The sequence below is a fragment of the Cyprinodon tularosa genome, unplaced genomic scaffold, assembly GCF_016077235.1.
Source record: "Cyprinodon tularosa strain WSP-4 unplaced genomic scaffold, ASM1607723v1 ctg109, whole genome shotgun sequence".
Classification (NCBI taxonomy): Eukaryota; Metazoa; Chordata; class Actinopteri; order Cyprinodontiformes; family Cyprinodontidae; genus Cyprinodon; species Cyprinodon tularosa.
This window is the reverse complement of record NW_024037882.1, coordinates 626,439-748,334: the sequence shown is the minus strand read 5'-3', so window position 1 is coordinate 748,334 and position 121,896 is coordinate 626,439. Positions and strand designations below refer to the sequence as shown.

Sequence of the window (121,896 nt, the reverse complement as noted above, 5' to 3'; positions counted from 1 at the left end):
TACTCACACTACATCATTAATGTCTTAATTGCAGGAAACCATTGAAGAAGGGAACATCGTCATCAACATTCAATTTGTGTTCAATTACTCTAGTTTGGTGTATAGTGGGATAATGGTGGGTTATGGGAAAAGTTCAGACCAAGTGACCCCTATGTATTGGGTGTGTCTGTCAAGATCTTGACACAGATAACTGGATCATTACCGTAGTTTAATTCCTTCCACCTGCTTAGCTATGGCCAATTTTCATCTACCCTCATCTGATCCACCTGTCCCAGCTCCTATTTCCAGTCATCAGTTCCAGATTATTCGCGCCAAGTGTTAGAAGTATCTAGCATACCCTGTTGTGTTTTTTTGACTGCCTGATCCTGACCAGTTTCTGCCTCTGGATTCCTGAGTTTTGGCTTGCCCCTCTACCGGTCTGTTTCTGTCTGTTTCCAGTGTTCGGACTGCTGTTTGGACTCTGCCCGTTAACAACCTTGGATCTGTCCCCTGACCCGGGCTTGGATTATCTCTTTGGTAATGCTTCTCTATGATCTTCTGGTTTGTGCCCCTGCTTCATTACCTGCTCTAGATTTTGCCTCTGGACTCTTCTGCTCTTCAGTGTCTGATGGCTTCCGCTCTACAGGCGGCTCTTTCTCGCTCCTGGAACTCTCTGGGCAGCTCCCGCCACATGTTGTGGAAAAGTCATCCTTGTGGTTCACGCTCCTTCCTCTTCCCAAGTCAGTCCAGACATGGACGGAACTGGGAACCAGAGAATACAGCACGCTGGTCCCAGCTGACAAGCCACGTTATCCAGAGCCATCAAGTGTTTTATCTTTACACAAACCTGTTCTGTCTGCCTGAATTCTGGGTCCATTTATCTGACCCTTGACATTGTCAGCATTCTACCAACTTGAATTTTACTTTAGAGGAGCTGCTTTCTTTGGTGCCTTCTTGTGCTATGCATGATTTTGTGTGATCTGATCTAAGCACTAAGGTTTTACAGCTTTATTTTAAAGTGGAGGAAAAAACAAGATGCGTGAGGTCTGGCTGTGGAGAAAAAGGGGAGGAGAAAGACTGGAACAATTAAAAGAAAGAGACAATAATGTGTGCACATGTAAGATGAGAGGTAAACTAATTAAAGAATTAAGAGAGAGAAGAATAATACACACACACACCTCCGCCCCCCGAACACCCTCCCCATACAAACACTCTCGGAGGAGTCCCTCTTCTATGAGCCCAGCCCCCAGTTTTGACGTCACCAATGCAGAGATACAAAACAAGCTTTTTCACAGTTGAGCTCCTCACTCAGCTCTCATTCACACACTCGCTAAGACACTCTTCTACTCACATCCACACCGTTTGTCAGGGTTGCTTGCTCTAAACTTGCTCAACTCCTCTGGGTGGATATACAATCAAAACTCTGTTTTTTAAGAAGAAATCTCCTCTAACCTTTTGACTGAATCATGCTTCTTGCTCTGTAGGTAAGGGACGCTTTATAGTGTTTAAAGGTTCCCACAGGGATAAAACAAAAGAGCTCCCGTTCTACTCGACCCAGACCCCATCTTCAACAGGGGAGCAGATGTGACTGAGGAGGAGAGGGGGTGAAAGAAACCCAATCTCCCCCACCCCGACCCACACTCAAGAACAATACCCTGCCTTCAGCTGGAAAGGGTCAGCTTTTGTCCTTCTCCCCGGGATACAGCTCAGTTGAAGAGCAGACAGACGCGCTGACAGGTTGACCGGTTGCAGCGAAGAGGAGACGACAAGGCAAAACAGCCTGCTGCACTGTAGTTGCTTCGATTCAGTACTTGGACAGTTCCTGATCAACAACTAGAGAGAGTGTGTGCATGACTTTAGAAGCTTGTGGAGTGAAGGATCTGTTTTGTGAGGGACAAAATATTACATCTCATTTTCAGATTTAAACAACAACAACAAAAAATACTGAGATGCAGCCACCTTTTTCATTCAAGCTTGACCTTAATGGTTCTTCTCGAGCCCTGGGAACAGAAGAAAACACCTCCACCACCAGCAGCAGTTTGCTGCATCTGGGAGAGAAGCAGCTATTTGAGAAGTTTTGGAAGGGGACTTTCAAGGCTGTGGCCACCCCAAGACCAGAGAGTGTTATCGTGGCGAGCATTACCTCCAGTCGGAGGGTGATGAGGTAAGTTCTCCAAAATATTTTCATATGTTAAGCTTTTGGCTAGAAGGATACTCAGTGGGTGCCTAGCCATAAACAGAAGAGAAAAATCTTTAAAAACTTAAACTAAAACTTTGAAAAAAGTGGCTAAAACTTCTGATGTAGAATAGAATAAAATAAAACCTTCTTGTCATTGTTGCAGATATTATAAAATACTATTTTAGCAGCTATATGTATTTGTGAAATTGCCAGGCAAATAATAGAATTAAATCGGGGAAACTAAACAATGATACAAAATAAGCTTTAACTAAACAAAGAAAAATCAGTTATACTTTTTGTTATTCTGTTTTTTTCACAGTTACATATATTTATTTTTTAAGAATTCAATACAGCATTATATGCGCTCATGCAAATGGGAATTTTGTGGCTGTACAAAGGATTTCAAAAATATTTTAGCTTTATGAATGTGCACAAGTATAATACCCGATAGAACACACTCTTTTTGCTTGATCTATTACATGTGTTATTAATATATTTTGCCAGTTGCATGAAGTCTTTCTACAGTAAATGCTTGCCACCGATACAGATTATAGTGCCAAACATAGGAAGGTTTGCACAGAACATTAGAGAATGGCGAGAAATAGAAACCGGATTTATTTCAGCTGATTTTGCTGTCAAAAGTATAAATAAACCCCTGCATATGATTTTGTAGCATTGTGCAACCCATTTATTTGTACAAATCAGCTAAATATCCTTAATAGGATAGCTTAGATGCCATTTTGTGCATTTCAGAAAACCATAAATCTAAATAATTTATAGTTTGAATGAGAATAGAAAATGTCTTAGTAAAAAAAACGTCTTTTGTAATGTTAAAAAGTTCAACAACTCTAGCTTTTTATAGTACGTAGCCACAGCGGGCATCTTTTTTTCTTCTGTATTCTGAACACAGATATATGTCAATATTAAAGGTCAAGTGACAACATCTTCCTGCCTCTAATGTCAGGTCTGTCCCTTCTCTTCAATGTGTCTTTGCCGGAGTCTCTGTTGAAAGAACCAACCCTCATGTGTTGCTGTGACACGTCCATCCATCTGTACGAAGGCTGTAGTACAGCAACCCTTTAGGCTGGGATGAGGGCAAACATTTCAAATCCTATTTCTGCCCATCCTCCAACTCCTAACCCCTTTTTCATGTCAGCATGACCAACCGTCATCTGATGCTTTGACAGCGTCACCTGTTTAGTCAGAAACTGAAAGGTTACCTCTGTTTTGCCTCATGTATCGTATCTGGCAGCTTTTACTCTATGCTTGAGTGATCTGTTACTTAAAGATTTTATTAAACGGATGTTGAAATATTTGAACAGTCTCTCTTATAGATATGCATATAAATACTGATACAGTAAATGCCTGCTTGGCTGACCTTTGAATGGTTTTGACATCCTCTATCAACTTTCCCTTATGTGAAATTAGCTATGTTAATGAGGATTAGAATGGCCCATTTCATCTGGCATCAGCAAAGGCAGTGGAAAGGCACAGTGAACCAAATAATGGGTCTTTAATAGCTTCTGTTACTGCAGGACCATATGACTTCACATGACTTGATTAGAAAAGATGTATTAGTTACTTGGATTTGAGTTAAAACAGAATTTTTATTCTGAGAATATGACTAAATGTGCATTTATGCGTCAGCCCTGCGATCAGCCCTAACAGTTCCAGATCATTAACTGAACAGATTTAATTCTATTTTAGGAAATCTCCACAAAAAAATAAAATAAATTAAAATAAAGCGCATGAGACCACAAAGAAAAGAAATAAAGCAAAGTAATGTGGCTTACTAGTGTGAACTGAGCAGCATTTTTTTAAATAGCCCGAGGATCTGGAGCTGGGCCACACTGTCTCTTCAACTTCTCTGTCTCTTGAAAGAAATCTCTCCTCTAGTAGGTTTGCCCTTCTGCCGTTTCTGTCTGAGTGACAGTGACGATGATGGCAGTGTTGCAGGCAAGAGCAAACATCCCCAGAAAACATATAAAATGCTGCTAACTTGCCTGGACAGGTTGTAAAAGACAAGAGGAGTGTCCCTGTGGTCCAACATTTGTTTGAGTGTGCACAGGGAATAAGAGACAGACGGACCTCTGGGTGATGCAGATCGTAAATAATGAGTAAAAAAAACATGCATAGGGAGTATGAAGGAAGGAATGGGTAGGCTGGGTCATCCTGCCTACCTCACTGTTGATTTTTGCCCAGGCAGAGAGGATGACTGGGGAATGCTCAGACAACCAGAATGCATGGCCGTAGGCTTGCTTCTCTGCCTCTGTCTCTCCTAGAGGAAACATTATTATTCACTGTGGATAACTGAGGGGTGACGAGCAAATGCACTGAAAGCGAGAGGGCATTACAGGTGCTGGTCATAAAATTAGAATATCATGAAAAAGTAGATTGATTTCAGTAATTCCATTTAAAAAGTGAAACTTGTATATTATATTCATACATTACATACAAACTCATATATTTCAGATGTTTATTTTGTTTAATTTTGATGATTACAAATGACAACAAATGAAAATCTCAAATTCATCATATCAGAAAATTAGAATATTGTGAAAAGGTTCAAAATTGATGGCCGCTGGTGCCACACTCTAATCAGCTAATTAACTCAAACCACCTGCAAAAGCCTTTAAATGGTCTTTCAGTCTAGTTCTATAGGCTACACAATCATGGGGAAGACTGCTGACTTGACAGTTGTCCAAAAGACGACCATCGACACCTTGCACAAGGAGGGCAAGACACAAAAGGTCATCGCTAAAGAGGCTGGCTGTTCACAGAGCTCAGTGTCCAAGCACATTAATAGAGAGGCGAAGGGAAGGAAAAGATGTGGTCGAAAAAAGTGTACAAGCAAGAGAGATAACCGCACCCTGGAGAGGATTGTGAAACAAAACCCATTCAAAAATGTGGGGGAGATTCACAAAGAGTGGACTGCAGCTGGAGTGAGTGCTTCAAGAACCACCACACACAGACGTATGAAAGACATGGGTTTCTGCTGTCGCATTCCTTGTGTCAAGCCACTCTTGAACCACAGACAGCGTCAGAAGCGTCTTGCCTGGGCTAAAGAGAAACAGGACTGGACTGCTGGTGAGTGGTCCAAAGTCATGTTCTCTGATGAAAGTAAATTTTGCATTTCCTTTGGAAATCAAGGTCCCAGAGTCTGGAGGAAAAGAAGAGAGGCACTTCATCCACGTTGCTTGAAGTCCAGTGTAAAGTTTCCACAGTCAGTGATGGTTTGGGGTGCCATGTCATCTGCTGGTGTTGGTCCATTGTGTTTTCTGAGGTCCAGGGTCAACGCAGCCACATACCAGGAAGTTTTAGAGCACTTCATGCTTCCTGCAGCTGACCAACTTTTTGGAGATGCAGATTTCATTTTCCAACAGGACTTGGCACCTGCACACAGTGCCAAAGCTACCAGTACCTGGTTGAAGGACCATGGTATCCCTGTTCTTAATTGGCCAGCAAACTCTCCTGACCTTAACCCCATAGAAAATCTATGGGGTATTGTGAAGAAGAAGATGCAATACACCAGACCCAACAATTCAGAAGAGCTAAAAGCCACTATTAGAGCAACCTGGGCTATCATAACACCTGAGCAGTGCCACAGACTGATGGACTCCATGCCACGCCGCATTGCTGCAGTAATACAGGCCAAAGGAGGCCCAACTAAATACTGAGTGCTGTACATGCTCATACTTTTCATGTTCATACTTTTCAGTTGGCCAACATTTCTATAAATCCTTTGTTTTTATTGGTCTTCAGTAATATTCTAATTTTCTGATATGATGAATTTGAGATTTTCATTTGTTGTCATTTGTAATCATCAAAATTAAACAAAATAAACATCTGAAATATATGAGTTTGTATGTAATGTATGAATATAATATACAAGTTTCACTTTTTAAATGGAATTACTGAAATCAATCTACTTTTTCATGATATTCTAATTTTATGACCAGCACCTGTATGTACAACAAGCAGAGATGGAAAGAAAAGAGAAGGAGGCTGAAAAGAAGCCACAGGGAGGAGCTCCATGTTCAATCAGTACGGGTCCCTTTCTCTCAGCGCTGTCCTCATCTTTCCTTTCTGCTCTCTCTCTCTTTCCTCCTGAAATGAAACGCTGGAGGGACCCCATGGCCACAGTGGACTAATTAAAGTCTACTGTTGCCCCTTGTCTTCCCTACCTCTTCCTTTGACTCCCACAGAGATGCTGTGAAGTTTTTTTGGATTTGTACGGCAGGTTGAGATTGTTCTCCTTCATGAGGACTTCTTGTTCAGATTGCACTACAAAACTGGAGCTCAAGTGCAAATGTCAATGTGTGCATCTGTGTGCGATCAAGCAGCTCTGCGTAGGAGACGCTTTCCAGCAATTGAGTGTGTTTTAAATGAGGGCTTTCAGCCTGCATGCATGGTGAAAGCGTGTGGCTGCTTCAGTGGCGGGGTTTCGTCCAACTCTGTGGCAGATGGCAGGCATGAGTGTTTGCAAAAGGAAGCGGTGGGGTGTATGTGAGCATGGTTAGGGGCTGGATTCAGGCCTCTTCCCTTCAGCAGATGCTACTTTAATGAGGAAGAGGGGGAGAAGTGGTTGGAGGGGGCTTGTTGAACGACGGCACCAGAGGGAGGGTGCAGCAGGGCGGACGGAGTAGCAGGGATACTTTTGATTGGACTGTAAAGCAATCCAGCTGCAGCTCCAGCACTGACTACAAGTCCTTATTACCCCTGAGACAATGAATCACTTAGTTGGATATGTAATGCATGGTTAATTTTTTCCAAAATAATACAATTAGAAAAAGAAGAAGAAGAAAAAAAAAAAACGAGTTGCATCTTTAGCTATGAAGAGTTAATGCAATTATTCCAGAGATCAGGTCACCTTAAAATCTTGTGAAAATTTGAGAGTTTTCAACTTTAGTTCTCCATATTATTTTCACTTATGTTTTTTGTTAGAATTTATAAAAAGTTTGAATATCCGAATGTCTGTAGTCAATTTAGGCTTTTTGTACATAAGCCTCATGTGCAAAAATGTAATGACAGGTTATGTTTTTATCCTACTTTAGTTTCCAATTTTGATTTCATAAACATCTGATGATTAAAGATGAGATAATATGTTAAAAAAAAATTGGTTATGATTGGATATGAATTGCAGGCTTTGTGTTTGGTCTTTTACGGTGAACATTTTGTCTTTCCTGCACAGCTTTAGGTTTTATTTCACTCGTGAAGCTTTTTATGTTTTGTTTGGAAAGCCTGGTTACTTTGTTTCTTATCCTTGCTATTTAAACAACCCGTCAAAAGTCTGTAAACATCTTTTGGAGTTATCTCCTTATTTTTAATGTTACCTCTAGAAACTCCATACGGATCGCCAGAGAACTATTTGTTATGACTTTCTCCTGAAGGTCACTGGGAATTTTGTCATGATGGGTTCTCTTAGTGTTAAGCCCAAGATGCAGAACACACACAGAGGAGGCAGGGGAAAAGTTCAAAATGTTTAATAAAGTCCAAATACACACAGAAAAACACTGGGACTAGAATGGGTCTGGGGCTGGTTCACTGGAGTCTGTGCAAGGAGCGGGGGATGGCTGGATGACTGAGAAAAACAGGAGATAATCCACATGGGAACCTCTAGGGAACTCCACGAAGAAGTCTTCAGGTTAAACCACGTAGGGGTCTTCGGGTGGCTCACCAGGGCTGATTAGCTGGCTAGCTCTCCTAGAGCTTTAGGCTTGAAACTGGTTCCCTGTGATGCAACTCTCCCAGAGCTGCAGGCCAGAGACAGGTTGCCAGAGAGACAGTTCTTCCAAAGCTTCACGAGGAGACAGGAGGTTAAGCTCATCCAGAGCTTTCACGAGGAGACAGGAGGTTAAGCTCGTCCAGAGCTTTCACGAAGAGACAGGATTCCAACTAAGATCAACACTGCGGCGTGGAATCAAGGTCTGAAGTCAGCTTATATACTGTGGTCCTCCTGATTAGTAGATCAGCCACAGGTGTGTGGGAGGTTCAGCTCAGGTGGACCCACGGCGCACTCTGCTGGAGGCAGAGGGTAATCTCCAGAACCTTGACAGTGACTCCAGCCCTAAGGGAAAGACAAAGAGAGCAGAAGAGGATCCTCGGCGCCCTCTGGTGGGCAAGCCTGAGGATCCCAACAAATTTGAAAATAAGTAATGTGAAACAAAGACAGGCTGTTTTTGAAAAATCTGAATCATAAAAGTTAATTTATTTAATATTTAGTTCTTTTCCCCATAATTCGATGTGATTTTATACCAGAATTCAACATATATCTACAATGTAGGAAGTCATAAAAACAAAGATAAGCCAAAAACTTGTGTCTAAACTTTGGACTGGAACTGTAAACTAGTTATTCTCAATAGGGGGGTACTCATATTCCTGGTGTTTAGAGAGTGAATTGCAATGGGTATAAGAAAATGTTTTATTTATTAGTTATTAAAATAAAAATAGGGCTGGGATCTGTTTTACTTTGTGAAGACCCAATAGACACATTAAACAAGCCTTCATCCAAAAAGAGAATTTTGAGTTTACCTTCAGCTTTGATAAACATCAAAACCAAGCAGAGGAACAGACTGGATGTAAAGAACAGCCTGGGATCAGCTGTTTTTTTACACTAAGCTATAGGAGCTCTTTAAAACAGCTCATGTGTCTTGATGAAAACAGAGTTAAATGAATTAAGTCAGTCTGTCTATTTTTTTTTTTCTGTATTTTGTTCCAAATTCCTTCAGTTGAATGTTATTATAAGGGCGTTACTCAGAGGAGCTCCGATTTCATAAAAAAAGGTTTATGATATGAATCTATTTTATATATATTTATATACAAATATAAAATGTTTCAATGATCATCACAACATTTATTTTTCACTAATAACCAGTGAACTAACCAGTAACTAATAACCTTTAAAGTAGATGAATGTCAGAGTAAACATGTGTTTCCCTCAATTATGGTAGCCAAATAACATGATGCAAAGAGTTGAAAGTTATATTTTCTTCTAGTCTAAACATTTAGCTGTAAGCTGCAAGATGATGATTCAGGAATTCTAACAGGTAAACTGTTTCAAAGACGTCTGTCTACTCCATTATTTCATGCTATGGACCTGTCTAGCAAACACTTTATAAGTCTCAGCATGAATTATGTCTTGACCAGATTTAAAATCTTTAATTATGTGGCTTCACATAAAATACCCAACAAGTTAACTGACTTGAAAGGGGTGATTATTTGGCAACATGGATTTGATCCATGACAGCATCTATAAAATATTGACCAATATCCTACAAAAGCGGTGCTGCTAGCTAATACAAATGTGATTAAGTTGTCAATCAAAATTACTTTTCAACCTCAGCCATTTAAATCCGTAGTCCAGTAAAAAAACAGCCACAATTTTCTTTATTAAATTATTTTGCCTGTGAAGGTTTGCTTAAAATCCCATGCTTCTGTCAAATTCATATTTTCTCCCCACAGCTTCATTTGTTGAAGTTGTATCTCCTTTCTCAACAAGAGTACATTGTCCTCTGAATAAATTCAAAGTATCTTGACTTTTGCAGCTCAAATACTGAAACTAATACAAGCAAATGCATGCAAACTGTTCTGAGAATAGGGAAAAATGAGTACACTATAGAGAGTCTGAAAATATTAAGCAGCAGCAGCCAGAGCTCCTCCAGAGATGAGGCATATCTGCCTTTCTAAATCGCCCTGTGAGAATGACAAACATGATTTAGTGGCAGATGAGGGGGTCGGTCTACTGTTGCTCTTCTCTCTCCTTGTTCTTCTCCTCTCTTCATCACTTAGTACCTCTACCCAACATGTCTCCCTCTATACTTCTCTGCTTTGTTTCGCTGCACGCTAACAGGCCCTTCCTGTGTATGTGTCATATAACTCTGCATAACATAAACCATGATTGAATGCTGAAGCATTCTCACCAGAAGAGTAAGAGATGACACAACTCCTCAAAAACGGCTTGTACTTATCAACAAAGAGGGTTCATGTGTTGTATTTATTTCCCAATCAATTAGAATCCAACAACTGCTGCTGGCTTAACGCTCCTGTTTATTTTACAGGTTATTTTATAATATATATAATGAAAAATAATTATGTGATGTGTCAAGCTGTCAAGGTCAAGGGTCAGTTTAAATGGAAAAAATTATCCTAATCTTGCTGGTGTTATATAGAAGGACACAGAAAAAAATTATTCATGGGAAAATGTACAAACAGAAATTGAAGAAACACACCCAAGACTCTAAGCAATGGAGACATCTCTGCTTTCTGCCATACAACTATGACAGCATTTTAGATACGGTAAGATGAATGAAAAATCCATTTTAAAGATTTTTATTTTTTTTTTCTTTGTTTGTATTCTCTATTTTCTTTTTTTCTTTTCGGAAATGCTGGAACTGAAGAAGCTGTGTGAGCTGAAAGCAAGAATATATTTTATGAAAACCGAGAAACAAACTTAAACATCCAGAATATTATTATATGAAGGTTAACTCTCTAACAAGGGCTGTACTATATGTACTCACAGGAGAGTTCAAGTGAGTGGTTGCAGGTATGGAATTTAACTTAAAAAGAAGTTAAATTCAGAAGCAAACTAGAACTAGATCTACAACAAACAAAAAAAAAAAATTAAAAAATTAAAAAGACGTATGTACACAAGGCATATGTCTCCCCAAATGGCCAAGTAATTGTTACAGGAGGTGACTTAATAGGTCCGACCCCCTATGGTCTGCTACTCTAGGTGTCCACAGCAAATTCTCATTAGTGCATTATTGGGTTAAAGAGCATCAAATTATGGTTAGAGCATTTAAGTAGCATTTACAAATATTGCATAGCAGAGAAGGCCCTATAGTGTTTATTGTCACTGAGTAATAAACTCCACCAATTTCATATACTTATTTAACATGTCTAAGCAACTTGTGGAAGCCTGTCTCAGCTGGATATCTAAATATATGTCGCACTGTAGTATTCAGACATGAGAGGCAGAAGGAGAAGGCTTCTATTTCGGTATAGCGTTGAAAATGCAAGGCAAATCTGCATTGTTGACAAAGGAAAAAATGTGGAAACAGTTCTTGATAATTTCTTCTTTTTGTATGTTTGTGATAAAATAAGATCCTGCAGGAAGCCTGTGCAGATTTTCTCTCATCCAGGTCATGGTAGCCAGAAAACGGGCTTAAATCGGAGGCAACCAGACTTTCGGTTGCCTTTTGTTACCTATTGAGAAGTTATTGTCAAGTGTTTCAGTTGGCAGTAGACCAACCTGTAATTTGAGTACTGATGTTTTAAGCACCTGAAGTCCCATCTTCCTAAACACATTCCAAGTCAGATCCAAGTCAAACCATGAAAAACATGTGGGTCAATTCAAAGTAATGTTTACTTCACTGAGGTTTTATTTCAGTGAATGTGTCTGAATGATGCCAAATCTTATCAGACAGTTATATAAATCGTGTGCTTTAAGATCTTTTAGAAACAATTTGTTTGGATTAAAAATAAAGTTTCATTAATGTCATATGTTAATTTTTTGATGATTAAAAGAAAGAAAACCGTGACTGCCCGTCATTTTAAGACATCCATTAAGCATTGTTTTACACAGGCAGTAGTAACCTGCAAGAGAAAATTAAAAAATTTAAATTTAGCAACCCAACTGCCTAGGAGAGTAGTCCCTTCAGAAAAGTAGGACAAAACCATACTATAGACTGATCTAACTCTAATTGTATGAGATCTATAGTAGGAGAATGTGTTCTCTTTATCATTAACTGAGCCAGAAACTGACTGGCAGAGCTGCAGCACATTGAAAGTAGAATGACAAAGACACTACCTCTCTGAGAATGGTGCATCAAGGGGAGTTTGGATGAGGCATTGATGAATGTCAACAACACAATGATTACTTGGAAAAAAGTTATCATTCTGGCTGTAGGAGATCACATTGACATTCCTAAATTTCACTCTTATCACAGTCTCTGAAATTTGGTGGCTGGGAGAAATGAGTTCTCCTCTGATGATTCGTAATTTGATTCTAGGAGGTGTTATACTGCTTTAGTGTTAACTTTGTAGAGAATGATGAGTTTAATGCTTGTGACTAATAGCAGTCAAATATAGTCACTAAAGCATTTGTATGGAGAGCTTAAAAAAATATTATTTTTTGTTTTTCATCAGCAAAATCCTTGGAAGGCTCTAGTTCTATTGGTTAAATATATGTTACATCTTTAACTTGCATTTTTATCTTTTATTTTTTTGCCTTTCTTTCTAGCACCTTTAGATAATTATGTGACTATTATTCATTGTTATTATTGTCATTTTTTAATACAATCATTATTATACCGATCTCCATTGCTCTTATCTTTCGTTTATGGCCGTTCTCATACTGCTAGTAGCATGCAGAATGAAAATAGAATCAGATGTGTTTGCAAAGTCTGCAAGCACAGCCATGTGTCCATCCATACATGCAAATAAAAAGCACAAGTTCACCAGAAGAAAATAAATGTTTTAAAATGGCACACCAAGAGGGTATTCATTGGTCGTCAGTAGATGTGTGAATACTAGAATGCAATTAATGTGAATTTATCTTTAATTTTTTTCCCTCTGCACAGTTTTTTGAATATTGTTTTTAGGTTGAATTGTACATGGGAGTGATTACATTTGCAAAAAGGATTAAATTAATTTAATGGCATTGTAGCAAGAGTTTGTCCAGCAAACATTCTTAATGTTATAAACCCTACCTGCATATCTTCAGATGTACAGTGGACCCTATAATCATTCATACCCATAGCACATTTTTAATGTAATGTTTTAAGTATTTTTTGATAAAACTTACATTTTTAACTATCAATTCATTTCAACCAGCAATATTTTACATTTTCCCACTATTGGGGTTGCTGAGCAATGTCTGTAGACCAGCACAAGATGAGTAACAAGCGACAACTCTCTCCATGTCCACTTTAGCCTATATGCACATATTTGCAGTAAAACAGCATTGCCTTTTAAAGTATGTCTAGTGAAAAAGTAACTCAGGACTTTATAATGCTTTTAGCAAAAGAACCTTATTGTGGTAAATTGTCTTTAGGCGAGTGTTTCAGTCCACTAGACACACATGCTGCCATTTTGCTCCTATGTAGTGCTGCTCTGCGGGTATTTTAGGCAAGAACAGGCTAAGCTGTTAGTAGATGCTGTTCTCATGGACGTACATTCACATTCTATAAGACAGGTGATTTATGGAGTCACATTATATTGCATCAAAACGGATACTTTTGTTTTTCACATCACTACTTTTCCTTTTGTTTTATTTAGAATAATTAAATATAAGTTATTACTATGTTAATAAATGTATGACAGACTATTAAGGCCACAGTGAGGAAAAAAGAAATTTGGATGAAGATTTTTTCCTCTCTTCCTCATGAAGTCGGTAAACTCCTTCCTATAAATGATATATCATAAACTGATGCTTATGAATCTTATGAGCCAGCATAACACCTAATCCAAAAAATATATATATATGTAACTTTTTATATATACCTTTTGTTTTGTAAGAGGTGTGACAAACTGTGTTACAAAAGGACTTCACTTGTTTGTAATAACAGATTTATTTATCGGTGTAATATTGAAGTTTTATGGATCTGCACCTGCTGCACTCACTTTGAGTTAAAATGCAGCTCGCTGACATTTGAAAAGGCTCTTGGCATTTACCTCCATTAACATAGTAAATTGGGTTGATGGATCACAATATGTGAATGCGTGTGTGTTGCATGCTTACATTATCTGGGTAATTTGTTGAGTGTAGACTCTGCAAAATAATTAGAACAAATTGAAGTAGAAGGAAGAAGGATCATCAACAAGCTGTGAACTTTTCTGAAATGCATAGGACATTTTTTATCAGCGATAACTGAAATATTTTAAGTTCTTTGACTGATATAGTATTAATATTTAAGGTTGTTTTTAGCTTTTACAGAAAATATCAAAAGTGTCTAGCAACATTCTTTCAATCTCATTAGTAATATAGACAAATCTTTACTTAAAATTCATTTTATTTGAATTATTTTACTGCATTTAAACTAACAAAATCAATTTAAAAGGACATATTTAGTGATTGCCCCTAAAAGCTCATGGGTTGCAATGAGAACAAAGCTTATTTAATGCCACAAATAAAAATGGTGATAAGTATTTTTCTATTTCTTGAAATACCTTCCTATGTTTAAAAATAAATGAAACTTTACTGAGGATAGAGTCAGGTATACTGGCATTATGTCTAACTGACATCCAGACTTGATGAAGGTGTTACTGTAGGTAAAATCAACACAGATCTATTTATTTATTTATTTAATAAAAACTGGTTGCAATATTGCGACATAAATTAGAGGAGGCAAGAAAGGAAGCAAATATAGGAAAAAAGGAATATATTGTGAGGCCAAGATTATTTCATTTTGATGATTATCATAAACCTGTCCAAAAATATAAATCATTTGTTGAGAATTTTCTCTATGCAAATAAATTATACTGTCTGTAGGCTCAAAGATATAACAGTTGCTTTGTACCCATTCTACAGCACAGCATAAAACCTGCTGACTTGTACAAAATGGGCAGAATTATGTCTCACAGACAGGCAGACATCGCTAATTCTTGATCTTTAATTTATGGTTGGTATAAAGGAAGAAGGCTCATTGATTACAACCTAGTTGATCACAAAGCACAGATTAAAGAGATAAAAATAAACAACATGGCTTAATAACTTGTTATTTCTTCTAGCAGCACTGACAAGACCAGGACTGACAAAATGTAAACAGGGTACTTGTGAAAGATTAGCACTCTCACTGGAATAACAAATACTTCTAAAATGGAATATACTTTATAGGTTTCTATCCAGACAACATTATTTGTTCTTTTTATAAGTAAGTAAATATGTTTCAGTATAATACAGAATAGAATAAAATATATAGAAAACACTTACCAACAAAAAAGCAAAAGGCAAATAATGTCATGATGGGTTAACAGAGAGGCTCAAGATGCAGAAAACTGACGACTCAAAGGGAAAGTTTTAACAAGTTTATTGTTGCACAAGCATGAATAAAATGAACAGTTGAACTGGTTCTGGTCTGGGACTGGTTCACTGGAGTCTGTGAGAGAGACAGTTCTGTTAGCGAAGGCTTGGTTGGGATTGATCTTGGTTGAGTTCAGGTTTGTACCTTGAAGTGCGTAGAAGAGGCTTTGGGAGCGGAACTGTTGGGTCCGGAGAAGATTTGGATCTGCAGAGTCCGTAAGCTGTTTCAGCGTCTTACTTCTAGAGACGAGTTTGACCTTGGCTTGAGTTTCCAGCTCAGTATCCAGAGCTGTTTGGAAATCCAGAGAGTAAGTCTTCAGGTTTGGCTCGGAGGGCAGGCTCGGCTGGTTAAGCTCTTCCAGAGCTTCACAGGAGAAAAGCAGATAACCTGGAAGCAGAGACAAAAAGGGTTAGAACCCAAACAGGACTCAGGAGTAACAAGGTTCTCAGAGGATCTATGGCTTAGGTGCTAACCAACTGATTAAGACACTGCGGGGTCAAGGCAAGGTCTGAAGACAGCTTAAGTGGTCTGGTCCTCTAGATGAGATGATCAGAAGCAGCTGCGTCGACAGCTCAGCTGAGAGGAACCAGGGCGGACTCTGCTGGAGAAAGTACTGTAGGCATTTCTCCAGCTCCCAACAGTACCCCCCCTTCAACGACCGCCTCTTGGCGGTGCGGAGGAAGTTGAAGGGAGGGAGCGCTCATACTCCTCGATAAGAGAAGGATCGAGGATGTAGGAACCAGGAACCCATTGTCGATCCTCCGGACCGTAGCCCTCCCAGTCGACGAGGTACTGCCAGCCGCGACCTCGCCGACGGGAGTCCACGATCCGGCGGACGGTGAAGGCCGGATGTCCATCAACTTCCAGGGCGGGTGGAGGGGAGTCAGACGGAAGGCAAAGGGGACTTGAAATGATGGGTTTTACCTGGGAGACGTGGAACGTGGGATGGATTTGGAGTGTCGGGGGAAGTTGAAGACGGATGGCGGAGGTGATCTGCTGGGCCTTGTGTCTGGCCGCAGTGTTGTGTCATGATGGGTTAACAGAGAGGCCCAAGATGCAGAACACTGACGACTCAGAGGGAAAGTTTTAACAAGTTTATTGTTGCACAAGCATGAATAAAATGAACAGTTGAACTGGTTCTGGTCTGGGACTGGTTCACTGGAGTCTGTGAGAGAGACAGTTCTGTTAGCAAAGGCTTGGTTGGGATTGATCTTGGTTGAGTTCATGTTTGTACCTTGAAGTGCGTAGAAGAGGCTTTGGGAGCGGAACTGTTGGGTCCGGAGAAGATTTGGATCTGCAGAGTCCGTAAGCTGTTTCAGCGTCTTACTTCTAGAGACGAGTTTGACCTTGGCTTGAGTTTCCAGCTCAGTATCCAGAGCTGTTTGGAAATCCAGAGAGTAAGTCTTCAGGTTTGGCTCGGAGGGCAGGCTCGGCTGGTTAAGCTCTTCCAGAGCTTCACAGGAGAAAAGCAGATAACCTGGAAGCAGAGACAAAAAGGGTTAGAACCCAAACAGGACTCAGGAGTAACAAGGTTCTCAGAGGATCTATGGCTTAGGTGCTAACCAACTGATTAAGACACTGCGGCGTCGAGGCAAGGTCTGAAGACAGCTTAAGTAGTCTGGTCCTCCAGATGAGATGATCAGAAGCAGGTGCGTCGACAGCTCAGCTGAGAGGAACCAGGGCGGACTCTGCTGGAGAAAGTAGGCATTTCTCCAGCTCCCAACAGTAACCCCCCTCAACGACCGCCTCTTGGCGGTGCGGAGGAAGTTGAAGGGAGGGAGCGCTCATACTCCCCGATAAGAGAAGGATCGAGGATGTAGGAACCAGGAACCCATTGTTGATCCTCCGGACCGTAGCCCTCCCAGTCGACGAGGTACTGCCAGCCGCGACCTCGCCGACGGGAGTCCACGATCCGGCGGACGGTGAAGGCCGGATGTCCATCAACTTCCAGGGCGGGTGGAGGGGAGTCGGACGGAGGGCAAAGGGGACTTGAAATGACGGGTTTTACCTGGGAGACGTGGAACGTGGGATGGATTCGGAGTGTCGGGGGAAGTTGAAGACGGATGGCGGAGGTGATCTGCTGGGCCTTGTGTCTGGCCGCAGTGTTCTGTCATGATGGGTTAACAGAGAGGCCCAAGATGCAGAACACTGACGACTCAGAGGGAAAGTTTTAACAAGTTTATTGTTGCACAAGCATGAATAAAATGAACAGTTGAACTGGTTCTGGTCTGGGACTGGTTCACTGGAGTCTGTGAGAGAGACAGTTCTGTTAACAAAGGCTTGGTTGGGATTGATCTTGGTTGAGTTCAGGTTTGTACCTTGAAGTGTGTAGAAGAGGCTTTGGGAGCGGAACTGTTGGGTCCGGAGAAGATTTGGATCTGCAGAGTCCGTAAGCTGTTTCAGCGTCTTACTTCTAGAGACGAGTTTGACCTTGGCTTGAGTTTCCAGCTCAGTATCCAGAGCTGTTTGGAAATCCAGAGAGTAAGTCTTCAGGTTTGGCTCGGAGGGCAGGCTTGGCTGGTTAAGCTCTTCCAGAGCTTCACAGGAGAAAAGCAGATAACCTGGAAGCAGAGACAAAAAGGGTTAGAACCCAAACAGGACTCTGGAGTAACAAGGTTCTCAGAGGATCTATGGCTTAGGTGCTAACCAACTGATTAAGACACTGCGGCGTCGAGGCAAGGTCTGAAGACAGCTTAAGTAGTCTGGTCCTCCAGATGAGATGATCAGAAGCAGGTGCGTCGACAGCTCAGCTGAGAGGAACCAGGGCGGACTCTGCTGGAGAAAGTAGGCATTTCTCCAGCTCCCAACAAATAAAAGCTTACAGTTTCACACAATGGAAAAATTTAAAATATATAACAGAATGAGCAGCAATACTGTGACAGAAGTATTTACAACAAAAGAAAATACTGTTCTGTTGTCAAAATTAGCATATTTTAGCTCAGTGCAACATAGCATGAGACTCTTGCTGCTCTCACAATGTAAATCATCAAAATTACAAAGGTCTATTTACATGTTTTAAAGCCATGTGATTTGACCACTTGCTGATCTACTGAATTAAGGCTATTGTAGTATTTTGACTAGCTGATGTGTGGATTAGTTATTTCTTGTTTTGTTGTTTTATCACAGTGATTATAATGTTTCTCCATGCTGCTGTTTTAATCATTTCATATGCCAAATGTGTTTGACAAAACAATGTGATTAAATTGGCTTTTAGCTATAGCTATTTTATTATTATTTCTATTTCTAGAACAAAACAATAAGTAGATTAATACATTGTTAAGTCCTTTTTTTAATGTAGTATGGGAATAAAGCTTACTGTTCAAAAAGACTGTTTATTTTCAATTTATGTGATTGCACATCGTAAATAAAAGTGCCAGAACTAAGCAGCAGAGTTTAGTTTGTGGTTTATTCCTATAGAAGATGTGCAGAGTCCTCTCTTTTAATGCATTTTTAAACAATACAATACATTTAAAATTGTTAATTGAAAAGAAACTAATTAAAAGGGATATAATACAAAAAACACCTGAGTGCTTTTTGACCTAAGTGCTTCCAAATTGTAGAATAGTCCTAAAAGAAGGGTAAAGAAAATTATTTGCTATGTTATTTATACAAGCCCATCCCAATAAAGAACAAATATATAGGTATATCTCCCCCAATGCAGTAAAAATCATATACTGTAGGAAATATATGAAAACAAGTTTTCTTCTTCTTGTAAGGAATTTCAGCTGTGTTTTTTGCTGTTTTTGCCAAGTTTGCCTCTTCTTTCTAACTGGACCCCCGGAGCAGTCATCGCATTCATTATTATTAAAATTGAAACTTATCAAAGTCAACTCCTCATCACTTAAATTAAATCATTTCAAGGCTGAGTGACTCTCGCGTCTCAGCGTCCTCCTCCATTTTTCATTTTCGCTTCTTGGCCATCCTCATTTCAGGAAGACGATCTGCCATTCATTTAAAATTGCCACCATTTGCATAACTGATGCCAGAGCAAGGGGACGCACTGTAGATTTCCCAAATTCAATCGACGGTGGTAGAACATGAATTTATTGGCCCAAAGGTTTCATTTTTTCTTTGATTCATTCTCACCTTTCCTGTCATCACTTCTTGACACAAAATGTCAAACAGTAAAAAAAATATATATTAAAAAATAATCTGACAACCTTCAGGTAACCTGTCTGGTGAAAAACAACTTGCCACCAATTTAAATGTTTCAAGTATTATCAGAAGATATTGTTTGATTACAATTCCAGATATTTCTGACATTACATAGATGGTTTAATACAGTGTAGATACGTAGCTCTAAGAATGTAAATACAAATTTCTCATCTACATCTTTTGCAATTTAAACCACATTAGTTGCAACTCTGAAAATGCATAGTAACATATTTAGTTGCAATTCTATTGGTGCTGACAATAAAACTGAAGGTAAGCTTTTTCAAAACAATTTTTGATGCTGTTAAAATTTCCAAGAGCACATTAATATTGTAGCATTAATGGGTTGCTATAGCAATAACTATCCAGAGATGACTTCACTTTAGCGGTAGCTTCCGTGCCCCGTACACCGCACGACTCCGGAAGGCTTCCTCTTTTATTGAACACACCCACTTTCTGTACAACCAGGAAAGGTCATTAATGGACATATCTTCCAGACTCATGGTGGGACAAAGAATACTTCAAATTATAACAGCAACTAATGATACAACAGACACAAGAACAGTAACAAATAAACATGTAACTTAATAACCTGGAAAGAGTGAAATAACATTAACTGGCAGCTTCTAAAACTGAACATGCTGCCCAGTGCATGCTGGGAAAACTAGCCTCTGCTGCCCCAACACACTACATAGCCCCCACCTAGGTGGTTAGCTGTCCCCAGCAACCCACGTGTCCACAACAAAGTCTCTGAGGTGTTGGGGAAGTCGGCGTTGCCGACCTGGCCTAACAGTTTCTTTGCTAGTTCCAGGTGGTGGAGTAAGGACATGGGACTGGTCCTGAGCCCCTGACCCTCCCATCGGCTTTGACAAAGGCTGATAAGGTGCTAGTCGGTCCCTTTGGAGCACCACCACCCGACTTCGCTTGATCAGTCGTACTCGGTAGACAACGTCCGACAGTCTCTCAAGCACAGTGCAGGGGCCAATCCATTGACTCATCAGCTTGGGGGACAATCCCTTTTTGCGTTCTGGGCTGTAAACCCAGACCTGTGCACCAGGTGCAAAGTCCTCCCCTTTACAGCGAGAATCGTAAGCCCGCTTCTGTCGAGACCCAGCAGCTGACAGGGCCTCCCTTGTCAGTTCATGCACCAAGCGAAGCCGTTCCTTCAAGTTGATGAGGTAATCCAAGCCTGGCCCTCCCCCAACCTCTGGTTCTGGGGGCTCGCCAAACACCAAATCCACAGGAGTGCGGAGCTGATGTCCAAACATAAGAGCCGCGGGGGTGCACTTAGTGGACTCCTGGACCGCCGTTCGATACGCCCACAACACCAAGGGCAAGTGCAGGTCCCAGTCTCGCTGCTGGCAACTGGTCAGGATAGCAAGCTGGGTGGCCAAGGTGCGGTTGAAGCGTTCCACAAACCCGTCACTTTGTGGGTGTAATGGTGTAGTGCGAGTCTTCTTGATGCCCAACCGTTGGCAAACTGCTTTGAACACTTCAGCCTCAAAGTTCCGTCCTTGGTCACTGTGTAACTCCTCTGGCACCCCGAACCGGCAGAACATCTCATTGACCAGGCACTCAGCAGTGGTGGCAGCACTCTGGTCCGGAACAGCATATGCCTCAGGCCACTTTGTGAAGTAGTCCATGACCACAATTACGTAGCGGTTCCCTTTGTCGGTGGTGGGAAAGGGACCAAGGATGTCGACCCCCACACGCTCCATTGGAGCTCCCACTTGGTACTGCTGCATGGGGGCATGTGAGCACCGAGTTGGACCCTTCCGGGCAGTGCAGGAGTCACACTGATGAACATACAGTTCTACATCCTGCCGACACCCTGGCCAGTAAAAGCGGGCCCGGAGCCGGTGCAAGGTCTTAGCAACCCCAAAGTGGCCTGCCCCCACCGAGCCATGGACCAGTTGGAGGACCTTGGGGCGAAGCTGCCATGGCACCAGGAGCTGGAAGATGTCACGGGCACCCCTGGGGGCTTGCCAATGGCGGTAGAGAAGACTATCCTTAATGGTAAGGCTATGCCACTGGCCGTAGAGAGACTTCGTCTCAGGATCTAATGCAGAGACTGCTGCCCATGTAGGTCGTTGACCAGCCCCTACCCAGTCCAGGACTCGGGAGAGTACTGGGTCTCGGCTCTGGTCATCTTGGAGCTGCTGCGGGTCTATTGTTGCCAAGCAGTCGTCTGTTATAGTTTGCAAGGAGACTGGAGGACTAGCATTGTTGTTACTCACAGAGGTGGTCTGCAAAGCTGCCACCCTCGGGGTCGCTGTTTCTCGGTTCTCGATGCGTTGACAATGCTGACATTCACCCTCCGCACAGGGACGCCGTGACAAAGCATCTGCGTTGGCATGAAGGCGACCCGCCCGATGACAGATCTCAAAGTTGTAGTCCTGTAATGCCTCCAACCACCTGGCCATCTGCCCTTCAGGTTCTTTGAAGTTAAGGAGCCAGGTGAGGGAAGCATGGTCAGTGCGCAGGAGAAACTTCTGCCCATACAGGTAGGTCCGAAAGTGGTGAAGGCCTTGGACGACAGCCAGCAGCTCTCGACGGGTGACACAATAGTTCCTCTCCGGTCGGCTGAGAGAGCGGCTGTAGTAGGCAATGACTTGTTCTCCATGCTCTCCTTCCTGGGACAGCACTGCGCCAAGTCCAACCCTGCTGGCATCAGTGTCCACGATGAATGGCCGTTCAGGATCTGGGTAAGCCAGCACAGGGGCGGTAACAAGTGCTGACCGGAGCAGCACGAAAGCAATTGCACAGTCCTTGTCCCACTGGAATGCCTGACCCTTCTGAGTCAGCCTATGCAGAGGGCTAGCGATGGTGGCAAAGTTCTTGACAAACCGCCGATAATAGGAGGCCAGGCCCAAGAAGCTACGCAGCTCACCAATGTTATGAGGCACAGGCCAGTCCCTCACTGCAGTCACCTTCGCTGGGTCTGTGGACACCCCTGCTTTGCTGACAATGTGACCCAAGAAAGATGTCTCTTGCCGAAACAGGCGACACTTTCTGGGGTGAAGACGCAGACCTGCCTGGCGGATGGCTTGGAAGACGTCCCTCAGGTTGGACAAGGCACCCTCAAAGTCTGGAGCATGGGCGAGGAGGTCATCCAGATAAACAACACAGCGGCTTGGGGGAATATTGGACAGGACCCTCTCCATCAGGCGCTCAAAAGTGGCCGGACCATTGCAGAGGCCAAAAGGCATGACCTTGAACTGCCACAGGCCTTGACCAATTGAGAAGGCAGTCTTGGGGCGTGCCTCAGGTGCCAATTACACCTGCCAGTAGCCACTGCGGAGGTCGAGAGAGCTGAACCAGCAGGACCCTCCTATGTGGTCAAGCGCGTCGTCAATCCGTGGCAGAGGGTATGAGTCTTTGCGAGTGACTCGGTTAAGGAGGCGATAATCAACACAGAACCGCCAGGTGCCATCCTTTTTCTTCACTAAAACAACTGGGGCCGCCCAGGGACTATTGGATGGTTCGATGATGCCTGCCTCCAGCATCTCTTTGATTTTCAGTCCTGCTGCAGCCCGCTTGGCAAAGGGCATACGACGTGGTCGGAGGCGGATTGGGTGCGCCTCACCTGTGTCGATGTCGTGCTGTACCAGGCTGGTGTGGGTACAGTCCTCATCTCTGGCTGCGAAGATGTCAACAAACAGTTCCAGCAGTTCCTGCAGCTGGAGCCGTTGCTCTTCATCCAACCCCTCGCAGCTCCTTTGGTACAAGTCTTCTAGAGCCTGTTTAGTTTCAATTGATGTACTTTTATGTGGCTGCAATGGTGTGGCGCCTCCTTCAGTTGGTAGCAGGGTACAGGACCCTCCACCTGGTGGTGGCGATGGTGCAGCTCGGGTTGATGATGATGATGCGGACTCATTGGATGATGCAGATGTTGGTGGAGTCCTGGCTGGGGGTTGTGTTGAAGAACCTCTGACTTGTGACGATGTAGAAGAGGCAAGTCTGAGTCCTTCTTTACCAGTGGTGTGAAGTCCTACTGCGTTGGTACCCAGATAGAGTGTGGCCCTGGGTATGTCAACAGTGGCTTCCCACTTACTTAGGAGGTCAAGTCCAATGATGCAGGGATCTTGTATGTTGGCTAGCCAGAACTGGTGATTGGCGCTTTGGCTTGCAACACTCACATGAAGGGATCTTTTACCCCGCATCTTGGCACGTTCGCCGGTGACTGTGGTGATGTGCAGCTTTGTGTGTCTCCACCCTTTTGGTCTTTGGCCCCCAGTGTCCGGTAAGGTTCCTGGGCGAACCAATGAAATGGTTGACCCCGTGTCCATCAGAGCACTGACTGGTGTGCCATTAAGGCGGCAGTTCAGATAGAGTCCATGTGTCTTTCCCAGGCGGCCAAGTCGCAGTGGTGAATCAATGGTAGGGGAGGTGCTGGTGATGGGTAGCAGTTTCCCCGCTGTGCTACCCCACTCTAGTTTGACAATGGCTGGGGCGCTGGAGTTCGAGGAGTCGGTGCTGGACAGTAGCGTGCAATGTGGCCAGGTTCTCCACAACGGTAACATCCCTCCACTCGGTCAGCTGTTCCCCTGGATTCCCGTCGCTGTCGTGGTAGAGGTGCTTTGTTGACCTGGCATATTACCTCCTCATCATCACTCCCCTCCAGATCAGTCTGGCGTGCCTGATGCCTTATTGTAGATTGGCGGCTGTCCGTTTTTCAGTACATGCTCAACCCTCTCTGCTTCAGTTAGAGCCACTGTCAGAGTCTTTGGTGCACACAGGCGTAGGTACTCACGTAGTCGTTCAGGTCGGAGTCCTCGAAGAAATGCTTGGAGAGCAAGCTCTTCCTGGGTTGCAGCATCAAAGGTTGGATATCCACGTCATGTGTAGAGACTGAGATCTGCAGCAAAGGCACCCAAACTTTCTCCCTCCCTGCGCTGACGACTGAACAGCTTGTCTCTAGCATCGTCTGCATAGATGTGCTGACCAAAACGATGTTTCAGGGCTCTTTCGATGGCCGGCCAGTTGAATCGCTCCTCGGGCTGCAGGTCTGTGAGGATCTGAAGTGCTTTACCTTCAAGGGCCAGGGCAACGTGGACAGCTGTTTCCTCTGCTGACCATGCATTCAGCTGGGCAGCTAGCTGTACCTGGATGAGGTAAGTCTCTGGTGGGTCTTCCCCATTGTAGCGTGGTAGCTTCATCGCTCCACGTCGTGGACCTTCTGTTGACACCGACACCGCAGGGTTCCCCAGTGTGGTAGGTAGTTGAGTGTCATGTCCAGCTGCAGTTGCTGGTGGTGCCATTCCGGGTTGAAACCGTGCAGCAGTCATGCTTTGTTGGGTCCTTTGATGATTACGCACAATCGGCCGGGTAACACTGGCCCCATCTGGAACGTCAGCTGTATACACTCCACAATGCCTTTTCACTGCTGGTGAAACAGAACTCCTCTTTGGCCGTGTTCCTTCCATGTCTTTTATCTGCTGAATGAGCTCATCAATCTCTCTCACAGTGGCAGCCATCTTGAATCCCACTTCTGACACCAATGTAGCATTAATGGGTTGCTATAGCAATAACTCTCCAAAGATGACTTCAGTTTAGCGGTAGCTTCCGTGCCCCGTACACCGCACGACTCCGGAAGGCTTCCTCTTTTATTGAACACACCCACTTTCTGTACAACCAGGAAAGGTCATTAATGGACATATCTTCCAGACTCATGGTGGGACAAAGAATACTTCAAATTATAACAGCAACTAATGATACAACAGACACAAGAACAGTAACAAATAAACATGTAACTTAATAACCTGGAAAGAGTGAAATAACATTAACTGGCAGCTTCTAAAACTGAACATGCTGCCCAGTGCATGCTGGGAAAACTAGCCTCTGCTGCCCCAACACACTACAATATTGTGAAGGCTGAAAGTTGAGAGTAAGCGGAGTGATAGAAAGACTAGTATTTCAAGCATCAGTGCATTATTACATATCTTAAATCATAACCACATTATTAATTACTGGCTAAGCACAAAAATGTACAGTATCTGCTTCTGCTGTGCTGTGTTACTATTTCAGGAACCAAAACTTCTTCTGTTTGTCTTGGTTGAAGCCCAAACAAAGAGTAATATCTATTATATATGCTTATTGTCCAATCTAAAACTTTATTTATTTTACCAAATGGCCAGGTAATCATAGAAATTAAAAAGGTTGGAAGCGGCGATTGAAGGAGAATCAGTAATGGGTTTTTGGAGAAACGTGAAATAGTTGTCTTTTATTGATGCTATGACACTAGAATAACAGTAAGAGAAAATTACGTTCCTAATATAGTATATTTATTTATTCTCTTCTGTAATGAACCAAGGTCAATTTATTAAAGAGTTTGGGCAGTTATTGGTATGACCCCCACAGATCACATATAAAACATAACGCACATATAAAGGCATCTTTAAGAGGAAACTATACTTTTGTTTTTTTTGTTTTTTTACAGTGTCCTGTCTGGCAATGTGGCAATAAGAATAATTGTCTTGATGCCAAAAAGAGCCCAACATATTTTACTTTCACAAGTGGAGCAGTACGGCTATCGCCATAGTGTTCCGCTTGATTTATGCATTTAAATTGCTTTATTATAATTATGCAGGGAGTTTTACAGATTATATGGATGCTGCAATGTAAGTAGAACAGGAAAGGAAAAACAGAAAAAAAGAGAAAAGATGAAAGAAAGAGAGAAAACGATAAAACTGTACATGTCTATGGAGCTTATTGTTTCTGAGTCACTTAATAGATCATTTTGGGCAGGGGTATCACAGAAGAAAAAATTGGCAGACATTGAAGCTACTATCAACTTCTTTTACCAGCAGGAACATCAGATAACCGTTACCTCCTGTGCATAACGTTCTACATGACATTTATTTTGAAAATGACAACATCAAAAAATAAACAATTTCACTTTCCCTCTAAATGATATAAATGTATCCCAGATTTTGAGATGTTTCTAAAGAACCCCAACAAGCCTAAAGTTGAGGGCTTTATCTTGCAAGACCTAATGTAACCTGAGTTCAAATTGATAATCAGCGTAAAAAAAAATGTCACTATTAGACAAAAACTGGCTGAGATCAATTTCATCCTAGCAGCATAAACACATTTGAAGATGATTTCAGCTTTGAGGAATTTCAAACTTCCAATGATTTGTTTTGACAAACGTGATCTATTGAACAAGAGAACCCGTAATTAGAAACCCATCCAAGCTTATTATAGTGGTGTAATGTTCATTATTTTCAAACCAGTTTTTCAGGCTTCAAATTGGTTCACAGAAGAGAGCTAGCTGTAAGACAGTAATGAGTCAGTAGAACTAAAGATCTTGCTAAATGAAAGTTAACTTAAAGTGAGTAAGTCAGACTAGATTGGGCAAGAGGCTATCTTCCTCCTCGCTCACTGATATGGATTACATTGCCCCAATGAGAAAATAATGCAGTTTTATTATGACAAAATAAGCCAAACAATATGTCCATTTGGAATTCACAGTCACAATATTTCCTCCCCTAGCATAGTAGCCATAACACCTGGAAAAAAGGGGTTTTGCTTTGTAACCGTACCAAGATATTTTTTATGTTTAAAAGTAGCCAAAACTCAGAAATTAGATGAATATTAATAAGTAACAGGGATTTTACTTTGCATTTAAAATTATAATAAAATAAATCTTACAAATGTCTGAAGGATATTTAACAAAGATTAAATAGCACTTGAAAAGACAATGGGGCACCAGGAAAAGCTTCCTTAGAAATTGATAGCTCCTTTATCAGCTACGTCCTTTCCTCAGATTATGTAAAATCCCCATGGTAACCAACTGCAAAACTGGCCAGTAAATATATATGATCAAAATTACTCATTACTGCAACAAGTCTTAGATCAGACTTCCAACATAGCACCAAGTTATAGGTGCTACAGGACATCCACCACTTTAACAATTAGCTTTGCTGCAACCTGCTGGATTTTTCATAAAAAATTAAAAACAAAAATACTTCTGTTTCTCACTCTGGGTGTATGCTACATGCTGCTTTTTTTCGTGCAGTTATTAAAGAATCATGCTGTTTTGCATTGGATGACAATTTACCGTAGTAGGAAGAAGTAGTTTTTTAGCTTTTTCATTTTTCACTTAGCTATCTTTGGGCTGTCAGCTCTGTTGCCCAGCCTTAATCTCCAAGCACACCACGTTCTGTGCATCCTCTATTTTACTCAGATTGCTCAGCAGCTTTTGCCATTTAGCACCTTCTCCATAACAAGTTGTCTATTATGTTCTGTATATCCTCCTTCTTCAGTTGAAAACTGAAAAAAATCCATTAACCTTTTTCCTAGAACAAGAAGAGGCATATAATTCTAGGCAATGTCTATCTTACAGCAGACTTTTTGAGGTGTTTCTATGTACTTATATTGTATAAATCTGTTTTCACTCTAGGTGAAATTTAAGCTTAGAAAGAAGTATGGCCTATTTTTTTTCTGATTATTTGCTATAAAAATGAAGTTTGGATTTGGCTCGGACAAAAGAATAAGGTATCTTTTATTGTTTTTCAGCACTACAGAAATACATTTATTGACAATAAATCCAGAACTGAATTTCCATAGTTTTGAATGAAGCTTTCTACCACATACCTGCTCTTTTATCAACTAAATCTAAATAAGCATATAAATTTAAACGTGGTAATATGTTGAATGAAAGATACTGTAATCTTAGGTAAAATACCATAGTCAAAGAGGTGAAGAGTTACTTGGATAGATAAAGGGTACAGAGTTCTTCCTAAACCCTCTTTCTCATGTGCTGCTTTCCAGTATGACTTTAATTCCAACTGACATTCCTGTAGCAGGCACATCCCACAGAAAATAGATAAGGACAAAAAGAGCTGACAGGTTTCTCGCTTTTTCTCAACTCAGAAGGGGGACGTGCAAGGGTGTAAAGTCAAAATCTGGTTCTCTGTCACATCAAATGACACATAAGAGATGAGATGGAACGAATGATACATTTAGATTGAGCAAATTAAATGCCATAGCATTTAGTACATACAGTATATATATATATATATATATATATATATATATATATATATATATATATATATATATATATATATATATATAGCTTGAAATGCTTTAAAGTTGCTGCTGTAATAATGTTTAGAGGAAAAGAAACTACTTCTGCATTTAATTTTGTATTATAAATTATGAAACTATTGAGATCAGTGGTTGTCAGTCCTGTTCCTCAGGACCAAGACCCTTCATGTTTCAGATGTATCTCTGCTCACTTCAGATTATCATGTATAAGACAGCAGGGAGGACCAGGGCTGAGAAACACTGCATTAGATTAACTGATCTACAGGCTACTGATTCACACTGATTCCCTCTTCCATACGTCCTCCTTTCAAATTACAAACACAATTTCAAAAAGTCCATCTACGGCAATTCTTGCTGGTTCCTGTTTGTAATGGAGCAAAGGACACATGGATTATGGTGTGTGTGAGAATGATGGCTTATTGTAAGTTTTGTCAAAACCTTGTAAGAGCCATGTTATTCAGCAATATCAACTTAAAAGACTTTAAAATAAGGTGTATTTTCTTTTTACATGATTGTATCGAACACTTGAAGAAATTCTTACTGTCTGGATCTCACAAGTGGGACAAATGCAGTGCTGGTTACTCGAGGTTAAAGATAAAAAGATTTGTTACATTATATTATTCTATTCATTTTCCATACGATTTATTATTAGATGTGTATGTATAATCATGGAGGTTTATCAATATGCATTATTGTTTTTGTTTTAGTTTAGCTTCCTTTTTTGATGCATTTTAAAGTCACCCTTACTTTGCAGGGAAAGTCTATCATATATGTAGAAACTCTAATAAACCATGGATAACGAATCTAGTTCGTTATCCAGATTTTCGCTGTTCTACATATTAAAATCATAAGTCCCTGGAACAATTCTGAGTAGTTACGAAGTTTATAGAGATGGACTCCTCTTTTTTATAAGATTGGTCCGTTTCATTCTTGATTCTTTTGACATTGTTTCATTAGATAAGAATTCCCAAAAAACCAGACGTTAAACCAATGAACACAACTCTTCTGTCCTTTTATTTCCTCCTGTTACATGAATTAGTCATTCGCCAGTCAATGTTAAGCATGATAAAGTAAAAGACATACTATCCTCAGCAGGACAGCTTCATGAAGACACCATGGAGAAAAAGTTTCTCCTCTAATTAGATTTATCGCACCAAGATCAGGGTATCTGAGGATATTCTAATTATAAAAACAAAATTAATGTCTCTGGTATATGAGCTAATTTCAAAGTTTTTCAATCAAGTTTGATAGAAGAGGAGAGACACTGAGGTTTAAATTGATAAAAGAATCGGTTATCTCTCTGCGCCTGATTCATTTTGAAAACATGAAAGCCTCTCAGATAGCCACGTAATTAAACAGCTATTTCAGGGCATTCAATTTAAACTTGTGTTTGGTCGTGCCCTTGTAGGAGATCTAGAATTACTTTGTCTCAGCGGTCTCTTTGACTGTGAAGACGATTTAAGGAAATCTAGCCACAGCGGAATAGCAGATCTCCCTGCAATGAGCAGCTGAGAATTAATGGTTTGCCTTTGATCTGGCCTGGGCAGTAGAGGAGTACCTTTTGTCCTCCAATAAATTACTTCCTCACCCTCCGGAAGATTGCTAAATTATTAAGACTATGCAAGAAGTTTGACTGATTGATATCACTTTTATAATACTTGCCATTGAATTCAAAGGATTACAATATAAGAAATGGTTAAAACAATCATGAGGTTTTATATGGAACATCCATGCAACTTAGTCATATTCCACCCCAACCTTAGTCCACAGGCTTTTCAAAACAACTGGAGCTTGGAAACATTAAATATACATATTAACATATTATGCACAAAGGAGATACAATTTAAATGGTATTTCATTAACAACTCTAAAAATCTAAAACAAAACATGGCCTAAAGACATATCATTCAATTTTTTTTTCATCATGAAAATGGTCACAGATTCCTACCATAATTGTGTATTTTAAAAACTGCAGATTCAAGTCCTGTAAGTCTAGGTCTAAGCCTAAATGTATCCTCCTTTCTTTTACTTTTTCAAATTAATGTTTATTCAGGTGTGTTATTTGTGTTAAACCATCTTCCTCTTCTGTTTGTCTTTCTTCAGTTTTTGAATGATGATGCTGCTACTCAGAATCACTGATATGTACTGTAAAGTTCCCCATCAAGTTGGTGTTACTGAAGCGTTTTGTGTTTCGGTGCTATGCAATAATGCCATTGTGCAGAGACGTCTGCATCTGCAATCATGTTTTACCAGGGGGACAGTCAGATTTCAGGATTGTCTGAAATCAGGACCTTAGATTTATTACTTTTCACTCCATATTATTGTGCAACTCAAAAGTGCTGCTAGTGGCGCAGACCCTAAACAGTAATGGACAAACCGTTCCTGGTAGGCGGTGCAGTGTTTTTAGGTTTAAACCTCACCTCAACTCCTTCCGACATTATTCTTTTCATTGTTGCCCCATTTTTCTATTTCCATCCCCTCTAAGCATTACACCTGTCTCCATGAGACAAATGGATTGTCCATAATGGAAGCTAAATATTGTAGAAAAAGTTGAAGGGGCAGGGTTGTCTCCATTTGTTTGCACACCCATTTCTTAACTCAGTTCACCTCAAACTGTAAAGTTTGTTTGCCACTGTATCATCCTCATGGCCTTTGTGAATATCTGGTTGTTCTTGAACTTTCTAACTAAAAAAATTGCACATAGATGTGAACTTGGCTGAAGTTCCCTTTCAGATTACACACCGTGTTTCCTTTAGGCCTTCAGAAAGTCCTACCCACAACCCTGAACTGAATGGTTTTGAAAATTTCTAGACTAGGATGTAGATAAAAGTCTGTGTCAGGAACCAAACTTACTTAATAAGCTCTACAATTTCTGATAAGACCTCTTATCAAACATTCAGCGTAGTTATGAAGATAACTTAATTGTGGCACCAAAAATAAGTACTTTTACTGCAAATTGCAAAGAAAATTTATAACTAAGGATTTTATATACGTTTAGTATGCACTGTTGTGCAGCTCTAAATGTTAAAAGGATACAATGTTTCATTTTTCAGTTAGCACGTTTGCTTTCGATCCAGCCTTTTGTCACTCAGGACAAAACGCTGCAGTACTTGCAGAGCATCATGTCTCTATGACAGCTGGTTCAAACCCAGAAGCACTGCTGAAAAAGTAACAAAGATAAATGGATCAAACTTTTATAATGGAGACTATGATGTGATGGTTATTTGTAGTCCTCCTCTTTTTTTTCTATATGGTTTGGATAGGCAACTATTGGAAAGCAAAGTTTGAAAAGGACGTGCAGCTGCAGCTTTAAAATAATATTTTCATACACTAGACAATCTAAATGGAAATATCAACCCGATTCAGAAGACGGCACATATTAACACTCCTTAAAATGTCCCATGAGATCCTCCTCTGGCACGGGTACAGATGACCAAAAAGGTAATTTATGTTCACAGTAGGTAATCATATTGTCACACCACAGTACGATTGTTCTCAGACATCAACTAGTGCACACCAGAGTTTGGCTGGAGCCGAACTGAAACCACCTCTTCCGTCCGTACTAGTTTGAGTGTACATTACAGTCCGATTGCCTATTTACACTCAAACAAACGGGACCATAATTTAGGTTAACATTTAACATTTAACACAACATTTAACATTTAACACAATTTAGGCAACAACAAAGTTTTGGAGTGTCTGTATGTCTGTGTTTGAATCTGTTTATATAAGATAGGAACATTATCGATTAAAAAATGCATTTCAAAATTAAGCATTTTTTAATTCTGTAGTGATCATTATCGGGTCAAAAAAAAAAAGATTCAAATGCATCGGTAAAAGTACAAAATCATTATAACACTTTTAACTAGAATGTGTCTCAAATTTATGGCTTACACTATTTATTATCAAGCATTTTGTTTGATTGAAATAGGAAAAACGTTTTCTATTTGCTTTTTATTTTACTTGTTTGAAAAGAAGGCAGCCAGTCAGGAGGTAAACTTTCTCTTTGCCTTTTTTCACGGAAACTTCTCAGAGTGAGGATTGACATATTTACTCCATTTTCAGTAAAGTCCTCCACCATAACTCTCTCTGTCACTGCCCTCAACGACTCCTCATCCTCTCAAGAATAGGCTGAGAAAGTCTACAGATTAAGGGTTTATACTCTATTGGAAAAAGACGAATAATCTCAGAGACACCCTATCTTTTTTCATAAACTCTAAGGCAAGATGACCATCAGCCTGCCTGACAGAATCACTTACTCATTGATTAATATCCACCAAGGTTAAAGTACATCAGATTGAAAGAGCTAAGTTTAAATAACAGTTTAGGAGTGTGTCATTTTTCAACAACAGGTCATCATTGTGGATAACTGGCTTGAGCTTTAATGCAACACAACAGATTTATAATATAGTATAGAATAGTTTTACAACATAACTGTTTTTAATTGAATTTTTACCAAACCTTGTTTTGCTTTTTTTTTTTTTTTTTTTACCAAATGTTGTCTGGTCCTCCTTTGTTTAGAATTAAACTTTTATTTCTTGTTTCTTTAACAATTCCTCACCGTATCTTCTGCATGAATATACATGATCATTATCTAAAAGATCTCTTGCGGAACTGATTGCTTTTTTAACTCTTGGTTCAATTCCAGGTGTGCAGGATGACATGGACAAAAATAATGGAACTAATTTCCGTTTTAACAGTTTTGGTAATGATCACAAATTTGGTTAAAAAAAACTAAAGGTATATTATTTATCATTTTATTTCAATTAAAAGCTAAGTAAAACAAAATAAGTCCTAAAGTATTTATCATGAAACTTGCTTTCAGAAATGGTCATAAGCAAACTGTCAGGACTCCAGTCTGTGTGTTTCAATGTTAAACTTTTCACCAGTGTCTCTCTGAATTGGTTTCATCTGCATTTTTGGGTCAGACCTTTAGATAAAATCATGACACAAACAATTCATTTGCTTAAGAATTGCTTTCTTACTATACTGATTTGCCTAATGGATCAATAATGTAAATATGTGTAAATGCAAGCAGAAAATAATCCAAATGAAGTTTAGATAATTGTCTGAGCTCTGTTCTCCCTCTTCCACTTTTGTCAGCGTTATTGATAATTTTAACATATTATATGCATTATCTATAGTAAGGCAAAGTGAAATATATTAACGCCGAAAACCTAATCAGGCTAATAATCCATGAAAAAAATCGTAAAGTCAATTTGAAAGATGATTCTTACCTGTCTACTGAGTGACCTCTATCACTCATTGAGATCATTTTAATTTAAATATTAGAATTTATCAAGATTCCAATGTCATCATTTGCATATGCACCAAATTTTGGAAGAACCAGACAGCAAACCAGACAGCAAATTACAGACCCAATAAAAAACAAATTAATCAGTCTACCCATATAAAATAAATTACTCATTTAAGAATCAAAAGAAGAAAAAAAAAACAGCCATCAAGGTTGCATCTAAAATGTTCTTTTTTTTTTTTTTTTCTGCTTCTAGTTTAAGAAGTCTTAAAATACACTCACCTTCATTCAGACCATGTCTGCTACAATTCCCTTAAAAACTCAATGTGGACTTCCCACCTCTTCATCGTTTCTCACTGTAACGGGATCTCTTGTAAGTTATTTCGTCCTTAGAACATTTTCTTACAGGATTTCTTTGACAGAAAAGAGATTTAGGTTTACTTCCCTACCCAGAGTGTGGCTCCCCAGGTTCACCCAGCGAAGGGCTTTGTCTGCTGGGATGTTCACAAAAATGTGCCGTCACGAAGCTGGCGACTTTTGAAACAGATGACAGGCTTTGCACACATTGCCAAGTACATGCCTTTAGAGATTATATATGAACACTTCTTATTTCCCAGTGTACCTTTGAAACGAAGTGTCACATACAATTCATAATATATGTCTTGTTTACCTGTTTTATATGGCAGAGATGCCTGCAATGCAGTGCTTAAAATAGTTTTAAAATTTAGCATGCTCAGTATGCCCTCTTATTACATATCAGGAAATACACTTGGTATATGCTGCATATACAATCAGATGAATAACATCAGAAGTAGATTTATGATTAGAGACCTCTTGTTTTTGAAGTACTTTTATTATATGTGTTTTGAATGTCTGATTCAAGTGCATGTCAACCCTTTCATGCACACTGGGCACTGCAGTGGAGAGCTATTCTTTGTATATCTATAGGATTTTATTTTCTATTAAAACTGTGCAAAATTCATTTAAGTGGAAAGAGGTGGTGCAGCAGGTGCAGCAAAACATTTTGGGGGACTTGGATATATGTTATCTTCCTTCTTGATTAGGAGGCAATTGCAGGTAGAAACCAAAATGGCGTCATCTCGCAACAACTAAGGAGTAATACTGGTGTTAAACTTGCCAAAAATAAACAATTGATCATCTGTCCACCAAACTGGACATCTTGGATCTGTGCCTACATCTCAGTAAAAAAATCATACAATTACCTTGACTGTGGCTTTAGAATATGCAACGTCTGCAGCAAGTGTTTTGGCAGGAGAAAACTGACTTTTGTGCCAGCACACAACTTGAGGGATTTGGAAGTAAATTTAATTACATAATTAAAAGTAAGGTTTTATATAGTATCTTGTAGACAGTATGTTGTACGTAGAAGAGTATGTAAGATAGAGGAACAACTGTCTGGTGACTGAAGAAAGGCCGGTGGTAGTGATGATGAGTGACTGCAACAAAAAGAAAGAATGCAAATGCTTTAATTTCTACTTTGAACTGAAATGAATTGAAACAAAACCACAAGTTTTAATTCAAATAAGTGTGATTTTTTTAATTCCTATATCTCCACTTTAGAGCACCTGTTATGGTGAGGCCCTTACATAAAAAGGTTAACTCAATGCAAACATAAAGATAGATTCCAGGTTAAATTCATAAATTGTAAGTGATTCAAATTGTCAAACAATGCTATCTGTTTTATTGTTTTAATAGGTTTAAAAGTTTCCATCAGGGGAAATCAGCTGACTGCATAAAGTCATTGACTTGCAGAAGTCACTTCTTTTAGGAGAGCCAGAAGATTTTTATAGGGGTGGCCAGACAGACCAATATCAATATATATCAATATCAATCAATCAATCCATTTTCTGTCACGCTTTATCCCAGCTGGGGTCACAAGGGCTGCGAAGGCAGACTCCATGCAGAAAGACCCAGAGCAGGGAATCAAACTCAGAACCCTCTTGCTGCAAGGCAGCAGTGCGAATCTGACCAATATCTTGCCAAAAAGTGACCTGAATTTTTGAAACTATATATTTTATCAAGCGTTACGTATTCTCAACATCTCAGACTAGGTTAGTACCTTGTAAGCACAAAAAGTATCTGGAAACAGAATTTTTTTTGCATGCAAAATATTTTTAAGAACAAACACTTATTAATGATTGCATTTTTACAGACTGAAATAGCTATAATCTATTTGCTAGCCATCCAAAAAAGAGCTTTATTGTAAAGTTGTACTCCTTTATTACATAAAAAGGGAAATTTTAGGTGTTGGTTATTTTGGCAAATATTATTATTGTTTAAGGCTGTCTATGTAGGTCTATGTTACTTATTGAAAATATTTACCAGTGTGTTATGATGCGTTTTCTGTTTCATATAATGCCTGGAGGGCGACATTGCCACCTAATCAAGCCTTTCAAGTAAAGCTTTGACCTTTTGGGGTTTATCTGCTAATAGGATTATTTAAAACATATTAAGCCAATACTTTCAAATTTGAGGGCTGGGATATTTTTGTGAATACATGTTCTTTGTTCTATTTTTCATGTTTGCCTCCCAAATAAAATTACATAAAAGGATTTAATTTCCCTTCGGGATCAATGAAATATTTTAAGTTGACATTAACTGAATAAAGATTAAAGTCTTCATTTTTATTACATATTGACTTTACCTTGTGAATATGTTTCTAAAGTTCCTAATAACTATTGGTTTATCTTACAGTCATTAACATATTCAAAGATAAAAAATAAAAAAAAAACTTTGACAAAATAAACTTGGATTCACACAGCAGCAGAAAGTGCAATAAGCTTATGTTTAAAAAAGGTTAGAGAAATTAAGAGAAATGCTTTCAGAAGCTGAAATAAAACAGTCAAATATACATAAGTTAGTCTTTTTTTTCCAGTTTTTATTTACTCTCAATGTTTCTTCCAGAGGAACAGAGGTTGTAAAGTTAATCGATTCCCGCAGGACACTGACAGCTTTTGCCTTCCCACACATTACAGATAACGGAATAATTCACTTGCCCTTGAGCCCCCTTGCCGTGCATCCATACAGAACTTCTTATTGGGCAGCCAGCAAATTGAATGATCCTACTTTCCATAAAAAGGTAATGGACTCCTTCAGATGGCCCTCTAAATAACAGGGACAAAAGGGGAGGCGAGATGAACCAATTTATTACCTGACTTTGAAGAAGGTGTATACAGAGGGTAAGGTCACTCTCTCATTGATCACCAGTTTCCCTCTGTAGGAAAATTATTATTTTGAAGCGAGGACTCAGGCCACCTCTTGTTATCTAGTGTCTGATATTTCAACTTTTCCATGTAGGCAGATTAAAAGCCAAAGCATTAATGTGTCATGATGGGCTAAGGACTTAACCCATACGCAGAACACTACTGGAGACTGAGTAAAAGTTTGAACAAAATTTATTGAGAAACACACACAGAGAATGTAATGACTGGTTCAGGTGCTGGTCCGGGACTGGTTTCAACTCCTTTCTGGAGAGATGAGAGTTTGATTAGCTTTGCAGTTTGATTGTATGATGAGAGAGTTGAATCTTTTAATGTACCTGAAGAGGTTCTGACAGATCCTATGAGAGGGGGAACTGGTTGGGTCCAGAGACAGTTGAAGAAGCAGAGAGTTAAGCAGCAGCAGCGTCTAGCTTCGAGCTGGAGAGTTTTCAGGCTTGAGTATGTTTCCAAGCTCTTCCTCTGAGAGCTGATGAAGGAATCCAGATTGAGATCTTCAGGTTTGGCTTACTTGGCAGGCAGGCAAGTTCTCAGATTAAGCTCATCCAGAGCTTCAGACATCGGTGGGATTTCCTGTGATCAAAGAAGACAGAGGCAGATTAGAAAAGCTTGTTTCTCTCTAGAGTCTACAAGATTTCCTAAATTCTTAGAGGTTCAGGTTCGCTAACCAAACTTGGTCAACACTGCAGCGTCGAAGGAAGGTCTGACTGCTGCTTATGAAGCGTGGTCTTCTGATGAGCTGATGATCCTCAGGTATGGTGAGGACTCCAGCTCAAGAAGCCCACAGCGCTCTCTGCTGGAGACAGGTGGCAGATCTCCAGATCCCAACATAATGTTAGGGTTCTTCTGTGTTTTATTTTTTATTAAATAATTTTATTTCTTTTTTTTTGTAAAATGATAAAAAGTGTAAAAACCAAATACACTGTAGGTGTATGGCTTTAAGTAGACAAGCCCAATCAAGCCAATTGTAAAGAACACTGGGGTTTTTATATGCCATGACAACCTCCACTGGACATGTTCTGCATGGTGCCACACTGTTAAATCATAATGCTGGGCTCAAACACAAATCTCCCTGCTAATTAAGATTGGAGACAGATGATAAACTGTCCATCTGGTGAATGTCTTTGTCTGCTGCCAGCTTGAAGCTGAGAAAAATAGAGATGTCAACAAGTAGATAAATGTAAAAAAAAAAAAAACAATGAAACAACAATGATATAACTATAAACAATACATAATTGAATTTAAAGGCAAATTCAACGCCTAATTTGGGAAGGGTGCTCAATAATTCTTTAGACTTTCAGCTTCCTAACTTACAAATCAAAAGCACAACAGCAGAGAACTAAGTAGATAAAATGAGTTCAGACTCCAGCAGATGCAGAGCTGGATGATGCTGAGAAGGGGCAGATTTATGAGTATGTCTGCAATGGAGGATGAAGACTGGAGCTAGATGGTGTCAAACGTAAAGTAGACTAAGGCGATGAATGGAGCAGAAGTGGGTTGCAGTTGGTTGGTCTTTGATGCTTATTGGCTTCTGTGGAGGCACAGAGAGCAGAAGAAGATTGGCAGTGGTAGATCCAAATGACACGACAGTCAGGAAAAGCAGCTAAGGTTAAGGCTCCATCAAGTTGCAAGGTAAACGGACCTCGCAGTGTTAAGTAAGTACTCAGCCTGTGTTGGTACACCTCACGGAATAATGCCTCATAATGCAAAAATGCAAAAGCACATTGCACAGACCTTCATTTTATTTTTCTTACAAGCCAAGGCCAGTTTTTAAGATTTTGTAAAACATCAGGGACAGTCAGCAAATCCCACATTGATTAGCGTCAAGGGGGACAGGTTGGTTAAGACAAGGAAAGTCAGTGGGGGGGATTGATTGCACTCTCATGATGGCAGATTTTCCCTGCTGTGCTTGTTTTTTAAGAACATTACTTTAGATGTCAGTGCTTAGTTTTGATTTGAAAACTGCATCATTGTATCCACTCCTCTGCAAGTATACATTTTTTAACAAATTTATACATCTTTAGTTTGGCTGAATAGAATATTTTAGATATTAATATGGTCTGTACTTGTAGAACTTTTTCAATTCAGAAGACTTGACCAAAGAACTTTACACTAAATTCAGTCATTCACCCATTCAAGGACACACTCACACACTGATGATGGCAAGCTACATTGTAGTCCTGGGGTTCATTGACAGGCGCCAACAGGTCCTCTGACCTCCATAAGTAGGCAATGCGGTCAAAGTGTCTTATCCAATGACACAACATTGCTAGGCCGAGGTGGAGTCTGAACCTTCTGCATCTGAATGTCACTGTTGGATGCAGACTTTTGATTTTATTTTCTTTTGGGGGGGTGTTGTGAATCGTGGTTGGATAATTTGTTGAGTAAATTTTTTTGTCACTAAATTGGCAGAGGGAAAGAAAAAAATAACTCAGGACAAGATAAAGAAACAGAAATTAGTGTGAGGATATGCTATACAGCGCAAATTCAAAAGAATGTGGGAGGAGGTCCTGACCCTTATAAGCCACAGACAACAGGCTTTGGAAGACTGTGGTACACAATGCATAAACCTCAGCTTCTAAGAACTGAAACAGCCTTAGAAAATATGAAAATAGTGAAAATCCTACAATAAGTAGTCAAGAGGCCTTAAGGCCTGATAGAAGCAAATCAAAATTAAGAAATCAGCTGACATTGAGCAACATTTTTAGAAGCTAAATGGGGGTAGATTATCTCTTTTGAAAGCTAAGCCTCCATCTGCCACTTCATCCCAAATGATAGATGTCTAACAGGGAGCAGCGAGAAGAACATAAGGACAAAGTGTGGGGATATATCACCTGCACTCACTTGTGCAAGCCAAGCATAGTGATGTAGAAAATGTGACATTTACAAAACGAAAACAGTTTCCTGCTAATGGCAATGTTTTTTGTAAAACAAAAAAGAACCAAGTGCTTAACACACCTAACTGGGGAGGGGGCGTTAAAGTGGGGTTTATCACATGCCCCACAGTACGGTGTTGTGGCCAGCATACGTTAACAGTGAGACATAGGTGGATGCAATGGAGAAAATCTGGTCATTTTTTTTCAAATAAATTACCATTCAGACTTGGAAAATAAATCTGTTGGACATACGGTACGTTTTAAAATTTTCCCTGCAGCCCGGTACCAAATGACACACGGACTAGTATTGGGTCAGGGCTCAGCGATTGGATTCAATGGTTTACGGTTTAAATTGTTCACAGTTCTTGCTGTATGGGTAACTTTGAAAAGACAGTGTCCAACCCATAATTATTTGATTTCCTGAGTTTTATTATTTTCTAGTACTTTTCATGGCATAATGCTAGCCAGACTCTTAGAATGGATTAGTTGGAAAATATTCAGTCAATTCAGTTAAACCAATTTTGATTAGATTGAATATCAACATTATACCAGTTGGTCTGAAACTGACCAAATTAACTGATTTACCAAACAACCAATAAAAATGCTAAATGACGTTTCACCAATCTGACGGTTTGGCTATAGTAAAGTGTAGTGTGTAATACAGTAGTTATGGGCCCAGTGGCAACAATGGTGTCAGATGCAGGAGTTTACCTTCGATAGAAGGGTTAGTGTTCAAGCCCTAGCTTTGGTTTCAAATGCTGTTACAGAAAGTAACCAGTATTTTGATCGGAGTCACCAATTTGTATTGGTTTGCCTTTTTACCAATATAGAGTGGTAAAAAACAAACAAAAAAACACCACCATATCTGATTGGTTGTTTCAACCAATAGATTGCTTGGACACATAACTAAAAACCAGATTGGTAAAATTCAACCTTTCTTTTTTTTTGCTGCATTGACCAATCTGTTTTTACTGTCCTAGCATTTTGAGGAACTTTCGGTAACATCAAAGGTACGTAAAGTAGATGTTAACAGACGTTTCCTCCCTTCCGCACCAACGCCAGGGTGTGGATTGTCCCACTGAGCTCACTACTACCTGTCAAGACTGACCGCAAGCCCAACATGTTTACTGCCACAAATTATGGTGGAACCCTGGCAGCTCATTACGGTAAAGGAAGGACACTCAAACGGTAAAGCAATTGGTCCCAATCTGCTTGCCTGTCGAGGTCCTTGCATTCAGACAGGTGTGCATAAAAACCATTTAGTGAACGTCTGAAATTATTTCCGTAGAGCAACCACATGGAAATGTGATGGGGGATAATTGGAAGTCGGCGTTAGAAACGGCAGCTCAGGAGGTCCTTAATGCACAGAAATCTGGCTGCTGGTCTGTCAGAGGAGATTTTAAATTAGCTTCAGTGTCATGGAAAAAGTTATTTACAGTTTATTTTGCACTTGCTGGAAAATATTGCTTGTTTAATTGGCTGATTAAGTCACATCCAGATGGCACCTTTAAATCCTGCCTGTACACCCAATTAATGAGGAGAAGTGTGCTGTAAAAGTTGATACCACTTGTTTAGTTTCTGGAAAAAAAGAAAACAAAAAAATTCCATCTGCCATGAACTGAAATATGCAATAAAACTGTGGAAACATCTAATTCTACACCCATCTGTCAGCTGCATGTTTAACAGATGACACTAGAATTCGTTTTAATTTTCCTTTTTTTTTAAAGCAAAAACAAGAAGCCTCATTTCCTGAATCATCCTTTAGTTAAAACGATGCAAGAATTCATTATTGAGGTCAACAGAACCTTTCACCAACTCTGCAGCAGATACTGGAACATCCTCCTGATGTAGTACTCATCTCTTGTTTCGTAGCAATTGCTAATTATTCCAAGGATACATTTTATTTTATTTTGTGGTTGCACTCCACTTAACATCAGCATTTGCTGTTTGTTCACACAGAAAAAGTGACATGTGAATGTGTGGCTCATGAGCTGTTAATTAAACCCCAGTAACCCCACCCCTTTCCTCACCACACACATATGCACACACGCTCCCACACTCTACCTAAAAAAAATCAGCTCAGAAGCAAGACAATTCCTTTACTTATATGATTTAATATGCATAACAGCACTAGGAAAGAGACCAGGCAACACGTTTAAAATTTCTTTGACTGGAAAGAGGTATTTTGGCTCTTTTTAATGTGTAAAGTTGTTTACTTAATATTTGTTATTGTGAACTAAATAGCAAAGATGATGATTATTAATGAAAGCAAAGGGCGAGAAAAGCAGTAAAGTTTTGGCTGCCATAATCATCCATCCATCTTCTCCTGCTGGTTCCTATCTTCGGCAATCTATTGCAGAACATTAAGACATTAATATCAAACAAGACCTTTTATCCTTATCATTCATTTTTCACAGCAGCAGTATATCATACGATACGAAGATGTTTTTATGTTGGATAACATGCATCATTATTCCTCATTGCTTGCTCTCCTGCTGCAATGTGCCTGTAGTGGCTCCTGTAATGAACCACAGTGCAAACAGTGCTTATAAATCTAAGCACTAACACTGTGGATGTGATTTAATTTTTAGCTCTACAGACACTAGGCAAACACAGACAGCTGCCAATGAAATCCAGCAGGTTTGCCTGAGTCAAGTGAAGCTCTTTGGCAGTAATTCACTGACTAAAAAAGATGGTATTTATTTTATCGAGGGGCTGATCTTCTGCTTAGCATGTACAATAATTCTATACATCAAGAACATCAGGAAAAAAATGCTTTCATTTAACCGATTGAAGTTATTCTTTTTATCAATTACATTCTCTCTATAGAAGCAGCATGTCATAGCAGGATTAAAATAATTACCTACACAGCTATGGCCAACATTATTGATAACCATGGCAGGTTATTTATTTATCTATTTATTGTCTGGAGAAAATGACATTGGGAAAACAAATACGTCGTTAAAAAGCTTCTATCTGCCTCGTCCAAGGGTCATAACTGAGAAGGAAGATGACATATATAGCCACTAAGTGAAGCTTTCCCCTAAGAACCCTTAACAAATTCAACACAAAACATGTTAGGCAGAACATCATCGCAATGAGTTGATAGCTGCTGTGCTGTAAGATAGTAGCCTGGCCGGCTAGACCAACTTATGCTGTATACACAGCATATTAATATGGAAAGGAGTGAGGAGAGCCGTATATGAAATGAGACTAACAGAGTCAGCACAAACAGTTTAGAACCAATTAGATAACTACAGATGTGATGCAAAAGTGTATTTTTAGCCAATTGTTGACATTTTATTGCTATAAACAACTCTATAGCAAAGGGCAAAATTACTTTGTTGCAGCTCAAGTCTTGGCTATAATATTATAAATGGATCTGCCATGCGATTAAGGAATGGTCTGTGGTCTGTGTAGCTTTATTTTTGTATTTCAACTTATCATGATTGCTTGTGTTACTCCAGATGTCTTTAGTGCTTTTTATTGAATGGATAAAAGCACATTTCATTTGTTTATATTAACCAATCAATGTCTAGAAGCAGGTACATGTCCATCGACTTCATATTATTTTTTATGAAATGCACATTTATAAGCCAAACAAGTAAACTTTGGTTTGAGTTTCAGTTCTTAAGTAAACACTCACATGGCCAGAAACATAGGTTCAAGTCAATCAACCCATTTGTTCTCCTTTAAAGGGATCGGTGCCAAGCGAAGTCTGCTTTAATTTGATTGATGTGTGGTTCACTAACCCAGGGGTTTGGTTGTAATTACTCTTTGTGCTCACCATGATAAGGAAATTCATCAAGCCATTATGTTGCTTCCAGTTTATCATCAATACACAATAATTAAATAAACCAACCGCACTTGTCTTCAAAGTCACTCCTCTTTGCGAACTCCAATGAGTGGAAGGTCAAAGGTCATGCTCCTGCTGAAAGTTAGATGGAGCTCAAGAGCATATTTTATCTAACCATTGTTGTTGATATCTCTAAGGCTTTGTTAATAATTTTGTTTGAAAAGTAATCTTAAAAAATGAAGTGCATTTTAAATGAGTTAATCCAGTTTACTTATAAACGTATGTTATCTGCAAACTATAGTTGGAATACTAATATCAATATCAGTGGCGGCTGGTGAAAAATATTTTTGGTGGGGCTGATATAGCCTAGTGTATATCTCCAACTAATCCGGAATAAGAATTCAAATAAACAATTGGAAATGAAATACAATTTAACAGTAATGATTTAATTTGCTATATAATAACAGTAACAGTGATGATTTGGGTCACTGTGACGGGGTTCTTTGGCCTCCAAGAATCCAGGCTCAGTCGGGTTACCGGTGTTGGTGATTTATTGTGCTCAAAAACTCAAAACAGGGTGCAAAAGAAACTAAACATATACAAGATACTCTGGGCCTCCCTCCAGTTACCAGCAATGTAACAAAGAAACAGAAAACAAAAATGGCTGCTCTTCTTCCCACAGCCCTCATTAAATAGTTTAAGCCCCTCCCCCCAGGCTCTCTTATTTCTGATTTCTTCTCATTAATCAGTTTTGTCCATATATTACCTCCACAAACAATTAATGTACAAAAACAAAAAATTTTTACAACTTAATTCCTTTACACAGATTCATTGACTTATTCAATTAAACCAAACTGGGTTTGAACCCAGCAAATACGCCGCCAGACTGAAGATGACAAGTCCCCGTAGTATAAACACGTACACCCCCCGCCAAAATGAATGACAGTAGGTAGGGAAATGTAGTTTATATAATTTTTGTTGCTTATAGGTACACACTCTAGAGAGTAAAACTGACATTTATGAGTTAATATCTAAAAATACATTTTACGTTTCTCTCTTCTTATCAGGGAGGGCGGTGCCCTAGCGCCCCTTATGGGCCGGCCGCCACTGATTAATATATTTAATCCTACCAGAAAAATCCTGAATCATATTTTTAAACTTTTCAAACACTTAAAAGGCTTTACACATAATGCTCCAGGGTAAGAATGTTAACTAATATGACAATGCCCTACATTAAGTCAAAGGACTCTGGTCAAAATCCATTACAAAATTCACCAGGAATCCCATATACAGAGAGATGGTAAAATGCTGAGAGAAGTCTTTAAATAGCATTATAATAAATTATTATAAATGTAGATCCATCACCTGAGAACACTAACTATTGGTCATAGGATGACATGTAGACAGATAAAAAAAATAACCAATGACTAAGTCATAATGACGTCATGATCTGATATCCGAAAACTGTTCATGTTCTTTCAAAAACATATGAATGAAAATTCTCTAGAGCCATTGTTAAAATACCAGCCACCTAAAAACTGACATAAATAGAAATTTTTTAGTAGAGTTATTCGGAGTGTTGCTTAAATAAGGCCACCATAAAACCTGTCAAATATCTTTGTCAAACCATGGAGAAAGACTCCAGCAGGGATTTAAACCATGGAATTTCTCTCTGACAGTCAAGAGCACTAACCGTCGCCTTGCAGCCCTCCAAATGGATAACACTATTTCGAAATGTCAAGCAGTGATGCCGAAACCTGTTTTGACACCTATTGACATTTTTCCACAAGATCTGAAGGCAGCCTTAATGATCTCGGGCTTGACTCTTATGCTCAGATGCTTAATCGATTGCTGCCGCTTAATTGCAGCACTGTGTTTGTGTTTCTTTACCTGAACGACCTGATAAAAATCTCTTAACTTTTAATCAATTGCACCTGACCTGAAAGAATCTGCTTTCATTTCACTGTGATTTATTCTAACTGGTTTTGAGCACTCTTAGACCCAGCAAAGAGAGGGAGGCATCTCATTTTCCTGGAATGAGTTTAATTGCTTGTGTCCTTTGGGCGGTGATGAAGTTGTTCTTTTCTCAAGTCTGAAACTTGGACAAACCTTCTGACTGTAAATTAAAGCTGCGTGACTTGGGACCACCCAGTTGGATGTTTTAATTGTGCTCGTAGATCATCTCTTCCCTAGATAATTATCTCAACAATCATCACTCCTATAATAATGATGATCAATTGTCCCACATCTCTCTGACAGGGATAATGAAAAGTTTATTAGCCTCCCTCAACCTTACATAAATGGGTAGGGAGTTCTTAATTTACCAATGGAAGGGAAGAAATAAATAAATAAGTGCACCAATCTTTAAAATAAATCCTTCTTAAATCTCCACTCAATGAACATCATATACAATCTAACTTGTTTTTATTATCTGCTGTTAGAGGTCTGATAGGTCCAAAAATAATATTAATGCAGGACATTTGGCAGTTTTTTTTTTTTCTGAAAAACTAGGTTGTTGTTTTCAAGATTTTTTTCTCTAAAGAAACCATAAAAATAAAGAAAAGCCTTAGTCAAAGCAGTTAAAATTAGGTTTTTGTTTAAAAGTGTCATCTAGTTTGATTTTTATAACTTGAGTATTGTTTCTTTTAACAATTAGATCAGATTTATTAAGTGCCAGATGTTCTTTTTGCGCTTCTGTTTCACCATTAGTGGTATTGATCCTTCATGCTGTTTTGTCTGACTTGTTTGCCACAGTTTATTGTTGTTCACTTGCTGCCTGGGCACAAGAAGTCTTGACCATCTCATTGGGGGGGGTGGCACACCCGTGTGGATGTCATGGCAACCTGGATGACACAAACATCTACAGGGATCTCTAAATGCTGGATCAGGCATATATATATAAACTGTTTTCTCACCCCTCGTGGGGTGGTATGTATCATCCTCAAGCTCGGGTCCTCTACCAGAGGCCTGGGAGTTTGAGGGTTCTGCACAGTATCTCAGCTGTTCCTAGGACTGCGCTCTTCTGGACAGAGACCTCTGATGTTTTACCTGGAATCTGCTGTAGCCACTCTCCCAGTTTGGGGGTCACAGCCCCCAGTGCTCCAATTACTACTGGCACCACTGCTGCTCTTACTTTCCACATCTTTTCTAGCTCCTCCTTCAGTCCTTGGTATTTCTCAAGCTTCTCGTGTTCTTTCTTCTTGATGTTGCTGTCGCTTGGGATTGCCACATCTATCACTACTGCCTTCTTCTGCTGTTTGTCGAACAACATACATATATATACATATATATATATATATATATATACATATATATATATATATATATAAGCAGCAGAGGTAGTGATTGACCTGACAATCCCAAATGATGAAAGCATTGCCATAGCTTATATCGCTAATGCAGGTACAGTCTAAATGTTTTTCAAGCATTTTTTTGTTCATTAAACACACTATATCCATATTGGCTTGTTAATAGATGCTTTGTTACTAAAAAAAAAGGGAGGCTGACTGTTATTGCACATGACCATGTTATTGTGCATTGAGAGGTATTGAAATAAATAAATAATAAGTAATGAACTGCAATGACTGTTAGAGAGAGGAATTATACTGTTCGATGGCCAAAGGCCTCTGTGGTGCAGCATATAAAATGAGTCTTACCGAAGGTATTTCTGTGGGTGAACAGCACATCATGAAGAGGATGTGCAGAATTGGCCACCATGGGTTTCATCCTGGCCAACATTCTCCTCTCTGACACTGCAGTCAGAGTCCAGCTCCTCCCCAACAACGTTACTGGACTTGCGGATGAATTTAAGTCTGTTGACGTCCTTCACCTTCAGTCTGCTGCCCAAACACGTAACAGCAAAAAGGATGGCATGGGCTACCACAGACTCCTAAAACATCCGCAGCATCGTGCGGCAGATGTTGAAGGACCTAAGCTGCCACAGAAAGTAGAGAAGGCTCTCTCAAAGCCTCTGTAGATGGGTTGCAAGCTCAACCCCTGCATCCCACTGCACCCCGGTATACTTTATCTGCACAGTACTTTGGGCATGAGTTTCATTTTCTTTCTTAGTCTTTTCAAATCGTGAACATTTATAAAAGGGAAGGGAATAATCCTCCCGTATAACTTTTGGTATAAGGAAAAAATTGACTGGAAAATGCAACTTTAAGGCAGTCAATACCATCTCACAAAGGCTAACAAATATGAGGAATTTATTTTCGCATAACAATTGAAAACACTTTGTATTCTTTTTGAAGAAAAGCTATAAGAGGATTCCATTTCCCAAACGATCAACTATTATATGAATAACATAGCCCCTTCAGGGCTATGGAACTCAGAAGGTATGCAACTGTGATGAGTCAAAATACAATATTTGTCACTATAACCCTCTTGTGTCCCTGCATTCAATTTATTGAAATTGGATTTTTGTCACAATGAAACTTCATCTTTCTAGAAGTAGAAAGAAGAAAAGGTTTATACAGATGTTGACTTTTCTCTTTTTTCTCCAAATATTCACATCCATCTCCATATTCTCAACCTGCCTCAGAAGGCCATGCAAAAGCAAAGTCAGCATTTTATTTTTACACTTGATTTAAATAGAGACCATACAGATCTAATAACAAAATCAGTGGCAGAGAAAAAAAACAATCCTTTAAGGATGTAATCTCGTTTAATCTCAGGTGATTTTTAAGGGCAAATGCAGAAAATGTTTATACAGAATGTGCCCTATATCATTGCGTTATGGAAGTGCTTTTCATTTTACTTTATCGTATAAACAAAATAAAGCCAAATGGTAATTTTCTCACATCTGGTTTAAAGAGAAATGTCTAGATATCCCTTAACCTGATAGGACTTAAATAAATACTTTAAAAATGGGAATAAGACTGACAGATTTGACAGATAATATTTATTCTGTAAAGATGTTACAGTACATGTTCTTTTACTCTTTTTAGTACTTTTAGTGGTGTATTTATTATATTGTTAAGAATATTTTGAAGAATAAATGCATCACTGCTAAATAATGTGAAATATTTCGAGGACATATTGTAGATCCAAATACAAACCTACTTTTCAAAGACTATATAAGCTGTTTTTTTTTTCATTGCACATTTTTTTCCATTTGCTGAAGAAAATAAGCCACAAATTAATATAGCCTGAACTCAAAACATGTTTTTGCTGCTCATCTATAACCTCCTCTTCCTGTCTTTTGCACCATAGGAACATCACACATTTTTGTGTGAAATGAAATTGCATAAATATATTTGGCAAAAGTGATGATATCTAAGCATGTTTTGTTAGGTAGGTGTTGGCACACACCGAGGTGAAAATTCGCGTTCTCACTGTCCTGTCTGCTGCATGTGTTTGATTCATCAGTTAATGTTGGTGTCAGTATAGAGGAAAGAAGCAGAGAGGAGCATCACGCTGGGAGGAGGTAGACTCTGCGCCTTGTGACAAAGACTGGAACAAGAGGAAGTGACAGGATGATCACTTCTCTTTTTTCCTAAGAATTTTTCATGACAGAAGGAGGTGTGCTTGGAACGCGGGATTCATCTTCAGAAAGAGAGAGAGAGACATAGGGGTCAGAAAGTCAGAATATGGAATGTTTCCTTTGTCCGCAGTTTCTGAGCAAGCATTGTTGGCAAGCTGTATTTCAACAGCAGATTTAGCCAAACTTGATCCAGCAGTCTCACTTTTACCTGTTTCAGGCTGTTTCACGGTAAACAAACCCTGCCTGGATTTCCAAGGATTAGTGTCCACATAATTCTTCCTCATCAAGCGGGCTGGCACTTAATCCGCTCTGTTCTCCCATTTGCTTAAAGCCTTTTTGTCAGCTCGGTGCTTCGCATTGGCCCCTTTTGACACCTCTGGCTGCTTCAGAAGGTGAAGTATACAGTACGGTGTATGAATAAAGGGAGAAGGAAAAAAAAAAGGATTTGCTGATCAGATTTGAAAAACTGCTTTTAGATCTTGAAATGTTGTGACCGTATATGCCAAAGGCCAGATTGAATGGGCATACATTTGTTGTTGTTTAAATTGATTTAGTTTAGAAGTCATCGGGTTCTATTCTTGCAAATAACAAAAAAAGGGGATGGTGAGTAACCCAGAAGCTGAAAAAAGCTGAATAAAAAGGGGAAAGCTTTGGGTCACTTTCCACTCTCTCTTTATTCAGCTACACAAAACAGGCCGTTCACACCAAAAGGCTTTCCCTTTTCTTCCTTTATATTGAGATAATTGTAAGTATGCTGTTCAGATGTTCACAGAAAGCAAGCTGCTTTAATTTCAACTGCCTGGAAAATAATCAAACGTCTCCAAACAAAGAGCTCCAAATTCTAACAAAAGTAATGTTTCTATTAGAAAAGGGAAGCTTAACAGTAAACCAGAAAAAAATAAAAATAAAATACACATCAATTTAGTTTTTTTTTTGTGTCCCAGCTGCTTTCATGATGAGCTGAAAAATCTATTCTATTAAAGGGAAACTACCGTAATCAATTTGTTGTTGTGTGGATCCAGGGGATGAAAATCACATCAGAAAGTTTCCAAGATGATTAATTCATGGTCCCATTTTTTTCTACTGTTCAACCGTCAGATATAACAGAATAGTAGCTTTACAGCTTTATGCACACTCTTGGAAACAGATTCAGATTAATCATGTTTGAATGCTAATTTAGTATAAGAGAAGGACAGTTTGCTGAGATAATACTGTAACATTCGTCTGGGCAGGCTGTATTATTGAGTTGTGAAGTAAACCGTACCGGTGTGGAGAAGCCAGGTTATTATTTATTTTCCTCTCATTTTTGAGGTAATTAAATTGTAAATTCTCCTACATGTATTGCACTGTTAATCTTCCCTTATTACCTTGAAACTCTGTTTTTTCCTTCCTTTAATAGCAACTTTATCTGAAAAAACATGAAAGAAATCCTGCTGAGAAATGTTGGAAGTTTTTTCTGTCTCTTAAAAAAAGATATCAGAACTGTATTTAAACTGGGCACAATTATTTATTTATTTTGGGTTTTACCCAGTAAAAGTTTCCCTTTAATTTTTGATAAAGAAAAATACAAAACAATGATTTTTGCTTGTAGTTGTAGTAATAATGCTGAGCTCTACCAAAAGGCAGAGGAGTCCCTAAGTGAGTTCAGTCTTCGATTAGCTTTTTTAATAAGTTAAAATGTCATAAATGCACAATAATTATTGAATATATTTTTCGATACATTTCTATCAAAGTATGAATATAGTTTCACCGGGATTATGTTTTTAAATCTTTTTTCATTCATCAACATGTTTAAATCAGAAGCAAGAGGACTTTTGATTAGTTTTTCTGAAAGTGTTTTGAATCGACAAATGAAGGAACGTTTATTTCAATCAAAACACTTAAACACAAAAGAAATGAATACACATAAATTAGTTTTAAAAGCAGCAGGAGAAAGTAGACAATTGTTAACTCCTACCCCCTTGTCAATTAATTCACTGCAATAACACCAATGAAGGAGTTTATATCAGCTCTGTTGACTCATGTTAGTGGAACCTATAGCTGATGTTTCTGGCACATCCTCTAAATCACATTTGAAATGACCCACCCGTAATTCTCCTGGTTATAGTATTGTTATAGTTTTGCATTTGGTCATTTTAATCATAAAAAGACATTTTGTGTGCTTTTTTTTGGAAAGAACTCCAAGGCAGAGTTGAACCGCAATCATTCCCCACTTTTCAGTGATGGCTTTTCTCTTTTAACAAAGATGGCACAGTGACAAAAACTGCAAAACTGTTAGCTTGTTAGCGAGGCCGCCAAGCATAACTCAGTAACAGCTTCATTTCCACCCACTGAAAAGGAGGCTCCTATCTCAGGGAATGCATCCACACCAATGCCATATCTGTGATATTTGTTGCATTACAACAATGTCGCATTACAATTTTGTCAATTTGTAATCCAAGAAGAACAGTCTATGAGTTAAGATGTCTTAAGGCTAAAATAAGAATTTTAGAAAGATTATTACTAGAAAACATACTGCTTCTGGTCTATGGACATCCATGCCGTTATGCAGATTAATTTGTGTTTATTCTTGTTTCCCTTTCACAGCAGAGCTTGACTGTAGCACAGATATGGCTATAGTACAGGTAGACCACAGTTATCTGTCAGGCTTCCCTCTGCAGATGAGCTGTTTTAAAATATGTCTGTGTATGATACTATAATGAAGCAAAATAATAAAAAACAAGCAATGTGCCGCAGGAAACGTTGAATAACTCTTGAAACACAGTGTTATCTGAAGTTAGAATAATGCAATTACAAATCATGAATTTTTTCATGCACAGGAAATTCCCTTCCTGACACAAAACAAATGTGTGTTTGATTTCACAAAATTAATTAAACTCATTACTGATATTTCTTGTTAAAATTTAAACTACATGGTTTTAAAGTCTGCTATATTAGATATAAATTCTGATGCTAAATACCACTTATGCTGCCTACTTATTTTTCATATGAATTAAAGTATTCCTAATATAGAATGTATTGAATTTCAGCCATGGTTCAGTAACAGTGCTACAATATGTTTGCTGTACTTGAATAAAAATGAAGAAGTTACAAAACACAAGTCTGACTCAGTAATGATGCTGATAAAAACATACAAGTGTAGTAATGCCACAGGCTCCTTGGCTGTTTGTTATTATAGCATAACTTATAATTTCTTACATTTTTATTGCCTATCTCGACTAGCGTAAGTTTTCTACCTTCAGTCCTGTTTTTCCTCTTGTTGCTGGTGTTGTTTAATGTCCATTGGGGCAGAAGTGGTTTATAGTGATTAAATGTTTGTTTAATTTCCACCTTTGGCAGGTTGAAAGCACACAATGGTGAGGCGGGTAGGTTAAGAGAAGTGATTCAGCCATTCCAACCTCAGAAAAATAATCGAATTGAATGTTTATGGGCCAGTAGGTTAACATGAAAAAAGATGTACTGTCCGAAAGCTCACTGGCCCAGCAAGCATGCTCAGCATGCTGGATTACCAGTCAAACGCCACTCACAGGCATGCTTATTACCGTGCCAAAAAGAAGATAAAGGCTTGTCAACTCAGAAGAGAAGAATGAGAAAAGAATAAAAAAATAAATAAATAGGCAATTCCTCACAAGGATGTCAATATAAATCCCTGTAGATAAATCATCCACATGATGGAAACAAAAGATTTTACCAAAATGTTATTCTATAAAGGCTTATTATGTATTTTTTTCATCAGTTTGTGGTCTAAATTTGGTTTTTATCAGGTTGTTTGTTTGGTACCACCCTTTAATCCGGGGATGTACTAATTTTGCAAGGGTGAAGAGTCAGAACGGTTCAAAATAATATTATTTACAGGGGAAATAAGTGTGTTAAGTTCTGGTCAACACTGCTTAGCAGGAGCAGATGACTAATCATTTCCATTGCACAGCTTTCAGATGTAGTCAATGGTAGACCACATAGGGAGATTTGAATTCACATTAAGGTTGTCTCCTGATAACTTTTAAGTTCTTTAGCCTACTCAAGTCATTACTCTGGGGTTAGAAACTTGAGATCAGAGAGATTGATTAGTTAGAAACTAATCAATCTCTCTGACCTGAAAATGCTTTATTAAACCCCAGTAGGAGCTCTGGTGTAGCTTGAGAAAGGACTGCCTGATTTCCTTTTTTTTTTCCGCAAAACTTGTGTGACCAGTGACCTGATCTGACCAGTATGATGGTTTTACATAATATATGCACATAGGTGCTGAAAAAACCTCTAATGTAACCTTTTTTTCTATTTTAGAAAATCATGATATCTGCATAATTATTTATTTTCTGGAAGATTATATAACATTAGTCCCCACCTTTATTAAGTTAAATACGGTGGGAGAGATACATGTTGTTGACCGTTTGGTGACTGGAAAAGAATATATCCATTCGCAGGTTTTTTTTATTGCTTTGCAAAAAAAAAAAAAAAAAAACTAGTCTTTTTCCTCTTAGATTAAACAAACCCCCAGTTACAGTAATGGCACCAGACAGCAGTCCATTCAACTGTCCTTGACGTTTTTCGAGTTATTCTTTTGTAAAAGCTGATGCAGAATATTGGGAGTAACAGCATTAGATATTTAGCCCATTAGTAACTGTTTTATTGTTTCAGTAAGGAGTAATCTATTTAATTAGATTCTCATTTGGGTAACGGCATTACATTACTAACAATTTGGAGTAAGTGTGCAGTCTGTGCTACAGCAGATAACAGCCTTTGCTTCCCAATGCAGTGTTAGAGAAGGGGTGCTGAGATAGTGGCATATGTAAGGCTGAATGGTTAAGGAGGCGTAATGCGCCTATCACTCTTGACTTTAATGGCCTTGTTTGTGGGTGCAAACAAAGAATTTGACTAAAGTCTTTTTAATGCTCCTTTATGTGTTATTTTATTTGTTTTATTGAGAATGTACTGTATGTGTTGATGGTGGGAAACACATTTCCCCCTCTAGGGGTTAATATACTTTATTGAACGATTTGAACTTTTAACAAAGTATTTTCTACGCTGGTATTTATTTAATATTGTGTTTTATATTATTGTTTAGAGCTTTATTTTTTCAATTTAGTTTTTTTCAGATCATCATCATTCATACAAAGATAAAAAACAAACCACTGGACTTTGTCTTCCCATCCAGGAACCCTTTTCAATTCAAAATGTCTGGAGTAGGGTTTGAATTCGAGGCTTATAGAGAGGCATCAAACAAAAGCCTTGTTTTGGTTTAGAAAACATGCAAAGTAAACAGAAAAAAACAGGTCCACCCCTTAGTGATGGGGAGTCGTTGAGGTCGTTGTTGGCCTGGGTGACCAGGAGAGATGTTTTGGTCCCCTGCATAGTGATGGGTAGAAGGAATCAGCTCTGTCGCTGTGTTGTAGGTTTTTGAGAGCTGAAACCTGAGTCCACCCCCTCTGTTTAAGGTTGGTTTTTCTCTCTTAGCATAAATGGCTTCCTTCACATCCCTTTAAAATCAACTGCCTTCTTTATCCAAAATAACATTTTTGTCCTCAAACCAGTGTCCTTTGTCCTTAAGGTGTAGGTGGACGGCAGAGTCTTGTCCTTATTAGGTAGCCCATCTGTTTTGAGCCATGCATCTGTGGAGAGGCTGTTTGGTGTCTCCAATATAAAGATCAGAGCATTCCTCACTGCATACACCACTCCGCTCATATTTGTTCTGGGGGTTTTGTCTTTAGGATGCACTAGTCTCTGTTTAGGGGTCTTGTTTAGTTTGAAATGTACTGGGATTTTGTGTTTGAAAATAGTCTTGAGTTTTTCAGAGACTACAGCATCATATGGGATTGCAATGTTTTTGCGTTTATTCTTCTCACCATTATGTTCTTATGCATGTCTTTTGGATTTCCTTACTGATTTGACGCCCAGTTAGGGTATCCACAGGTTTGGAAAGCATATTTTTCATAGTACAGTATATGTCCCTGGACACAACGTTCAGATATTTTGTTATTTTTATTTATGGATCACTGAATTAATACCTAAAGTAGATTTATATTTAATCATTCAAAACATGTTGTATCTAATCTTTGAAAGTAATCAGAATCCATGTACATTTAAGAAAATAGACTATCTGCATAGCTACTTCACCTGGTAACTAGTTACTTTGATTGAGCTTGATCATGTTATTAACTCCTTTAGTGTTTTGGACAAGTAAATTATAACTAAACCTAGTAACTCTTTTTCAAATAATATTCCCAATGCTGCTGGGGCACTAAAGAAAAAAAAAAAATTGTAATCACATCTAAGGGTTTTCACGAAAATCCCTTAAAATGTGTCTTTATTTAGTTTCCTATTTATAAATGAGCTGCTAATAATTTCTGTCACCTATTTAAATAATAATTGAAATATTCATGATGTAATCTTTGACCTCCTTGAGGACAAAATTATGTTTATTTGGCTCTATGCAAGGAGAAATTTGTCCAATCATCAGTTTGTTTAAAGGTTGTCTTCCTCATCAGCCTCCTTGATCAGACTAATCATCCTTGTGGTGGCTGTCTTATCTCCCCTAACACCTTTCCCACACTCGATCATGTCGAAGCACGCAGTCTGCCGTTTTACATTATTAGATCCCTGTAAGAGGGCACTTCCTCTGACTCTGAAAGGCCCCTGAAAATGAAGGTGAGGAAGATGGAAAGCGACGGCTCCTGCCTGCTCGCTGCAGCGGGAAGTGAAGGAAACGGTGCTGATGGACTAATCTCTTGCTCTGATTATCTTCTCATTACAATCAGACGGGAGCCACTCGCCGAAGAGGAGAATTTGTAATTACGCTCAAATCTCTCATGACTAAAACAGAGAATCCTTATCAGGGCTTTAGCTGCAAGCTTACATCAAATCACTCAATTTATCAAGTCATTTATAGATGAAGATTGTTGTTTGGAAGGGTTGTTGCAGCATGATTTAGAAGCAGGAGATAATTTGCTTAACCTCTCATTGATTTTCGCTGCCCCGCTGATCCTTGCATGACGGTTGGAGCACAGCTGCGGGGTACTCCCAAGTTATCAATCCATCACAGGGCAAATACAGACACACTGGACAGGAAAGCATGCATGCCAGCAGATGAGGATTTCTTTTCTCCGTGAACCTAATGTGCACTGATAAACTGGAGTATTCTGAGAAATCCATGCATTTACAAGGTTAATTTGAAAATGCCAAACAAAACATTCTTATGGATGATTATTGATCTCAGTTTAACAGTTCAGTCAGTTTCATTTCCTATATCTATAGAGGAAAAGCAAATAAAGCAGAGGGCCAGATATACTGTAAGAACATTTAATGGATGGGAACATTGCTTTGCCAGAAAAAAAAAAAAGGAAGGAATCTAGTATTTATTTTTTATGTATGAGAGAAAAAAGCGGTGTAGCGACAAGGATAATTTATTCTCTAGCTATAAGTTGTATCACGAGATGGAAATAAAAAAAATACTTAAATGCCAAGGGAGCTGAAACATGAAACTAGGTTCCAGCTGACAGGAGTTTGACTTGTAAATCACTGACCTCAGTTTTTCCTGGAGATTAGCTGCCAGGAGGAGAAGGTTGGGAAATAAAACATTCAGCCAGCATAAAGAAAATTATAAAGCACGTTAAACAATATTCTTCCCAGTTGAACGATGTTTTAAGTATGTGGGCACCTTTAAAAAAATTAATATTTTACTGAAGAGTGTCTCAAAGTGTGTGTTTTCTGTTTTCTTTTTCTCTTGCACAGCTCAGAACCAACAGCATCTTGCCTGCTTCAGGCAGATGATCGGAAAGCTGCTGACACACAGGCGGACATTGCAGACAGGAACGGCTGCATCAAAGGAAGCAGACGTAAACGCCACGGCCACCGCAGGGCCAGAGTGTGAGTTGGTCTCTGTGATCTAACTGATGCTACAGTATAATGAAATGCTGCAAAACTGGTTTAAGCTCAAACAACAAAACAAAACAAAACAAAGAGTTGGAAAAACATTAGAAGCTTTAGAAATCAGTCCATATTAAAGATGTAGGTGTTTTAATGAGAATGATATGCTTCTTGTGATGAACAGTAGGAGTTTTTATTTTATTTTATTTTTTTATCTGGGTTGCTTTTGTAGATCACTGTGCTTATGATAAACCACTTCTGAAGCCCTGCTGAATGCCTTTAGGGCATAATTCTAAGTGAGGAAATCATAAACTAATCTTGATATACTGGAGAATAGAATCTGAAAAAGTCTTATCAGGTCAACCTTGGAAGAACAAACAGAAAGACTGTTGTGTGGAAATTTGCTGTACGCCTTTTAGTTCCCTCCATAGAAACCTTAAATTGGAAGTCTCCTTCACATCCTAACGAGTGTTACATTTTTGTCTCTTTAATCAGAGGTAAGAACCTCTTCATTATTATAAAAGCTTCAAAGCATTTGCAGCAGCACAGCGGGGAGAAATATCAAGATATGCGAAGCACATTTTGAAGTTGCGTCACTAACATAAAGCTCAGTGAAGTTTTAGCCTGCAGCGACTGTTGGTATTAACATTTTACAATGAACACAAAGGCATGCAGACTTCTGATAATGAAATTCTCTAGTAAGGGGTGAAAGAACAAAAAGTTATCTGACAAAATGCCAAAAAGAGAAAAAAACTGTTTAGCCTTTGTTCTTCTTTAATGTTTTTTTAAGGTTCTGTTTATTTATTTATTTGTATTTTTTTATCATCACCTTCAGCTGTGCTTTTAAACAGGTCTGTGAATCCATTCTAAGCTAAATCTCGATTTCTTATATAGCCCTCGTTTGAAACTAATGTGATACTAAGCACCTTTTCCTGTTTGATTCTGTTAGATTTTCATCACTGTGATTGATGCCTTTTCATGTATACTTTTCACACTTTAAGGCTCTCTGAAACCAAAGTGAAAAACAGCAATACCAGAGTAAAGTTAAAGTAACCATGAACAAATAGATTAAATGTATATGAATTTTTTCAGTCTATAACAGATGTCACCACTCATATCGATGTTTTTCTATTTTACCTTCTCTGTTTATGTCTTTGGTTTGATGTTTGGGTTTATCTTATTCTTAATCTCTGTTTGCTTAGTTAAGGTTAGAAAAAAGCAACAGAAAAGTGTTTTTTGGCTGTTAACATACACCTTCGCTGATAAAGACGTGTGATATCAATCCATGCCATAACAGCTCCATAAAACTGTATATAAAATCTTCTAGTTGATTACTTTTCTTTCTCGACAACTTATTTTTTCTGATGGAAGAAGCTGTAATTGGTCTACAATGATATCCAGGGAAAGTCTATTTGCACATTCTGTGCACATTGACTTATGATCAACACTCAAATTTAAGTGGTCTATCACTCAATGCAGCCTAAATATGTAAATATCATATCACATTAACAACGGTTGAAATAATGTTTCATCTGTGCTTAAAAAAAAAACATTTCTGTTTTTCACACATTGGTTAATTCACTGTGATATTTCAGCATTTTCTTGGTGAGTGGTAGGCTAAACCTATGCTCATGTCAACTTTCACCACTTGGTGTTTCAAGGTATTGTGGAGGATGACCCATCCTCTCCATGTGCGAGAGCATCCACAAGCCTTTTTCTCCTCGTGCATGCTCTGTTTAAAGTTCCTGTTCTCATAGCTCATACAAGCTTACTGTGTCCAAACGTCCGCTCTAACTCCTAAATCCCTCAATCAGTATTTAGAGCTGGGACTACAGTATATAATGCACTTTATAGCGACCTGAGTTAATGACCATTCGGACAGATGATCACTGCTTTTTGCTCCCCATTGGTCAGGTAACTCCTCCTCCTGTGCCATCTTTCTTATTAGGCGCGGCTGTCGGGTTGCGACAGCCTATAGCGACAGTTGGCAGCTGTGACAGCAAAAACCAAAATACTTTGCAAAGAGAACTCTTGGTGCAAAGCATTCCGGGATATATCCACCTCTTCTGAGGCCTTTCTGTTCTTCTCATACAACTCATAGACACTTTTTCTCTTATGACCCTTGGCCATTTTCAAAAAACCATGGTGAGAAAGGTGAGCTTCAATGTCTTAAACCGTTGCACACCACACATACACACCTGAAAATGCGCATGGGCAGAAAAAGACACGAGCACGTAGGCTGGCCTTACGTAAACATATCACTATAATGACTGACAATTAGGAGGACCACTTATCTAGATGATCCACCCGGAAATAAAATATTCTCTATACCTTTAATGGAAAATCAGAAAATTTATATTATTTTATTGTAAAATTGGTTAATAATTTTCAGAAATATAGTATTTGATATGAGCTATCTCCCATGTGTATAGAGCAATTAGTATAGTTGTAAAATTATCTAAGAGTAACCAAGCCTGCTGCAGATGCCAGTATTCGATTTTATTTAATCCAAAAGGAACCAGGTAACAATGGAACATGTTGCATTGTAATTCATTAAGCTAAATCTTCCTTTTTTGTGAAATATCATATTTACGTAATGTTAAAACATATTTTTATGCAAATATTATTTGTAATTTAGCAACTAAATATTGCTCCACCAGGTTTTCTATCCTGCTACCCTCTATCTCCATTTCCACCTCCTATCAATCATGGTTTTCTAACATTACCCAAGGGGCTCCAGGCTTAAGCTGTTTACACAGAAAGTCACCCTGATCTACCAGAGAAGTGGGTTACAGACTAATAAAATTTTTCTTTTTTTGATATAAGAAATCTTTCAATTTTTGTCTTTTCATTTTATGATGAATACCTGAAAAGGATTTGATTATGCAACAGAATACACCCTAAAATAATTTTAGAGAAAAATGTTTTGCAGAAATATGTCTTTTTAAATATGCAAGCTCTAAAAAATGTTTTTTTTTTTAAAGAAAAATAAGCTCCCTCCCCCTTGACTTCCTCTAAACATTTGTGAATTTATAAAACAGAATATAAAGGAAAAGAAGGGGTTGTAGGTGAAAATGGGATTTTGCAGTTGGCTCTTTCTTCCTTTGTGACTTCCGTTTGTTTAAAGTTTTTAAGAGGTCACAGTTGTGGCTTATTTAACAAACTGCTGTGCCTGGTACGAATGCAGGAAATTGGGTCACATCATTCATTGTGTCATGTCTTTACCATGGCTCCCTGTGTGTCCAAAAATGACTCTGAAGAGCTCAAATTAAATGCTTTAAGGCAGTTTCCCATCATGCATTCGCTGCTTCATTACAAAAAATGCAGACATGCAGACAACACTTTGACGTCTTCAGTTGGAGAACATATGTTTTTTGGGGGGGAAACATGAAACAAACATTCTCTAGAAAAGTTGAGAAGGGAGAGAACAAAATAGGATATTCTATAGTAAAATACTTATATATAATATACCAACGGCAAAGTGAAATGAAAAAAAAAAAACGTGATGATAATAATAATAAATGAATACATAAATAAACTGTATTAAATTTGAATAAGAAACCTGTACAGGGCAAATTTACAATATAAGACTAATAATAGCACACCCCTATCAATGATTGCAAACATTTAACACAGTATGACGCAAAATATAAATCATTCTATGTGCATAAAACACATTCAAACATCACAACCATCACAAGGTCGAAGGGGCATCCTAGGATCCAGCTGGACTTCCTGAGGAATTCATCCAACTGCTTCCTCTCAGCTGTAGATCAAATGCTGCTCCAACAAAATACGCTATAAAAGAGCACTGATGCATCGGCTTTTTGAAGCTGTTGCTTCTGATTCAATTCATTTGAGAAAATGTGTTCATGTTCATATATTTGCTTTAAAGCAGTATGATTCTATTTGTTTATGTTATACTTTTCTCGTTAAATTTTTATGTTTTTAAATCAATTTCCGGCACACATGCTGAAGATTTTCATTTAACAGAATTCTCTAATAATGTCTTATCTTGTAGCTGTTATCAAGTTGCTGTTATGTTAAAGCAAGTATTTTAAAAATATTTTTCAATCAAGTTATATCTTTTTGAAGTGGGTCAGATTCAATTGTCTTTTTGAAATCACCTTTTGAAAATAAAACCCTTTAGGCGTGCATTAAACATAGTTACCCTAAAATCTACATACTTACCCTGTTTTAAACACTGTTTTTATTATTGTGCTGATGTACTTTTTATCACTAACAATCATTCTATTAAGAGAAATAAAAGCAATCCTTTGTCAAACTTTACATGAGAAGTTTGTTTTTATGCTATTAATTATTAATTATTATAAGACAAAATTTGAAATCTTGATTTTTATCATTATTTATTACACTAAATAATTCTATCTGTAAATTCTGGCAATTAAGTACACTTACGTATAGACTATAATGTTGGTCTTTAAATAAGGAAAAGGTTTAGAAATTTAAACCCACCACTCCATTTTTACTTCTGTTGTAAACCACCAACACATAAAAATAATAACTTTTAAAGAATTCAAACATACCAGCACCCCTCGTGACCCCACTCGGGACATGCGTGTCAGATAATGGATAGATGGATGGATGGATAGAATTTAAACATCTTTTTAAATGAGTCAATTCCAGCTTAGCAGTTTAATTATTTGTGTTTTATCCAAGAATCAAATACAGAATTAGATATTGTTATTAATAAATTACTAATATATATTCCATCAAAGAATGATAGTTTCATTTTATATATTTGTTTATCACTTGGTCCATGCATGTGTGAGTGATCCGGAATATTTGATTCAAGATTGATTTATTTATTCATTTTTTTTAAGTTTATCTATTTCAAGATATGTTGATGTAAATGTAAAGTAAAATATAACCCTGAATGAATAAAATGTGGAAGAAATTTGTTAAAACTAATCATATTGGCTCTTTAATAATTAATTCTCTACTTAGACATCAAACCTATAAAAAATTAATGTTTCATAACGAATAAAGAGAAATCATCATGCATGTACTGTAAGTTACACTAATGTGTTAAAAGTAGCTTAACAACATCAGAAGCTACTTAACGTTGTACCAACCTAATATCAATTCAAAATGAGTCTGACACACTGGTTAAAACATTTATTAAAGGAATAGTACACCCAAAACATGATTAGCCTTCATTTTCTACTCACCCCCATGCTGAACAACACCCTGGAGTACTTTTTTGATATCTCAAATGCATCTGGAGATCTGGGAGGCTTCTTGCTGTCTGCTGACATTCAAATAATTGAGGTCTATGGTGCCCGAGACAGAAAGGTCCATAAAAGTCCACAAAAAACGTGTCAATATTCCTCCATACTGGTCGTCCAATGTATTCCAAGTGTCCTGAGTGGGTAGCATCCAGAATTTACTCGAAACGAAGTCATTTAGAATGTTTTAGAGCATAAACAGTAGTGTATAGGATTTCCTGAAAGCGCGCACATGGAAGCCGGAAGCCGGCAGACCAAACCAGATGAAAGTGCGCATTCAGCGTCTCCTCTTCCAATAATGCAAGCGTAGAAGAAGAAATGTGCTGTTTACCTGTGCAAAGAAAGAAACAACGAAATAAAAATGTCTGAGGACTTCAGTGTTGAGGAAGAGCATGAGTTCTTTGCCGAGCTGAACGCGCTGGTTTGGTCTGCCGGCTTCCGTAGCGTCGTGATCGCGCATGTGCGCGCTTTCAGGAAATCCTATACACTACTGTTTATGCTCTAAAAACATTCTAAATGACTTCGTTTCGAGTAAATTCTGGATGCTACCCACTCAGGAAACTTGGAATACATTGGACGAGCAGTATGGAGGAATATTGAAACGTTTTTTGTTTCAATATTGGGGGTGAGTAGAAAATGAAGGCTAATCATGTTTTGGGTGTACTATTCCTTTAATAAATGTTTTAACCAGTGTGTCAGACCTGTCAGTAAAATCTGTAGTTTTGTCCATCCTTTAGAAAAACCCAATCAAATTGTTCATCCCTTCAAATCAATAAAGTCTGTGCACAAAAGTATTATTTTATAGGATAATATATAACATAAAAAGAGATACAGAGAGACATACAGCCAATCAAAGGCCAATTAACCTAACAGGTTATGCTTTTGGACAGTGGGAGGAAGCCGGATTACCCGGAGAGAACCCATAATGTAGAAGAAGACTGTGCAAAAATAAGAAAGACCCTGCACTGGGAGTGAACCCAGAACCTTCTTGCTACAAGGCAACAGTGCTAGAAATTGCACCATTGTGCAGCCAACAGCGCAGAAGGTGAAGAGCAGTTAATACAAGTCTGCAAGGGTCAAGAGGGGGGAAAAAATAACAAAAAAGAGCAAAAAGAAAACAAAAAATTAGGTCGCCAACCATCCTTGCAACCATCCAACAAGAAACCATAGAGGAACTGCAGAAGTGGAGTGTATATGAGGAACAGAACAAAGAATGGGCTTATGAGCTGACATGGAGCAGGTGTGGATAAAATTAACTGGAACAGAGCCAAGGGGAATGGAAACTGGCAAGATGGGGTGACAAAGAGTAACACACAAAAACACAACACTATCAGAAGATAACGAAAAACAAACTTATTTAGGAATTTGATGTTTTTTTCTCTTCTGTAATGCTATTGCAGCCCTACAATTATCAAACTGCCTTTGTAAGATTTTGAAATAACCAAGAACCTGTTTAAATTCCTTGGTCTCTTTTTGCATAGCAAATTCCTGAATTTTCAACTTCTTGTTAAGTTGTGTGATTTCAGTCGTTAAGTCACTGTTCTCTGATTTTAATGACGTAATGCTCTGGCTGTAGGTTTTGGCCCTATCAGAAACATTCATAAATTCCAGTTCTTTCTGTTAAAATTTTTCATGCATTTGTTGTAAAGTCTTTTCTTTATTTGTGAGTCTTCGTCTCACCCCTAAAAATTCTTCATTTAACCTCGTATTTTTTTCGCGCAGGGATTTTGTTTGAGCCATAGACTCATCAAAGTCTCTCTGTGCGTCTTCGAGAGAAGTTAGAGTATTTTGAAGCCTTTTGGTCTCTGCTTTCAAGGCATTTTCCTGAACTTGAAAAGCTGTTTGGAACTCAGACAGCTTGTGGTTAAGATTCTTGATTTCTTTCTTTAAGTCAATGTTCTCTGATGTTAACATCGTAATGCGCTCACCATTCCTCTTGACCATTTCTGTAGCTTTCTTTAAATCCACATGTTTCAGTTTAAGTTTGTTTTCTCTTTGTCTTAAAACATTTTCGTTCTCTTCGAGTTTTTTTCTCAACTCTAAAACTTCTTCATCCAAGCTCTTGTTTTCTTGAATCAGTAATTGTGCTTGTTCCCTAGACTCATCAACCTCTTTTTCTGCGTCTTTGAGAGACGTTAGAATATCTTGACGCTTCTGGGTCTCTGCTTTCCTGGCATTTTCCAGAATTAGCATAGCTTTGTTCTTCTTAGAGAGCTTGTGGTTAAGATTTTTGAATTCTTTCTGTAAACCAGTGTTCTCCTTAGCTTTCATATTGACCTGCTCGATAGCATTTTTAAAATCGTGGTCTTTGAGCTTAAGTTTTTCTTCTAGCTTTAAAACTTGTTTACGCAGGTGCACGTTTTCTTCTTCCAGTAATTTTATTTTAGCCTTACATCGATCAAAATCTTTTTTTAAGACTTCACGAGAAATGGGTTTATATTGATCAGTTACCTGAATTCCCATAGCCTCCTTGTGTTTAAGATCCGCCTTAAATTTTTCCATCAATAATATCTCCTGTTCTTTTTGGACTAGCTTACTTAAGTAATAGTCAGCGTTATTATTTGATTCTTGCAGTTTTATCTTTAAATCTTTAATTTCTTTAGCCTGGTCTTTGATTAGAACCGACTTGTTAGCAATTTGTACTTGCGCTATACAGGTGCTGGTCATAAAATTAGAATATCATGAAAAAGTAGATTGATTTCAGTAATTCCATTTAAAAAGTGAAACTTGTATATTATATTCATACATTACATACAAACTCATATATTTCAGATGTTTATTTTGTTTAATTTTGATGATTACAAATGACAACAAATGAAAATCTCAAATTCATCATATCAGAAAATTAGAATATTACTGAAGACCAATAAAAACAAAGGATTTATAGAAATGTTGGCCAACTGAAAAGTATGAACATGAAAAGTATGAGCATGTACAGCACTCAGTATTTAGTTGGGCCTCCTTTGGCCTGTATTACTGCAGCAATGCGGCGTGGCATGGAGTCGATCAGTCTGTGGCACTGCTCAGGTGTTATGATAGCCCAGGTTGCTCTAATAGTGGCTTTTAGCTCTTCTGAATTGTTGGGTCTGGTGTATTGCATCTTCTTCTTCACAATACCCCATAGATTTTCTATGGGGTTAAGGTCAGGAGAGTTTGCTGGCCAATTAAGAACAGGGATACCATGGTCCTTCAACCAGGTACTGGTAGCTTTGGCACTGTGTGCAGGTGCCAAGTCCTGTTGGAAAATGAAATCTGCATCTCCAAAAAGTTGGTCAGCTGCAGGAAGCATGAAGTGCTCTAAAACTTCCTGGTATGTGGCTGCGTTGACCCTGCACCTCAGAAAACACAATGGACCAACACCAGCAGATGACATGGCACCCCAAACCATCACTGACTGTGGAAACTTTACACTGGACTTCAAGCAACGTGGATGAAGTGCCTCTCTTCTTTTCCTCTAGGCTCTGGGACCTTGATTTCCAAAGGAAATGCAAAATTTACTTTCATCAGAGAACATGACTTTGGACCACTCACCAGTCCTGTTTCTCTTTAGCCCAGGCAAGACGCTTCTGACGCTGTCTGTGGTTCAAGAGTGGCTTGACACAAGGAATGCGACAGCAGAAACCCATGTCTTTCATACGTCTGTGTGTGGTGGTTCTTGAAGCACTCACTCCAGCTGCAGTCCACTCTTTGTGAATCTCCCCCACATTTTTGAATGGGTTTTGTTTCACAATCCTCTCCAGGGTGCGGTTATCTCTCTTGCTTGTACACTTTTTTCGACCACATCTTTTCCTTCCCTTCGCCTCTCTATTAATGTGCTTGGACACTGAGCTCTGTGAACAGCCAGCCTCTTTAGCGATGACCTTTTGTGTCTTGCCCTCCTTGTGCAAGGTGTCGATGGTCGTCTTTTGGACAACTGTCAAGTCAGCAGTCTTCCCCATGATTGTGTAGCCTATAGAACTAGACTGAAAGACCATTTAAAGGCTTTTGCAGGTGGTTTGAGTTAATTAGCTGATTAGAGTGTGGCACCAGGGGCCATCAATTTTGAACCTTTTCACAATATTCTAATTTTCTGATATGATGAATTTGAGATTTTCATTTGTTGTCATTTGTAATCATCAAAATTAAACAAAATAAACATCTGAAATATATGAGTTTGTATGTAATGTATGAATATAATATACAAGTTTCACTTTTTAAATGGAATTACTGAAATCAATCTACTTTTTCATGATATTCTAATTTTATGACCAGCACCTGTACAATGTCATAAGGCATTTTTTCCTCCATATCAGTATCGTCATTTTTAGCAGAAAACAACTTTTTTGAATCCATTTTAATAACGTCTAGTAATAATTTCACAAACCTGAAGAATTGGTCACTGTGAACTACTCCTCGGCTCTTCTTTTCAAAAATTCACTCCTTTACTCACTCAGACTAGGTAGGATTCTCGTAGACCTGTGGAGACTGCTTCTCCTAGCACAAATAATCAAACCCTCTTCAACTAAGTGAGAAAAAGCCCTCAAATTCAACACATGATGAAAGATGGGAAGGTGAAAACACTGGGATAAACTACTTTTACCTGATTTACTACAAATATACAAAGGAAGAACTTTATTATAACCAGGTTTTTATTACTTTTCTTCAAGCATAAATGCCTCTAATTCTAAATGTATATATAGGCCTATAAATATATATATATATATATATATATATATATATATATATATATATATATATATATATATATATATATATATATATATACACTCACAGGCCACTTTATTAGGTACACCTGTCCAATTGCTCGTTGACACTTAATTTCTAAGCAGCCAATCACATGGCCGCAACTCAGTGCATTTAGGCATGTAGACATGGTCAAGACAATCTCCTGCAGTTCAAAGCGAGCATCAGTATGGGGAAGAAAGGTGATTTGAGTGACTTTAAACGTGGCATGATTGTTGGTGCCAGAAGGGCTGGTCTGAGTATTTCAGAAACTGCTGATCTACTGGGATTTTCACGCACAACCATCTCTAGGGTTTACAGAGAATGGTCCGAAAAAGAAAAAACATCCAGTGAGCGGCAGTTCTGTGGGCGGAAATGCCTTGTTGATGCCAGAGGTCAGAGGAGAATGACCAGACTGGTTCGAGCTGATAGAAGGGCAACAGTGACTCAAATAACCACCCGTTACAACCAAGGTGGGCAGAAGAGCATCTCTGAACGCACAGTACGTCGAACTTTTAGGCAGATGGGCTACAGCAGCAGAAGACCACACCGGGTGCCACTCCTTTCAGCTAAGAACAGGAAACTGAGGCTACAATTTGCACAAGCTCATCGAAATCAGACAATAGAAGATTGGAAAAACGTTGCCTGGTCTGATGAGTCTCGATTTCTGCTGTGACATTCGGATGGTAGGGTCAGAATTTGGTGTCTACAACATGAAAGCATGGATCCATCCTGCCTTGTATCAACGGTTCAGGCTGGTGGTGGTGGTGTCATGTTGTGGGGAATATTTTCTTGGCACTCTTTGGGCCCCTTGGTACCAATTGAGCATTGTTGCAACGCCACAGCCTACCTGAGTATTGTTGCTGACCATGTCCATCCCTTTATGACCACAATGTACCCAACTTCTGATGGCTACTTTCAGCAGGATAATGCGCCATGTCATAAAGCTGGAATCATCTCAGACTGGTTTCTTGAACATGACAATGAGTTCACTGTACTCAAATGGCCTCCACAGTCACCAGATCTCAATCCAATAGAGCATCTTTGGGATGTGGTGGAACAGGAGATTCGCATCATGGATGTGCAGCCGACAAATCTGCGGCAACTGTGTGATGCCATCATGTCAATATGGACCAAACTCCCTGAGGAATGTTTCCAGCACCTTGTTGAATCTATGCCATGAAGAATTGAGGCAGTTCTGAAGGCAAAAGGGGGTCCAACCCATTACTAGCATGGGGTACCTAATAAAGTGGCCGGTGAGTGTATATATATATATATATATATATATATATATATATATATATATATATATATATATATATATATATATATATATATATATATATATATATATATATATATATATGTGTGTGTGTGTGTGTGTATATATATCAAATAAACAATTGGACAATAAATACAATTTAACAGTAATGATTTAATTTACTATATAATAACAGTAACAGTGATGATTTTGGTCACTGTGACAGGGTTCTTTGGCCTCCAAGAATCCAGGCTCAGTCGGGTTACTGGTGTTGGTGATTTATTGTGCTCAAAAACTCAAAACAGGGTGCTAAAGACAATATACAAGATACTCTGGGCCTCAGCCTCCCTCCAGTTACCAGCAATGGAACAAAGAAACAGAAAACAAAAATGGCCGCTCTTCTTCCCACAAAGCCCTCGTTAAATAGTTTAAGCCCCTCCCCTCAGGCTCTCTTATTTCTGATTTCTTCTCATAAATCAGTTTTGTCCATATATTACCTCCACAATCAATTGATATACAAAAATCTAGCCCTGGTGTGTCCTCAGGGATCGAGGCAATTAGGACAGGTGGGGCAAAAGACTAACCTGACAACAGCCAGATGCATGTCTCGCTCCGCCTAGCTCTACTCACATACATCTGGGAACCCGCTCATTGAAAGTGATTTCCCCAACCGAATTTATGGTCTGGCCAATCAGGACGCAGGGCGGGTGTGTCCTGCATGTGACATAGTGGAGAAGCGAGTTCTGTAAGTCGTTTGTCTTTACTTTTTTGGTTGGCTTCTTTTTTTAAAATAAGTCTGCTGTGCACAAAGTTGCCTTTTATCCGCACATTTTACAACAACAGTGGTTGTTTTTACGGATCATAATCGGTTAGTTTTTCTAGATCGCATGTGCAATAAAAACCGCCGTTTGATGAACTGGTCTCTGCGACTCCAATCATTTAACATCTCTATCCAACATGTCCGTGGTAAAGATAATGTAGTGGCCGATGCACTCTCACGACTCTAGTCCTGTTTTTTTTTCCCTCTGAATGGGTTAAGGTTTTTTTTTTTTCCTTCAACCCCCATTCAGAGTCTTTGGGTGGGGGTGTTATGTGCACATTATTATTTCTTTTGTTTATTTAATTACGTTAATTTGCAGCATTGTGACATTGTAGCGGGCTGAAACTGAGACTCGAGGCTGCCATGTGGTAATTTTTTTATTTTTTTGTGGCTTCCCGATTCTGGCCTGGTGGGACCGGTGGTCCTGTTTTCGATCTTTTCTTTAATATAGGTTTTTTCCCTTTTTTTCCTTTTTTGTTTAGTCCGACTTCAGCTGAGGCTTCGATGGCCCTGTATAGGGTTGGCCCTCGGCTGTGCCCTTTTGTTCTTTTTTGCCGGCTCACCAGGTCCATCTTTCTGTTAATACTTTTTGGAAGGTGTTGTTTCTCTTTTCTCTTTTTTTTTTTTCGATTCCTTTTTTTTTATGGGACACGGGATTTGATGGCCAACTGACCATCTTTTTTCTTTTTCCCTTTTAGGAAAGATCAGAAAAGTGGAGAAGTTAAAAATAAAACTGATTGAACCCTCATCTTCTTTTGTCTCGTGTCCTTAAATATGTTGTGTCTGGTGTGGACGTAACATATTTATGGGGGCTTGTTTAAAACATTGTAGTTTCATGGTCGAGTTTTGTGCTGTATCCTGTTTTTTTGTGTGCGGTTTGCACAGCTGGAGCGCGTTGCGGTGATTGATTAGACGATTTGGCGCTGGTGTTTTTGTGGCTTTGTGTGTGTGCTTGACAGTTTGTGTGGCGTGATTCCAGGGTTTGAACATGGAGTTTGACTTGGATGAGTTTGTTGAGAAGTCCACATGAGATGTCTTTAGTAAGTGCACGAAGGATCAGTTGCTGTTGATAGCCGAACGTTTTGAAGTTAACGTAAGTAAACGTGCTAAAAGGGGAACGATTGAGGCTGAATTGTTGGAAGCACTGGTTCATTTAGAGATTTTTCCTGCTGCAGTCTTACCAAAGAGTCCTGATGAATCGCCAAAGAAAACCTCACTTGCAGCTGACCCGATTCGTTTAAAGGAACTTGAGGTCGAATTAGGACAGCTGGATTTGAAGGAGAAGGAGCTGTTTTTGGAACAACGCAGACTAGAATTGGAAGCGGAACTTCGTTTGAAAGAACTTGAGCTTGGTGCTGAGTCTTCAAAACGTCAGTCTACTGATTTTGATGTAAGTAGAAATGTTCGCTTAGTTCCTCCATTTAATGAGCGTGACGTGGATAAATATTTCTCGTTATTTGAAAGGGTGGCTCTCGCACTTAAATGGCCTAAAGAGGTGTGGTCTTTGTTGTTGCAATGTGCATTGTGTGGTAAAGCGCAGGAGGCATATGCGTCTCTTTCTGTGGCTGATAGTCTTGATTTCGAGAAAGTTAAAGATGCTATTCTGCGGGCATATGAATTAGTGCCTGAAGCTTACCGTCAGAAATTTCGCAGATTGAAAAAACATTACAATCAGACTTATGTGGATTTTGTGAGAGATAAAGAAATTCTCTTCGATCGCTGGTGCGCTGCTAAGAAAGAAACCGACTTTGCACAACTTAAGCAGCTTATTTTGTTGGAAGATTTTTAAAATAATTTACCTGAGAAAGTTACTACCTATTTGAATGAGAAACAAGTTTCAAATGTGTCAGCAGCTGCGGTGCTCGTTGATGAGTACATGTTAACGCACAAAGGGAATTTTGAGCGCTTGCACGCCTTTAATAAATTTGACAAATCTGGAAATAACGGGAAGGAGTGTGTGAAAAATGTTTCACTTGGTGAATCGGATGTATCTGCTGTGCTCGGTGGCGTTGAAGGCAAATTGGATCATGTCTCGGATGTGAAAGCTAATGTAACGTGTTTTTGTTGTAAAAAGAGAGGACATATTGTGGCCAATTGCCCGGTATTACAGAGAAAAAACACGAAGCCAGTTGCTCTAATTGAAACTGTAAATCGCGTTACTCAGTTACTCTTACTTGGCTGGGGGTCGAGTGTTGGTTACTCCAGGCGTTATACCTGTCCCGGTGTTGTCTGCCTGTCCAGATGAGCTGGCTCGTTCATTCCCAGATGTGTTCACGTCGTGCTCAGTTACACGTGCAGCACTTAAATGTCAACAGGAGGAAAATAAAGATGAGTTTGACTTGGGTGGAAGTTTTTTGTTCAAAGCTGAGATCGAACATCTGCCATTAAGGAAACCTGTGGAGGATTGCACGTTGGATATTACTTCACTGTCATTGTCTAGACAGCAGTTGATCGAGCTCCAAAAAACTGATAAAAGTTTAGCGTCGTTGTTTAACGGTGCATTAACTGATGAGTCTGACTCTATTTCTACTGGCTATTTTTTAAATGATAGCCTGCTGATGTGTAAATGGATGCCTTTAAATGTTTCTCCTATCGAGGAGTGGAGTGTGGTGAAACAAATTGTTGTTCCAACTCCATATCGTTCGGAAATTTTGCGGCTGGCACATGATAATCCATTAGCAGGGCATCTTGGCATCAGAAAAACTTATGATCGCATTTTGCGTCATTTCTTTTGGCCTGGTTTAAAGGGTGATGTCGTACGCTACTGCAATTCATGTCATTTCTGTCAAATGTCTGTTAGGCCGAATCAGACGATTCCTCCTGCTCCTTTGTATCCCATTCCAGCCGTGGCTGAACCATTTGAATGTGTGTTAGTTGACTGTGTGGGTCCATTACCTCGGACAAAGGCGGGGAACAAGTTCTTGGTGACGGTGATGTGCACCTCCACTCGTTTTCCAGAGGTTTTTCCGGTGCGTAAAATATCTATGCCTGTGGTGCTGAAAGCATTAACAAAGTTTTTTTCATTGTTTGGTTTACCACGGGTTGTGCAGACTGACCAAGGGTCTAACTTTATGTCTAAAGTTTTTGCGCAGGTTTTGCGTCAACTTGACATAAAGCACTGTCATTCCAGCGCTTATCACCCAGAAAGTCAGGGCGCACTCGAGCGTTTCCATCAAACTCTGAAAACAATGCGTCGCACCTACTGTTTAGAGTTTGAAAAAGACTGGGATGAAGGTGTACATTTCCAATTGTTTGCTGTACGGGAGGTGGTTCAGGAGTCTCTGGGGTTTAGTCCGTCGGACTTGGTTTTTGCTCATACTGTTCGTGGTCTGTTAAAACTGTTGAAAGATAAGTGGTTGTGTGAAAAATCTGACCAAAACTTATTGGATTAAGTCAGTAATTTCAGATTGAGGTTGAGCCGTGCGTGTGAGATAGCTAAAGAAAATCTTAAGACAGTGCAGGCTATAATGAAGTCTTTGTTTGACAGAAATGCGACTTTGAGAGTTTTTCAACCTGGGGAGAGAGTGTTAGCGTTACTTCAGTTTCCTGGTTCCAGCTTGCAAGCGCGCTACAGTGGGCCTTATACGATCACGAGAAAGGTCGGAGATCGAGATTACTTGGTCTCGACTCCTGATCGGAGGTGGACATCACCCCTATGTCATGTTAACATGCTGAAGCCATATATCGAGCTTGTGCCCACTTTGAATAAATCGGTCAGTTGTGTTTCCAGTGGACGAGCTGACACATGCGCCAGGGCAGGTGCAGACCCACGGGAGGAGCTGTCCAGTGCTGAACCTGAGGGTGACGTTTTTCCCCCGGCTGTAACTGAAGGGAGGTTTTCAAATTCGGAGGTGTTGGAAAACTTGCCTCTCTTGTTGTCTCACCTTGATTTTTCCAAGCAGACTGATGTCATTCATTTGATTCAGTCTTATAGGTCGCTGTTTGCAGACATTCCCTCTCAGACTCGTGTGCTCAGCCATGATATTGATGTTGGTGATTCCAAGCCTATTAAACAGCATCCTTACAGAGTGAACCCAGACAAGCAACGCCGTTTGAAGACGCAGGTGGAGTACATGGTGAAACATGGCCTTGCTGTTGCCAACAGTAGTCCGTGGAGTTCGCCGTGCCTCCTGACTATTAAAGCCAATAGAGAGGACTGTTTCTGTGACTAAGCCGGATTGTTATCCACTTCCTCGTATGGAGGATTGTGTGGACCATGTGGGGGCTGCACAGTTTGTGACTAAGCTGGATTTGCTGAAGGGATACTGGCAGGTACCCTTGACAGTGCGAGCCCAGGTGATTTCTGCTTTTGTCACACCCGATGATTTCCTCCAGTACACGGTGATGGCTTTTGGGATGCGTAACGCCCCAGCGACGTTTCAACGGCTAATGAATGGGGTTTTGTCGGGTTTATCATTCTGTGAGGCTTATTTGGATGATTTGGTGGTCTGTTCTAATACATTAGATGAGCATGTTGAGCACTTAAAAACTGTTTTTGCGCGTCTGAGTGGGGCTAATTTAATCTTTCTAAATGCCAATTCAGCCAAGCGACAGTAACTTATCTTGGAAAAAGGTTGGGGGGAGGTCAAGTGCGCCCCGTTGAGGCTAAAGTAGAGGCCATTTTGTCTGTTCCAGTACCCACCACTCGTACTGGGCTACGGCGTTATCTGGCAATGGTTGGTTACTACAGGGGGTTTTGTAAGAACTTTTCCTCCGTAGCGGCCCCGTTAACCTGCTTAGCCCTAAAGTGGCTTTTATTTGGTCTGATCAGTGTCAAGCTGCTTTTGAGCAGACTAAACGTTTGCTAGTGGAGGCTCCTGTGTTGTCTGCCCCTTGTTTTGACGTACCATTTAAGGTGGCTGTGGACGCTTGCGATTCTGGCGTTGGAGGGGTCCTTCTTCAGGATGGTGCTGATGGGGTGGAACATCCGGTTTCTTATTTTTCAAAGAAACTTGATTGATATCAGAGATGGTATTCCACCATTGAAAAGATGGCATTGGCGTTGGTTCTGGCTTTAGAACATTTTGAGGTGTATGTGGGAGGTTCTAGCGAGTCTGTGGTTGTTTTTACGGACCATAATCGGTTAGTTTTTCTAGATCGCATGTGCAATAAAAACCGCCGTTTGATGAACTGGTCTCTGCGACTCCAATCATTTAACATCTCTATCCAACATGTCCGTGGTAAAGATAATGTAGTGGCCGATGCACTCTCACGACTCTAGTCCTGTTTTTTTTTTCCCTCTGAATGGGTTAAGGTTTTTTTTTTTTCCTTCAACCCCCATTCAGAGTCTTTGGGTGGGGGTGTTATGTGCACATTATTATTTCTTTTGTTTATTTAATTACGTTAATTTGCGGCATTGTGGCTGGCTGGCGTTCAGAATGTGAGAACGCTCCAGGCCGCCCCACTCCGCCCTGCTGAGATGCCGTTTTTCTTCTCGCTCCTGAGTTCGACCTGTGGTAGCGGGCTGAAACTGAGACTCGAGGCTGCCATGTGGTAATTTTTGTATTTTTTTGTGGTTTCCCGATTTTGGCCTGGTGGGACCAGTGGTCCTGTTTTCGATCTTTTCTTTAATATAGGTTTTTATCTTTTTTTCCTTTTTTGCTTAGTCCGGCTTCAGCTGAGGCTTCGACGGCCCTGTATAGGGTTGGCCCTCGGCTGTGCCGTTTTGTTCTTTTTTGCCGGCTCACCAGGTCCATCTTTCTGTTAATACTTTTTGGAAGGTTTTGTTTCTCTTTTCTCTTTTTTTTTTTTCGATTCCTTTTTTTTTTATGGGACACGGGATTTGATGGCCAAATGACCATCTTTTTTCTTTTTCCCTTTTAGGAAAGATCAGAAAAGTGGAGAAGTTAAAAATAAAACTGATTGAACCCTCATCTTCTTTTGTCTTGTGTCCTTAAATATGTTGTTGATGTGGGCGTAACAATATATACACACACATATATATATATATATATTAGTGCTGTCAATCGATTAAATTTTTTTAATCGCGATTAATCGCATCAATGCCTGAGTTAACTCGCAATTAATCGCATTTTAATCGCAAATTTTTTTTCTGATTGAAAATCATTTAAATACTCTCGATGACATACAAAAAATACATACAGGCTAGGTTTGTGCCAATGTTCTTTTTTTAAAATGAAAACAGGTCACAGACACTGAGTTATGCCATAGAAACATATGGCAAGAAGATGGGGAGGCATGTAGCAAAAAATAACAAATATGTAGCCAAAAAAAGGCCCTGAAAACAGGCTGATGTAAAAGACAGTCTTTACAGTTAATACAGTCTTTTGAACAAAGACAAGCATTTTACCCTACTGCTATAAAATGTAGTACAGTTAACATTAGATGTTAATTAACCAAGATAATAATGAACAATTTTCAATCAATACATCAAAATCAATAGACGACATCACTAGATGGAGGTAGTCTATGCTCTAGAAAGTTACTTTTCAGCCTCTTAACAAAAATGAGAACACACACACACCCACCCATCCACACACAGACACACCCACCCACACACACACACACACACACCCACACACACACACACACACAGACGATACCGACCTGTGGCGTACACAGACAGCAAGTGTGCCGTAGCAGATTCCATTTCACCTCAGTAATCTGTTTTCTCAGCGTATTCCAGGTTGATACTAGTTACCAGACACTCAACTTGTTTTTGTTGGTGGTGGGGCTTAAAGAAAAGGCACTAGTGTCACCCAGTGTATGAGCGTCTTTTTTCCTTGAGGAGCTCTCCGCTCTCGAAGCCTATGGAAAATGCATAGACTGGGGGAAAATAGCCCCGCCTTCTCGCAGGCTGCAGCGGGATGTACTTGGAAAATTGCACCATAAAACCACATAGCGTTAATCTCACATTAAAAAAATTATCGCCGTTAAAATGGCCTCGCGTTAACGCGATAATAACGTGATAATTTTGACAGCACTAATATATATATATATATATATATATATATATATATATATATATATATATATATATATATATATATATATATATATATATATATATATATATATATATATATATATGATGCCTTATTAGACATTGTAGAATTTGTAAATATTTTCTTAATATTAATATTTAGTGCAGTGAGCATGGTGATGCTTGTGAAAACCACTTTTCTCAGTATACAATGTCGGAGAAAGAGCAAGGCAGTTATTGTTGGATCTTCTGTATTGATAAACCTGCTTGTAATTTTGTTTTATAATGCTGTACATAATTAGGATAATAAATACAGAGTATATGCAACATATTTGTTTTTAATTTTGTTCATAATCTAAACCTGAACTGTTATCAATATGACAAATTAGATCCCACTGTGTACTTGTTTAAATAGCACTGTGTTGGAAACACAGCTGCTTTAGATTTTTAAATAAAGATTTTTTCACAACAATTGCTCATATCCTCATAATCTTTCACATTGGACATATGTGGGAATGTTTGTATCGATTGTGAAAATTGAAGTGTTTAGCTTTATTGAGATAATTGAAGTTAAAGATGCTAGTATTGGAGGCCAAAAATGTCAGGAATTTTCCAAATAAGTTTCCTCTAGAACCACTGCTCCAATCCGGCTGATATGGGAACCGTAACCACACAGGAAGTCTTCCACAGGGTGGGGACCACCCCCAGGCTGAGGCTCAGGTTGTACATGTTGCTGAGGATCTGACAGAGCTCATCTGCAGCTGGGGGGGAGGCCATCTGGTCCTGAGGCCTTCCTCTGTTTCAGCCTCCTCAGCTGCCCTCTCACCTGTATTGGTGTTACTGTGAGGGGGGAGGAAGGCACGACTGGAGGTGTGGATGGGTCGGGGGTTGGTGGGAGTGGCGGCGGTGGGGGTAAAGGTCTCTGGGGGGCTGGTGGTTGGAGGTGTGTGGAGAGTTGAGGGCAGGGAGGGGACCAGTGTGAGGGGAGTCAAACTGGGTGAAGAAGCTGTTTAACTCATCTGCAAACTTGGTGTAGGCACAATGTTCTCCACACAGAAGGTCATGTAGTCAGTGATGCATTCAGTCAGGCTGTTGATGTCCTCACCAGTGGAACATGCTCCAGTCTGTGGTGCTGAAACAATCCCTCAGCTCCTCAGTGGCGTCATCCGACCAAACTTTCACTGACTGTGCAATTGTCCTTCTCACCAGTGGAATGTAATGGGGGGGCAGGTAGACAAGGTTGTGATCTGAACGACCCAGCGGGGGGAGGGGTGCGGAGGTGTATGCATCCTTAACATTTGCATAAAAAAGGTCCCGCCTTTTATTGTTCCTGGTTGCATGTGACGTATTGTGTGAGAGTGGAGCAGAGTGAAGAAGTCTGTTCTAACAAATCCCAATGAAAACGGTGGATTAAACTTTATCGATTTCTGTACGCTAAATAATACCTTTAAAATAAATTGGCTGAAACACTTCTTTAAAAACCCTAACTCTATTTGGAACGTCACTTGCTGTCAAAACTGGGTGGTTTGAGCTTTTCTTTAACCTGTAACTATGATATTGATAAAGTCCCGATAAAAATGTCAGCCTTTCACCGCCAGGCCTTCCTTTCATGGTCCCTTATTTTCAAACACAACTTTTAACCCAACAAATATTTCATCTGGAACAATAAAGACATATTGTTTAACATAAATCCTTATTTATTGATTATTGGTTTAATAACAACATTATTTTTTTTGACCAATTATTTAACAAAGAGGGTCTTCTTTTCTCTTATAAAGAGTTTCTAAAAGAATACAAAATTCCTGTGTCTCCTATAGATTATGCCAGTCTTTGGAGCAATTTCTTCTGCATGTTATTTAAAGCTCAACCAAGATTGGACACACAACAACAAACCTTATCAGTACTGACTGACACTCCAGTTGGTAAGATTTGTTTTTCTTGTAATAATGGTAAGAACAATAAAATAATTAGATCCCTATTGCTTGAGATCCCTAAAGCAATAAAATGTAAAATAATTCATACGTTTTACCCATCTAATGATCATATTGTCAAAAAATTTAAAAAAGACATTGAAGTATTGTGGGATGGGAGTCAGTATTAGTAACGATCACGTGATTGGGACGGTACAGGATTAAACATTAACGGGAGCAGACAGGAGCGGGAGCAAACCAATAATAACAAAAAAAAAAAACTAGGATCGATGCCAAAAATTAAAATAAAATAGAAAGAAAAAAAATCCAGTACTGGTGCGGCGCCGCCATTTTGTAGTTTTTTTCCTTGAAGCCTACACTATAATGCGAGTCAAAAAAACTACACGACCCAAAAACCATCAGTGCTTCCGCTCTGAGTTTTTCTCCCGAGCTCAAAAAACAAAACAAAAACAAGAATGGGAGTGGTGGATCAGCGGGAGTCATTCTGAATGGGAGCGTGATGGGATTGTGAGTAATTTCACCAGGAGTGGGGCGGGACAGGATTTAGATTTCTACTCTGGCCCGGGATCTGGACGGGACACAATTTTTTTCTGTGGGAGTGGGACGGGACAGGAGTGAAAATCCACTCACCTCTCAGACTCTAGTCTGAAACTTGTTTACCACGCTTTGGAAATGCACAGCACGATAATAAAGTCTTAAACTCACTGCGAGTAGTTCCACATCTGGGCTGCATATCTGCTGCTTCACGTGAACATCAGCCGAGCCGCACCATCTCTCATTCACAAACACCGCCAGACCATGACGCATATAATATGGAATAGGGTACATAGAATTATAAAAATATCTAAACATTGTGGCTATAAGGCATGCAATATAATAGACCTATATATACAGTAAGATAAAAATGTAGAATGATAATCCCTATGGTCTAATGTAATAAAAAAGTGATTTAAAAAAAATAGAAAAATATTCGACCACAGCTGGGACCAAACCCTCAACCTTCAGAACTACAGACCACTCACTCTACCCTCTACACTAACTGCTCGCAACACATAATGCCCATCCCAGTTTGCTAATTGAGCTATCTAATCCTGACTCATGGGACGCCGAAATGGACTCAGACTGCCACCTAGTGGCTATAGAAGTCACATGTTTTTCACGCAATTCGTGAAACACGGGGAGCGTGAGTGAAGTGTCCATTTCCAACCAGTATGAGGTGCCCCCAGGGACATAAATCAGAATTAACTTGCATATACACATATTAAATTACACTCTTCCATATAATATACTGAAAACCTCACACAAACACTAGTAAAAAGCTCTCACATAAACTAGTGAAAACATTTACCTCTTATATAATCTACTCAAAAGCTCTCATACAAAGTAGTGAGAACTGTTCATATAAACTGGTGAAAAGCTTTACCTTTCATACACACTACTAGAAAGCTTTCATATACACTATTAAAAAGCTCTCATATACACTACTAGAACGCTCTCATATACACTATTAGACAGCTCTCATATACACTATTAGAACGCTCTCATATACACTATTAGAAAGCTCTCATATACACTATTAGAACGCTCTCATATACACTATTAGAAAGCTCTCATATACACTATTAGAACGCTCTCATATACACTATTAGAACGCTCTCATATACACTATTAGAACGCTCTCATATACACTATTAGAAAGCTCTCATATGCACTATTACAACGCTCTCATATACACTATTAGAACGCTCTCATATACACTATTAGAACGCTCTCATATACACTATTAGAAAGCTCTCATATACACTACTAGAACGCTCTCATACACGCTACTAGAAAGCTCTCATACACACTACTAGAACGCTCTCATATACACAACTAGAACGCTCTCATACACACTACTAGAACGCTCTCATATACACTACTAGAAAGCTTTCATACATACTACTGAAAAGCTATTAGCGGATTTCAGTTGAAACGGAAGGTGTTTCAGTGAAACAGGAAGGACCGTCATTACACCGGAAGTTGTTTTAAATGGAGGTCATTCTGGCTAGCTCCGTACATTTTGTGCTATCTCCGGCCGAAATTGTATCAAATAAAATTATTGATTCATGCTCAGCTATCCGCTAAACAACTCACAGAAGCATGGGCATTACTCGACTTTATTTTTTATGTTTTTGCTTCAACAGAGATCCTTTGCCGTGTTGTGCGAAATTCTGTTCCCATGTGAAAATCTGTTCCACCTGTGTCGGGAGCGCGCCGCGCATTGCAGCCACATAAGCGGATCTGATCATTTCCCAGGCCTTTCGGATCATTTCTTGGTTAAATAAAAAGTCGTAAAATTATACAAGGTTGAGACATTTAGTTTAATCAGCCGCTGTTGTTTACAAAATTGTAAAATAAAAAAAATAAATGCGGTTTTCTTATGCTGTTTTGTGTTGTTATTTTAAACGCCAAGAGAATCAGTCTCTTTCCAAGTTTTTTCACTTCAGCCTGACAGAAATAAAAGTCAAGTCACCAAATACCAAATTTGTATTTATAATTTTTTATTACTGATATAAGATGATGGTAAGTGCCTGAAAGCAGTTCCATAATATGGAAACAAATTAATTTAGCTGCAAATCTTAAGCTGTGTTTATTCCTCTCTTCATCAACAACAAACCATCTGGATTCGTTGATATTTGAGCAATGTTTGCCTAAATTAAAGGAGGGGGACCATATATTTTAGCTTTCTAATAGTGTGTATGAAAGCTTTCCAGTAGTGTGTTTGAGAGCTTTCTAGTAGTGTATATGAGAGCGTTCTAGTAGTGTGTATGAGAACTTTCTAGCAGTGTATATGAGAGCGTTCTAGTAGTGTATATGAGAGCTTTCTAGTAGCATGTATGAGAGCTTTCTAGTAGCGTGTATGAGAGCGTTCTAGCAGTGTATATGAGAGCTTTCTAGTAGTGTATATGAGTGCGTTCTAGTAGTGTATATGAGAGCGTTCTAATAGTGTATATGAGAGTGTTCTAGTAGTGTATATGAGAGCTTTCTAATAGTGTATATGAGAGCGTTCTAGTAGTGTATATGAGAGCTTTTTAATAGTGTATATGAAAGCTTTCTAGTAGTGTGTATGAAAGGTAAAGCTTTTCACCAGTTTATATGAACAGTTCTCACTACTTTGTATGAGAGCTTTTGAGTAGATTATATAAGAGGTAAATGTTTTCACTAGTTTATGTGAGAGCTTTTTACTAGTGTTTGTGTGAGGTTTTCAGTATATTATATGGAAGAGTGTAATTTAATATGTGTATATGCAAGTTAATTCTGATTTATGTCCCTGGGGGCACCTCATAAACCTGCGCCCACTGTATGCCTATGTTTAATTTGAAAGCATGCTATGCAACCTTTGAATAAAGATTTATGTATTTAGTCGTTTGTTTCAATTTCTATTCATTTCAAGATGTGTTTGTTGAACTGAAGAATTGTTTTTTTTTTTCAAGATTTATTTAATTATTCATTTCAAAATTGTTATTATTATTCTTCTTTGATTTTCTGATACTTTTATTTAAGCTACTCTATACATTTCCAGAATTTTTCTTTTCAAACCCATTTTTATTTCAGGCTGTTTTGTTATGAATATATTCTTATATTCAAACACTAAAATATAAAGCTTTTTAAAGTTATTAATTAAATACATTTCTTTAAGTAACAAACGCTGCATTTAGACTGCCACTAAACTAAACATAAACCTAAAGGGTGCATCAGTTGTATCTGCATTAATATTATTAACAGGTGAGTACACAGAAGGAAATACTTGATATTACTGTAGAATTAAGTCACAGAAATCAGCCTGCGTGTCAATATTACCATATCAGATATCTTGGGTGACATTATGAGAGGAAAGATGTGTTTGTTTTTTTTATTTGTTCTTTTTCCACCAGATCCTTTCACTGGGAGGTCAGCAGAGCAAACTAACTGCTAAGACAGGACACACACTAGCCGAAACACCTATTTGTGAAAAGCTTTACAAATAGTGCATAGTTAATATGGTATTTTTATTTCGTTCATGTTTTTAAATGGCTAATTAACATCAACAAATGTAAACCCTTTGTCTCAGTATCAAACTGCTGCTAGAAAGTAACATCCTCAGTTGGGGAGAACACTTTTTATTGGGATTGATCTCACTAATTGGATGGCAGCAATTAAACTCAGTGGAAAAAACAAACAAACGTTAGTTATAAAATTAGACATATTCTTAGTTCTTCTAAAGACAGCATATCGGTTTTAATGAGCAAATATTAGGAAGGATTTAGCTTTAGGTTTAGAGGTTAATTCTGTAGCACCATTGATATACTAGGCATTTCAGAGTGTTGAACAAAAAAGAGAACAAAGGTAAAGAATATTTTATTAAAATCCAGCAACATGTTAAAGCAGTAACATCTAGCTTTTAGCATTTCATTTTTAATAATTGGAAATTTATAACAAAATAATAGCTAGATTGGATATACAATAGACTAACTAATGATCGTTGACATTCATAGAAATCCTTTAGTAAACAGAAAATCTTTTATTTCTGTTTCAATAGAAGACATCAGTTCATGCACATGTTTATTTAGAAGGAAAATGCTACCAGTACTAATGAGCAAAGAAACTAAATACTGTTTTGCATTTTGAAGCCTAAGTAAACCAGGCTCTGATGAACTGAGGATCTTACTGATCTCTCCCTGATACCCATCATGACACTTACAAATTAGACCTGAAATACAAATCTAATTTTTATAAAAAGGATATCAGTTTAGTTATTTAAGAAATGGGTGGTTATTTCTTTCTGGAAATTGTCAAAAAATTTAGATTAGCTCTGGCTACCATTTCTATAACTACAAATAGAACCAACAAGACCATAATCAAAGCAACAGAAAATAGATTCTACAACAGTTTCATGTGTTTTATTTACATGGGAAACCTTGTATTCCTACAATGTTCTAAAAGAGGCTGACGATATAAGAAACTTCATGCGGGTTTTTAAATTTGGAAGTGCTCTGTTAGGTGCAGCCTTTTATCAGTTTACCTGATCTGCTTTTATCCCTTTTTGATCAACGCAGCAATATGTTTTATCTGCATCCAGGTAATAGAAGTATCTGTCTATCCACATGGTAAAATTATGTACACTCTATTATGTACACAAATATAAAATGTGGTGACAGGAAAATAAAACATTGTATTGTCAGTATAGGAATCTTGATATACTTTAATTTGGGCAATGCTAATATCTACATATTAAGTAAAAGTGGCTCAAGAATAGACACTTGAGGAACCTCACATGTTACTACTGTTCGGTATGATCTACAAGTGCTGAGTGAAACAAAGCAGTCTGGATTACAAGTCATGAAAGACTTTTACCAATATGGCAGAATGCTAACTACTCTCACCCTTGATATATTAACCAAATATCAAGATTGCCATTGGAGGATATTCTCAACAAATTAGTTTGAAAAATATCCAAACATTAAATGTGTTTTCAAGCCGAATAACATATAGCTGTAATGAGACAGAGACTGGATCCAAATAAACCAAGACAGGTTAGTCACGTTTTTATTGGTTTATTGAGAGGTTTACTCTGATAGCGGGACTGAATCTGTGTGAGCAACAGGCTGCAGGAAGACGGGCGGGCAGATCGAGGGAGGTTTACCAGTTTTTGATGCAGGACGGGGAGGCAGGCAGTTGAGCGGAGCTTTTCCGAGTCTGTGATCCAGAGAGAGGGGAGCAGGCAGAGTGATCAGAATGAATCAGAGATCCGGGGATCCAGAGGCAGAGCAGAGAGGGTAATCGGGCAGGCAGAATCAGACAGAGGTCAGGCAGGTCGGTATCAGCAGGCAGATCGGGTCAGAAACAGGTAGACATTCAGGAAATCTTAAGATGCTGGACTATTTGTATCGGGTTGGCTCGAGATAATCTGGCACTGACGACTGATCTGATGGGGTTTATAAACTGCTGGAAACAGGTGACTCTGGTCAGAGCTGATTGCGGACGGGAGGAGCAGAGCAGGTGTATGGACTGAGTGATCAGGCCAGAATCAGTGCAGAAACCATTACAAGAGCATTTAAAAAAAAAAAAAAGCCTTGAATGGAGGTAAAAACCGAGACTATTTTCATCCATCCATTAATTTTCTCTGGCTTTTTCCACCTGGGTCGCTGTGGGGCCATGTAGAAAGACACCAGGCTGAGAATCAAACCAATTGCAATTGAAATGTTGTCAAATACAGCATATGATATCCAAAGGAAACTAGGTAGTTTATATATTTAAGGGATCTTCAGAGAGAATTAAGATCTGTGAGGAAAAAATGAAAACACATTAAGGAAATAAATCTCTACTTAAGACGTTCCCATGTCCTCAGATCACCATTTTCATTTGCAATTGTTGCATTAAACTGTGTTCCCTGTGTAGCTGGAAAATGACTGCTTTCTTGTTCCCTCCATCTCATCAAAAGGAAAGGTTTCTGCTGGCCAGAAGAAATGCAAATGCTTTCTCAATACAGGGCCAGAATGGTAAAAGTGTTAATGAGTGACAAAGCGTTCTCATTATCAGGAGAGGGTACTTGGGCTCAGTAAGTCTAATCAGCTCTAATGCATTTCAGTTTCTAATGCTCCTAAACTGCCGACAATGCCGAACAGGGCCATTTATTACCATAGGACACTCCTGTGGATCCAGCAAAACTGGCACACGGTCTTCAACCTTATTGGTAGCATATATCAGTAAAGAGTACTGAATGTTAAACCGTGTAGGCCCTATCTTTACTGCTTCAAAATGGGATACTATCACTCTTTTGGTACATATAAAGAACAGCAGATATTTCCGATTAAAATTATTAATAAAAATCTGCTATAATTTTCTAAATCAGCTTATTAAAGATAGGGTTTCCCCAAATTAGTCTTAATAAGTATTTGTCCTTATGTAAAATGTTTGACAATTTACAGATATGATCTTCCATTTGGCATTTTAATAGTGTTTTCATTGTTTAGGAAATGGCTGGTCTAAACAAACCCAAGAAGACATTGTGATTTCATCAGAGCAAGTGAGGGAGAATAAAATCTGTATTCGTAGAAAATCCCATTTCCTTGACAATTTTTCAGGCCTCACTGTAATGTAATTGCCTCATTCAGTTTGGATCACCTTTCCTTTTCACTCACAAACTGCCTTTGCTTCTGTCCTTGAGAAGGACCGCTCTGTGACCCTTTGGTGCTTTTTGAAATCCTTCATCTCCTCTTGAGATGACTCAGACAGAGAAAAAGGTGGATGTCTGGAAAGTCATCTAACTGACCACAAGAAGATATTTGACAGTTTTCTTCTCTGTGTAATGATCAGTTGGTTCGAAAAAGTAAAAGTGGTGAAGATTAATAGCAAGAAATCGAAGAGAAATGTGTGTTGATGTGTGACACAATATGTACAAAATGTGTGTAGATGGGTGGCAGCCGTGTAATGTTATGAGATGTTCAAAATGTTATCAATCCAGAAGTGGCACACTGACAGAACAGAGAGCAGGAAAGATATGGAAAAAGTCAGAATAAAACTTATTTTAAAAGAGTAGTGTTAGGTTTTATTATTTATACATCATGTGCATTGTTATTTTGCTAGTCAGATTAGACAGAGCAGAAGGCCTTCCTTCACATTGTGGATGTCACTGTGTGTACGGAGGTCATCTAATCAGGACAGCCTTCGTGTCTGTAAGAATACACAGGATATGGGCTCATCTTGGAGCCGGTCTGATAGGAGAGCTGCTGTATCTGTAACCCTGAGACAGAGAGGCAACCTGCATGGAGTTCAAGACATGGATGGCGTGTCAGTTTCTGATACGGACAGCTAAGCATCCACATGATGCAACACAGACTCAGAAGGTATAAGAAGCAGGAGATGACGTTGTTCGGGGCTCAAACTTTGCCGGACGCAAACGACCTGATCTGGAATAAACTCTGTTACTTTTTTACTCCTGTTTTTATAGTCCTTTTTTATATGGTTTTACCCAGTTTGAGTTAAGAGTAGTAAATAACTTGCTCCCAGGAAAAGAACCGATGAGGAGGCCCCCGGGGAGCTACAGCCTTTACTTCCAAGGGGACAAATCCTCCTCACTTTAACAGTAGCTTGCTGGGTGTCTCCTGAAGGTTATTTAAAGGGTACAGCCAATGTGGGGATCAGTCATAATATTGAAAGTCAGAGTAAAACCAAGAGCCAAAACATTTATTGTAATTTATAATATATTTCATTATATATATATATATATATATATATATATATATATATATATATATATATATATATATATATATATATATATATATATATATATATATATATATATATATAGAAGAGCATGAGTACTTCCCTATGCCTTTACACCTCCTCCAACTTCTCTTGGGGAGTGAAGTTCTAAAGCATCGCTTTAGGATGCAGGTGTTCAGGAGTCATGTGTAGCAAATTCTAGAGCCACATCCGCACACCTCTCAATAAGGAGGTACACTGGCTCTATCTCCAACGCCCTCACAGATGGCCAAGCTTCAAATCTACCTCTAAGGAAGTGCCTGGCCCCTGTCCAGTGAACTCCTCCACTTCAGGCAGGAACTCCACCTTCACCTGTTGAGAACAACCTAGCTTATTCTACAAAAGAACTGATCGTCATCTCTGCTGCTGCACAACGGGCTGAAAACTGCGTGCTATAAGCTTTGGCTAGTGAGATTTTATACTATAATGAACCAATAAAAAATACATACATTTCATTCAAACAATAACAGTTTCTACTAGTTAATATATAAATGTGACTTTCTACAAATATCTTAAAAAGAAACTCATAGGAGAAATAATAGTGAGTGGTTTTGAAATTCAAGGCTTTCTTTCTGGCAATCAACATTGTTAAAATTGTGGGATTCCTTCAATAAATCAGAATACTCATCTTCATCATCCTTCTTTACTCATCATCATCCTCTTTACTCTCTTCTGTCCACAAACTCATTATGAAAATACAGGCCATCTGTTTTCAAGAGAATCCTGGAACCATTGAAATTCAAGGCTTTCTTTCTGGCAATCAACATTGTTAAAATTGTGGGATTCCTTCAATAAATCAGAATACTCATCTTCATCATCCTTCTTTACTCATCATCATCCTCTTTACTCTCTTCTGTCCACAAACTCATTATGAAAATACAGGCCATCTGTTTTCAAGAGAATCCGGGAACCATACAGTTAGAGTATACTTCTTTTCACTTGCTCAGATGCCATCCTGGTAATAATGGATAGTACAACAAAATTTGTCAAACATTCATGCAATCCTGCTTAAATGCATTAAAATGTATCTTACTATTTATCTTAACAGTGTTTTGTTAGAGCCACCAAAAAATAACTACAATCCTTATATAATATACAAAACAGTGTATTTATGGCATGCAGTTTGTCCAAGACATCCATGGTCATAAAAAGGGATGAATTCACCCCCAGAGAAAGGGTGAAATGTTCCCTAAACTTAAATGTTGTTGGTCACACACCTGTCCACAGATCCTTCAAGTGATGTTTTGCGTGAACATTTTAGATGGTTTGTGGCCCCAATATAGTCGTTTAACACACCTTGCCATAAAGGGCTAATGGACATATATGACAGGTTTCTCTTTACAGTTTGGTCATTGTTTCAAAGTTTTAGATTAAATAGACCAAGCTTGGAGCTTCTATTGGCTTTTTGGTAATGAACATAATCGATCCTATCTCATGACTGATTATAGAGGCCTCTTTCTGCTCTGTCTGTGCCCACAGATCCTCCTTTGATGGTCACCTCTCGCCTCGGCGGAAGGGAAAGAAGAAGAAGAGAAAATCAGAGAGAAAGAGAAAAAGAAGACGGTGAGATTGGAATTATATCATTCAGTATGATGGACTGGATTATAACTTGCTTGATTAAAATTAATTTTAAATCTTTAGTATGAGCTTTTTTTAAAATTACATTTATACAGTTAAATTAAAGATATTTTATTTTGAATCAAATGAAAGAAAAAAATTTGAATCGGTCAGAAATCAACAAAACTGGGTTTAGATGAGTAACCAGCATTACATATGAATGTCTTTGAATCAGATTAGTTTATTCTGTCAATGACTTCAAAGGTAGAACTTATTTGATAGAATTGGCTTTAAATTGTACCTGTTTTAGAAGAATAGTTATTCAATTCATCTAGATTTCATGACACCCAAAAATAAATGATCTTTTATTGACTTCTGTAAAAAAAAAAAAAGTGATATTTAAACCAACATAAAGTGAACGTAACTAAACTCAAATTTTCACCTTTTTTTTTCTTGCTCCTTTAGGTCACCTTCTCAGAGTCTATCACCAGTGCGGAAGAATAAAAAGAAGAAGAAGAAAAGCTCTAAGAAAAGCAAGCGGCATAGGTAGTTCTGCTCTATTATTACAGTGCTGTGTTTATAAAAATATAATATTTTCTTAAAAGTGACTCATATTATTTTTCTCTTGATTTCAGGTATACCTCTAAGAAGTCTAAACACAGGTATGTTGAAGTATTGTTCTTGTATAATTCTTATCATAATCTTAGTGGTAGAAATGTTTTTTTTTTTTATCTAATATGGTATTCTTTAAATGTATTGCTTTTTTAAATTATGTTTTAAAGGATTACTGGATTTTCATCTTAAAACCTTAAATACCTTCTCAGTGTATCAGCAAGAAGGCAGGCAGTCTGTGAAGACTTTGTCAGTCTTAAATACCTCCGGCTCACTAAGCTCTCCTTTATCCCTCCAGTTCTTCAAGTTTAAAACGTAAAAGAAAGGATGAACGCAAGCACAAGAAAAGGTCAGTGTGTGATAAATGCATTGAAATCGTGTATATCTTCCTTCCTTCGTTCTTAAAACTATGTATATATACATTCACCGGCCACTTTATTAGGTACCCCATTCTAGTCACGGTTTGGACCCCCTTTTGCCTTCAGAACTGCCTCAATTCTTTGTGGCATAGATTCAACAAGGTGCTGGAAGCATTCCTCAGGGAGTTTGGTCCATATTGACATGATGGCATCACACAGTTGCCGCAGATTTGTCAGCTGCACATCCATGATGCGAATCTCCCGTTCCACCACATCCCAAAGATGAAACCAGTCTGAGATGATTCCAGCTTTATGACATGGCGCATTATCCTGCTGAAAGTAGCCATCAGAAGTTGGATACATTGTGGTCATAAAGGGATGGACATGGTCAGCAACAATACTCAGGTAGGCTGTGGCATTGCAACCATGCTCAATTGGTACCAAGGGGCCCAAAGAGTGCCAAGAAAATATTCCCCACACCATGACACCACCACCACCAGCCTGAACCGTTGATACAAGGCAGGATGGATCCATGCTTTCATGTTGTAGACACCAAATTCTGACCCTACCATCCGAATGTCACAGCCGAAATCAAGACTCATCATACCAGGCAACGTTTTTCAAATCTTCTATTGTCAAATTTCGATGAGCTTGTGTAAATTGTAGCCTCAGTTTCCTGTTCTTAGCTGAAAGGAGTGGCACCTGGTGTGGTCTTCTGCTGCTGTAGCCTCAAAGTTCGACGTACTGTGCGTTCAGAGATGCTCTTCTGCCCACCTTGGTTGTAACGGGTGGTTATTTGAGTCACTGTTGCCCTTCTATCAGCTCGAACCAGTCTGGCCATTCTCCTCTGACCTCTGGCATCAACAAGGCATTTCCGCCCACAGAACTGCCGCTCACTGGATGTTTTTTCTTTTTCGGACCATTCTCTGTAAACCCTAGAGATGGTTGTACGTGAAAATCCCTGTAGATCAGCAGTTTCTGAAATACTCAGACCGGCCCTTCTGGCACCAACAATCATGCCACGTTCAAAGTCACTCAAATCACCTTTCTTCCCCATACTGATGCTCGGTTTGAACTGCAGGAGATTGTCTTGACCATGTCTACATGCCTAAATGCACTGAGTTGCCGCCATGTGATTGGCTGCTTAGAAATTAAGTGTTAACAAGCAGTTGGACAGGTGTACCTAATAAAGTGGCCGGTGAGTGTATATATATATATATATATATATATATATATATATATATATATATATATATATATATATATATATATATATATATATATATATATATATATATATATATATATATATATATATATATATATATATATATATATATATATATATACACAAAGAGTTAGTGATAATAGTTTAATATTGTAATATTGTAGTCTTTCCTAATTTGACTCTTAGGTAAGAGTGCTGCGATAGATTTTTTTTTCTATAATCTTTTTGCTTCTGTAAACACCACAATTTCCCCTTTGTCCATACTATGTCATATGTTATTCTGACCAAAACTTTAGTTATATTCAATTCAGTTTATTTCTATAGTGCCAATTTACAACACATGTTATTTCAAGGCACTTTACAGAGACAGTTCAATCAGATCATACAGTCAGATTGGTTCATAGTTTTCTATCTAAGAAAAAACCACTGATTGCTTTGACTCCCACACAATCCCTCACACCACGCATGCTTGTAGCGACAGTGGAGAGGAAAAACTCCCTTTTAACAGAAAGAAACCTCCAGCAGAACCCGACTCAGTGTGAGCGGCCATCTGCCGGTTCAAGGAGACAGAAGTGGACAAAGAAAAAGAAGCAGAGATACAAAAGACAGCTGTTCACCAGCTCCACATGCGGCCCTGTCCAGGAAACACACAGCCAGGCAGAGGATGAAAGAGAGCACATACAGTTAGTCACAGTCAGAGAGACATGACATCTATAAACAAAGGTGTTGAAGGCAACAGCACGGCTGACACTCTTCTCCAGGATGTTGTCAAAGCTCAACATGAACAGACTTGGTGAGGCTACTATGATAAGAAAAAGCAGGGAAAGCATAACATTAGAGATTGAACTAACAAATACTGCAGAATGGGAGAATAGAGATAGAGAAACAAAAAGGGTTCCCTATGTCCTTCAGCAGTCCAAGCCCACAGCAGCACAAATGCAGTAAATAGCTCAGGAAAACCTATGTATTTTGGATGAGGTATAAGAAAGGTAGAGCCACAGTGTTGTCAAGTGAGAGCCAAAACATATAAGACTGAAAATAGATAATTTTACATTTTTTTTTCCACAGATAGAAATCTGGAAAGTGTGTCATGCATTTGTATTTTGTTACTGGGGCTACGTCTTTCAGGTAATTGTGCTGCTGACCCTCTACTGCAGTGTCAAGTGCTTACAGCCTCAATAAAGTCTTTCTTCTCTTATTGGCCTGTATTTATTTCTATCCATCTTTCCATCAACTGGAGGGAACTGGTGCAAGAGATAATATTTTTGTTTATCTTGGATGTTTTGGTTCCAAGTTCAGAGACTGAAGTTACAAAAACAGAGATCCAGAGAACAAGTTATGGAGTATGCGTGAATAAATGGATGTGTTGCAGTCAAACTGAATAATCCAGACAAGAAAAAATACACTGTGAGCTTCAGAGAAGTGGAGCAGCTGTGGCAGAAGGAAAATAGGGTAGTTGATGTATAAATTATAGTTCAAACAGACAAAGCTAAAGTGAGGAAAGAATAAACTCTCATTAACCCCTAGAACCCTACGGACCCACCGGTGGGTCCGGCTGCTACGTGACCTCGTAATTTTGACAAACCCCAAGTATTGATGTAAAAAACACATTTGGCACAGTTTGTTGACATTTTTTGGATAAATGTGCCAAAATGGCCTCTCCGCCTAAGAAATTTCTCACTAATACCATTCTAAAATAAATATGATTCATCTGATTGAGTCCAAATTTGGTATATTTTTACACAACATTTAGAATTAAAAGTCTGTACTACTTTTTTGTGCTATAAATAATATTTTGGTAGTGTTTTTCCAATGTTTATTTCAAAGAAAATTTTGGTTCAAAAATGCAAAATATTTTGTATTTTGTCCCTAATATTTCAGGCAGGGCCAAAGCTACAATGGTGCTGACACCAGAAAACTATTCTATGACATCTTACCTTTACAGAGGTACCAAAAGTTTCTTCTTAAATCTAATAGCTGTGAGGCTATAAGTGATTTACTTTTGTGTGTTTTTGTCAGGCAGAAATTTATTTATACCCCCTGAGGGTGTAAGAGGTTAAGGTTAAAAAGCCAGACACATCTTACAAAACTTCGAGATATATAGAACACAAGAATACTGAACAAAAAAAAAATGTGATCAAATATTTTTAGATCTCAGTGATCACGTATCAAAAACAAGGAAATACCAAGAATGCAAAAAAAAGAAACAGCTGAACATTCAGTAAAGAGGATTGAAAACTTCAAGTTTATATCTTTAATATCTTTAATCTTTGATTTGTTATCAAAGATTAAAGATATTTACAATTTTTCTCTTTATGTCACAGTTTTTGGTTTTTAACATTATAAAATATGATAAGGCTCACGGGTTGATAATACTTTTTCAAGGCATATCATTTAAATCTGTTTTTATTACTCAAACAGAAGAAAAATCAATGAACCCCCTTAAAACTGTTTTCTTTCAGTATATAAACCATTTTAAATTAATTTGAACTCTCAGCCACGTCTTCCTTTGTCTTTGCTTTGTTTTATCTCCAATAGTTCACGGACTCACTCACATCGCAGGCGGCGCTACAGGAGGTTGGAGTCGGACTCTTCCTCCTGCCGATCTTTCACAGGGGACAGGTACAGGCCCTCTTGCCTCCCTCCACCCATGCCCCCCACACTCTTCTTCTTATCAGGAAGAGGCGTCTTGGTCTCACTGTGGCAATAACTGATAAGACAGGGGTGACTTCCTCCACCTCCGGTATAACCAACCCTTATCACGGCCTCACGGGAAAATGGCCACAAATTCACTCCTCTGATCAATGCATTCAGTCAGAATGAAATAGAGTGGAATATTGGGGGTTTGGTGATATGAAAGGGTACTGTGATGTGACATTTACTGATTACATTTTAGTAATTGCTGGGGGAATTGCTGGATAAGGGAGATAATTAATTCTCTATGACCTCAGTTTGATGCAGATGCATTGTAAATAAGAGGGTCCAGGGAATACAGACTTGAAACAACCAACCCCATGTCTGCTGAGGCGGAGTACAGCACTATATGGAGGCGAGATTTACTTATGCAACAACGTTGTAGAAATAATGAAGGCTAGAGTTCTGTAAAGACATGAAAATTGTGAGGTAAGGGGTTGGTTGAAAGAAGTGCTCTGACACCAGTGTACAAATAATACATTTCATTAAAGCTACAGTGTGTAACTTTTAGCGACATCTAGCGGTCAGACTGCAGACTGCAGCAACATGAACATCTCCCCCCCACCGCTTCTCCCCACCAACAGTACGGCGAGCGTTACGGGACAAAATGTCTTCCACGACGTCCGCATCACCTACCTTCTCGAGTGATGAGGTTTGTTTACATAGATAATTTTACAGATAGTATTTCATTAGTCTGTGTAGGGCATAGATTTCATGTAGACTTAAGATAATAAATATACCCGTTATTTTTTCTACATCGTTGTGACGTTTTGGCGATCTCGCAATCGCTACTGTAGTTTGTTGGCTCTGCGCTGCCATAGCGCAAAGATGTCTGCCTCCATGGCTGCGAGACCCGCTCCTATGTAATTATAAATAACGAATTCTAAGGCAACGCAAATATTAAGATTAAGAGGCTGAGCTCGTAGATGATGATGAATAATATAGTTATGTATAATATATTACATTTCTGACTGTATATCCCTGTAATTATTACACACTGTAGCTTTAAGGAATGCTTGTGTTATGACAATCAAGTGCTTTATATAAAGGATATAGCCAGAGCAAATTGAAGGTAAGAAATATAAAATAACAGAACTCTTTCAAAAGAAAAGAATATTCATATACACCTTAAACACAGAGGTTCTCAGCATTTCAGTTCCAGGCTGTTGCACCCTGCTCTGGGTTGAAGGGCTCAGGGAACCAGAATTAAAAACATCTAATTTCAGACAAAGAATAAAAACTATTTTTAGTCCTGCTGCCTGATGATAAAGCCGACAATTCATGTAAGTTGAGCAACACAATGTTTTGCAAATGGCATTAAAACAAAACACTTGGAACACATTTTATCTACATGGAACTTTCCAAGAAACAAATACTTAATTATGGTGACAATCTGGTACATAGAAAACACTATATTACAACTGTTTCCCATACATGCATAGATTGTACTATAGTCCATCTGAAAATAAAGTTTAATGTGGTTTGAGTAACTTTAAGAAGACATCCCTTTGAAAAAAGACCTAAACATCCCTTCAAAGTGTTTTAAAGTTTGGCATTCCACAGGAGAGGATGCTGTAAAACAGTCCTCTGCAGGTTGCCGCCTTTGACAAAAGTACTTTCCTACTGGCCCAAAAAAAACATTTAAACCCATAAACAGTCAGTTTTTAGTGGCAGTAGGAAGGCGCACTAACCGCTGTTGACCTATGTGAAACAACTCAGCGAAAAACCCCGGAAAAAATCGTCTCCAAACAGCTCGGACCCGATCGGCATACAGTGGGAATCGCAGACCTGAGTCAACCAACTAATTTACGCAATACCCTTTGGAGCAACGTATGTAGGTCACTACACCACAGCAGTCGCGTCTGATATAACAAGCCCAAACCTTTCTCCTTGCATTCGATAAACATGGCGCAGCACTGGTAAGAGATTCAGACAAACAAAAGAGTGGAACAGTAAAGCAAAATGACAATACCCTGGCTTCTTTAGATGTTGCTCTCTGTTGTAGCTGCTTAGCAGTGGCGGCTGGTGGATTTTTCTCTGGGGGGCTATAAATTTGTACAGAGACAAGATTGGGTGTAACCACAAAGATATTTTGTCATTTAAGCTGTGCATCCAACTGGAGCTTGCCCTTTAGGAGAGCAAACAATAAAAAACAAACAATACTCTTTAGAACAAAATCTTAGAATGGAAAAACACTGGTTTCATATTTTAGTTTGTATGTGAGATGTGTCATTTTTATGATGATAGCGCTGTAGCTCAGCCTCTGTAACCCAGAGGTAGGCTGGGGTGTGCCTCTTTACTGCCATGTTATTTGGGTTTGATTCTGTGGTATTTTAGACAGGATAACTAACAGCTCTTAATTAATTGTCAATTAATAAATATGTTTTTTTTTTTTTTTTGATTGCAATAACTTGAATCATAACACTTAAGAAGTGTTATTGGTTTTAACATTAAATGGGCATAATCATAGACTCTTTGTTTGGTCCCATCACTTCCTTGTTTACATTTTGCATACATCAGTGATATAATACCTTCAGTCATGTGTTAGTTTTGTTGTAAGTATCGACAGAACAGCTTTTATTAACTAAAAGACTGAGCAAAAACAAAGAGTAAAACAGAAAAATAACAAATAATATACCAGCAGGACACGGTTATTTTCAGAAAAACTTGGTATGCAACCAGAGTGAGCAACTAGTGTATGAATTTGACGAGTCATATAATGACATTCTGCACTTTTAAAGAAACTGACAAGGTCAGATTTAGGAGGGTCTGAAATATAAATTCAGACCCTCCTAAAGATGATCACATCTTTTATTATAATGGATTTGTTGTTAATACCATACTCTCTTCATCCCTAACTGATCCAACAATTAAAACAAGCACATTAAACAAGGATGCATCACTGATTTCCAATTAAGGTTGAGCAATTGCATATTTATAAATGTGATTAGATCTCACACAGAAAATCTCCTAACTCGTAACTGTTTAACAATTTCAGTAAATTTATTTTCTTTAATTTAAATACAAGTCTGTATTTTCATACTGATGCTTTATAATATAATATAAAATGTATTTTCAGCTAAATTGCAAGCATTGCTTTCCTTACAGAATTAACTAATCAAAAATATCTCCCCACAGACACCTGCAGAAGTCTGTGGTTCATCAGGCTTTCAGAGACATAGGAAGGGCTGGAGAGGAAACCCAAGAAGCACTAAACCCCACGGAATCAAAGTGGAGAAGAACAACTAAATCTGTGTGTAAAACGGCTCCTAAGTATCGCTCCATCCTCTCTGCAGGCACCGTAAGTACAGTTTATAAGTTTTGCAGTGCTGCCAAAGGTTCCAGTTAGATTCTCTGTTTTGGTACTGACAAACATTTTTTGTTTTATTAATTATTTTGGTTCTTATGAAGTTTTTTTTCTTCCCCTTCTGAGCTATATTCAAATGTGTGCATCAAACCAAAATAATTTTCTTAAGCTTGCTTCATATTTCTATAATGCGCATGTAATCAGCTGCATAAAACTCTTAGGTGTAAAATTAAACCAAGATTTATCCCACTGCATCACCTGTAAAAGCTGTCCAGCCTCTCTGCACAGGTGTTAAACCAAAATGTTACTGATAAAGTGGTGCTAATAATGATGCATTTATGTTAACGACTCTACTAAATCGTGATGTTCAAGCAGCATTTAAAGGCATCATGAGTGGGTTTCACAACAGCTTGTGAACACATAAAGATTTAACAGTGCAGAACTAATAAAAAACATGCATATAAATCCTGACGAAAAATATATATAGCTCCAAAAACATTGTTAGATACCTAAATATACAACAAAGTCAATACCAAAAGGCAGCATAAGGAGTGGCTCAGTCGGTTTTTCTATATAGTTTAAGTCTGACATTAGCATGGGTTTCTATATGCTCTTTGCTGCAGATAAAACAACTTGATAACTATCTGGGTTCTTAGTACTGAAACCATACTTTAAATTGTGTGGTTTGATCACAATGACTGCTATTTTATTGTATTTGCTTTACATGATTTCAAATGATCGGTGCTGCAAATTAATACCTACCTCAGATTTATTTGCTACCTAAGTAGTTTTATTGTTAAACAACGGTTTGATGCTTAGACAATTCTAGAAAAAAAGTGATATTTTTTTCCCCCCAGCAAACTTCATCTCAATAATTTAGCTTCTTGTTAAGCATTTCTAAACCCCTTTATAATTTAATTTGTAGTGAGAATTACAGTGGATTGACACAAATAAGTCTCCTAACCTTCTTATCCCTTCACGTGCAAATCTTAGAAGCTCCTGTCTGAATTATAAAGACTGCTTTAATAACTATTCATTGCAAATGCTCTTTGCAAGGCTGACTTACCTTTCAGATTTCTAACTGAATATCCAGACCATTTTTAAATATTGTATGCAAGTTCAATCTTAATATGTAAATGGAAGCTGGCCTTATGTTAAAAGAAAGTACAGAGAGAGCTTATTAAGCAAGTTAAATACAGCAATGGAGAGTGAAGTCAAATGTGATGGCAGTGGTGTGCTCCATTTGTGCTGAAAAGTGGCAAGTCCTGCAATTTAATTTGGTAAAATTGTGCAAAACATGCATGAAGCTAAAACTCTGATGAAAACGTCAAAGGGGCCTGATCAACCCCACCCTCAAAGCCTAACTTCACTACATAATGTAAAGGAGTGGATAACAGATACCCTCCACTTCTGTTTGAAATAGCTCCCTATGATGTGTATGTACTGAACTTCAGGCAGCCAGCACCCTATGATTGTATTTGCTTAATGAACCTGTGGGTTAAAGCTGCTGAATTAGTGTATTTCTCTTTGTATATCTTTTTTTATCTCTATATTTGGCATTCTGTAAAATTATTTTGTGAATGTATTTAAAGTAATACAAAATATATATTAAAATAGAAATACATAATGGTTTAGACTCTCGATGCCCCCCCCCCCCTTTGCTATTTTTGAGATATTCTTCTGACTCTAACATATAAATGTTCCCTAAAGCTCTCATTATACAGCTGGTAACTGTGCTGCCGCTTTATGTTGATTTTGTTGTTGTTGTTTTTCTTCAGAGCCTTAGAAATACAGCTAAACCAATTGTCTCCTTCTTGCTGGAGCATGAAACATCTTTAATTTCTCCCCAGTAATCATTAAAATTATGCTAATTGAAAATATGAATGTTTTAATTACACACCAAACAGTTTTTAATTGAAATTCAGTAAATTAATTCATATATCCAGTTATGTCAACATCTATTTTATTTTTACTAAGGAGGACTTCACATACTGATGTTTAGCCATCCTATACAGGAATGCACTGTATTTATTGTAGTAATTTATGATGTCTATGTGAGTATACAAAATATGCATACCTGGTTAAAATGGCTGTATGTATTGAAATGTGTTTTCAAAACTGGCATTTGATATCAGAAATACAATAAAAAAGAAAAGTGCGTTTTTTAAAACATTTAATACTTTATTGAGGGTAGCTCTGTTGGAGATGTCGATGTGCAATAGAAGAATGTCTTTGATTAAAAGGTGTGAAACCTTTTAGCCCCAAGTGTGAACACATTGTGTGAAAGCACTACTTTTACAGAGGATGGAAGAAGGTCTGATTATCTTTTCCCTTGTGGTTGTTGTGCAGACTAATGGTTGCAAAAACCTTCTGGAGGAGAGGGCCAAGCAAACTACTTTTATTTTTATTTTTTATTTTTTTCATATTTTGCATCTGTTGTTACTTTTAATAAAATGTAAAAAAAATGAAAAGCTACATACATTACCACACACTGACTGATAAAAGCCTTATATTAAGGTAATCTTTAATAGCAGAAACATAATCTCTCTCTGGAAACTATATATTTTCTACAAAACTATCTTTTCTAAGATTATTGCCGCTACTAACATTTTTTGGGGGAATTAATTCTACTTAAACCCTTACCCTAAACCTTTTATTTCTCCTTTTTTTCATCCTAGCTCTTTAGTCACTAACAGTCATTGTTAACTTACTGTTTCTGCAGGTTATAAATCTGCAATAAGATAGGTCCCATTTCCATGTCATTAAAGACATGCAAACATGCCATTCCATCATGACAGATGTATACTGATCAGGAATTACTGATGATAGTCCATGCCTAACTTGGTCATATCTACCGTCAGCACAGCAATAAAAACCTACATCTGTCCAATGTGTAAATATCGCTGGACCAGGACCTAATCCTAAATTTGCCACTGTGCATTGAGGAGGATGTGATTGGAGTTAAATGTCTAAATCTGCTTTTATATCACTGCTTTTACAGTCTTTTTTTATTATTAGTGTTTATTTGATTATTCATCCTCCTATCACAAATATCATGATCAATTATTTGGTTCAGTTAAAAACAAAATTGAGCTTTAAGGCAACTAAGAGTGAATACTTTTTTTTTTTTTTTTTTTTTATGTTTTTTGGCCAAGACTTTCACAATGCATAAATTTTTTGACATTTTGAGATTGTCTAAGAGCTTCACCCATAAACTACGATAACCAATATTTTTCAACAGGATAAAGCAAATCATATTATTTTTCCAGAGTAACTGGCCTTCTTTTATTGCCATCTCAGTCATCACATGACACTTCTGTTGAAAACCTGTGAAGTCAGCAAATAAAAGAAAGCAAAAGAAAGGAACCATAGATCTGGATAACTTGAAGAGATAGAAAAAACAATCATCAATCATCTCTCTTTTAGTATTCTCCAACATAAAAAATGTAATGGGAAGGTACTAATGCAGTGCTATTTCCAAACAGAATAAACAATGATGTTAATAAGAGTTGCTGCAGTTTTTTAGTAAGCAGATATAACTTAAGTTATTAGTGTTTTTTTATTTTTATTTTATTGTATTCAGTGGGAGATTATGCTACTGGAGAGAGGTCAATTGAGTTAAGATTTTCCCATGTCTTTATAAAGCTTGCTTAACCAGTGTGGAGAGCGATGTATATCCACTCCCGGAAAAACACCAAAGCAGTGTCAAAAATCATAACTGGCTTAGGGTTATTGTCTTTTTTTAATGCAATTTACGACTCTAATGATGCACTTACGTTGCCCGCTCTTCCCTTTTTTTTTTACACCGTACCTACTTAAGGAGGAAATCTTGATTGGTAAGTTGCTGCTATCTGCAGATTCAGGGATTTACTTGAAGGCCGGTGCAGGCTAACAATGTGTTTTTACAGGAGGGAGAAAAACGATAATCTGTCCTATTCTGAGGGCTTTCCTAGTTAGACTGATGGGATCTCTCTTAGTCTTCAATCGTTTTCTTTTCTACATAAAACCCATTTTTGTGACATTTGTTCAATGTTTTTTTTTTTTTAATGAGGCTTTTCAATGGGGTTATTGTATATTCTGTTTTCCTCCTCACTGGAGTTAGAGCTGGTAGATCTTTCTGCTCATAGATTACTTCTTTCTACTATGCTCTCTTCTTTATTTCTTCCATATAACTGTTATAGTCCAGACCTACTTAAAAGACTGTCTCCTTGTTGATTTCTTTTACTTTAGTTGAGTTCAGACTTTCTTTCGAGGTTAATCGCATGCTTCAAATTTGCATGATGTCTTTCTATTTCAAAGCTTTTTGTCCCAAGAAAAAATAAATCTCAACTGTGCTTTCAGTGGGATACGTGCCTTTGTACTAGTGTATTCAGAGTAAATCAAAGCAGGTAGCAGATTCCTTTCCATGCAAGTTGGGTTTTAAGCTGTATCCTCTTTGTCTGTTTGCAGATTTTGCCTTCAAAGCCAGGAAGCAAGCTTTTAAATGGGAATGGAGCCCAGGATTTTTCAAGTCACACTGGAGGTCCACGTGACTACGACTCTGGTAACGACACATCTTCACCTCCGTCAAGCAAAACTGGTGTCTCTCGGGCAAGCGTCGTGGAGAACCAGAGGAGCTGTCAACATCTTACCTCACCTCCTGAGAAGCACCACTTTGCTGACAGAGATAATGGCTCTGATTCAGGAAACTCTGTGACAAGCTACGCTTCTTCATGCAAACCTTACAGGGATGATGGCTTCTCTGCTACCCTTTTCAGTGGAAACAGCAAGAGGTGAACATTCTGTCTGAAAAATATTAGTATGAACCAGGGCTCCCTTTAACAGTTAACAAAAGATAGATCTTCACAATAATTTAAAAGTTTTCATACCTTACATTTAGTTAGATTATTTTGACTTTAAATAACTTATCCTATACTTTGCATAATTTACCCAATACTTTTCTGAAATTGTACTTTCACAGAAATCTCAGTTAACTCTGGGAACTAATCAGTAATTTCCTGGGATATTTATGAAACTTACCGCTTACTTTTCCAAAACGTATTTATTAGCCCTTAAGATTTTCTGATTTTAATGCCTATGCCATCAGAAGATACTGAATCTGTCATAATTATTTACAGGTTTTCATATTTCCTTGAACTAAATGCTAACTTAAATGTTCCTTCACCTATTGTGTACTTTCTGTTCTGGAAAATAATTTCTAAGTAAGGGTAACATACACTGCTCAAAAAAATAAAGGGACCATGTAAACAACACAATATCACTTCAGTCACATCAAACTTCTGTGAAATCAAACTGTCCACTTAGAAAGCAACACTAATCAACACTAGACAAATCAATTTAATTTGCTGGGCATATGGAATAGAAGGTCGGATTTATGAGGAATTAGCAAACCATATTCACACACACTCTGGGGACCACAGACAACTTCTCATTACCTATGCTTTCTGCCTGATGTTTTGGTCACTTTTCAAAGTTGGTGGTTCTTTCACACTTGTGGTAGCATGAGAAGGACTCTACAACCCACACAAATGGCTCAGACAGTACAGCTCATCCCGTTAGGCACATCAATTCAAGCTGTAGCAAGAAGGTTTGCTCTGTCTGTCAGCGTAGTGTCCGGAGGCTGAAGGCGCTTCCAGGAGACAGGCCAGTTCACCAAGACATGAGGATGAGGCCTTAAGGGGGCAACAGCCCAGTAGCAAACCACTACCTCTGCCTTTGTGCAAGGAGGTACAGGAGGAGCACTGCAAGAGCCCTGCAAAGTGACCTCCAGCAGGCCACAGGTGTGCAAGTGTTTGCACAAACTGTTAGAAACTGACTCCACAAGAGTTATATGAGGGCCCCAAATTCACAGATGGGGTTCTGTTTACAGCACAACAATGTGAAGGATGCGAAGACCAGGATTTGCGAATTTACCATTGGCACCATGTACTCTTCACAGATGAAAACACACTGAGCATATGTGACATACGAGGCAGAGTCTGGAGCCACCAATGAGGGCAATCTGTTGTCTAAGACATCCTTCATCATGACTGGTTTGGCAGTGGGTCAGTAATGGTGTAGGGTGGCATTTCTTTAGAGGGCTGCACAGCCATCCATGTGTTCACCAGAAGTAGCATGACTGCCATTAGGTACCGAGATGAAATCCTCAGACATGTTGTGAAACCATATGCTGGTGCAGTTGGCATAGGGTTCCTCCTAATGCATGACAATTCTATATCTCATGTGGCTGGAGTGTGTCAGCTGGTCCTGTAAGATGAAGGAATCGAAGTGATGGACTGGCCTGCCCGTTCCCTAGACCTATATCAGATTAAACGTCTGGGAAATCATGTCTCGATCCATGCATCAATGTCACGTTGCACCATAGACTGTACATGAGTTGGTGGATGCTTTAGTCCAGGTCTTGGAGGGGATCCCTCAGGACACCATCCACCACCTCATCATGAACATGCCCAGGTGTTGTAGGGAGGTCATACAGGCATGTGGAGGCCACACAATGCTGAGCCTCATTTTGACCTGATTTAAAGGAATAAGGACATTGCATCAAAGTTGGATCAGTCTGTATCGATTTTTCAACTTTTATTAATTTTTTTGTGTGACTCTAAATCGAGGCCTTCATTTGTTGATACTTCTGATTTCAGTTGATGATTTATGTGTGATTTTGCTATCAGGACATTCAATGTTATATGCAACAAATTATTCAATGAGAATATTTAATACAATCTAAACTAGGATGTGTTATTTGTATGTTCCCTTTATTTATTATTTTTTTAAACGGGGAGTGTTTCCACCAAATTACCATCAGATTAAAACAGTGTTGTTAAAAATCTATGATATCAAATGGATAGCTCTCAGCTGTTTAACTGCTGTTCTTTTAAAGGAAAGTTGAACAGTAAATAAATCTCTTGGGGTTTGTTGCTAGTATAAATCAACATCAATTGGTGTTTCCGGCTAAAGCCGAAGGCTAGTTTGAGAAGGACCAAGATAAAAGAAGACTTCTAACATCCTTAAACAACTGCAGTCCTAAAAATGTCACACTGTGTTTTGCAAACAAACCCCAAAAATAATTCAACCGTATCCCTTTTTGCATTGTGCAGTTATTTTAATCCTCATTTACAAAGGAAATGAGTATAAGAAACTGAATGAAACACACACTAAAAACAAGCAAGAAGTTTAGATCCAGAATACATTTCTGATCGAAAAGTTAAAAAAAATTAACATAGTGCGCTCTGTAACACCTAAAGTACCTTTGCTTCTTCAGAACCTTTTGCTTCTCTAATAGACCATAGAATCATGTTACATGTTGAAACCGAGACCGCGAGACCTCTCCTCGCAAAGCATCATAAACATTTGTTGTGGGATCTATCACTAGTTTTCAAGGTGCTTTGTGGGAAATTTCAAGTCTACCACTGTTTCATCCACTGGACGTTCAGACGGCCATCTTAAATTGCATAACCACTATAGAGTACCCTATACAGTGATTAGGGCAAACATTCAAACCCAGGCCATGGCTGTTCCTCAATTAACAAGAATGTGAGTATGGACCTGTGATATCACCATATGCATGGCTGATCTGGCCCTGCATTTTACCTTCTGCACTTAATAGATAAGAATAGATATTATATAGAGAATAATGCTTAACAGTCAAATAAAGACAAATCAAGTGAACATTTTGCATAAAAAAAAACAAACCTCGATCAGAGCCAGTGGTGTTTCACACATGTCTAGGCTGCGGTAGACGGGTTAGAGTTAGCCTTAGCTACGGTTAGCCTCAGAAGTTCACTGTTACGACGGTCCTCACAACATCTGAACTTTTTTTTCAATTACTCACTAAATCAGGAAATGGGCCACATGGTGTAGCTTTAGGGTATAATGTTCTCGCCTGAAATGATCTTAAAAGATAAACTTAAACTTGCTATTCGACCCATCAGTGCAAACATGACAATAACTTAAAGGTTAATGAAATAGTAATTCATTATATTCCGAGTCATTTTAGGCTTGAGTTGTTTACAGGTGTTAGAAGTCTAGTTGGAGTTAAAAGAACTTTTTACAAACTTTTCACAGAACTTTCTTAAAATAAAATCTGAAGTAGTGTTTCCCAGCCTCGCTCCTAAAGTGCCTCTGTCTTCTATGTTTGAGATGCCTCAGTTTTAAGTTATATGAATATGTGATTACTAGGCCTTTGCAGCACTAAATGGCTCCTGAGGAGAGCATGCAATCCTTTGAACTGGGTAGTATACCTCTAAAACAGGGGTCAGCAATGGAAGAAAGTCCCCATTCCTGCATCAGAGCGCTACCTGTTCAATCTGTGGATGGTCTTCCATGCTTGCAGTAAAACTAGCAGCAGTAGTGCAGTTTGGAGATGCAATGTATCCCTCAAACTCTAAAATATTCTTTATGGTTTGGGGCTTTTTGCAGTACGCAGATAAGCTTGGGATGTGAGGAAGAAGATTTGAGATGCCGGAAGACAGCCAGGTGTACACATAGGAGGAGCAGGTCATATCGAAAGAGATTTCGGAAGAGAACCCTGTCCTTTACCAGTAGGAGCAGATCCTCAGTCAGTTCCCGGTACTCTGGGCGCCATTCTCGAAGCACTTCATTGTCTTCTTGCAGGTAATTTATCTAAGTTCATCTTTGTCCATTACATGGTTTTGTGTTTTAGGAAATACCACATTTATTTCTAACAGAGAAAATATTTTGAGAGTTAACTTATTTATCGTCTGCAGCTCTTACTCAACTTCTCTGAGTTACTCATCAGACACGAGGAGAAGAGGCAGCTTGGTCAGCTTGAGCTCAAGAGAAAGCTACTCCAAGTACAGCGCACACAGGTAGCTAATTGTTTCAAGCTGCTGATTTACAACCAAGCCTGCAATAATATTTTTGTTAACCAAATATTCACCCTTTTCCCCAGAAGGCGAGATAGAAAGCGACGGTCCAGTTCCAGAGAGAAGGATATGAAACACAGACATAAGGTTAGTGGGAAGAGACGAAGAAGGAAATCCTACTCCCCAATGAGAAAGAGGAGGAGAGATTCACCGAGCCACCTAGAGGCACGACGCATCACAAGGTAAAGCAAATTTTAGCCAATCTTTAGCCAATTTTACATATTTGGTTGTTTGACCACATAGCAACCCAGAAGGACAAATGATGTGTTTATGCAACCCTTTAAAATTATACTTAGCTAAATTTTAAGAAAACTGTTAGCGGCATACCCAAAGTAGGTTAAAGAAGCAGATCAGGAAATAATACCAATCTAAAACCTGGATTATTTTTAACAGATTATTTGGAAAGCTTCTTATAAATCACACTCCAAAAGAAGAAACTAAAACATTATCAGAGGTAATTTTTTTAATGATTAACAGTATAGATACTTACTCTATTGAATATATATATATATATATATATATATATATATATATATATATATATATATATATATATATATATATATATATATATATATATATATATATATGTATATATATGTACTCTGTAAACTTGACTCAGACAAAATCCTTCTTAACTCTATTAGGGACTGATTTAGAAAAACTTAATTTTTACCATGACTGAGATCTCCTTCTGACCCATGCAAACTAGAACTGACCTTAAAATAACATCTTAAACATCCTTTTACTCTCTTAGAAAAACTTCACAATCAACACCATTTTTTGCATTTTTATTATGCTGAAAAACTGTCTGCTATAATTTCTGCTACTACTTTTTCTTAATATCTCCGCAGTGCCAGGAAGCGACCCATCCCTTATTTCCGACCCAGCCCCTCTTCCAGCAACCGTTCCACCAGCGTGTCATCATGGAGCAGCCTCTTTACACGAAGCCGCAGTCGCAGTCCGATCTACAGCATAAGACACAGCCGCAGTCATAGTCGGAGCTTCTCTTCCTATAGAAGCTACAGTCGGAGCTCATCATGGAACTCGATCTTTGGGTCCCACAGTCGCAGCCGGAGTCGTCTCTCCTTGAAGAAACGAAGGAAAACCAGGCGTTGACAAATCTCTTTGGAGGGACAAAAACTTCATTTCTATTCCTAATCAGGACAATGGCTGTTGGAGCTGTTAACTGCATGCAGTGAATCACACTGATGCTTGGGCAAATATGTTCTGGGAGTGTAATTGAGACATTCCCCCTTTGTCAATTCACAGAGACCATAGATGGCTACATTTTGCTTTCTTTAGTTTTTCTTCCTGCACATCATGCACTTGTATCACAAGGGAAATTGTATTTTCCTATTTATCAAACTAGCGTTTGTTTATATATCTATCAGAGATGCAAGTTTGCCCTCCTCTTATTAAAATTATCCATTTACTCCTTAGAATTAACACAATATTTACTATACATTCATGAGGAAGAAAAATTTGGTTTGAAACCTGCCCAAGAAGTACTTAATTTAAGTTTGTCCCATTTTTTGGACTTCACTTACAATATCCCATATTCAGTTTATGGCCTGACGTTTAGCAGGGCAGCAGGCATGAACTGTTCTGCGTCAGGTCTGCATGACCCTGACTTTACACCAAGAGATGAAGTACAGTGGTAACATTTAAGCTGTTTGATCCTTGGGTTTGTAGACAGCTTCACAGGGATCGTTATCAGGAATCAGCAAAAGGATTTTTGCTCTGATCTCAGCACTTCACAAGGAGGAGAACAAACATGTTTCCTGAGCACTGGGTGGCATGACGGTGAGCCAAAATGTCACTTTAATTTTTCCTCTGTTCAGGTGAAAAACGATTTCTAATTTCTGTCTTGTGGGCATTTAGAGCAACATTTTCATAGCATCAAACTTGATGTTTATCCCCTAAAAATACAATGTGATCACACTGTACACTGCCTTCCCAAAGTATTCCTACCTGTTGAACTTTTTAGTTTTGTCATATCACAACATGAAACACAGATGTTTTTCATCATTATTAGCCGTTTATAACCTGTAATTCTATTATTAGATGACACAGTTGGTCTCTCTTTACATATTAAAACCTCTGGATTGGATTTTATTGTCAGTTTGTCGCAATACTTGTAAAAGGTTTTTAATGACATATATCTTTACTTCTTCTTTACAGTTATCTGTACCTAAGGGTTCAGCTTATCTCAAATTCTAAATATAAATTCTAACCTGCTTAATTTTATTTGTGAAATGACAAAGCATAAAAAGTTCAAATGGTGTAATTCATTTTGTAATTCTCCTCTCTGTGCTAAATGTTCTCTCACCTGTACTCGCTATTTATTGAACAAATAAATCTGCTGTTTCTTTTTATCAGGTAAAATGGTTATAAAAGCTGGTGAAATTCATGTATTCTATAATGACTTGAATATTTATATAACACTGTAACCAAACCTGTAGCCATTTTTAAATTGTGCATTTGAATCCATATTTATGAGTTCTTTCATATTTATTGGTTCTCTGTTTCATTTCTAAGTCCTCTGTTTTCATATGCAATCCTGTTAGCTTTCAACACAACCACAAAACAGTTCTCCTGTAAAATTTAACAAATTTTTGACACCAAAAAGTCCAAAGGTTGAAGCAGAGGTCCAGCCAAGCAAACCCAGTCATTTATGTTTTCATATGGCTAATGAATTTTCAGTCTCCACTAATTTGTAGTATATGTCCCTAATGGTTATGCACAGGTGGTCAACCAGACTTTTGCTCAGTTTCAACAACTATCCAAGAGTCGTTGTCAAGTCTAGCAGGTTGCACTGAAGTAACCGCCGTTCTACAAGGCAAAAACGATCTAGAAATAAGTACAAATTTCTTAAATTAAGTGTATTTAGCCTTAATTTGAGCAGGTAAATTAACTGTTTTTTTCCCCCTGATAAACTAATACAATTAGATAACATGTACTTTAAATAAGGCAATGCAATTGCTTTTTCGTATTTTAAATGTAACTTGTCTTGTTCCATGGCAAAATGTCCCACTTGACTCCTCGATTAATAAAAAAATTCACTTATTTTAGGAAAATATAACTTATTGAGATTTCAATTTTTTGCAGTGTGATGTTTTGAAGTACCCTTAGACCTAGCCTCCAAGTTAGATACAAATCAGTAATCAAACCATGTTTTTTTGTGTGGCTGTTCATGAGATTTGATTTAGGGCATAAATTTCATAATGGTGAACCTGCTTATGTAATTTCTTTCCAGGAAACAGTTACATTTGCTTGGTACCTAAAACCGAAATCATCCCCCTCTGTTTAGTGATGATTTTCTTCCTCAATCAAATAGCGTTATTTACCCTTCTTTTAAATGTGTTAAACAAATTGGTTATTAACAGGCCTCTGTAGCCTTTGATGGCTCCTGTCGTGGTAGTGAAACCATTTCATGTAGGTGTGCTGAGAATTAAAATATGCAAGAAAACGTGGCCTAGACAACCTTTAATGTCATTTTGTATACACAAAGTGTATACAAAATGAAGTTTTGCTTTGTACAGCAAAAAAAATCCTTAAAGAGAACATTAAAAACGTTGTTTTTTCATATGGCAATTATTGGGCATCATATATTATCCTGGTTGCCTATTCTCCTTATTCCCACACCTACTAAGCAACCTTTTAGATCAAAGGAGCCATTTTTGTACCTGCCTAAAAAAAAGTGAGCAGCTTAATTTGCGGATGTCGAGGCATTTTACTTACTTTACTTTTAATTATTTTAATAAAATCTGATATTATCTAATTTCCACTGCGAATTTGTACAGTGCCCTTTTATTCATAGGACACCACATAGTCCTAACAAATCCAACATAGTTATAAACCAATGCCAGAATTCTTCAAAACAAATATGAAAACAAGAACAAGAGCTAACATTTTAGTACTTACCGATGCCAATTATTGACTGAGCCTTAAATAAAAGGTTAGGCATTATGAAGAGAAAAATAGATTTTCTACAGCTGAGGTAGAGTGGAGAGGGCTTTTTTCCACATAAGGAAAGCTCGTCTGGATATTGTTGTTTTGACACCATGATCTTTGAAAAACATAAAAGTGGGATGGGTCCACAGTATCTGGTTGCTTTACCAAGTATGAGTACTTGAAGCTGATATTGGGGCTTCCCTGGTCCGTAGTCTTACAGTAGGTTCTCTTTCTTCTTTCTAAAAAAAACAGCTGCAGAGAGACATTTTCTACAGCATTTTGATTTTAGGACTGAGCAAGATAAATAGGTTTAAATATTTGTGTTATAAACAATTTCTGTGTGTTTGTTATCATGTTGAAAGACTTAGTAGTTGCCTTTTTTGGGGTTTTTTTTTTGGCAGAGCTTATCATATTTTTACTTTGAATTTCCTTGGATGAAAGTCATGACGCAATGAGCTCTAACAAGGTATCCGGAACCTTATGATGAAAAACAAGGCTCTATAACATCACAGATCATCCACCATTATAAATATTGGACATGAGGTGCTTTACCAAATATTCATCCTTCCTTTTGTCCCCCCCAGACAGACTCTTATCTTTAGATAATGAGTTACCTTATTTTCTTCAGATAGTAAAGAATCTATTTAAGGGACAAAGAAGCTTAATTATGTCAAGAAAATGAGATAACTCTTCAACATATTTTAAACCCACAGTATCACCTTAGCACAGCGACTCATTATACCTTATTTTCCTTTGACTAGCTTAAAGAAAATAGGCTATTTTTTCCAAAATGTCACTGTTCCTTCAAAGTTAATTTTGTGGCTGCTCTAACTCCAAAACAGCTTTTGCTTATAATTAAGGGTCATACTTCCTAATGGTTTTAGATCCTTCATCCTGTCTGTGTTTCTGCTCCAGGCCTGACAGACTGCTCTCTATGCACTCAACTCTCTCAGCTTATTTCCCTAAATGTCAGCTAAATGGGACAAATGAGGGAAATATGCCGCTGGAAGAGGAAAAACTTGGCACAACAAAATATCATCCATATACCCAACTGATGATGGCAGACGTGAACCAGTGTATGCCGGTGGAAGATTTGCACAGTTTTGTTGATGAAAGTATTCAACCAGTAATGTCCTCACCTCAAGATATTGTGCAAACAGGAGCTTGAATATGTATTTAATGTGTTGTGAATAGGCACCAGGACTGTGTAAATAGTACAAAATGTGTTTCGATTGTTTTTTAATTTACAGCACAGAATTAAAGGCATATTGATAACATCATGGATACAATGTATAAACAAACATTATTGTTATTTAAAAAAAAAAAGCAATAGAGATCCCGTGTTTCATTGTGAAACAATGCATTTTTATCCCTGTTTTCAATATTAAACAAGCATAATACAAAAACATATTTTGAACGGCATGTGTATCAGTGTAAAATTCATATTGTAATAAAGTGTCAAATGGAACCTTGATATAATATGCATAAAATGTGTTGTAAATGTATTTATTCCCTTTGTTTTTCTTTTGCTTTTTTTCCCCATTTTGTCTTATTAAGAAAAAAAAATACCCAAAACTCCATAAATTAGGATTATATATGATTGGCCAATATATCCTCCACTCTGGCTGTATGTACAGATTCCCCCACAAATTTACTCAAGTAGAAGTGGCATTACTTTTAAATTTTTTTACTTTTGCAAAAGAAAGTAGTTATCCAAGAAATTACTCAAGTAAAAGTTAAAAAATACTTGGTAAAAACGGCGACTCAGTACTAACTCATAACAATGATTTTATAAAAAAAAAAAAAAAAAGTTTAATCAGACAGACAGTTATGTGCAAATTCTGTCATCAATAAGATGATTACAATATAAGAAGAAACACTTCCTCATAAACATTTTCTATATAGCATTAAAAACCAAATCATTACAGTAGATAAAACATACGGTAAGGTGTCCACTAAAATTATTATCATTATTACTATTATTATTATTGTAGTTTTTGTTATGATTATTTTTTCACCTGATTAAACACTAAAAATGCAAGTTACCACAATATTTGTAGCTACAACCAAAACAACATAATAAATGATCATTAATTCAATTGAATTATGATTAATCAATCCCCAAGGGCAAGTTCAGAGTCAAGGGCAAGTTGGTGCAGCCCATCCAAGAAGACAAAAAATACACGGAAGGACATTACACAGACATTATACATGGTGGTTATCTCTTACTCCATCGTTATCAGACCAAGTAGATCTTGTCTCAATCAGTTTTCCTGGTACTGACTCTTGTTTTTTTCATGAGGAACTTTCATATATCCAAACTGAGTAGTAGAAAAGCCAATCTAGGCTTTGAAGTGTATGCTCATAAATCACATAATAATCAGCATGACAATATATACTAACTCTACTTATAATAACTATTTGAAAGGTCAGCAATTAGTTCTAAAACATCTTTAAATGAACCTTTGTTGATCCCAGGAGAACTACCGTACCAGATTAGAGCCTAATACCTGGCAGCTCCCCACCAGTTGTGACCGCTTGTGTCTATGGACTTCTATTTTTTCTTTATTAAAATTGGTATGTTGCTCTGTTCCTCATCTTTACGTTTACAGAAGCACAACCAGCAACCTTAACAGCTGTTCCTGCATGCAACATCCTCACACACTATTTCTACAGTAATAACATTTTTCTTTCCACACGCAACATTTTCCCTCTAATTCATTAATCTGTGAAATAGGAGATATTTCCAGGGAGAGCTTTATTTTGTCCAAAATGGGGACTGTCCCTGCAATTCAAGGACATCTATATACAGTAGGGCAAGGATAAAGGGCTTACAATATTTATATTTACCATACACTGTTTTTAGCTCAAGTTACTAGTGATGGTAAAAGTAACCCAAAATGTACTCAAGTAGAATTAGCAATACCTCATAAGATTATCACTTAGAGGAAAGGGCTCCAAACAAGCTTTAGTTTATTTTGTGGAGAGTTTATCTCAACAGCATCTAATGTGCGTAAATCCAAGATGAATTCGAAAAAAATAACCATTTTGGACACAAAAGCCAAATAAATTGGCAGAAACAAATGGGAAGTTTACAAGTTGAAGCAGATCCAAATGATGATATAAATCTTCAAGCGGTACAAACACCCCCCCAGATACATAAACTCACCCATACACTTCAATCAACATATATCCCCCAACACCCCCCCCCAACACACATATACACACACACACACACACACACACACACAGGAATTAATGCAGTTTGTTGTTTTAGAGCAATAAAACTGTAGCATCCATCCAAGAGAAACCAAAACTCTGACTAAAGCCGGAGGTCTCAAAAGTATACAAAAGTACAAAAAAGCACCACTACTCCTAAAGTACGTGTGTTTCTAAAAGTTAATTTAGCAAATATAACTGATTAAATGTTGCTAGTTACTACCCACCTCTGTGTATGTAAAAAAAAAGTGTTGCCCTCCTGCAAGGTCAACATCAGCAACAAAATCAAGTATTTGAAAGCCTCTTTCAGCTTTTCTTCCAGGATTGGCCAGCATTATACTTAATAATAATAATAATTTTATTATAATTTAGATAATAATTACAATTAGATAATTTTAGTATCTTATTAACATTTTCCCCTGTTGAAGACAAGGTTCGCTACAGCATGATGTTGTGTTTTAATTTCTGGGATGTTGAGCTCAGAGCAATTCGGCAAGTTGTTTCTTTTCGCACATTGTGTTTTTCCTTTTGGCAAGACAAAAAAACTAATCAACAAAAAAGTATTTTGGTCTCTTTTGGCAAGCCGTGTTTGCACATTCCTCTAAATGACTTGTTGCAAATACGTCTCAATATGTCTTTCTTTCAGTAATAGCTTTCATCTACCATTAAGTCGAGATTTGGTGACTGTACAGATGCTTTTCTTATGACAGATTTTCACACCTAAGCCAGAAGAAGTCCATGCCATTACCCTGAGCCTCCTAACGGCTTTTCTTATAAATGCTCTCCTTCCCAGTGGCTCAGTGTAACGCCATGTCTTTGGCAGCAGTTGTGCCATACTGTACGTCTTTTGTTTTAAGGTGTTCAAAGACTCTTATTTTGTTAAACCTAAAAGTGCTTCAAACTTAGCCACAACTTTCTCCATGACTACTTACTTGTTCACTAATGTTCTCTAACAAACCTCTAAGGCCTTCACAGAGCAGCTGTGTTTACACTGAGATTAAATTACACATTAGTCAAATTCTAATTATGGTAGTTGACTTAAAGCCCTGGACTGAATGTAATAGAGAAAAAAAGGGGTGGACAAAATACACTCATGATTTTCAGATTTTTATCATTAAAAATTTACAACCCTGAATCCTTTTACTTGAAAATGAAGCACCGGTTTGTGGAATTCATAGATATTTTGGGTTTGTAATGTGACAGAATTTGCAAAATTTCCATAATTATGAATACCTATGCACATTCTGAAACCAACATCCCTCTTTACACCGGTTTTTTTTTTTTTAGGATAAGCTCTATATAAGGTCCTGAGGAAGTGCCATCTTGTTATCAGCTCTAAACTTGGAGAGTCAACACATCCCCGTTTCTTAAAGTTGAGTAAGTCTGTTTCTTGTACTCATGTTGTGACGTCAGTGCGTTGGACCGATCAAATCTATTAAGGACCCTCTGAGTCATCACGAAGAGGGCTCCTCCTCTGACATGTGGACTCCATGAAGCGCAGTTTGGTCAAAAGTAGGCAGGTCCTCTGTCAGCTGTTGCGCCTACACTGTAAAAAATGTCAGTATTTCCAACTTGTTTATTCCTCATTTAAAGTTGTACAATTAGATTAATTCAACTAAAAAGATTGTCAACTCTAAATAGATCAGCATTTTTTACAATGTTTCCATTGAAATAAAGATTTTAAGGGAAGGTGTTTGTTCTGAAATGGTATTTTTTTACAGTGTTATTACTGTCCAGATCCTCCCAGTACTTTCTCGTCATTTACACTTGTGTGCAGTCCATCAGCTGGGAGGTCTCAGTATAAAAGCCAAAGCCAGAGGAGATAAATAAATCCCCTTCAAAGTTTTAGAAGCTGAAAGTCTTGTTTGGATTTAGCGGATCAGGAGGCCGCTGCGTAAAGGGGGCGCGCGCTTAATGAGGCGTAAAGTTTGACAAGAGAACTAAAATACAGTAGACTGCAACCAACCTACTTCACTAACAAATAACTTTTTTGAGTCTGAGGTCGGCTGAAGATGGCAGAAGGAGACTTTTACACCATGGGGAACCGGCAGCGGTTTCCCAGAGACCCGTTTGGAGAATCACCGTTCAGGGACCAGTCTCCGTTCCGGGATCAGCTCTCATCCCGGTTCATGGAGGATGATTTCGGGATGCCGCCTTTCCCCGACGATCTCGGCATGGACTGGCCCGGCTGGGCTCGGCCCGGCCGGCTAAGCACGCGCCTTGGTACGTCGCCCTTTGCCGGTCCTTTACGCACAGGTTTCCCAGCTCGCCACTCCACGGGAGGCCCAGCGCTGTACACCAGCAGGTACGGCGAGCCGTCCCCACGCAGCTCCCCCACGACCACGGGCGGGGAACCCTGGAAAGTATGCGTGAACGTCCACAGCTTCAAACCAGAGGAGTTAAACGTGAAGACCAGAGACGGGTTTGTAGAAGTTTCAGGTGAGAAGATGCTGATGGACAAAAACAAAAACACTGGTATTCTCCAGTGGATTGTGTTTATTATATCTTATGTTCAATAACTAAATGTCAAAGTTTGTCACAGTGGTTCCTTTGCACTTTTACAGGCACCACCTCAGACTAAAAACTATCTCTACTTATAGGTTAAGCTGGAAACTTGTTAATTTTTGCTTTTTTTGGGTTTCATTCATTTGTATAGCATCTTATCCGATAAGGTACAAGCATTAGTAAAATTAAAATAAAGTTTTTTAATTGATCTTTTGTAATTAGTTAACATTTTTGCAATTATCTTTACACCCACTGCATTAGTGTTTGGTTAAATGTTTTTAGGAATTAATACACCAGTGTGTTAAAACCTTTAATCCAAGAAACATACAATTTAGGTTGGTGGTTAATAATTTCCAAATAGTATATCATGCCATAATTTAAGTAAATGTAGCTGGGTCGATTGATCGGATTAGGATCCAAACTAACTCTAAATGACCTCCTGATGACAATTATTACTTAATGAAGCCTGAATCATATTAATTTAGATGTGTAAAGAAGGTGCAAAAGATCTTCAGGAAAATGGATTCTTTAACCCTTCTGAAGTTTTGTCCTTGACCATAAGGATATTAATAATAAGTTCTGAAAACTTCCTCTAACGTCTGTCACAGCTTGAAGATATGAAATCCAGGAAATACTACAAAGGAGCAAAATGACCAGTACACCTTTGAAAGTTGCATTCTTTTAACAGCACCAATGTTGTTGTTTGCTGCAGTTTATATAAGACTGTTCAATAAACCTTTAAACTGTGATCTTGTTTGCATTCAGCAGCCAAGCAAGAGTAATTCTGTTGAGATTAATGAAATTGTGCTCCATGGGATTGTTATACTATTCCTATTTTCATTGTCTTACCAACTAGCGAGTAGTAGATCTGAACACCTAACATATTTCTCATACATATTTCCAGCAAGATTATCACTGATGCTGAATAGCTTCCTCTCTGTTTTGTTTTGTTTTTCGTATGAACAAATTACCAACCAATGCAAACATGACAGCAGTTTAAAGGTTTAATAAATACTGTTTATAAAAGGCAGGATCTTTTTGAGATTGCTTTAGTAAAATGGAGGAAGTTGAAGAAGATGAAATGATTCCACTCTGCCGTTAGCCTCTGTTTTTAAAAACTTCTCATTTTGTTATTGTTTTGACATCAATTCAGGCATAGGTTAGATAATAACTGAATTCCATCTCTTAGTAGCAGTTGATTGAGACCAGATTGAAGTATCCCTTTAGCTCTGCAGCAATCATTGCTGCTCTGGGCTCAGTGTTTTTGATTTGCTTTTATGGAATCCAGCAAATCAATGAAATATACTGTTTATACATTAAACATAAATGTAGATTGTTTTCTATTTGCCAGACAGAAACATTTAGGAATTATGAACTAAAGGAGTTAAGAAAATACATTAGTTTGAGTCCTTTTATGAAAGAGGAAGACATATTTTTGTGACTTAGAAGTGGTTTGGCAGAACATAAAGCTCGGGCACCTGTTTCAGATTCTTGGAGAATCGCTCCCTCAGCCGCTCATGAGCTCTTTTTAGATTTTAAGGCAAGGCCTGTGACAACAGTCTCTGTTTACAATAAGAAGGGCTGCTTGACGTCACACAGAGAATGTTCTGGAAGGAAAAGGGGGCCGGTTCTTTTACCCAGTAGATCCACTGAAGTTTTATCTCCAACCACAGGAGTAAGTTGTAAAAAAAAAACTTCCTCTATCTCCTGTCGACGCTTTAAAAAATGAATTCCAGGGATACCTAGGTTTGAAGGGGCCACTAAGGACAGCTGCCTTTCCTCTGAGCATTTAGCTCTGAGTTTCTATAAACACATTGTTGGTATGTAAGTTGGGTTATTCAATCGGCCCTATGCCTGGCTTGGCCAGCATTCTGTTCGGCCTGTTCTAAATTTGTGGTAGGGACACCAATAAAACAGGTAAGATGTGTTTTTTCCATGAAAGGCAATAGGTAGGCTAAACTTTACTGCATCTAAAAGCAAAGTAAGATTCTCTGCCTCATTTTGCCACAGGACTGTGAAATGGAACACCAAACATTAGTGATTTTTCAAGCTAATATTTCCCAAATTAACTCAAATCAGCTGAATTAAGAATATGGCGCTTGAAAAAGCTTTTAAGCTCTTAATTTCTCTGGAAAAAATGTTCAAGTGTTCTCTGCTAATAGTTATTGGCTCTGCTAAATATCAGTCCACAATATAGAGTATCTTAGTCAACCTTCCAAAAATATATCTAATTGCAATTTTGGAATAGATGGCGAAGCAAACAAATGACCTTCTTTATTAAGTGTATACAATTTTTAGAACCAAATTTCAGCTTTCAAAAAGATTTGTCTCTATTTTCTAAAATAAAAAAAAACCAAGAAAACTTAATGGAGTGTTGGTGGTTGTAAAAGAGAAAAGGACACTGTGACCAGTGTTAACCTGCTTTTAAGCAATTGGTTGTGTGAAATAAAGGTATTTGATGCAACCCTAGGCGCATCAGTAAAGATATGAACATTCAAAGCTTACAGTTGGAACTTGCTCAGTATTTGTCTGATTTGTGGCAAATATTGATCTTTTTTTATTATAAAATATTGTTTTCAGTTTTTTTCTTGCAGGTGCTAATTGGCCTTAGTTTGTCAATCCTAACACCACATTAATTGTTATGTTTCAAAGGTCTTACTATATGTGAAATACAGATAATAAAGTCTAGGAGAACAGAAATTATTAACCCAAAACAAAGCAGTTTTAGTTTAAACTTTTACTGAAGTCATGTTGTAGCAACAGGAGTTGTCCTCTCTTGTTCATCATAACCACGATAAGGCTTTCCATGTTCTTTTTTTAAGCTTAAGGTCTATGAGTCGATGTTGAAACTAAATTCTGAAATACAGTTAAACTTTAACAATGTCAACATCTTCCTTTCGAGAAGTCATGTATTTGCACAAACAGTACCCCTTAAACTGTGAACTAAGACACCACCCTGCTTTTGGTACACAAAGTTGGAAACATCTGGAAAACAAGGGAGGTAGCACTTTATTGTATTGCTCTGTGGGGATGACTTGTACTTCTGAAGTCATGTAGAGGTCTTCATAATAATCCTATGACCTCACTGATGATCCTAACTCACTCCTCCGCAGGGACTTCAGCCTCAGTTTCTGGTGAAATGCAGCTCTGTCAGCAGGTAGAGATGTCACAGTAGGGTATAGGGTTGCACATAGTTGAACCTGAAGTGCTCAAAGGCGCTGAGCAGAGTCACAGGCCACACTCCTCCCAGCAGCATTGACATTTTAGCTGTCGAGGAGCAGCTGTTGGTCAGCTAAACCAGCTTGCACATAATGAACAGCAAGGGAGAAGGTGGAGCAGAGGCTTTCCAGGACTGCATGTTCTTCACGCCGTTAGTTCTCTTTGTCTCTGCAGGACAGTGATTCCTAGAACTGGGTAAAGAAAATGTGATTGATGTAGTTTGGCAGAAATAAACACAGGGCGCGGGTGGAGCCTGTGTGCCAAATGAACTTCAGTTAAATCATCACACCTCTTCCACTGACGTCCATATTTGAGATCAAAATAGTGACAGGGTTAGTTTCTAATGTAGGGTAAATGAGATTGGCTACTCACTGGACAAAGCTGCAGCTGAGCAGCCATGAGGGGGGGCAACGCTTCTCCTAGCCTCCTATATCCGTGAATACTCATTTCCCACAAATTCAAAAGGAGAAGAGTAATCTGAAATGGTTCAAGATCATGTTTACTGATTTATTTAGATCTACTTTTTGCACAACCTTTCTATTTTTGGCAATAGCTTGAAAAACTCCTGAAATGTTGATGTAGCTTTCAGGTTTGGTACAGCATCCCTGGATGGGATATTCCCCCTCTATGCTAACCTTCATAACATCTTTTTAAAAAATTTATTTTCTGTTTTCTGACAGGCAAACATGAAGAAAAACAGGAGGAGGGAGGCATTGTGACAAAAAATTTCACAAAGAAGATACAGTGAGTATGACTGTGAGGCCTTTTGTCTATGTGTGTCTGCACAGCATAAAGAAAAGTACAGGTACATTCTAGAGCTAACACATTACAGCTACTAAATATAGATAATTTCCCCTAAGAAAGAAAATCAAACTTTGGTATTGATGACATTAAGTTTCTCTAAACTTTGCATTCACTTTGCATATTATTGTCCTTTCATTTTAACATGGAAGAGAAGCTTCTTTTCATGTATGTAATTGTTCATCCTTGTTTCAAAGTTTGCTAATGTTGTTTGCTGACAAAGTAAAACTTTAGGACTTTTTTTGATCAACTAGCCATCTGAAGACAGAAATATTTTATTCAGATTTATCAATGCAATTTTAGTGTCCCCAAGTGGTCAAATAACTGGAATTAAGTCAGTCAATTGGAACATTTAGTATTCAGTGGACTATAATTGCCTGAGTATTTTTGTAAAACCTTAACAGCCTGATTAAATCATATCCTGATCAAATTAGTTTTATTTCTGTGCTAATGTCTGTAAAATAAATTCAGCAAAAAACTTTAAACTCAAACCTAAAATCCAGTCCATTTAAATTACTTAACACCTACTATTTGAAGCATGTTCAGGTTGCAGAACAGCCACATCTGTTATAATCCAGTTTTTGCTTACTTAAAGGCACATTTCAACAAATTTCATAAATGATATAATTAGAGCAGGGCTGGTTATATAAAGTCCCATTGTACAGATTTCTTATAGCACATAGGCATGCTGCAACTGTTTTAAACCAGACTTGCAAAATACACAATTTCCACAACCTTTCTCTTTTTGCTTTTCAGCTAATTTAATTGGTCAGAAGACTTTCAACACAGGCACTAAATCAGTGGTGTGATCAGCCTTTCACAGACTCGTCAGCAGAGTTCTGCTAATTTCCTGTTAGCTAATTAGAAAGCAGGTGCCCTGCAGCCCAACACTCTTTATATACAATGCAACATAATTGGAAATCAGGTCTGAGGATGTCTCCTGAGTTAATACAAACCTTAAGTCAATGACTGGCTGAATGGCTGAAGGGCTGGAAGGGTGAGAAGTAGGGGGATGGGATGATAATAGGTCATGTATAAATAACTTCCCCTAATATAGAAATCAACTGGCTAAATGCAGTAAACAGACAGTCTGATCTGCACTTCTGAGTTACATGTGTTCAGCAAGAGGGAACGCATTTCTATTTACCTGCAACCACTAACTAGAACATTGGAGTTCCTTTTTGTGCATAAAACAAGCAGAGCTATAGGGTGGCTGGTGAGACTGTTTACCCTTCTTAGAAAATTTTCACATTTTGTCATGTAACAACAACAAGCTTTAATGTATTTTATCAGAAAGACCAAGACAAGGTGGTCTATAAAAGATAAAGGAATATAAAACATTTTTTTATTTATTTAGAAATTTAAAGTTGTGTGCATAATTGTACCAAGCCCTCCTGAGTTAATACTTTGTGGAACTTCATTGGTTGTCTCAATAAGGTCAATAAGCGTTTCAATACTACAAACTTCTCTGAACTCTCTGACCTACCTATTGAGATACATTACACTCTATTATTAACCAGCTATCTGTATGGAACTATTTACACTGGATTGTAATTGGTTGGTGTCAGAGTGACGAGGTTTCTGCCAGTGCACAAATGCCCAACCAACTTTTCAGTTTTTTATTTGTGATTTTAAAGACAATTTTTCTATTTCCTTTGGAATATTTCTTTCTTCCTTGGACCATGACAAATTATGAAAAAGTGCAAGGCACTATACTGAAGCTAAAATATTCAGATTATTTGTAATTAATCAAATATTGAAAAAACCCATGAATAATTTAATGAATCAAATAAAATTTAACTGGACTCGATAACTTGTCATTTACTGAAAGAACAACCAACTCTGAGCAGGAATCAGGCCAAAAGTGTACAAATCTCATGTATATCACGCCGCTTTTTTGTTTGTAATGTTTTTCACTGCAGATCAAGCTGGAACCTAAACATTCTTAATTTAACCAGAACAGGCTGCAGGTCTGAAATAATTTCATCTGATTTTATAGCTACTTCTTTTAGCTGCAGATGCATGATATTCATATAAGGGCATCTGCAAATCTGATATAGTGTACACTTAAGGTGTTTGCTTTTTTTCAATTAATCATGAAATAGTTATAAGGAATATGGGTAGAAGGTGCTCACATTCATCTACTGGATTATTGATCAGAATAATTGATAGAATAGTTGAAAACTAAAATAATCGTTAGCTGTAGCCCTACACCAAATTATTAAGGAAGAAAAACCCCACTGCAGCACAACAGTTTTTTTTTGTTTTTTTTTAATAGCACCTTCTGAAATATCAGATACCAGCTGGGACTATAGGTCATTGTTCTACAGAATAAAAAATCAGGAGCTACAATATGTAACGTTCTAACCTCAAGCTTTATTAGAATCCACTTTAAATGACAACTCTCTGGAAATCCAAGCCCCAAACCAGCATGAAATCTATTAATTATCAACCTAAAATGTTAAATACTGAGGGCAAAGGTAACAGAACATATAATTTACATAACACCACCAACAGTGTCTTCACAAGATGTGGGAAAATAGAATATTTGCTCAGGTTATAAGTTTACCTCGCACACATGCACTGTTTTATATTTATTTATTGTATTTTGTTTCCATTTTTTATCTCACTGGGGTAGTCTGGAATCTGAACAATGTGAGAGCTTGTTTAAAAATCCATGCCTGAGATAAAAAGTCTGCAAAAGTCAAACAGGATCCCCAAAGTGGAGACGGATGAGGTTTGTGCTCGGTCCTGGCGTCGCGAATCTGAATTTGACAAAGGTAGCAGCTTTATTTTGCAGAAACTGTCTCAGTGAAGAAAGGTGAAGGCATGGGGGAGTTTTTCACTTTATTAAGATATTATATTTTTAACTAGCTGACCCCCACCTTTATTTAACTAGTAGCTACAAATCATACTCTGTTAACTGAATGAACGTAACAGTGAGTCAGCTTGCAAGCCTCCAACCGGAATACAATGCAGTGTTTTTGCAATCATACGGTTGTGTGATTTTGAGAATAATAGCATCTTATCCTCAACTTATATCCAGTTTTGAGCTCAATATAGATTTTTATATGACTAAACGCAGTATGATATCTACACTCTCAATAAGTGATTTTTTCTTAAAATAAGTGCATTTTTGCTTGAATTAAGGAGGTAAGGGAGACACTTTGGAAATGGAACAAGACAATTTACATTTAAAAAGAGAAAAAACAAATATATTGTCCTATTAGAAGTGAATGTTAAAATAATTATCTTATTTTAAGAGTAAAAATATTAATCCCATTGGCAAATCATCTTATTCACCTGCTCAAATTAAGGGTAAATACACTTAATTTAATACATGTTTACTAATTTTTAGATTGTTTTTGCAGTGTACACAATATTGGGTGCTCTGGATACTGGGGCCTAAGGAAAAGAGCTGTACATTACTAATTGTACATTATAA

The 121,896-nt window shown here is 38.2% G+C and overlaps 2 protein-coding genes across 3 annotated transcripts in view; both read left to right on the top strand.

The window, feature by feature from the left end:
• Window positions 1-1,297: 1,297 nt before the first annotated feature.
• Window positions 1,298-105,924, top strand: srrm4 (serine/arginine repetitive matrix 4). Of its 2 annotated transcripts, none has more exons than XM_038293446.1 (13): window positions 1,298-2,143; window positions 56,762-56,896; window positions 87,591-87,674; window positions 88,134-88,214; window positions 88,304-88,330; window positions 88,579-88,629; window positions 92,406-92,489; window positions 95,700-95,862; window positions 100,318-100,640; window positions 104,284-104,478; window positions 104,592-104,693; window positions 104,780-104,932; window positions 105,605-105,924. In XM_038293446.1, exons 1-13 carry the CDS (start codon window positions 1,929-1,931, stop codon window positions 105,867-105,869), a joined length of 1,878 nt encoding a protein of 625 aa, XP_038149374.1. In that variant the 5' UTR covers window positions 1,298-1,928; the 3' UTR covers window positions 105,870-105,924. The 2 variants fall into 2 exon arrangements, with proteins under 2 accessions (XP_038149374.1, XP_038149367.1); XM_038293439.1 differs by having other exon boundaries at window positions 104,777-104,932.
• Window positions 105,925-113,687: 7,763 nt separating this feature from the next.
• hspb8 (heat shock protein b8) overlaps window positions 113,688-121,896 on the top strand; it is a 16,095-nt gene continuing 7,886 nt past the window's right edge. Inside the window, exons 1-2 of the mRNA XM_038293425.1 lie at window positions 113,688-114,365; window positions 118,331-118,394. Of these exons, the coding sequence (XP_038149353.1) occupies window positions 113,939-114,365; window positions 118,331-118,394 (491 nt within the window). The 5' untranslated portion in view covers window positions 113,688-113,938. The remainder of the gene's footprint in view (window positions 114,366-118,330; window positions 118,395-121,896) is intronic.

What these genes read in the sequence shown, in the direction of transcription:
- srrm4 (XM_038293439.1), top strand. Translation starts at nt 1,929, where the DNA reads ATGCAGCCACCTTTTTCATTCAAGCTTGACCTTAATGGTTCTTCTCGA. An exon ending in AAGAAAAGCAAGCGGCATAG is followed by an intron (nt 88,215 to 88,303) that starts GTAGTTCTGCTC and finishes TCTTGATTTCAG; the next exon opens with GTATACCTCTAAGAAGTCTA. An exon ending in TTCAGTGGAAACAGCAAGAG is followed by an intron (nt 100,641 to 104,283) that starts GTGAACATTCTG and finishes GGCTTTTTGCAG; the next exon opens with TACGCAGATAAGCTTGGGAT.